The sequence below is a fragment of the Gorilla gorilla genome, chromosome 10, assembly GCF_029281585.2.
Source record: "Gorilla gorilla gorilla isolate KB3781 chromosome 10, NHGRI_mGorGor1-v2.1_pri, whole genome shotgun sequence".
In the NCBI taxonomy this organism is placed as follows: domain Eukaryota; kingdom Metazoa; phylum Chordata; class Mammalia; order Primates; family Hominidae; genus Gorilla; species Gorilla gorilla.
The window spans coordinates 80414995-80546791 of record NC_073234.2 but is presented as its reverse complement, the minus strand read 5'-3'; the positions used below and the strand labels follow the sequence as shown (position 1 = coordinate 80546791).

The 131797-nt window shown below is 36.3% G+C and overlaps 1 protein-coding gene across 1 annotated transcript; it reads right to left on the bottom strand.

Moving 5' to 3' along the window:
* Positions 1 to 20156: 20156 nt before the first annotated feature.
* On the bottom strand, positions 20157 to 99483 carry LEMD3 (LEM domain containing 3). The gene is made up of 13 exons (XM_004053508.5): positions 97759 to 99483; positions 57961 to 57998; positions 52740 to 52806; positions 50185 to 50252; positions 29889 to 29968; positions 29657 to 29802; positions 28446 to 28547; positions 28238 to 28340; positions 27388 to 27566; positions 25007 to 25088; positions 22710 to 22815; positions 22545 to 22623; positions 20157 to 22322 (listed from the first exon to the last, which is right to left on the bottom strand). Exons 1-13 carry the CDS (start codon positions 99278 to 99280, stop codon positions 22159 to 22161), a joined length of 2736 nt encoding a protein of 911 aa, XP_004053556.1. The 5' UTR covers positions 99281 to 99483; the 3' UTR covers positions 20157 to 22158.
* Positions 99484 to 131797: the final 32314 nt, after the last annotated feature.

Here is a 131797-nt window from a genome sequence, read left to right as displayed (position 1 = left end):
ATTCAACAACCCACATGGCGGCTTATACAAATAATCGCTCTTGCTGTCTACTTCTCTCTTGTTTATATTGCTCCCTATTATTTTCTAGGGATGTCTGCCGTACAACCGAGCCATATTGTTACCAGATGTAATCACATGAATTAATTTTTAAGACTCCTATGGTTAAACAAAGATTATACTAGCTTATATGTTTAGAGGGACGTTAAGAAACATTTTAATAACACAGGACTGATTGTAGACAGTCAGTTTCAAGATGTAATGTCTTCTTTTGGAATGCACAAACTGGTCCATTGCAGTCAGATTGACACCTCTGTAATGAGTGACACTACCCTAGTTCCAGTGATAATAATTCTTCAACACTGCCATACATGGTATCGGATCTCAATGTTACTCACATTGAGAACAAAGTTACATTTTGATTTTTGCCTTTTTGAAGCAGAAGCACCGAGCATAAAAGAAAGACATTATGAACACAATAGTTGAGGAAAACAATAAGATGAATCATTTAGCAAAGATGAAAGGCAAGGTATACTATTTCAAAGCAAATGAAAAGGATACAGTAGTTTCAAAAGAGCAAAAACAGTTAATGAAAAGCAACAAGTTTCAGAAATAAAGGAAAACATCAAAACTTCTGGGCATTCAAAACTGCACTCAAAAGGGATATACCAGAAAATTCACCATTAATGTGATGTTTGCTGTGGGTTTTTGGTAAATATCTTTTATCAGATTTAGGAAGTTCCCTTCTACTACCAGTTTGCTAAGAATTACTTTTTACAAAAGGATGTACGAATGTTGAATTTTATCAGATGCTTTTACTGTATCTATTTGAGATGATCATATTATTTATTTCATTTGTTAATGTGACAAATTATACTGTTTCTTTTTTTCTTTTTCTTTTCTTTTTTTTTTTTTTTTTTTTTGAGATGGAGTCTTGCTCTGTCACCCAGGTTGCATGATCTCAGCTCACTGCAACCTTCACCTCTTGGTTTCAAGAGATTCTCTTGCCTCAGCCTCCCGAGTAGCTGGGATTACAGGTACTCACCACCACGCCTAGCTAATTTTTTTGTATTTTTAGTAGAGATGGGGTTTCACCATGTTGGCCAGGCTGGCCTCGAACTCCTGACCTCAGGTGATCCGCCTGCCTTGGCTTCCCAAAGTGCTAGGATTACAAGTGTAAGCCACCGCGCCCAGCCTGATTTTCTAATGTCAAACTGCATTCCTGGAATAAATCCAACTTGGCCATGATGTGTAATTCTCACTCTATGTTGCTGAATTTGGTTTGCTGACCAATTTGGTTTGTTTGGGATTTTTGCTATTTTCTCTATTCAGTGAGATTGGCCTGTGAATTTTCCCTTTTTGTCTTGTATTTGCATCAAGATTATGCTAGTCAGGAGTGCGCTCCTTTTTTCTATTTGCTGGAATAGGGAATATGTCATTTCAAAAGGAAGCACTGAAGAGATAATACATTTTCACAAGTCTTATGTGTGAGCATCATTAAGGGGGATCACAATGAAGAACAGCAAAGAGATGTTAAAAATAAGTCATATTATCAAGTTGTTGCTCTCACAGACCAGTTAAGAAATAGTAACAGTGATATTACATGGCAGTCATTTTACATTATTTCATTGAGTTCTCTTGATAACACAATTATTACTGTTTTAAAAATGAAGAAACAAGCTATTTAAATAACTTGCCTAAGGCCACACCACCATCAGTATGTGTCAAAGCTGAAATCTAAGCATGGTTCTGACTCCAAAGACAATGCTCCTAACCACTTATCCCTATTTTCCCTTCCCCGCCTGCCACCCTGTCTCTCAATGGAAGGATTGGGTGTGTTTCAGAAGTCCTTTCCTATACCTGCTAACAATAACAACTCATGCCAGGCAAAATAAACATAGCCCTTTTCCGAAGTGCTGAAGTTATAAAAATTCTCATTGTCTGAGATTTATTGCCAAAGGTTGGCAGTAATTCGAAATATGTTAGCAGAGGAGATTAAATTTTATAAACAGAATGAGGACAATTATGAGAATCTCAATTAAGGTAAACATTTAAATATGTGTAATAAATATTCATGGTGAATTTTGTAAAATAGGTATGTAATCCAACAGACTGGTCTCCATTGCTAAATTTTTGAGCATTTCCTTCCAATTGTGTGTAGAGAATACACTCAAATTATTTTAAACATACAATTTTTCACCTTTTAACAACTAATAGAGAAATAATACATTTCAGAATCAATGATATCTTAAAATTGTTGTCAAAATTACAAATAAGAAAATTGCTGCCTACCTGCATTAAGGTTCGTTTCTGCCGGGGGGATGGATGTTTTCTTCTTCCTGGAGGGAACTATGAACTGTGAGCACTTTTTTTTTTTTTTAAGTTTTTTTATTTTTTTTAGAGCAGGAGTGAAAGTTTATTAAAAAGCTTTAGAACAGTAAGGAAATGATAGAAATGAAGGAAGGGAAGTACATTTGGAAGAAGTCCAAGCAGGCAACTTGAGATACCAAGTACACAGCTTGACCTCTTGACTTGGGGTTTTAAATGTTGGCATACTTCCAGAATCTTATGTTACTTCTCCTCACTCCTGAGATCTTGGTGGGAAGCTGCTGATCAGTTTCAGGTGTTTTGCTTTTTGCTTTTTTTTTTTTTTCTGAGACGGAGTCTTATTTTGTTTTCCAGGCTGGAGTGCAGTGGTACTATCTCAGCTCACTGCAACCTCCACCTCCCGGATTCAAGTGATTCTCCTGCCTCAGCCTCCCAAGTAGCTGAGATTAAAGACGCGTGCCATCATGCCCAGCTAATTTTTTATTTCTTAGTGGAGATGGGGTTTCACCATATTGGCCAGGCTGGTCTCAAACTCCTGACCTCAGGTGATCCGCCCACCTTGGCTTCTCAAAGTGCTGGGATTATAGGCGTGAGCCACCGCGCCTAGCCTCAGGTGTTTTCTATCTATTGCGCCCGGCCTCAGGTGTTTTCTATTAGAAAACTGCCTTTCTCTGGCAGTCATTACTTATTACTTTAGCAATTATTCCTTTGAGAAATAGTTAACAACCACCTGACCATCACCTAATGGTCACCCAACACTCCTGGCGTATGTGGCGGGGAGAACCCTCTCCTGTCCTGCTCATACCTACTAACTACCTACTGAAACCATCTTTCCTGATGCCTCAGAAGTTTTCAACACTGTTGAACACCATTTCCCTCTGAAAACACTTCTTTATCCTTCTACCTCATTAGCTCCTTCAACTTAGTCTCATTTGCTGGCTCCTGCTCCTTCCTCCATCTTGAAATGTTGAAATACCCAATACTCTCCTCTGCCTTGTCTGCGCTCATTTCATTGGTTCATCTCATCCAGTTATGTGGCTTTAAGTTCCATCTGTATACAGTGATTCCCAAGTGTATAACTCTATCCTTGTCTCATCCCTTGAGCAACGACTTTCTGCTCTACATCTCCTCTTGGATGTCTAACAGATATCTCAATATACCCAAAACCTACTCTTTTTTTTTTTTTTTTTTTTTTTGAGACAAGTTCTCTCTCTGTCACCCAGGCTGGAGTGCAGTGGATGGTGCAACCACAGCTTGCTCCTGTGAGCACTTTAAATTTTCTTTTTGCTTAAGCTTTTTAGATGATGCTGGTAGTAGGAGTTGAAACCACAATCTGAACAAGGACTGACTGGTTTCTTTACAGTTCCCTTCTAGAGACAGGTCTACTTCTCATTACCCTGACCCTAACTTTATGCTAGGGTCTTCTATTACAATCTACACCTTGAATGTCATTTTTGTTGTTGTTTTCTTTCTTAAGGTCCAGAGAAAATAGTGGTGCCTCTTACAATTGACAGTGTCTTATATGAAATATATTTGAGGCTAGGTGCAGTGGCTTACACCTGAAATCTCAATGCTTTGGGAGGCTGAGGTGGGAGGGTAGCTTGAGGCCAGGAATTCAGACCATCCTAAGCAATACGGCAAGACCCTGTCTCTACAAAAAAAAATTTTAATTAGCTTGGCATGGTGGGCATGCCTGTAGTCCTAGCTACTTGGGAGGCTGTTTGAGCTCTGGAATTTGAGGCTACAGTGAGCTACGATGGAGCCACTGTACTCCAGCCTGGGTGACCAAATGAGACCTTGTCTCTATTTAAAAAAAAAAAATATATATATATATATGAATGATATAATGTATATGTAACTTAAGCAGTTCATAGACAGTATTTTCCACATCTTAAATAATCCTCAAAGGCACTATTTTGATGATTTTCCAGAATTCCATATGATAATCTGTTATTTACTTATTACCACGTCTGTAGATTTAGTTGCTTTTAATTTTTAGTCACAATATAAATAAAGTTGTGATGAACATCATTTTCATTTATCTTCTTGTTATCTCTGGTAATTTCTTCAGAATAGACTCCTAAAAATTAAAACATAAGGTCAAAGGGTATGAACGTTAAAATATTTTTGTGTTACATATTGCCAAATTGACCTTCAGAAATGCTCATCACGTTACGCAACAACCAACCGTTATGTAAAGGGCCTATTTTCCCTAAACTGAAGTCAAATTTATCCAGTTTCCTTCTCAATTGCTCATTAATTTGCCTTTATTTCTGTGGCTGAATATTTCATGTATTTATTGGCCATTTGCAGTTGTTCATTTGTGGATCATCTCTTGATGTCATTTGACTACTTTTCTGTTGAGATATTGGTCTATGTTAGAATATTTTTAAAGAATATTTTTGCAATCGGCTGGGTGCGGTAGCTCAAGCCTGTAATCCCAGCACTTTGGGAGGCCAAGGTGGGTAGATCATGAAATCAGGAGATCGAGACCATCCTGGCTAACATGGTGAAACCCCGTCTCTACTAAAAACACAAAAAATTAGTCGGGGGTGGTGGCGGGCGCCAGTAGTCCCAGCTACTTTGAAGGCTGAGGCAGAAGAACGGCGTGAACCCGGGAGGCGGAGCTTGCAGTGAGCCGAGATTGTGCCACTGCACTTCAGCCTGGGCCACGGAACGAGACTCCGTCTCAAAAAAATAATAAAATAAAATAAAATAAAATTTCAATCATTATTCAGCATTAGGTAAAAATATTGTTGACAAACCTGACAAAAACAAGCAATGGAGAAAGGATTCTCTATTTAATAAATGGTGCTGGGGAAACTGGCTAGCCATATGCGGAAAATTGAAACTGGATCTCTTCCTTATGCCTTATACAAAAATTAAGTCAAGATGGATTAAAGACTTAAATGTAAAACCCAAAACTATAAAAACCCTAAAAGAAAATCTAGGCAATGTCATTCAGGACACAGGCAAGAGCAAAGATTTCATGACGAAAATGTCAAAAGCAATTGCAACAAAAGCGAAAATTGACAAATGGGATCTAATTAAACTAAGAGCTTCTGAACAGCAAAAGAAACTATTGTCAGCATGAACAGACAACCTGCAGAATGGGAGACAACTTTTAATACAACCAAACATGTAACATTTTTCTTTATCATTTCTTGATCTCTGTGCTTAGACCTATATCAAATGTTTTCCTCTAATTTTTCTTTTGCTTATTTTATGACTATTTCTCAAGTCTTTATTCCTCCTGGAACTTATCTGGGTATATGTAGAGGAGTATTAACAAGTAAAAGTTGCAGAAGTTTGATACTAATATACATATCATATTAATGATATAAAGTCTAATATGAAAATAGAATTGAAGTGATTTAGAGTCAGAAAAAAATCTAATGCGCTTCCTCATTCATTCTCTGCTGAAATCTGTGATACTCTTCCCTAAACCAAATGACTGTGTTTGCCTAGTGATATTATTCATGCTCTCCTTGTTCCCAGCTAATTGCTTAGAACAGTGCTTCCCCACCTTGTTTCAAACTTTAATGGCACTCAAAGAAAAGGATAGTAATTGGCTGGGCGCTGTGGCTCAAGCCTGTAATCCCAGCACTTTGGGAGGCCGAGGCGGGTGGATCACGAAGTCAGGAGATCGAGACCATCCTGGCTAACACGGTGAAACCTCGTCTCTACTGAAAATACAAAAAAATTAGCCGGGCGCGGTGGCGGGCGCCTGTAGTCCCAGCTACTCAGGAGGCTGAGGCAAGAGAATGGCGTGAACCCGGGAAGCGGAGTTTGCAGTGAGCCGAGATCGCGCCACTGCACTCCAGCCTGGGTGATAGAGCGAGACTCCGTCTCAAAAGAAAAAAAAAAAGAAAAGGATAATAATTGTACCGTGCATTGGTTCAATAAAGGAAGCTGCTTACAACCTGCTGGAGGCAACTAGGCCTTGAGCTCCACTATCCCAAGTTCTGCCACCACTCTAAAGCTAATATTTGGGCAAATCTAACGCATTCATGGCACATCAGTTGGGAAGTTGTGTTCCAGAATAGTTCTGCTACTTACATGTTCCTCTAATAGGATCCCTGTTTCACTGATATGTTACTAGGGTTCTGTTACTCAAATGCTGGTAGTGGTGTAGAAGAGCCCAATGGTGATTGTCAAACAAAATGAGAATCCTGAATAAAATAAGCATCAGGAAACCATCGTCCTTTTGTCCTTTTGTCCTGTAAGGACAGAAGCCTGGTAAGGAGAAGAGCCTGAATTTCAAGAACACAACCAAACGTTTGTTATATTATTGGGACATAGGAAATCTTTGTGAAGGATATCCTCTGTCAGTCAAGTTTGTATGAGGAAATTGAGTGACTGTCCATGTGGAAGTTTCAATTCATTAAGATCTTGTAAGTTATTACAAGCCAAAGAGCCCGTGCCTCTTCTAAGGAAACACAGTTGCTGAAGCCATAGGCCCTGGAACTAGTAACATTAGGGCTCTAACTTTCCTCTTAATTTTTTTTTCACTTTTATTGAATGATTCACTTTTCTCACTAATTTTAAAAGCCACCTTTATCATATACTAAATTCTTACATACTAGAGTATCTTCATAATTCAAGTGTTTATCAACTATATAACCTCATGTGGAGGTTATATGGTTATTTGTGGAATTACAACATAAAATATTCTCTTACAAAAGTGCTCTTTAAAAAGTCAGTTCCTCCTTGAATATCCTTCTCTGCTTGACAGTACCATCTATTTCTGCCCATTATGTTAATGTCTGTGTCAGTGTCTTGCAGATTGTCATTAAAAACACAATATAAGTTCAATGAAACTCCACTACAAAGTGAACTAGCAAACTTCTCAAAATTGGAGGATTTCACAAAGTCAATAAAAATGACAGAAAACTGCTCAAATCACAAGCATTACCAGAAATGTGTCAGGGTCTGTCCAGTTAGCAATTAAAAAAAAAGTTGGAAAGGATAAAAAACAATGACAAGGAAGCCAGGTGCAGTGGCTCAGGCCTGTAATCCCAGCACTTTGAGAAGATGTGGTGGGTGGATCATTTAAGCCCAGGAGTCCGAGACAAGCCTGGGCAACATGGAGAGACCTCATCTCTAAAAAAATACAAAAACTTAGCCATGCTTGATGGCACACATTTGTGGTCCCAGCTACTTGGGAGGCTGAGGTGAGAGGATTGCTTTAGCCCGGGAGACAGAGGTTGCAGTGAGCCAAGATCACACCACTGCACTCCAGCCTGATTGACAGAGCAAGACCCTGTCTTAAAAACAAACAAACAAACAACAACAACAACAAAAATGACCACAAGAAGAGCAGAAAGGAATTACATGATCAGAGACAGACCCTTTTAAAAATGAAGCCTGGGATATTTTGCAAAATGATTCTTTGATTATAGAGCAGAAATCAAACATAAAGTGAAAATTATCATTTCATGCTTTCAAATAATTTGTCAAAATGCCAGCTGGCTTTTTTGCAATAATTGAAGCATATCCCACCAAAATTATTAGGAAATTGAAGGATCCAGAATAGTCAACATGATCTTGACAAAGAAAAACAAAGTTGAAGGACTCACACTTCTTGATTTAAAAACTTGCTAGAAAGCTACAGTAATCAAGACAGTGTGGTATTAGCATAAGGATGGACATATAAATCAATAAAATATAATTGAGATTCCAAAAATAAACCTTCACATTTATAATCAGTAGATTTTTGACAAGGGTGACAAGACAATTCAATTGGGTAAGGAACAGTCTTTTCAACAGATAGCTCAGTGCTGGGATATCTCATGGGATGTTGCAAATGGATACCCACATACAGAAAAACGAAGTTGGACTACTACCTCACACAATATTAAAAAATTAACTTAAAGTGGATCAAAGTCCTAAATGTAAAAGGAAAAGCAATAGAACTTTTAGAAGAAAACATAGGTGTAAATCATTATAACCTTGGATTAGGCAATGGTTTCTTAAATACTCAAACCATAAGCAACAACAAAAAATAAATTGGACTTTATCAAAATTTAAAACATCTGTCCTATAAAAGACATCATCAAGAGAGTAAAGAGCCCACAAATAGGAGAAAATATTTGCACATCGAAATCTGATAAGGGACTTGTGATCTGCAACATTTAAAGAACTCTTACAACACAGTAATAAAGACTATACCCCAATTAAAAATGGACAAATGTTCTGAATAGGCATTTCTCCAAAGAAGATATATAAATGCCAATATGCACATAAAAGATGCCCAACATCACAATCCAGCAGGGAAAATGCAAATCAAACCAACACTAAGATACCATTTCATACCCACTAGGATGGCTTTAAAAAAGATAATAACAATATTGAAGAGGGTGAGAAGAAACTGGAACCTTCATACACTTCTGGTGAGAATGTAAAATGGTACAGCTACTTTGGAAAACAGCCTGACAGTTCCTCAAAATGTTAATCATTGAGTTACCATATGACTTGTGGGTTGCCACAATCTTCACTTCCACTCCTACTTATACCCAAGATAAATGAAAGCCTATATCTATTTGAGAACTAGTATATGAATGGTCATACCACCATTCTTCATAGTAAGCAAAAAAGTGGCAATAACCCAAATGTTCATCAACTAATAACACATAAATAACATATAGTATATCTATACATATTATTCAGCTATAAAAAGCAATAAAGTACTGATACATGCTACAACATGGATGAACCCTGACAACATTACTCTAAGTGAAAGAAGTTGGCCACAAGGGACCACATATTGTATGATTACATTTATATGAAATGTTCAGAATAGGAAAATATGAGGACACAGAAAGATTAGTTGTTGCCTAGGAATGTGAGGGTTAAGAGGATTGGGAGTGATGGTTAAGAGGTGTAAAGTTTCTTCTTGGGGTGATGATAATATTCTAAAACTGATTGTGGTGCTGTTTACACAACTCTATGAATACACTAAAAATTACTAAATTATACACTTTAAATAGATGAACTGTATGATATGTGACTTATACCTCAATAAAGTTGAGATAAATACACCTAATATATCTCATAAAAACAAATTTTTATTGAGTTGATTAAACCCAGCTGAACATAAAATTAGTGTACTCAAAAATGGATGTGAAGAAGTTTCTCAGCATGTAGTACAGAAAGACAAAGAGATGGAAAATATGAAGGAGGGGCTAAAAAAATGGAGTGATGGTGAAGTAAGGAAGTCTAATAACTAACTCCCCTTATTAACTCTGTAGAGCAGCTTGTGGGAAGGAGCAGTGCATCCCCAGAACCATCTCTCTGTATTTCATTATCACCCTTTAATCAACCTTTGGGCCCATATGCATACTGAGGTGTATTTTTTAAACTATCATCCAACCTTGTGATCAAAAACCAAGTGTTGCAAGAATCTTTTCCACAAATCTGTATCGAAATTTCAAGCTAATGTCCACAACTCTCTTTTTTTTTTTGGAGACAGAGTCTTGCTCTGTCACCCAGGCTGTAGTGCAGTTGCACAATCATAGCTTACTGCACCCTCTATCTCCTGTGCTCAAGTGATCCTCCAGCCTCAGCCTCCTGAATAGCTGAGACTACAGGCAGGCACCACCATGCCTGGTTAATTTTTTTTTTTTTTTAAGTAGAGACAAGGTCTCACTATGTTCCCCAAGCTGGTCTTGAACTCCTTAGCTCAAGTGATCCTCCTGCCTCAGCCTCCCAAAGTGTTCAGATTATAGGCATGAGCCACTGTACCCAGCCAGTCCACAACTCTTAGGAGGAAGACTAATTTTGCATTCAGAAAGAGACTAATTTCACATACAGAAATTAGTCTTCCTCCTGAGGAAAAGAAATTAGGCTAATTTCCTTTCTTGAGTCTTTTCCCTAATACTCTGAGCCAATAAAATGAAAACCATCATTCTCAATATATTTCACCACTTGTACTCTCCTTGCATTTCTCCCTCTATAATCTTATTAATTGCTGGAATTACTCTTCTCTGAGTGTGTCTCAGTGCTCCTCTTGCTTATTACTTGCTGGTGGCTTGAGAATTGTCATCTTTCAAAGTAATTAGAATGAGAAGAAATGGCAATGAGAGGAGAGGCTGGAGGAAACCATCTTAAAAGTAATTTCCAAATTGCCATCAGGATAGTTATCCAGTTTTTAAAGTTTGTTTAAGTAAGAGATATGCTGGTAAATGTTTTCCCCCCAATGATTTTCAATAATACAATACAGGCATACTTCATTCACAGATAATGCATTGTTTTACAGATTGAAGGTTGTGGCAACCCTGAGTCAAGCAAGTCTATTGATGCCATTTTTCCAACAGCATGCGTTTACTTCATGTCTCTGTGTCACATTTTGGTAATTTTTACAATATTTCAAACTTTTTCATTATTATTATATCTATTACGGTAATGTGTGAACAGTGATCTCTGCTGTTACTATTGTAATTGTTTTGGGATGCCACAAACTGCGCCCACATACATGGCAAACTTAATTGATAAATGTTGTATGTGTTCTGGCTGCTCCACTGACAGCTGTTTCCCCATCTTTCTCCCTCTCCTCGGGTCTCCATATTCCTGAGAAACAATAATATTAAAATCAGGCCAATTAGGCCGGGCCCGGTGGCTCATGCCTGTAATCCAGCACTTTAGGAGGCTGAGGCGGGCGGATCACTTGAGGTCAGGAGTTCAAGACCAGCTTGGCCAACATGGTGAAAACCCGTCTCTACTAAAAATACAAACATTAGGCAGGGGTGGTGGCAGGTGCTTGTAATTCCAGCTACTCAGGAGGCTAAGGCAGGAGAATCGTTGAGCCTGGGAGGCAGAGGTTGCTGTGAGCTGAAATCACACCATTGCACTCCAGCCTGGGCGAAAGAGCGAGGCTCCATCTCAAAAAAAAGAAAAAGGCCAATTAATAACCTTACAATGGCCTCTAAACATTCAAGTGAAAGGAAGAGTTGCACATCTCTCACTTTAAATCAAAAGCTAGAAATGATTAAGCTTAGAGAGGAAGGCATGTAAAAAGCCAAGACAGGCCAAAAGCTAGGCCTCTTGAACTAAACAGACAGCCAAACTGTGAATGAAAGGAAAAAGTTCTTGAAGGAAATTAAAAATTCTTCTCCAGGAGACACATGAATGATAAGAAAGTGATACAGCCTTGTTGCTGATATGAAGAAAGTTTGAGTAATACGGATAGAGGATCAAACCTGCCACAACATTCCCTTAAACCAAAGCCTAATTCACAGCAAGGTCAAGAAAAAAATAAAGTTCAGGCTGGGTGTGGTGGTTCATGCCTGTAATCCCAGCACTTTGGGAGGCTGAGGCGGGCGGATCACCTGAGACCAGGAGTTCGATACCAGCCTGGCCAATGTGGCAAAACCCTGTCTCTATTAAAAATACAAAAAGAATTAGCCGGGCATGGGGGCAGGTGACTGTAATCCCAGCTACTCTGGAGGCTGAGGCAGGAGAATCCCTTGAACCCAGTAGGCAGAGTCTGCAGTGAGCGGAGATCACACCATTGCACTTCAGCCTGGGTGACAGAGCAAGTCTCTGTCTCAAAAAAAAAAAAAAAAAAGAAAAAGAAAAAGAAAAAAGTAAAAAGAAAGAAAAGAAGAAAACAAAGTTCAGGACCTAATAGCTTCACTGCTGAATTCTACCAAATATTTGAAGAAGTAATACCAATCCTTCTCACACTCTTCCAAAAAATTGAAGAGAAGGGGAAACCTCCAAACTCATTTTACGAGGCCAGCATTACCCTGATACCAAAGCCAGACAAGGACACAAGAAAAGAAAACTACAGGCCAGTATCCCTGATGAACACAGATGAAGAAATCCTCAATAAAACACTAGCAAATTGAATTCAATAGCACATTAAAAGGATCATTCATCGTGACCAAGTGGGAATTATCTCAGGGATACAAAGATAGCTCAACATACACAAATCTATACATGTGATACATTACATTAACAGAATGAAGGACAAAAACCACATGATTACCTCAACAGATGCAGAAAAAGCATGTGATAAATTCAACATCCTTTCATGATAAAAACTGTCAACAAATTAGACATGGAAGGAGTGTAACCCAACACGATAAAGGCTATATATGACAAACCCACACCTATCATCATACTCAGCGCGGTAAATGTTTAACGGTGTTTAACAACTCAGGAAAAAAAGGAACCCTAGTTTGTAGAGTCTGAGTCCCAAGGTGTAAATACTCCCAACATGGTCAATTGCAAAATCAAAATGACATTTGTGTTTAACAACTAGCTGGCAAAAATTTATTTAAAATTTTATAGTTATCTCTCACAAAATGGTACAAAAACCAGATCTAGCAAACCACTGGTCTGGACTCACATCTTTGAGGGAGAAGGCATTTTAGGAAGAACTGGATATCTCAAACCTGATTTCTTAGACCATCAGGACTGATTTTCTTCAAGTGATAAAGAGTGTGTGTCTACGCACACTACATATATTCTAATTTATGCTCCACATATTCTATATTAAGTCCTGCAGGCAATTCTTCCCTACATGAATCAATAGGTTGGTTATCAGCCTTAGTTTCAGGCATTAAAACTTTTCATCTTTTTCTGATTTTCTATCGTATTTTAGAAAGATGTTGGGAGGCACTAATTGTTAGTTGCTAATCAGACACAATCTTGCCCTGCAAGTATCAAAATGATTCTTATATAATTTTTAAAAGCCCTCATAAGACTACAGATACTTCCTCTTTTTTTTAATTTTTTTTTATTTTCTAGACAGGGTATTGCTCTGTCACCCAGGCTGGAGTGCAGTGGTGTGATCATAGCTCACTGCAGCCTTGAACTTCTGAGCTCAAGCGATACTCCTGCCTTAGCCTCCTGAGTAGCTAGGACCATAGGTATGCGACACCATGCTCACCCTATTTTTATTTTTAGAGAAAGGGTCTTGCTATGTTGCCTTGGCTGGTAGTGAACTCCTGGGCTCAAGCAGTCCTCCGGCCTCAGCCTTCCAAGTAGCTGGGATTACAGGTGTGAGCTCTTCCTCTTTAATTTATGTTATCCCATAGGTGTAGAGAGTCAGTTAGTAAATATGTTAATATGAAGAAAACAAGGTTCTATCCTTTTCCAAAATGATTGTAGACTTCTACTTTAAGCCAAGATGAAGTAACAGGGATTTACCCTCTTGTCTGGAAAAAAAACTGGATAAAATATATGAAACAGTGGTTTTTAAGACACAGGACATAAGACAAAGGACAGTGATCCTTGAGAAACAGGAAGCAGACAAGGTGAGACCGATGGTTGTCCCAGCATAGTACCTTGAGAGTTTCCAAGCTACGAAGCAGCAAGGAAAAATGCCAGGTAGACACCAATGGCTCCCTAGGTTGAGGAAACAGAGTCAAGAGTCTGGGAAGACCAAGGTAGCTAGAGTTCACAGGACAGAATACAAGAGATGACAAAGCAGCAGAGAAAATTCTAGAGATCTATGGAGGGTTCCTCTCAAGTTTGCTACAAGGTGCTGATCAATACATGTGTGAAGAAACTACCAATTGAAAGAACCAATAGAAAGGACTAGAGGTAAGAGTGACTAATGGTTACATTCCAGGAATAGCGCCTGTTTTCAACAGCTGAAAGAATTCATCTCCAGCATACCTTCTCTACAAGAAAAGTTAAGTTCCTTAGGCTTATGGAAAATGCTACCAGGTGGAGTATGATCCTACACAAAGGAATGAAGAGCACTGAAAATAGCAACTAAATTAGTAAATATAATAATACTTTTCTCATTGTTGAAATCTTTTGAAAAGATAATTGTATAAACCAAAATTAAACAATGTGTTGTGAACAATATATACATATAATGAAATCGATGAAACAAGATTAGGAAGGGAAAAATGTTAAGTATATTATTGTAAAGGTTCTTATACTATACATGAAGTGGTAAAATATCACTTAAAGGTAGATTGTGACAAGTTAGAGATGTATATTATAAACCCTAATGAAACCATTAAAATCAAAACAAAGAGCCACAAAGGAGATAAGATGAAACCATAAAAATACTCGGTCCAAAAGAGTCAGGAAAAAAGGAAAAGGAAACAACAGATGAGACAAATAAAAAATAAACAGCAAAATGAGACTTAAACTTAACCAAATGAATAATCACATTAAATGTTAAATGTAAATGTCGTATATACCCCAATTAAAAGGCAGAGATTGAGTGATCAGACCAGATCTTTTAAAAAGATCTAATTAAATACTGCCTACAAGAAACATAGTTTAAATATGAAGATATGAATAAGTTAAAAATAAATGAAAAAAAGATGTACCCTTCTACCACTTATCAAAAGAAAGCTAGAGTGGCTATCTTAATATCAAAGTAGATTTCAGAGCAAAGAATATTATCAGGGATAAAGATCACTTCCATGATAATAAAGGAGTCAAAACACAGAGACTATAATAACCCTAATTATTTATATACGTAATAACAGAGTTTTAAAATACATGAAGCAAAACCTGTCAGAACTGCAAGAGATAGGCAAATCCCCAATTATAGTTAGAGATTTCAATAACCCTTCTCAATAATTACCAGGTAGATGGAAAATTAGTAAGAATACAGAAGACTTGAATAATACTATCAAACAACTTCAAGTTTACATTTATAAAACAGCCCACCAAATAACAGCAGAAAACACTCTTTTTCAAGTACACATAGAATTTTTATGGAAAGTTTGTGTTGTGGACCATAAAGTAAGTCTCAACCTTAAAAGGATTCAAATCATTCAATGGATGCTAAAGGAATAAAATTAGAAATCAAAAGTGTAAGTAAAGTTACCTGGAAAATCCTCAAGTATCAGGAAACTAAATAACACATTCCTAAATAACCCAGGGGGCAAAGAAGAACTCAAAAGGGAAATTAGAATGTATTCTGGACTGAAAGCAAATGAAAATACAACACATTAAAATCTGTGGGATTCTGCTAAAGCACTACTTAAGAAGAAATTACGTCTCTGAAAGTTATATTGAACTCCCTAGAATCAAAACACAAATTTAATTTTAGATGCAGAGTAACAGAATAAAGTGTACGGGTTGATTCAAAAAATATATACTGAGCACCTAATTTAAGCCAGACACTATTTGGGGACCTAAAAATCAAGTAAACAACACAAAAATAAGACTCCCTATTCTTATGGGGATTGATATTGTAGCAAGGGACATAGGCAATAAATATATAAGATACTTTCAGATATTAATAAGAAAATAAAACAGCAATTTAAAAGAGAAAGGCCAGAGAAGATCTCTGTGAAGAGATGTGAGCTGAAACCTGAATAAGGAGAAGCAGGTCATTCAAAGATCTGGTCCCAGGGAAATAATGTTACAGGCAGAGATCAGCAAGTGTGAAGGCCCTATAGGTAGGAAGTATACAGGAGAAACAGAAGACCAGTGTGGCTGGAGAAGGTTAAGTGAAGGAGGCATAATAGGAGAGTTATCAGTAAAAGCAGAATCAAGTAAAAGTTAGGTATATAGAAGACAGGCAAGCAGTTCAGTTCAGCTGGAGCACAGGTAGATGGGTGAGGACTGGGATTTGGCTAGAAAGGTACAGGTTGGTTTAGACTTGTACTCATGGTAGCCACTGTCTATATGTGGCTATTGGCTACATGTGGGTAGTACAACTGAAGGACTGAAGTTTTGATTAATTCAAATTAATTTAAATTTGAATTTAAATTTTAAAACTTTTAAGTATTTGGGAAGAACTTGGGTATGTGAATCTACTGTTTCAACTGTAGGTTTTATATCTCAATATAGATCAAGTATTTCCAATTAAAATGTCAAATCTGATTAAGATAGGCTGTAAATAAGGTGCTCACTGTATAGGTTTTAGCACTTAAGTCATATATCCCAGGGTCACCTTAGCTATAATATATACTCCAGATTTTGAAGTATGTAAAATAACATTTTTATGACAGGTTCAGATAATCTGAATATGTAAGGTTAAACATCCAAAAAATAATTTTACCCATTTTATACTTTTTTTAGTGTGGCCATTAGAATTCTAACTATTAATTACACAACTGACATATTTCTCTGAAACAGCACCTGTCTAGATAAAGGCAGGCCTTGAAATCCAACTTGAATTTCACTATTATTTAGCAGAAAATAGTCACTGAAATTTTAAAATTCCACATTAGTAACTTTTTTGTTTGTTTTTGTAAAAAGTATTGCAACATTTGGAACTATAAAAATAGGACTGCCCTTTAAAAGTTGTATTTTTAAATCACTTCAACAAAATGAAGTCACCAAAAAAAAAAAAAAAAAAGGAAAAGAAAAAGAAAAAGCCTTTCAGGCCAAATGACTTGACTACAGTTACACAGGCTGTCTAACATAAAGCCTAAAACAAGTTTCTAGTTTTGAGTGTAAAACAAACCATTTAAGAAGAGTTCAAAAGTTGACAAAAGTCAACTTTAGCATGTGATTCCTTCTTTTGACAGCCGCAGGTTTCTAGATCTATACAAAATCTCATTTTTCTACAAACTAGGAGAATTTCTAATCAATATCAAAGAATCACAGACAATGGCAGAACATTTTATAAGTTAATTCTGTTTTGTGGAGAGGAGAGATCCTCAAAGACAGCCCCCTCTTGCCCTTCCTCCAACAATGTTCTGCAATAGACAAAGAGAAGTCAGAAGGATTATTTTGCTTTATTTTGTCAATTATAGGACATCTTATCTAGCACCGTAACTGGCTTCCTGCTCCCCTCCTCTAGTGCAGTCAGCCCTGTGTATCCACAAGCTCTAAATCTGTGGATTAAACAAACTGCAGATAGAAAATATTCAAAAAAAATTTAAAATAATAAAAACACAGTATAACAACTATTTAGATGGCAATAACATGGTATTAGGTATTAAAAATAATCTAGAGATGATTTACAGTATATGGAAGGGTATGAGTAGACTATATGCAATGCAAATACTATGCCATTTTATATATATGGGATTTGAGCATCTGTGGATTTTAGTGTCCATAGGGGTCCCGGAACCAATCCCCTGCAGATACCATGGAACAATTGTAATCTATAATTTGGGTAATGTCATCACCAGCCAACCAGCTACCCAAACCAGAAATGTGATAGTCATATTAGATTACACTTTAACTTCACTTCATTCAAAGACCTTCTCAAATTCTACCTTCTTAATTTAGTTCAAATTTTCCTTTCTACTTCACCCCATCGTCAATCCCTATCTAAGGGCCACACAGGTAAGTAAGGCAGAAATGGGATTAACCATTTGGACTCTCTGGGTCATCTAACCCACAGTCATGCTTCTAACTCCCAAATTGTACCTCCCTCAGACAGTTCTCAAAATATATCAGAAATGTAGATCCCCCTTCACTTGCTAGGAACATCCACCTAAATGTTTTGTAGGCATGTCAAACTTAACATAGCCAAAACCCCAATTTATCATTTTTCCTATCCAATCTGTTCCTTACCATCTATTCCCCAAATGTTGGGATTTTAGATTTCCCATGCTAAATAATTAGATATCAGTTTCTCTCTCAATAATTAATCAAATCTTTCCCATTTTATCTTATTCTTCAAATCTTTTCTCTATTTTTCATGCCAACAAATCCTTATCATCCATTTCTCACCTAAACTCCCTTTAATAGCCAACATCCAATCTTCATGTGACCTACAAAGATGTGACCATTGCCTACCTTTCTTATCTATTGATGTCCTTAGTGATTCAGTCATAAGAAACTGCTTATGGTTTGTTGTTTTTTTGTTTCGAGACAGAGTCTTGCTCACCAAGGCTGGAGTGAAGTAGTGCAATCTTGGCCCACTGCAACCTCCACCTCCCACATTCAAGCAATTCTCATGCCTGAACCTCCTGAGTAGCTGGGACTACAGGTGCATGCCACCATGCCTGGCTAATTTTTTTTGTATTTTTAGTAGAGACGGGGTTTCGCCATGCTGGCCAACTGATTTTTTATTTAGATACGGAGTCTCATTCTGTCACTCAAGCTGGAGCTCAGTGGCATGATCATAGCTTACTGCAGCATTGAACTTGTGGGCTCAAGCAATCCTCCCACCTCAGCCTCCCAAGTAGATGGGGACTACAAGTGTGTGCCACCTCGCCCAGCTACCTCTTTTTCTCATTTAGAGTTGGGTCTAAATGTTGCCCAAGGCTGGTCTTAAACTCCAGGCCTCAAGCGATCCTCCCGTCTCAGCCTCTTAACTAAACTAGTTGGGATTACACGCGTGAGGCACCACACCCAGTTCTGCTTTTAGTTTATGCATAAACTGGGTTGTTTCTCATCAATCTTTGTTCATGTGCTCTCTATACCTATATTGCCCTCTTTCCAGTTTCAGGAGCATTCTCAGGTCTCCAATGTCTACCCATGAAAGAAAAAGTAAATCTGAGTTACACAGGCTCTACTGGTTTTAAAATCTAAGAATCAATAAAATGCATGTATCTTGTTGCCCCTAGTAGAGGTTCTCAGGCATAGAAAACCACTATGAGAATGCATTTCTAGCCATAAAGTTTAACCAATGGGATTTAAAGGTCAAGAGCATTCTGGACACTCAGTTTATTCTTGAAGGTCAAGAGCATTCTGGACATTCAGCACAACCTCTGGTTCCTAATCATCTCAGTTCTTAAGTATCTGTTCTTCAGCATCCTTCCTAAAAGAGTGATTGCCAAAATTCTGATTGATTTAGCACCCTGTGTGAGTCATCTGGAAAAAGTGACTTGACAAGTAAGTCTAGGAAAAAAAAAAAAAACGGCAAAAAAGCCATGTAGGGGACTTACAATAATGTGATGTCAACAGGAGCAGGGAGGAAGAACTGCAAGGTAAATCTTATTAAGGGAAATGTTCTGGGCACATGACACATCAAACCACAGTTCACTTGGAAATCGTAACTTGCCATTCAAACTGTGAATACAAGGAAAATATAACAAAACCCAACATCAGCCTTCAATATTCACAAGATAGTCATGAATCTACATACCAATGAGTATTCATTTTGTAATTACACAGATCACACACATTCATTTTCATGAGCTCATCACAGTAATAGAAGCTCTCCTGAGAGCTCAAGGGAAAGGGAAATTTTATCATTGTATCTATACTAATTAAGAGGTAGTAAGTGTTCAACTGAATTAAAATAGGGCTCAGCTGTTGCCTCACCTGCCCTGAGGTCTTCTCTCTATATTAAGATGCATAAGGTGCCTTTCTTTACTCCCAGAATTCCTCTGCCTGTTTTGCTCTCACTGTATTTTCCACATTATCTTTTATCTGCTCTGTGTTCTTCCTCTAGACTGTGACCATCTTGAGGATTGGGTCATGTGTTTTTCATCTTTGTATCCCTAACACATAACAGTACTTGGCATTTGTTAGTAATCAATAAGTGTACCACATGACTGACTAGTCTTTTTACTTGATTAACACATCAAAAAGTCTAAACCAATGCTATTTAAAGTAACTAGCCTATGAACTGTTAATAGTTTATAATGCAATAGAATTCAAGTCAGAATGTTAAAAGAAAAAGAAATGCTTCCTTTTTAAGAAAGTCTTGCTGTGAAAAAGTATCTAGCAGAACTAATGCTTTGTGATGGAGCTGATTGACATTCTTGCCCCATTTTGGTTCAAATACTTGAAAGTTGGATGAAGACATTTTCATAAGGAAAAATAAAATGCTGAGGGGAAGGATAGTTAAAATTAACTTTATGGTCTTCATTCATCTTTATAAGCACAAATATTCAGACTGTCAAACAGATTTAAACTAAAGACACCTATTTTCACCGGTAAAAAAATAAATACAGACACAGGGCACTTAAAAAGTTTTTAAAAAGCCAAGACACATAAAAAAAAACTAATAAATTTTTAATTAGAATTTTTTCCTTTTTTTAACAGGACAAGTAACAGATTACATCAAACTTCAGAACTTCTCAAATACCTAGTTATTATACACATTCCCATCTGTCTTGCAGGGAGGGATCTTGGTCGGCTTAACAGTTTCAGGTAAAATAAGCTGCATAATAGTATATATTACAATAATAAATGTACAATGTTTACATGAAATATGTTTTAGAAGCAAGAAAAAGATGCATCTGCATCAAAGGCGACCTTTTAAAATGCCACAACTATTTTTTACATTCACTCTTGCAACAGGTTACAAGATGGGGGTCACTAAGCTCAGATAAATCACTATGATGCACATAAAATACAGGAAGATTGGTTACTTTATATATTATATATATTTATATTTTCACACGTTAGCATCTGAGACATAAACTGAGAATTTAAAATTTCTTCTCTTCAGATAACAAATCATTTTTTATTCTTCATAAACAAGGTGCCCACAAAAGCACACAGGTAAGGCACAATAGGGCTTTCTGTTACAGAATAGTGTGCATCATGTTTACTTAACCAGAAAACGTGCATTATCTGTGCAAGTTCATGCTGCAAACCCAACGCATACAATAAAACAAAAAGGAAACTGAGCTTTAAATACAACCAAAATTGGTACAATTCCAGCTGTTTCACATATTCATTTGGACTGACAATTATGTATCAACAGGTTATTTTTAAAAAGCCAATTGTAGATTACAAGTAAAATTTACTCAGCAACTATTTTTATCTGAAATCATAAACAGTAATAAAGTAAGTTTACTGAAACAAATTAAATACTGAGGCACAAAGCAACAGTCAATCGTGCATTTACTATATTGCAAACTTTCATGACCCAAAATTGCAAGTATAATTTGTCAAATACACATTTTGCTGCAACAATGTGCCCTGCTTTAAACTTGACATATAACAGAGGCACTAACATATCATTAAATTATAAATAGATTGGGAAAATGACTTAATCCCAATGGTACTATGTCATGGCCCTAGTATTTATAATAAATACAGCTTTTCACAAAATATTTTTCCAATATCTGCCAATTTCTTCTTTATTGCTCACATAAATTTGACTCTATTACAACTGGTATCAGAACTTTCACACAAAATCATACTCAGACATTTTTATATAAAACCTATAAAAGATATTTTAAACTTGTATCTAATACTTCCAGGTGTTTGGCTGTTTGATCTATGCAAAAGTACAGCCATATGTGTATATCTGTGTGTGTGTATATATATACATCTATATATACACACACATACACACATACATATATACACACACATTAGATTATGAATAAAATAGAAAGCTTATTTTACTGCTTTAATGCAGACATCCTCATAAAACAAGACTACTTTCACCACCACCAGCATTTATACATATATACAAAGCCAGTTTAAGTACATATACATCCACTTACACATATTTGTAACCACTAAGCCCAAATTAATTTTCCCATATTCCAGCCATAGCAAATGAATCGCTTATAAGCAACAGAAACCTAAGGTTAAATTGGGAAATCAACAGTTTTACCACATTAGCCTGTAGGAACTATGCAGGTGACTGTATACAAAAATTCACAACATTAGTTCACAAGAAATTATGGGACTACAAGAAGCCTTTTCATCATGCTTTTGTGTGGTTATCCAAACACTTCTTGGGGCAAAAATACAACCACCACATCTGAAAATGCTTAATAAAGTCAGTGTTCCTCATGCAAAACTTTAAATGTATTGGCTTAACTAAGCTCCAAAAACTGAATGCAATAATTATCCTACCTACTCAGCATTGCTGCCTCACTGCTAAATCCCTTTGGAACCTTAAGACTTCTGGAACGTTCAGAGATGTATTCATCAATAAAAATATTACATACAAAAAGCATTTAAAAAGGAAGACAAAAAGCCAAACAGGAATTTTCCTATTGTAAATAACAGTCTTAGAAATGGAAGAAAATCTTTTCAGGAACTTCCTTGAGAATTGGTTAGGCCAGTCCGAAGACGAAGATGAGACATAGAGTTCATATGTTTATTTGATGGCTTCAATGGAGTGTTGGAAGTGAGAGCCTGGGGAAAGCGATGGTGGTATCTATCTAGTCGTAAATATTTTACTGTAACCAATTTCCCTGTTGTAAGATAAAAATAATATTTTAGATCAGTAAAACTGTTTAATATTTGCAGAAAATTAACTGTGGTAAAAGACACATGAGCACAAAACATAAATAAACTCATCTAAAATTATTACTCAAAAAAATGCTAACCTAAATTCTTTTATTTGAAATCTGGTATAGTTTAAAATTAAACTATAACTATCTTTTCAAAATGTTTGTAGTACTCAAATTTCTTACCATCAAACCAAGAGCCATGCAATGCTTTAAAAGCCTTTCCAGCATATTCTGGAGACAGACATTTAACATATACACAACCCTGTGATATTAAAAAAGAAAGAAAATAGTCTCAGTTTAATAGCAACAAATCCAAAACATGAAATTCAATACCAAAAGTTACTTTACCTCACGTGAATTTTTGTCTACTGCAATGTGAACAATGCCATCATTATCACTGCATTTTTCTAAAATTGCTTCTTGAATTGCCAAATGCCACTGATCCCCTATTTCCCTAAAAGTTAATGAAAACAAAAATCAACAACCATATTCCTACTCGGTAAAAATTCTTCATTGTCTCTTACAACATATATATATATTACTAGAATTGGTATAGTTTTAAAACCACATACGATTTTAATTGGTATTAAGTAAATGCTTGTTGACTAACAGGAGGTAGATTTAAAAATTACAATTCAGAAGTCTCAGCCCTCCTCCCACTTTCCAGTAAAAGAGTGCAGAGCGCTGGCCAGGCGCGGTGGCTCATGCCTGTAATCCCACCACTTTGAGAGGCCGAGGCAGGCGGATCATGAGGTCAGGAGATCGAGACCATCCTGGCTAACATGGTGAAACCCCGTCTCTACTAAAAATACAACAACAAAAAAAAAATTAGCCGGGCGTGGTGGCAGGTGCCTGCAGTCCCAGCTACTCGGGAGGCTGAGGCAGGAAAATGATGTGAACCTGGGAGGCAGAGCTTGCAGTGAGCCAAGATCACGCCACTGCACTCAACCCTGGGCAACAGAGGGAGACTCCGTCTCAAAAAAAAAAAAAAGAGTGCAGAGAGCTGAGGCAATGAAAGACTAGCCCACCGCTGCAGAATAAATGGATTGGGTCATTCCTATGTTTAAAAATCCTGTGTATTTACAGTAATTTCTGTTTTCTTTCTATTGTTAATAAGCACTTTAAATGAGCTGTGAACTTATTAAAGTTGTAAAAGTTAAATGTTATTTATTTGAGACAGGGTCTCGCTTTGTCACCCAGGCTGGAGTGCAGTGGCGTGATCTCGGCTCACTGCAACATGTGCCTCCCAGGCTCAAACCATTCTCCCACCTCAGCCTCCCAAATAGCTGGGACTATAGGCGCACACCACCAATTCTGGCTAATTTCTTTTGTATTTTTTGTAGAGACGGGGTTTTGCCACATTGCCCAGGCTGGTCTCGAACTCCTGAGTTCAAGTGATCCACCCACCTCGGCTTCCCAAAGCACTGGGATTATAGGTGTAAGCCACTGTGCCCAGCCGAATGTTATTTTCTTTAATTGTAATGATAGGTTCAAATTCCTAAAGAAAATTCTTAGTGAATACTACATTTGAGCTTCTCTTTTCCAAAATAATTGATACAGGACTAACATTTTGTACAGTCACCTTACTATAATGACAGTTTTAAGGTGTTTCTGCTGTAGTAAGGGACATTTGTCTTGCTTGTGAGACAAAGATGGCAGGAGAGAGAGGAAAGTGACTTCACTTCAAATCACAAATTTTCATCTTAGGTAATAAAATAGTGGACTTGCCAATTCCTAAGGCATGAGGTAAGATTCCCAACAGAGGTATCATCACACTACTAATTGTTTCTATCTCTGCAAAATAGAGGCGGTGTTTGTCTCTCTCTCTCTCTCTCTCTGTGTGTGTGTGTGCGCCCGCGTGCAAACACGTGTGCATACTGCTTCCTCACATTTCCAATTTTGCTGTCACTTATTTGGAATTTCATCAATGAGTGATTAGATGAGACTTTGGGGGTATTTTATACATATTGTAATTGCCACTGTTGGGACTTTTAAAACAAACAGAATTTGATCTGTACTATCACTGGATAGATAAGCAGTGCCCTCAGGAAGCTAATTCTAAGAATTATTACAGCTTATATATGAAATACTGTGAATTCTAAGGCAGTCACTTTTGACTGTGCTATTCTCTGGAAGCATATGTTGTTGGAATTATAAAGTCTGAAAAGTTCTTCAAATATTATATTGACAAGTGGAGACAGGACTTTGTAGAGAAGCAGGTGTATACATCTTTGTAGGAAACTTTTTACAATTTGAGATTTGAAATTTGTAAGCAGCAGTGATTGTATCTATATTTTCTACTGAGGCAAAAATATTGACAGTCATGTATAATGACTTACACATTTAATAAAGGGTACTCTTTGTCATTGTGAGTCATTAATTTGCCTCAAGCATTTATCTATCTGCTATGAGGATTCATAAGGAATACAAAGATTTATAAAAGTTTTACAAATCTTTATACATTAGTGTCCTTTGGCCAAATCTTTGCTTGGAATTTAATGAAAGAGAAAAACATAACATTTCTGTGGTAGAGATTCAGAAGAAAAACATTTTCAATTACAGACACACCATTATAAGAATATCATGCATTTTCCAGCCAAATATTCAGAATAAGAGTTACATGTACCCCTGATCATAATACTTACATAACGGGATCAAACATATTCCGAATCTTTAGACACGGTGTCAAACTATTTGGTGGTGAATTTCTTCTATCTAAATGAAATGCTACAAAAAACAAGTTAGTTTTACTATTTGACATTGTTCTAGTTTGTTGAAAGGTATTCAATCATTCAGTTCATTCAAAAAATATTCACTGCATGCTTTTACTAGGAGCCAGACCCCTGGTTAGATGTTAAGGTGAGTAAGACAGTCATTGCTATCAAAGAGTTTACAGTTTAATGGGAGAGACAGATGATAAAGAGTGTCATGTAAGAAAGTACAACTGTGATGAAGTCCTTAAAAAAAAAAAGTACAAAAAGCTTTTTAAAAGTAACTTAACCTCATATGAGAAAATAAAACTTCCCTGAAAAAGTGAAATTTATGTGGGAACTGAAGAATAAAAATTAGCAGGGTGAAGAGAGGTGTGTAAAGGAAGATTTCAAGCAGAGGGGATTGCTTGTACACAGCTCCTGGGGCATGAAGGAGCAAATGTGGCTGGAGCAGAAAGAATAGAGATAAACCCACAGAAGATGTCAGATTATTTAAGATGATGTAGGCTACAAAAAATATTTGGGCATTATGGTAAGAGTAATAGCCACTCAACTGTTTTAAGGAGTAGAATAGGATGAGATCTGTCTTTTAAAACTACAAATTTTAAAAATACATTGTTATGTGGAGACTCAGGTAAAAGCAGAAGTGAATGCAAGATGACCAGTTAGAAGGTTATTATTATATTATAGTTGTCTAAGAAGGAGAGGATAATGATGTGGGTAAGACAGGCCAACAGTGCAAGTGACAAGCGGATAGAATCAGGACATATTATGGAGTAGATATGACATGACCTGTTGAAAGGTTGGACAAAGAGGGATAAAGGAGAGATTAAGAATTATCCCTAAGTTTATGGCAGAATCAACTCAGGAAAGGTATCATTAACTAGACTAGGAACACTGAAGAGGATCAGGCTGGTGTACATGTTGAATCTGTGGTGCCCACCTCCTAGTACAGAAATATATAGTTGGGTACAAAAATCTGAAAACCGGACTTCATTCAAAATAAAAAATTTGGGAGTTATCCCAATATGGTAAATTAAGTCACAGCAAGACGATTATCTAGGGAGAGATGGCAGAGTGGGAAAAAAAAGATGGCCTTGAGAAACTCTAACACCTAGAGGTGAAGAAAAAGAGGATAATCTAGAAAAGGACTGAAGAAAAAGTCTGAGGTAGGAGAAAAAAAACAGAAGAAGGTGGCATCCCCAAATCCCAATGAAGAAAGTTTCAAGGAGGGCTGAACTGTCAAACACTGTTAAGATGTCAAGTAAAATAAGGAATTCTCTATTTTCAGTTTATAGGGAAACTGAAATGCATGCATCATTTAGAGGAAATAGTATAATCATTGGCAACATGAAAGCATTATTTTTTAATTTAAGTTCTGGGATACATGTACAGGACATGCAGATTTATTACATAGGTAAACGTGTGTCATAGTGGTTTGCTGCACCTATCAACTCAAACCCATCACCCAGGTATTAAGCCCTGCCTGCTTTAGCTGTTTACCCTGACAGAGCATCACTTTTATGCCATGTTTAAAGAAGCCTCTTATTCAAGCTTTTTCAAAGTGAAAATTAATTGGAGAATAAAAAAGGAGTGACTGGACTTTGTATTGCATGTCCAAAACAACTTACCTTTTCCACAAATACTATGTTTAGCAAATATTGACATACTTTTATAGGGAAAAAGTCATAATTTTCTGATGCATTGTTTTCTGCTTTTCTGTGTAGTAAAGGTTTGGGTACATATGACAGCCAATCTTCAAAACCCCCTATAAACTTACCCCTTTCTTATTTATACATGTTTTTGAAACTATGTAGGCATTAAGAAAAATATGGAAAGATACCCACAGAAGTTACTTGGCAGGGGGAATATATAAATAGAAAGGTCTTAGTAAGAGGAGGCAGGCAAAAATTGGAAAAAAAAGAGCAGTTAAAAAGTTATGACTTCACTTATATACATATATAGTTTATATATATTATATTGTATATATAACATAAATTATGTGTCTTATTTACATAAAGAAATTAGATGAAAAGAATGCAGTTAATATATATAATACTAAGTTGCTTCATTAAGTGAACAAGGCAAGATTCAAGGAATATTCATCTTTATTAAAGATAAACCATTTATGTTTGCATTAGCAAGGATAAAAGTGTGGAAGGATACATAAGAAGCTAACACTGATTCCTTCTATGAAACAGAGCGAGAGAGTTTTGCCTTCATACATCTTTGAATTGTACTGTTTCACTTAACACATATTTGTCATTTTGAAAAATTAGAAGAAAATTACTTTTTTGATGTTTAAAAATACATACCTTGACCTTGCCATACTTTAGAAGGTATAACTAATATTTTGTCACAGGATGCAGAAGGCTGGATCCACCGCCAAACCAGAAAATCTGCACCACCTATTCTTCGTGTTTCCGTGCGAACTCTAGACTCATTAGCAGCAAGGAAGTCAACAGCTCTATCCCAGACTTTCTTCATTTTTTTCCTATCATGTGAACAAAATTGCAAATTTACTATCATCTTGGCTTGTCATCTTTTTGAAATATTAGTATCTGAGGTAATAGTTAACTCTAGCTGTTCTTACCACTACTCATGGAGTTTGTTCAAAGAAGATTTAGATGCCTATATCTCATCTCAGATTTTCTGAGTTTCAATTTCCAGAGCTAGAGCACAAACATCTGTATTTTTTTTCCCCAAAAGCTCCACTGGCTATTATGTGTTGCTAGGGTCAAGATGCTGCTTCAGGATACGGAATTATCTTTTATATTCAAAAAGTTGCATTTTAGTTTTTACTTTAAAAGCTTCATTAATAATAAAGTTAGTACTTAAAAAACATTAGTAAAACACCAGCCACTGGCTGTCATCTATTTCTTTATCAAGATGAAATTAAAGGAAATAAGATGGAGACTAACAACAAAGAATCAAGAATGCCTAGGAATGAGAATGACTTAGAAATCCAGGTGTCACTCAAAATCAGGAGAATAGAAGAGAATTTAGAAAGAGAGTATAAAGGACAAAAACAAAGCAAAACCAAAAAAAACCTGTGCAGTAAGCAAGTCTAGTTGAGAAGGGTCACAGCTCTCAATATAATTTTCAATACTGCAGAAAGCACTTAAATTTTCTGATTTACTTGAACTCATAATGCTTTGAACACACCTGTCATGAGGCTGTATTAAGGAATCGCGTACATGTGGAATAGGCATGTAAGGTTGTAAATCTTTGTTTTCCTGGCAGGCTTCATTATGACTTCGTAAAACATCTAAAAATAAATAAAATTTACAAATGAATCAATCACTTGACATAATGTAGTTTAATCACACAATGACTCTTCTAGAAATAGTTGAGATTCTTACAAATACCATACCTATAATCTTTACCACCATATCATACATCTGCCTTGTTTCCTCCTCTTCTTTTGTCCATCGATATTTCATGTAACGCAGAACGACACAAACCATCACTACACCTGTAATATTAATATACTTTGTATTTTAAAAATTGTGGTCAATATCATTCAATAATATTTCAGTGATTATTTTAACTGCCACAATGGAATGAACCTTCAAGACAGATGGCTGAATTAGCTATATAATTAAAACTACATAAAAAAATTTAATACTGAACATTTTCCAAAGATTCACTTCTTTCTAGAAAAAGGCATTTCTTCCATTACACTGACAAGTGAACATTTAAATTCTAACTACTATTTAAAAAAAATAAAATATAACTATGTTTCACAAACTTTTTTCCTTTGAAGCATAAAACGACTAGAAAAGTGAACCTCAGGAGATTAAACATACTAAATCTTACTTTAAGTAAAATGAATTTTCTTTTGTTGTTGTTGTTTTTGAGATAGGGTCTTACTCTGTCATCCAGGCTGGAGGGCAGTAGTGCAATCATGGCTAACTGCAGCCTCCAACTCCTGGGCTCAAGAAATCCTCCTACCTCAGCTTCCCAAGTAGCTGGGACTACAGGCACGTGCCACTATGCCTGTCTAATTTTTAAAATTTTTTTGTAGAGGTAGGGTCTATGCTACCCAGGCTGGTCTTAAACTCCTGAGTGCAAGCAATCCTCCTGCCTCCCAAAGTGCTGGGATTACAGGTGTGAGCCACTAAAGCTGGCCAAAATGAATTATTTTTAAAGAAGAAAGAAAGAAAAAACAACTCTCACCTAAATCCCTATTATCAATTAAAAAATGGTAAAAATTTTGAATTTAGGTAAATTACATTTTAAAAACTAAATTTTAATAAACTTTATAACACTTTATTTAAAAATAAGCTCAATTTTTATATTTTTCAATTCTACTTTCTAAAGTAGATTTCTATGTATATACTGACCACACTTGTTTTTCTGTGACAGTCTTATAACAAAGTTTTATTTCCACCTCTCCTTATATTACTGTTTTCTAAGCCTTTAGAATGATTCTGACATTATTTTTATTATATTTAGTGAAGACATCTAGCTGTGACTTATGTGGCAACCATCACAAAAATGAATTCTCAACTCTGGCATTTAGTGAAATACACACAAAAATTCAGACTGCAATTTATCTCGTTTCTTATCTTTACAACTTACCTAAGCATAACAACAATAATCTGTGAGTTACAGTAACAAAAGCACGTCGAAAACGACACCAAAAAGACATCAGTGGTCTTGTGGACTGTAAAAACTGCACATCAGTTATATTTGTCAATTCTTCCTCAGGGCCAAAACCAACACACCTATTTAAAAATAAGTAAGGTAGAATTTAAAGTCAAAACCATTTCTCCCAGTACAGAATGGTCAAAGTGGAAATCAGATCCTTTACCTTATTCCAACATCTTTTCCATTTTCTAAGATCCACTGCAATGAAGTGTTAAATATACCTTCATATTCAGGACCTAAATCCTAACAAGAAAAATAGAGAAAAAGAACTATTCTTAATCTACATTCATTTGACTCTCTGTAAAGTATCCTTTATAACACACTCTATATAACATTTTTAACTACATAACATAAAATATTCATTACAGAAAATTTTAAAAAGAATGAGAAAAAAGAAAAAAAAAGTTAGCATTTTCCCACTACTCCAATATAATCCGTGTTAATATTTTGCTTTTTTATATTTTACATATTTGGGAACTGAGTCTCTCTCACTCAGGCTGGAGTGCAGTGGGACAATTTTGGCTCACTGCAGCCCCCGCCTCCTGGGTTCAAGCAATTCTCCTGCCTCAGCCTCCCAAGTAGTTGGGATTACTAGCATCAGCTACCAGGCCCAGCTAATTTTTTTTTTTTCGTACTTTTAGAGAGACGAGGTTTCACCATGCTGGCCAGGCTGGACTTAAACTCCTGACCTCAAGTGATCCGCCAGCCTTGGACTCCCAAAGTGCTGGGATTACAGTCATGAGCCACTGCACCTGGCTTGGAAGTTCTTTTTTTTTTATCATTAGTTTATCAGTGCCATCATAAGAGTGAATTCACCACTTTTAAAAATGCAATACTATTTATAGATGAACAAATAAATGGCAAACTCTTCCAGATTTGGATGTTTCACAGACAAGTATTCTCAACACATAAAAGCAGTAAGCCTATCAACTAAAGAAAAACTGACTGGGTTACCAATTATAAGATTTGAGCATTCAAGTAAAAAGTAGAATTTTGAAAAACTAGCATTCATCTTTGTGACCTGGACAACTTCACAACACTTGAAGACCTTTCCAATGAGATTTGTGTGACATTAACAAATGCAGTTTTTTGATATGGAATAATGAAATGTGACCAATGCATTTGAAAATGACCAATGCATTTGAAAAATTCTGATTTTTATAAAAACCAATCACGCATAGGTAAAAGATCCATTCAAAGTACAAAATAAAAGGATTTTATGAGACAAGAGTACAAAAAGTTCACTGGCACAGTCTGACATTCCACATTGCAACTAACATTTAAGAAACTACTACTTATAGAGGTTTGGTATGGTATCAAAGAAAAGTATCTATCTACAATTACTTGAAAAGGCAACTAAAATACTTTCCAATGTTTTGACTACATATCAATGTGAGGCTGGATTTTCATGACATACTTCAACTAAAACATCATGACAGATTGAATAAAGAAGCAGATAAGAATCCAGTCACCTTTTATTAAGCTACACATTTAAGAGATTTATAAAATATATAACAATGCCACTGTTCTCATTGAATGTTTTCATTCTGGAAAAGTTATTTTTCATAAAAATACATTACGTTAACATATAATAGATTCATTTTTCTTATTCTAAATACATAAAATTTTTTCAGTTTTAATTTTTAATATAAACATGTATTTGTAATACATATTTACCATTAGAAAGTAAATATATTTTTCTAATAGAAACAAAAACATATAAATGTATATCTCCCAAAAACAAAAGCCATAGAGTCCTCAGTAATTATAGGGAACCAAAAAGCTTAAGAACTGCTATGTGTGGGTAGAGTATTTTTAAATTAAAATAGTAAAAATAAATGTGGTATCATATTACACATACTACTGTTCTACTTGTTTTGTTCATGGAACAAAATATTGTGTCAATGTCAGTTTACATGGAAAAAACCCTATTTTTTTCAACAAAATAGTATTCCATTGTATGATTATTCTATACTTTTAATCAACACCTTATTAATGAACATTTAGAATATGTCCAATTTTTAAAATTTATCAAATATAATACTGTTATAAACACCTTTACCATGTGCCAAGTACTATTTTAGAAACTAGAGGTGCAGCATAAACAACACAGTGAAAAATTCCCTGTGTTCATGGAGCTTGTATTATTAGTATGTCTTTATGTCCCTTTTGAGCAAAAAATGAATTTTTTTTTTTTGGAGACAGAGTCTTGCTCTGTCACCCAGGCTGGAGTGCAGTGGTGCAAACTCGCCTCACTGCAACCTCCATCTCCAGGGCTCAAGCACAGTCTTGTGCCTCAGCCTCCCAAGTTAACTGGGATACTACAGGCGTGTGCCACCACACCCAGCTAATCACTGTATTTTTAGTAGTAGTAGAGATGGGGTTTCGCCATGTTGGCCAGGCTGGTGTCGAACTGCTGGCCTCAAGTGATCCGCCTGCCTTGGCCTCCCAAAGTGCTAGGATTACAGGCATAAGCCACTGTGCCTGGCTCGTAGAGGAAAAAATGAATTTCTAAAAACAGAAATAAAAAGTCATTTCAAATTCTCTAAAAAAAAGATTTTTCTAAGAAGTGTCCTATTGTATTTTATCAACAGATTCTTCAACAGCATTGGAAATTATAAGGTTTTCATTCGATCAGTATAGTTTACTTCCTAATATAAAACTGGTAAGTTATTCTAATGTATCAAATTTGCAAATGTAATAAAAAGTTTTATAAAGCAGAACTAATCTTGTTAGGCATCATTACATGAAACTACTATTAGGATTTTTAAGATGGTGAAGATAACTATAGGCCATCTGTTTTTTTAAGCTTGGGTGTTTATTATAGCATTTACAAATATCAAAAAAATTGCAGACAATGTATTTAATGATTGAAAAAAGGTTTATATATGAGATCATTTCAATGGATATTATGAACTTAGAAATAATCATGATGAGAGCTAAACAGCTATCTGCTTAAAAAAATAAAACTACAGCATTTAATTTATATATACAGTCATACCTCAGTATTCACAGAGGATTGGTTCCAGGATGCCCCATGGATACCAAAATCCACAGATGTTCAAGTCCCTGATATAAAATTGCATAGTATTTGCATATAACCTATGCACATCATTCTTTATACTTTAAATCATTTCTAGATTACTTATAACACCTAATATAAATGAATATAGATAGTTGTATTTTTAAAATCTGTATTTTTTCCATTGTATTTTTTTCTTTTTATTCCCACTAAGATTTTTGATCCACGGTTGGTTAAATCCATGGATGCAAAACCCATGTATACGTAGGGCCAACTGTATTTATAATTATAAAATATATGTACTCATATGAGTAGCACAAGAATGAGGATACAAGTGATTTTTATTTGCTTTAATATTGTTTTAAAATATTATGCAATAAAGTTACACAAAATAATTTCAGGCAATTAGTTTCAATTGTTATAAATATACTACTAGAAATCACTTTGTATATAAATGAAAATCTACAAAGCAAGATTAATATAGGTTATCAGTGTAGCTGAAGACAACATTATTGCATTTAGTCTTCTTTGTAATGTTGTCACTACCATACATTTTTTTTTTTTTTTTTTTTTTTTTTTTTTTTTTTGAGGCGAAGTCTCGCTCTGTTGCCCAGGCGGGAGTGCAGTGGCGCAATCTCGGCTCACTGCAAGCTCCGCCTCCCGGGTTCACGCCATTCTCCTGCCTCAGCCTCCCGAGTAGCTGGGACTACAGGCGCCCGCCATCACGCCCGGCTAATTTTTTTGTATTTTTAGTAGAGACGGGGTTTCACCGTGTTAGCCAGGATGGTCTCGATCTCCTGACCTCGTGATCCGCCCGCCTCGGCCTCCCAAAGTGCTGGGATTACAAGCGTGAGCCACCGCGCCCGGCCTACCATACATTTTTAAAAAGGATTTTGTACTCATTTAGTTCTTCAAAGACACAGATGCCACATAGTACCCTTCAAATACATGCATATATTAAAAATCAATGAAATAAATGTTGTATTTACTTGTACTTATATACATGCTGTTCAGCTTGTATTGCTATGATTTGCCTAGTATCATGGCATGCTTTGCATTACTACATATACTACTGGACAAGTATAATCTAGTCTTTGAAGACCAGACTATAAACATAAGTTTCAGATAACATAAAAACAAACTCCCAAGGTTATTAGTGCAAATTTTAAATATACAAATTTTAGGAGGCTGACAACATTATAAATATTACTGTTCTCATCAAATATCCTTAAAAAATGTACACAACGGTTCAAATTAACAAGGACACCTACAGATCTAAAAAGCTAAGTATGAGGAGGAATGAAGGCCTTAAATCTCTTAGTTATAAAATAGTAAGGGTAAGAAAAGTGGATCTGTTGTTATTTTCCCTTTTTCTGTTTTCCTTTCCCTTATTAATATCACTTGACATCCACTCACTATCTGGAATACAAGAAAACCATGGAATGTTCATTTTATGGGTACACATTCTCAATAAACAATTGATTATTTAAAACCTCATTAAGGACTTAATGGGGTGTTGAGGTCTAAAGTATGCCACTATTTCCATAAATATATATACGGCATTCTAGAGTATTAGAAAATGGAATTTTTATAAAAGCAAAAATTGAATTATTTGCTTGTGCCAAATAGTTGACGCTAATACTGTAGCATACATAGCATATACCTGATTTTAACAGTTTAAACTGTTTTATTATTCACTTTTTGTAGCCACCTGGAAAGCTGTGGGTACGGCAGGGGTTGGTCAACTTTTTCTTTAGTCCGTAAAGGGCCAGAGAGTAAACACTTTAAGCTGTGCAGCCATATAAGTTTCTTTCTTTCTTTTTTAAAAGCAAGCTTTAAAACTGTTGTAAAACCACAGCTCACAAGCCATACAAAAACAGGCAGGCTGGATCTGGCCCATAAGCCATGGCTTGCTAACCTCTGAGGTAAGGCATTCCAGCATCATAAAACAAACATTTTCCAATAACTGATGACAAAAATCAGGAAGAAACTAAGTTTTTAATTTTTAAGGCACAACTTTTATTACTATTGTTTATTACTATTTACTTATAGGCAAGAGCTCAGTCAGTATACCACTGACTGCCTCATGTAAATCTTTCTAAATTTGAAGTATATTTTCCCAAATCTTAAATTTAACACATTACGTGTGTACTCACGCATACCCCCATGAACTCTCCCAAATGTTCTTTATTTTCAAAATCGTGGGTCAAAAATGTGTACTTTAAAACCCACATCAGATGCTCTGAACTTGGATTACAGTTTCCAAGTACAAAAATAATACTGTTTCATTAAATAAGGCAACAAAACTTTAGTTAGTAAGAAGGGAAAAAGGCACTGGTATAGGGAGAAATCAAGCAAGGACTAAAAACCTAATATGGATAGTCTATGAAACTGATAATTTACACAGTAATAGCCATGCAGCCTTCCAGCTGGTGAATATTCTAGTGAACTGTGAGATGATCTACACTATGCATCAGATGGCACCTTTTAAAATTAATTAAAATAAAACACACAGAAATCCACAATGCTGAACAGGATGTAACTCCTGATTCAGTAAGAATTGTATGATCTTTCACCTGCTAGAATAACAGAAAAAAACATAGTCTTTAGAATCAAGTAGACCCAGAACCAGATGCTGGCTCCATTACAGATTAGCTATATGCACAACCTTAAATGCGACAAGTGAAAATATGCCACCTATCCAGATGTATCTACTTTGACCACTTTTTCAGATCCTAACCCTTAATAGCATCAGTCCCTTGCCCACTCAATAGCTGGAGCTAAGGATTATGAATCCACTCCATCCATCTAAGAGGCAGAACAATATATAGAAAAGAGCAAGTACTTTGGTTCTATTCCCAGTTCCATCACATAGTAGCTGGATACTCTCGTTATTAGCCCCTCTATGGTTTAGTTTCTTTATGAAATGGGTCTAATACCACCTATCTTGTTGGATCATTCTGAAATTAGAATTAACATATAGAAAGTACCACACTGTACTTTATAAACCTTAATTATTATCATAAAATTTCCCCCTCACTCCACTTCTCAGAACACTCATTTTTCCACACAGACTTTTATTAACAGTAATTAGCATTCTAGGCCATAAAAGTCTATCCAGCCCCATAATTTGACACATTTGCAGCTGTCTACTTTCCTACTATTTTCTTCACAAATCTTAAACATATTCATTGTGTTAAAGGTTAAGGTTTTGAAAGAAACCTAGGAACGTAACCCCATTCATTACATTATTCCATAAAAAGTTATACAAAGTCACTACCATCTAACTTAAAAACCAATCATGTATTTTCACGGAAATATAAACTATGTATTTCTTCAGTGTTCCACCAGAGGGACCTCTTAACTTTTCACAAATTAAAATAAGCTTTCAATATCAAAAACAACGAGTTTTTTAAAAAGCTCAAGAAGAGCACTGGAGTAGTTAGAAAAATAGTGTTTAAATTATTTAAATTAGTTATTAAGTTTATTTAAATTTCCTTTGAAGGAGAAAACTGGATAAAGAATTAAACATAAATAATTAAATTCAAGAAAACAACATGTTACTGAGGCTTATTCACTCATTTTACTCCATCAAACATTTACTATACTCACTGTGCTTAAAATGTACTAGAAGTTGTGAAAAAATTAGCTTACACTTGTAGGGGCTCTATACATTCTTTGGTTTCTTTATTCCTCAATCTAAAAACTTAAATGTGTTGCTGGTGAAACTAAAGTGCAAATACATGAAAATATGTAATAGATCTCTTTCTCATAAGCAGAAGGCCCTCCATATAGATATTATAATCCTTGTTTGATATCAACTTTGTAGTGAGTTTCCTCCATATTTATGCCAGAATATGGATAAAATAACAAAGAGAATTTTGGCTAGATTGTGCTAAAGCAGTCATTTTAAATTGGGAATTAATGTATCAACATATATCAAAAGCATTTTTAAAAGTTCATGCTCTTTGAACAAGTAATTTCCTTTTTAGGATTATTTCCTAAGAAATATTAGAAAATTAAATACTATATGCAAAGATTAGAGTGATTTCATAATATTGAAAAACCACAAACCAATAAAATAAAATCATACCATGAAATATTATTCAGTGATAGAAAACATTTTCAAAAATCATTCAATGGTTTTTGAAATACACACAATAATTTCAAGGGAAAGACACATGAATATTTATAGTATAAAATATTTATAATAAAGTAATATTAGCTTTAGAAAAAAATATTTATAATAATTAGAGGAAAATGGACCAAAATTTTACCAGTTGTTATCCTTAGGTAGTGAATTTGAAGCTTTTTTTCCTTTCATTTTCCATATGAATTAAATAATGAGTGTTATTTAATTTATTTACTTATTTTTGAGACAGGCTCTCACTCTGTCATCCAGGCTGGAGTGTAGTGGTACAATCAAGGTAATCCTCCCATCTCAGCCTCCCGAGGAGCTGGGACTACAGAGGGTCTACAGAGCCATGTGCCACCACACCTAGCTATTTAAAAAATTTTTTTTGTAGAGACAAGATCTCACTATGTTCCCCAGTCTGGTCTCCAACACCTGGGCTCACATGATCCTCCTGCCCTGGCCTCCCAAAGTGCTGAGATTATAGGTATGAGCCACTGTGCCTAGCCAATATTATTTAATTTTATGTTGAAAAAATAAGCATTATTAAAAATAGTACTTTAAGACTTTTATACAGACCTTAAAATTACATTTTTTGGGGGAAAAAATCCTGTTTAAAGCTCTCTCTGTTTTGCTTTTGACAGTACAAACTGCGTCTGGTGGTGACAAACCACGGCAGGTTTTATAGCATTTGAAAAACATGAAAAATGAGATTCCAAAAAGAAAAGGTAACAAAAACACACATACATAAACCTAACTATAAAAAAAGAGTATTAACATTTCACATAATTCTTTAACTAAGAATGAAATTAAATTAATCCATAATCTTATAAAAATATACTACAGAAATTCTACTAAATTAAGACAAAACCGAATATGAAACATAAAATAACTCAAGATACAAAAATCTTCTAAAGGCTACAGAGTTCACTGCAGAAAAAGCATTTAATACAATGTAACATCTCTTCATGATAACTCTCAACAAACTAGGTACTGAAGGACACAATAAAGGCCATATATGGCAAACCCACAGCCAACAGCATACTGAATGAGAAAAAGCTGAAAGCTTTCCCTATAGGAAATGGAACAAGACAACAGTGCCCATTCTCACCATTCTTATTTAACATAGTATTAGAAGTCCTAGCCAGAGCAATTAGGCAAGAAAAAGAAATAAAGGGCATCCAAATTGGAAAGGAGAAAAATTGTTCTATGTGCAGATGACATGATGTTAATGTGGAACACTCTAAAAGTTCCACCAAAAACCTCTTAGAACTGATAAATAAATTAAATAAACTTGCAGGACAGAAAATCAATACTCAAAATCAGTAACATATACCAACAAAAAACTAGCAGAGAAAGAAATCAAGAAAGCAGTTCTACTTACAATAGCTACAAAAATAAATAAATGAATAAAATACCTACAATTAAATTTAACCAAGAAGGTAAAAGATATCTAAAAAAAACCATAAAACACCATAAAAAGACATCCCATGTTCACAATTAGAAGATTATGAAAACAACTACACTACCAAAAATAATCTGTGTATAGATTCAACGCAATCCCTATTACAATACCACTGACGTTCTTCACGTAAGTAGAAGAAAACAATTCTAAAGTTCATATGGAACTATGAACAGTCAAAGCAATCCTGAGCAAAAAGAACAAAGCTGGATGCATCACACTATAAAACCTCAAAATACACTACAAAGCTATAGTAACCAAAACAGCATGGTACTGGCATAAAAGCAGACATACAGACCACTGGAACAGAATAAAGACCCCAGAAATAAATCCACATATTTACAGCCAACTGATTTTCGACATAGGTGCAAAGACCATTCACTGGGGAGAGGACAGTCTCTTCACTAAATGGTGCTGTGAAAACAGGCAGAATGAAACCAGCCCCCTTATTTCTCACCATACACAAAAATCAACTCAAAATGGATTAAATAATTAAATGTAAGACCTAAAATTATTAAAGTACTAAAAGATAATACAGGAGGAATGCTTCAGGACATTAGTCTGGACAAAGGTTTTTATGGAGAAGACACAAATGCAAAAATAAATGGTGTTATAGCAAAATAAAAGATTCTGCACAGCAAAGGCAGCAACAGAGTGAAGAGATGACTAGCAGAATGGGGGACATTTGCAAACTATTCATCTGACAAGGGATTGATATTCAGAACACACAAGGAACTCAATGGGCAAATAAGCTTAGCAGACATCTCTTAAAAGAAGACATACAAACAACCAACAGGCATATGAAAAAATGCCCAACATACGAATCATCAGGGAAATGCAAATCAAAACCACAATGAGATATTCACTCACCCCAGTTAGAATTGCTAGTATCAAAAGGACAAAAAATAACAAATGCTGGCAAGGATGCAGAGAAAGGGGAACTCTTATCCACTGTTGGTGGGAATGTAAATCAGTACAGGCATTGCAGAACATAGTATGGTGGATCCTCAAAAAATTAAAAATAGAACTACCATATGATCCAGCAATCTCACTACTGGGTATATATCCAAAGGAAAGAAAATCAGTAAGTGAAAGAGGTATCTGTACTCTCATTTATTGCCGCATTATTAACAATAATATGGAATCAACCTAAGTGCTCATTAACAGATGAATAAAGAAAATGTGGTATATATACAATGGAATACTATTCAGCCATAATAAAGAATAAAATTATGTGATTCACAGCAACACCGATGCACTTGAAGAACATTATGTTAAGTGAAATAAGCTAACCACAGAAAGACAAATACCATATATTCTCACTTGTGGAAGACAAATGAGTTAGAAGTCCAAGTTAAGGACTACTAAGAACTTGGCTTATTTTACCTTTGGGGAAACTAAAAAGTTGATCTCATGGAGGTAGAAGAGAATAGTGGCTACTAGAGGCTAGAAAGTGGCAAAGTGGCAGGGGGAGGGTCTGTAGCCAGAGGTTGGTTAAATGAAATTATAACTAGGTAGGAGGAATAAATTCTAGTGTTCTATAACACTGCAAGGCAACTATAACTAACAACAATTTATTATATATTTTCAAATAGCTAAAAGAGCAAATTTTGAATGTTCCCAACACAAAGAAATGATAAATGTTTGAGGGGATGGCTCATTTATCCTGACTGGATCATTACACATTGTATACATGTATCAAAATATCACACTATACCCCATAAATATGTACAATTATGTCAATTAAAAATAATAAAAGTGGCCAGGCACGGTGGCTCACACCTGTAATCCCAGCACCCTGGGAGGCCAAGGCGGGCGGATGACAAGGTCAGGAGATTGAGACCATCCTGGCTAACATGGTGAAACCCTGTCTCTACTAAACATACAAAAAAATTAGCCGGGCGTGGTGGCGGGTGCCTGCAGTCCCAGCTATTCGGGAGGCTGAGGCAGGAGAATGGCATGAACCTGGGAAGGAGAGCTTGCGGTGAGCCAAGATCTCGCCACTGCACTCCAGCCTGGGCAACAGAGCGAGACTCCACCTCAAAAAAAAGAAAATTAAATAATAATAACAATAATAAAACACAAAAAGCTACAGTTCATTAATATCTTTTTTTTTAAGTAGATATAAGCAGTTTCCAATTTAGCTCATGCAAGAGTGCTTCTAGTAACTTTTTTGCTGCTAGTCTTCAGTAGAATTAATCTTATACTCTATTGCTGCCTGGCTTAGACTTTGACTTACCCCAACCCCGCATCTGTGTCCCTTCTTTTTAACTTGTACCACTGCTGACCCACAGCTACAAGAAAATGGTTGGAAGAAGTGAAAGAGAGGTTAATAATTCCACACCAACCCCTGCCTCTTCCTCAGCTCCACCTTAATTACTGGTCAGGTCCTATCTTGTCCCCAGTCCCTATCCCATTTCTTCAGTCCTTCAAACACAGTACAGTCAGTCCTTTTATCCATGGGTTCCACCTCCATGGACTGAAATACTGAATAGAGTCAATATAGTCTATCATGAATCAAAAATATCTGGGAAAAAAACAGATGATTATGTCTGCATTAAATTTGTAGTCTTTTTTTTTTTTTCCTTATTATACCCTAAACCAGGAGTGTCCAATCTTTTGGCTTCCCTTGGCCCCATTGGAAGAACTGTCTTGGGCCACACAAAAAATACATTAACAACAGCTGATGAGCCAAAAAAAAAAAAAAAAAAAAAAAAAAAAATCGCAAAAATTCTTATGTTTTAAGAAAGTTTACAAATTTGTGTTGGGCCGCATTCAAAGCCATCCTGGGCTGCAAGTTGGACAAGTCTGCACTAAATGATACAGTATAATAATAACTATTTACATACCATTTACATTGTATTATCAGTAATCTAGAGAAGATTTAAGGTATATAGCAGGATATGCATAGGTTATATGTAAATACTACAGTATTTTATATAAAGAACTTGAGCATCTACAAATTTTTGTGTCCATGGGGGTCCCGGAAGTAATCCCCAGATACCAAGGAAGAATTAATCCTATTTAATATGCTTTAAGAGTCTCAGCATTCTTCTGAAAAGCAATGAAACTTGCTCCAGGAATTTATGACCAATCATAACACAGATCTACGGTATTACCTCTCAGAGATCAAATCTCAGAGGTTTAACTACCTAACAAAAAGAAAACAGGAAAGAAACACTGAATGGGATAAGATAGTCCTACTACTAGAAGTAAAAACCCATTCAATTATTTTATAAGGAATAGTTTGCTTGCTTTGGATTCTCACTATGCCTTTCTTCATGGAATATTTTATTATATGTCTCCTTTAGCCTCAATCCAATCCCTTTTTTTGCCTGCACCCTGACATTCGTCCATCCCATAACACTGAGCCCTATAATCATAACTCCTCCTTTGTCAAGATCTTTTTGAATTCTGATCCTTTAACTGTCCAGTCTATTAGCTATTACACTATCCATAAATTTCACTGTCATTAATGTTCTCATCTAGGTCAAAATTGAAAATAAAGACAATAAACAACCTTAAGCAAAATTTCTGTGGCATGTTATTAGAGATTACTCGCTAGAGTGGCACTGATTTAATTAGAAAACACAGAAATTGAATTTATTGGGAAGCTACTATAATCATCAGGCACTGAGCTAGGCATTTTATATACTCAAGTCTCCCAACAACTTTGACAGGTATTAACGGCAGTCCCACATTCACAGAGAAACATGTTCAGAAAAGTTACAGACTTTACCAAAATGTAATAGCTTCTACTGGCAGTACCAGAATTTGACTCCAGATATAATTTCCTTATTATACTGTCTTAGGATCTTTTTGGTACCTACATATAAGTCATGCATTAAGTTAAAAACTCAGTCAATATTTCTCTTTGTTGACAAGCATACCACAGGAAACTACCACCAAAACTTTGCTGAAAGCCTTAAAACATATACTACATTCTTAATTTTTAAAAAGTGCAGGAGTGACATCAGCAGAATAGGAAGCCCCAGACCCTCCTTCCCTCAATGAGACACCGATTCAACAAAAATACATGGACCAATTCCATTTGTGAAAAATCCAGAAATTAGTTAAAAGGTTCCTGCACCTAGGCAAGCACAAAACCACCTGTATCAAAGCTGTTAGGAAAATTCATGTCACTCACTTCCCAGACACTCTCATCACCCCACAGGGCAGTGCAATAGAGAGGAAACTCCCAACTCGTGGCTTCCTCCTCAGAAGGAAAACAGAAGACTAGAACATACATCTAATGATCTGACTTTTCGGGGCAACTGGTTTCTGTCATGTCTGAATCTAATAGTTGAAAGACACCAAATTAAGGACTACTAAGAACAAAGGCAACAGCACTCACTCACCATTGTCCCTACCCCCAGCTCGGCATGAACAAAGTTGAGAAAAACCCCAACTCTTGGCTTCTCCCTGGGGAGGAAAAAAGTTAGACATGCATCCAAAGTTCTGACTTCACAGGGGCAAGGAGTGTTGCCTCGCTGGCTTCTGCCTCACCTGATTCAAAATGCGGATAGGACTCAGTATACTACAGATGCCTGGGGGCCACTAAGAAGAAAAAAGAGCTGGGCCAGGAGCGGTGGCTCATGCCTGTAATCGCTGCACTTTGGGAGGCCAAGATAGGTGGATCACAAGGTCAGGAGATCGAGACCATCCTGGCTAACATGGTGAAACCCCGTCTCTACTAAAAATACAAAAAATTAGCTGGGCATGGTGGCTGGCACCTGTAGTTCCAGCTACTTGGGAGGCTGAGGCAGGAGAATCGCTTGAACTAGGGAGGCAGAGGTTGCAGTGAGCTGAGATCGTGCCACTGCACTCCAGCCTGGGCAACAGAGCAAGATTCTGTCTCAAAACAAACAAACAAAAGAGTTGGATAGCTTATGGCAGCTCCAGATAATCTACAGACACCAGGGATAACCTACAGATACCAGGGATCAAAAGATTATAAACTATGAGAAAATAAACCAGCAAAACTTCTCTAATTGGAAATTCACAGGCAAAAATCCAGAGAGGTCACAACCACAACCACAGAAAAGATATCTAAGAAATCCAGAATGTCTACACAGACATATTGGTAAAAGACTTTCCCCACACAAAGTCTACAAAGGTGGCTGTTTTTTTTTATTTCTGTTGTTGTTAAATGCACGAATCCCAACACAAAGTAACAAGGCACATGAAGAACCATGAAAACATGGTCAAAGAAACAAAATACACTTCCAAAACATATCCTAAAGAAGTAGAAGTCTAAGAATTACATGACAAAGAATTCAAAAAAAGCCATCATAAAGATACTCAACAAGATCAGGAAAACAATGCATGAATCAAGTAAGAATATCAACAAAGAGACAGAAAATATGTTTAAAACCCAGAAATTTTGGAGCTAAAGAATAACTGAATTTAAGAATTCATTAGAGGGGTTCAAAAGCAGACTGGATCAAACAGAAGAAAGAATCAGCAAACTCAAAAGAAGGTCATTTGGAATTATTCTGTCAGACAAGCAAAATGAAGAAAGGATAAAGACAAGTAAAGAAAGTCTAAGGACCTTAATGGGACACCATTAAGCCAACCAATATAAGTAATATGGAAGTTTCAGAAAGAGAAGAAAGAAACAGGCAAAAAAAACCAAAACAAAAACAAAAACACCATGTTATTTGGGGCCCCAAACTCCCCAAACCTGGGGAAGAAAATGGGTATTCAGACTCAAGGAAGCCAATGAATCCTAATGAGGATAGACCAAAATAAGTCCATATTCAGACATGTTATGTTCAAATTGTTGAAAACCAAGGAGAAGAAAGCAGCCAAGACGCAAGCTACTCATCACATATAAGGGAGTCCCCAAAATACTTTACAAAGCAGGAGAGAGTGAAATAACATATTCAAAGTACTGAAAGAAAACAACTGCCAACCAAGAATACTGTGTGTGTGTGGTAGGGGGAAGGGGGGAGCAGTACATCATACTATTAAAAATGGTATACAATTTTTTATTTCTGGAATTTTCCATTTAATATTTTCAGACCATAGTTGACTAGGTGTTACTGAAACTGTGGAAAGCAAAACCATGGATAAAGGGGACTACTACATATCCAGAAAAACCATCCTTCAAAAATGAAGAAATAAAGATTTTTTCAGAATAAAAGCCAAGGGAGTTAATCATCACTAGAACTGCTTCACAAGAAATGCTAAAGTGAGTCCCAAGTTAAATGAAAGGATGCTACCTAGCAATGCAAAAGCATATGAAAATATAAAGCTTGCTGATAAAGGTAAATATATAGACAAAATCAGAATACTGTAACACTGTAATGGTGGTGTGTAAATCACTTAATTGTGATATACAATTTAAAAGACAAAAGTATAAAAAACTTTATAAAAATATGTTGATGATACACAATATGAAAAGATGTAATCTGTGACATCAATAAAATAAAGGATGAAGAGAGATATAAAAAAGTAGACACTTTCCATGTGCCTAAAGTTAAGGTGTTATCGGGTTAAAATATTACTGTGAATATAAGATAATTTCTATAAGCCCCAATAGTAACCACAAATGCCTAAAAAAGACAAGTAAAAGAAAATGAGAAAGAAATCACAGCTTGTCACTACAAAAAAAAAAAAAAAGACGCAAAAAAGAGTAAGATATGGAAAAGGGGACAAAAAAGCTACAACACGGAGAGAAAATATTCAACAAAAAAGGCAATATAAGTCCTTCCCTATTAGTAATTACTTTAAATGTAAATGGACTAAACTCCCAAATCAAAGCACACTGAATGGCTGAATGAATAATTAAAAAAAAAAGCTCCAATTTTATCATGTGTACACCTTAGATTTAAGGACACACACAGGCTGACAGCCAAAAGATGGAAAAAGATATTCCATGCAGATAATAATGAAAAGAGAGTATGGGTAGCCATACTCGTATTAGACAAATTTTTGACTTAAAGGCAACATAGTGAGATCCTGTCTCTACAGAAAGTTTAAAAATTAGCCGGGTGTGGTGGCATGTTCTGTAGCCCCAGCTACTTGGGAGGCTGAGGCATGAGGATCACTTGAGCCCAGGAGTTTGAGATTGCAGTAAGCTATGATCTCACCACTGCACTCAAGCGTGGGTGACAAGCCTAGACTCTGTCACCAAAAAAAAAAAAAAAAAAAAAAAAAAATCATCACATGAGACAAGGAAGGATATTTATTGCATAAATGACAAAGGGATCAATTCATCTGGAAGATTTAACAATTCTAAATATGTATGTATCCCACATTAGAAGATCAATAAGGGAGGAGAGGACTTGAACAACAATTATAGATCAAATGGATCTAACAGAAATATACAGAAAATTCCAGCCAACAGGAGTAGAATACACATTCTTATGAAGTGCACATGGAACATTCTCCAAATCAGATCATATGTTAGGCCACAAAAATCTTAACACATTAAAGATGACCGAAATCATACCAAGTAACTTTTCACACCACAATGAAATGAAACTAAAAATCAAAAGCAGAGAAAAACTGAGAAATTCACAAATATGTGTAAATTAAACAACATTCTCCTAGAACAAGCATTGGATCAAAGCAGAAATCAAAAGAAAAATTATAAATGTATTAAAATAAAAAAATAAAAAACACAACCTAACAAAATTTATGAGAAGCAGTAAAAGCAATACAAGAGAGAGGTTTACAGTGGTAAGCCTATGTTAAGAAAAAAAAAATCTCGAATGAGAAATCTAACTTTACATCTCAAAGAACTAAAAAAAAGAACATACTAAGCCTAAGACTAGCAGAAGGGCATAATCAAGATTGGAGCAAAAATAAATTAAATAGAGAATTTAATGAATCAATAAAACTGAGAGTTGGTTTTTTGAAAAGATCAAAATTGACAAACCCTTAACTAGACTAAGAAAAAAATCAGAATTCATTTCTGAGTTTATTATCTATTTTATTAAAGAAGAATTAATGCCAATCCTATTCAAATTCTTCTGAAAAATTGAAAAGGATGAAACAATTCCAAACTCATTTTATGAGGCCAGCATTACTCTGACACCAAAGCCAGACAATGATACTATAAGAAAATTACAGACTAAAATCCCTGAGATACAAAAATCCTCAAAAAAACACTAGCAAACTGAATTCAAAAGCACATGAAAAGGATCACACACCAGGATCGTATACCTCAGACACAAAGATGGTTCAACATACAAAAATCAAAACTGAGTATGCCACATTAATAGAACAAAGGATTAAAATCACATGATCATCTCAATAGATGCAGAAAAAGCATTTGACAAAATTAAATATCCTTTCATGATAAAACCATTCAATAAAGAGGAACAGAAGGAAATTATCTCAACATATTAAAGGCCATACATGGAAACCCTTAGCTAATATCATACTCAATGGTGACAAACTGAAAGATTTTCCTGGCCAGGCATGGTGGCTCACGTTTATAATCCCAGCACTTTGGGAGGCCGAGGTGGGTGGATCACATGAGGTCAGGAGTTCGAGACCAGCCTGGCCAACATGGTGAAACCCCATCTCTACTAACAATACAAAAAAATTAGCCAGGTGTGGTGGCACACACCTGTAATCCCATCTACTCAGGAAGCTGAGACATGTGAATCGCTTGAGCCCAGGAGGTGGAGGTTGTATTGAGCAGAGATCACACCACTGCACTCCAGCCTGGGCGACAGAGTGAGACTCTGTCTCAAGAAGAAAAAAAAAAAAAAAGATTTTCCTCTAAGATCAGGAAGAAGGCCAGGGTGGCTATTTTTCCCATCTCTGTCTCTCATAGCACTAGACATCCTAGCCAAAGCAATTAGATAAGAAAAAGAAATAAAAAACATCCAAATCAGAAAGAAGTAAATTTATCTCTCTTAGCAAGTGACATAATCTTATATATAGAAAGCCCTAAAGATTTCACCAAAAAAAATCTTGTTATTTGGCTGGGTGTGGTGGCTCATGTTTGTAATCCCAGTGCTTTAGGAGGCCAAGGCAGGAGGGTAACTTGAGCCCAGGAGTTTGAGACCAGCCTGGGCAACATAGCAAGACCCCTATCTCTACTAAAAAAAATCTTGTTAGAATAAACAAATTCAGCTAAGTTGGAAGATATAAAATCAATATACAAAAATCAGTTACATTTCTATACACTAACAACAATCTGAAAAGGAGGTTAAGAAAATAATCCCATTTATAATAGCATTAGAAAGATTTAGATACTTAGGAATAAACTTAACCAGGGAGGTGAAAGACATACACTGAAAACTACAAAAAAAAAAAAAAAGCTGAATGAAATAAAAGACACAAATAAATAGAAAGACATCTCATGTTTGTGAATTGGAAGACTTAATATTACTCAAATTACTATACCACCAAAGGCAATACAGCAATACAAAATCCCAATAGCATTTTTTGCAGAAATAGAAGACATAATCCTAATATCCATATGGAACCACAAAGGCCTCACACTGACTTTAAAACATATGACAAAACTATAGTAATCAAAACAGTATAGTACTAGCATAATAATAGACATAAATGGACCAGTGGAACAAAATAGAGAACCAGAAATAAAGCCACTGATGTATGATCCAACAATCTTCTACAAGGGTGCCAGACTACACAATGGAGAAATGACAATCTCTTCAATAAATGGTGCTAGGAAAACTGGATTTCCACATGCAACAGAATCAAACTGGACCTTTATCTTATACCATACACAAAAATCAACTCCAAATGGATTAAAGACTTAAATGTAAGACCTGAAACTATAAAACTTCTTGAAGAAAACATAGAAGAAAAGCTTCTTGACGTTGATATGGGCAATAATTTCTTGGACATGACACCAAAAGCATAGGCAACAAAAGCAAAAATAGAAAAGTGGGACTACATCAAACTAAAAAGCATATGTGCAGTAAAAAAAAAAAAAAAAACAGTGAATACAGTGAAAAAGTAACCTACAGAATGGGAGAAAATATTTGCAAACCATATATCTGACAAGGGGTTAATATGCAAAATGCATAAGAAACCCCCACAATTCAATAACAAAATAAATAACCCAACTTAAAAATCAGCAAAGAACTTGAATAGCACTTCTCCAAAGAAGATATACAAATGGCCAACAGATAGGGTATTATATATATGCTGTCTACATGCTATATATACACACAGATGTATATGTATATAAATGGTATATGAAAAGATGCTCAACATCAGTAATCATCAGGGAAACACAAATAAAAACACAGTGAGCTATAAGGCAAATAAGTGTTAAGGATATGCAGAAACCGGAATCCTACTATACTATTGGAAAGAATGTAAAATGGTACAGTCAGTATGAAAACAATATGGAGGTTCCTCAAAAAATAAAAAGTTGAACTACCATATTATCTATCAATCCCACTTCTAGGTATTTGTCTAACAGAATTAAAAGTAAAGTCTCAAAGAAGTACTTGCATTGCCATGTTCATTGATGAATTATTCACAATAGCCAAGAGGTGGAAACAATCTAAAAGCCCATCAACATGACTGGATAAAGAAAATATGTGTATACATACAATGAAATTCTACTCAGCCTTAAAAAATGAAGGAAGTACTGTCATGTTACAATATGGATGAAACTTGAAGATATTATGCTAGGTGAAATAAGCCAGTCACAGGACAAAAATTGCAGGATTCAACTTATATGAGGTATCTGTTAATCACACTGATGGAGGAAGAAAGTAAAATGGTGGTTGCCAGGGATATGGAGCAGAGGAAAATGGGGACCTGCTGTGCAATGGCTATAGAGTTTCAGTCATACAAGATGAAGAAGTTCTAGAGATTTGCTGTATAAGAATGCACATATAGTTTTACGGTATACTTAAAAATATGTTAACAGATTTCATGTTATGTATTTTTTACCACAATTTTAACAAGAGGATGGGAGGCATGAAATTTGTATGGCATGACTTGTCCACGTTCAAATGCCAGCCACCTTCCAGGCATCAACGTTTACATTTGCAAGAACTCAGATCTTTATGAAATTATCTTTATGGAACTGGACCGACAACAAGCTTTCCTGCATGGTTTTCAAATGCCACTTTCCACTTCTGAGAAATCAGAATGACATTTATCCATCTTTAATCTTTTACTACCTTTCATTAAGATTTTCCAGAAATTATTTACAGTAGTTTAGAAAATTCAACGGCAAGTTCTCTTAGTATTTGGAGAAGAAACTGATCTGGGACAGAAGATTTTAAATAAATGGTTAGATATTTACCTGCTCTCTTACATGCTACTACTCACCTATCTCAATTTCCCTATGACCAATGTTTCTTTGTACCCTTTCCAAATTAATATGCATTCTCTCATAGAGAATGTTCTAAAACAAACTAAAAAAAATTGAACAGGTGGCTCACGCCTATAATCCCAGCACTTTGGGAGGCCAAGGCATGCGGATCACTTGAGGCCAGGAGTTTGAGACCAGCCTGGCCAACATAGTGAAACTCCATCTCTACTAAAAATACAAAAAACATTAGCTGGGCGAGGTGGTGGGTGCCTGTAATTCCAGCTACTCGCGAGGCTGAGGCAGGAGAATCGCTTGAACCCCGGTTGCGAACGTTGCAGTGAGTCGAGATCAGCCATTGCACTCCAGCCTGGGGAACAAGAGCGAAACTCTGTCTCACAAAAAAAAAAAAAAAAGTTGAACAATTTTACTTTCTCATAACTGCTCATATTATACTAAACAGCAGGCCCAAGCTTTTAACAGTACAATTAAAATAATCAAATATATGATTCTTACAAGTAGCAATGATTTATATAATTTTTAAAAATATAGCTATTAAAATTCTAATTTCACTGCTTACTTTTAAATACGCAGCTGCCTCTTGAACAGAAAGCGTTCTTTGACTAGAACTGCCACATTCATGATCTCCTGGAAAGATTAGCATATTATTAATTTTGAATCAGTACTCTCTTAAACAGAAGAAAACAAACATAATTAATTCAAATATTTTATATATTATACAATTACAGGTTATATTATAATCAGTAAAGAAAGAACATGAACAATATTATTTATACCTTCTAGAAGAAATTCCAGTAAGAATATAAACAAACAACTACCCTTACATAAACCACAACTTTTAAATGCATTTCAGTCTAAACAAGAACATATCTTCCTCTTATATTCCCAACTAAACTGTAAGCTGGTATAGGAACTATGTCACACTGATGCCTATCCACAGATCTTGGCACACAAGACGCCCTCCAGAAATATGTATTATTCCTAAAAGGGAAAAAATTCAGCAAATTCATTGTCCTAACTTAACTTACACATCTATTCTTAAAGCTAATCATTTAAGGGTTCAAATAAGTTTGAATTTATTAATGAATTAAAGTATGTGCATTTTCAGAGTATAACTAATCCTATCTTTAGCAAGGGGTGTGCACGCCTTAAAAACTGTTATAACATAACCAGGTGTGGTAGTGTGCGTCTGTTGTCCCAATTATTCGGGAAGCAGAGGCGAGAAGACAGCTTGACTCCATGAATTTGAAGCTGCAGTGAGCTGTGATCACCCTACTTCACTCCAGCCTGAGTGACAGAAAAGATCCTGTCTCAAAAAAATCTTAAAAAACAAAAATTGTTATAACAGACCAACAGGGAAATCAGGTACAAGTTTCCACCTATGATCTGGTTTCTACAAAGGGATGTGCTCATATAAATCTTTGGAAAACTACATTTACCTTTTCTTTTAATTGTTGATAAGAAGCGAATTCAGGGCTTTTTCTTTAGACTATAAGTGGTTATTAGAAATAAATTATCCTCATATTGAACTCCAATTGTCATGTTTTCCCTTCCCTGTGTCTTTCAAGTAGTTAAAAAGCTTGTTAACATGAAAGTAGAATAATTAAAGTAAAATCCTTGCCAAATGTTTCTAAAATAAAAGCAGCCATGTTCTCATTTCAGTTTTGTTCAAGTAATCATTTTAATGTCAGTAGCTATAAAAAGGGGAGAAGTACCTATCAGATGAACAAGTCTTGAAAGTTTATTAGTGCATCCTCAGAGATTTAGATCCCATGCATTTAGAGCAGAGGTCTGCAAATTACAGCCCATGGGTCAAATCTGGCCTACTCTGGTTTTTATAAATGAAGTTTTATTGGAATACAGCCAAGCTCATTCACTTACGTAGTATTTATGGCTGCTTTCATGGTATAACATAACTGAGTGGTTGCAACAGAGGCAAACTAACCTACAAAGCCTAAAATATCCACTATCTGACCCTTCACAGAAAAAAAGCTTGTTGACCCTTACTCAAGGGGAAGGAATCCGTATCTTTAAAAGCACATCAGATTATGCTGATTTAGCTGGCCATGAACCATACTTGATAAAACAATGCTACAGAGATAGCTGTAAAAGCTTGTGTTAGCAATATCCCTAGCTAGCATAACTAGCATATACTTAACCTATCTCTGGGTGCTACAGCATACCAAATAAATGTCATTAGCTTGAAGTGTGTGAATGACAATCAAAGCAAAGAAGGCTTTTAGCGATATAATACAGAATTAAAAGCTTAAAAAATTGACCAGAATTAAGAACCCAATGGACAAAACAAAGATAGATCAGAGGATGGGAAACTGTCAGGATCCTAAATACCTCCATTCAACCAGAGAAGTTCCATATTTACCTATAGGCTGCTACCAATAATCTGGTTTACACAAAAGTTCTGCTACATAGAAAAGTTTGAAAACTGCATTTTTCTTTTCTTATGCCTGCTTACAAGAATCCAAGTCTCTTCTTTCAGATTATATGTAAAAAAAAAAAAAAAAAAAAAAGAACTAAAAAAAGGTAATAGATAAGCTGCTACTGCAGTTTACATGTGCTAAACTTGATACTAATTCATCTATAATAAATTATTCCCATTTCGGACAAGTTAACTACCTTAGAGCTCTCAAAGAATTACTAAGAGCAGAATACGAGGAAAATGCAATTAATCCGGAGAGAAAATTACAGGAGAATAAATTTACTTTATCAAACAGAATGATACCTATACAACCAACAAAAGAAAATCTGCGTTTGTATATTTAATCCAAGATTTTAGTTAATTCATTGCTTACCTAATTCCTCTGATACTTAAGCTTTCCGGATTTTTTGTTACCACTGATGCAATAAAGAAATTTGATCAACTTTATAACTATATTATATATATATATTACCTCTAATACAGATGGCAGGCAGGAAAAAAGCCTTGATTAAATACATATATAAAAATCAAAAATCACTCTGTATAGGTAATGAAAACTTCTAAAGAAAAATATTTCACAAATATAACACTGGACTTGGAAAAAAATTTTCTACTAATAACATGCTACATACATTTTTCAAAACATTTTTAGCAACTATAAAAGTTAAAACAATTACCTGCAAGCTGTGCCAATCGATCATGAAGCTTATATAATGTGTTCATCATAAGAGTTTTTTCACTTTCCTAAAATTAAGAGAAGTTATTATGAAATACCCAATTACAAGGAAAAAAACACCAAATAATTCTTAATCAAAAAAAAAAACAGTAAATTTAAAATCACAGAAGCCACATAATCTGAAAGACAAATTCACATTTAAGTAATGGGCACCATATTTTTAAGAAACCTTAATCTAAGACTCTAAATTATTACTCTAAATATTTCACTTTCTGGAGAACGATTTAAAAATTGGCATAAGGTTAGTGCTAAAAAAGGTCTCACAGACAATAAACTCCATCAATCACCAAAGCAATGTTCCCAATCCCCCTCTACACAGTGTATTCTTATGTAAACTGTTCATATGAGACTGTTTTCTTCATCAAGGCTGCCCTTCATGTCTTGTTTTAATCTAACTCAACCACATAAAACTAAGGGAATGAGTACTGGCATGTTGACTGATACTCAGTCCTCTCCTAGGCTCCCAAGGTGCCCCTGTATAAAGTTATGAACTGTTAAAATGAAACAAACATTAAATAAACATCTACTAGGAGTTAAGAACTGTTCTCTCAGCAAAGCGAGAGACCCAGTGAACAAGATGGTTCCTGTACTCAAAGGCAAAAAACATATTAAATGTTATACAACTGCAGAATAATACAGAAGATTCTCTTCCCTCCTTCTTCTGTAAATATAGAAGGAGGGAAGGAGGGAAGAGAATTTATGGAACAGAATATTTGAGTTTGGTTTAAAAGGAAAAACTAACAGATCAGCATCCTAGGCAATGGGAAAGACCCTGAGCAAGGGCATGAAGGCATGAAAGCATTGGTTATATTTCTTACATAACCAGTAGCCCTTGTTTGATTCTGCAAACTACTAGAAAAGTTGTTTAGTATTAACTACCAGACAGCCTTGGATAGCAAGACAGAGAGTTTGACTTCATTCTGAAAATTCAGCAGGAGAGTAAAACAGACTTGTGCATCAGGAATACTACCTGGGCCAGAATGTACAATGTATAGGCTGGCTCGGAAGCAGAAATAATTGTATGAAAAGAGTCCAGATAGAGAATTATTGCAATGGTACAGCCTAAGTACCTACCAAGTAGTCTAAAGCAACAAGACCTCCAATTTAAGAGCAATTACGATCAGGAGGGATCGACATAAATGATGGAGGGTAGGGTGGGGAGGGGGTAATAGCTTATTGCACTACCTAAAATAAGTCCATGATTTATCAGGGGGCTCTGTCTTTATTACTTTCTTTCTTCCTGAAGTTTCCAACAAAACAGATTTACTGGATGAATACATCATGGAGCAAATTGAAGCAAGATATAAAAGACTGGAAAAGTAACATTTATACGTCTAATAACATGCAACCTCATCCATTTATTTTGTGGTGTATGTGCAGGGACAGAAGAGAACATGTTTGCACACTACGGGTGGCATGCTTTTGTCATTGCAGCTTTAATAGGTTATACTAAGAGGAAAACTCATCAAAAGCGCCAAGATCCTACCACCAGAATACCTGGTTTTATGTCAGATGGTTGACTGAGATAAGTTACTTATTCATTCAGTTTACTACTTGCCTTCCTACATATATATATTTTTTTGCCTCAATTTTATCTTAATCAGATTCTGAATCAAGCCAGTCCTTATCTTCACATAAGATCAAAAATTCAAACTTCAAAAATTAGACATCAAAAAGTAACAGTAGGCTGGGTGTGGTGGCTCATGCCTGTAATCTCAGCACTTTGGGAGGCCAAGGAGGGTGGATCATGAGCTGAGCATGGTGGCATGCACCTGTAGTCCCAGCTACTTGGGAGGCTGAGGCAGGAGAATCACTTGAACCCAGGAGGTGGAGGTTGCAGTGAGCGGAGGTCATGCCACTGTACTCCAGCCTGGTGACAGAGCGAGACTCCGTCTCAAAAAAAAAGTAAAAGCAGGGCTGAAATAGGATTCTGAAACCTAAGCATTTGTGATACATTAAACCGCAAAATCATTTTTAATAAATATCTTCAACATAATAGGATGAGTAGGTGTTCCAATGACAGTGTAGCTTATGGATGTGACACATAAAACCAAGGTGAATCTAGTTAAGTTTTGGGATTAAAGCAATGGAAAGTTTTGTGTTTCTTTTCCTCTCATCTGGAAAAGAGACTTATTTTCTTTTTGTTTTATATGTACTATCATACTCTTCCTCACTCCCCTTTCAAAAACAAAACAAAATTTGAACATTTGGCATCTGTCCTCTGATTACATCTTTAACAAACATAAGAGGGACCTGCGAATAAACTTTAGCTTTTGATTCACAGATATTAAACATTGGACTAGATAAATAGAAGTAACAACACTTAATCAGATGGAACTGATCCCATACTGGATGACATACATACTGTTACATTCTCATACAAATAACTTAAGAACTCAGAAAGCTCAACTATAGTTTTTTACAAGAATTATCTTTCCAATGAAAATTTATTTAAGGCCAGGTGCGGTGGCTCACACCTGAAATCCCAACAGTTTGGGAGGCTGAGCCAGGAGAATTGCTTGAGCTCAGGAATTTGAGACCAGCCTGGGCAATGTGGCAAAACCGCATCTCTACAAAAAAATACAAAATTTAGCTGGGTGTGGTGGTATGCACCTGTAGTCCCAGCTCCTCAGGAGACTGAGGTGGGAGGATAACTTGAGCCCAAGAGGTTGAGGCTGCAGTGAGTCGTGATCATGCCATTGCACTCCAGCCTGGGTGATAAAAATGAGACCTTGTCTCAAACAAACAAACAAACAAACAAACAAACAAACAAACAAACAGTTTAAATGACCATCTATATACTAGAAGGGCCTCAACTGCTATCCAAATGACCAACTAAATTATAATCTAAGTAGGTGTTTATGAGATATACTATTTACTTTATCTATCTATCTATCTATATCTATCTTCACAGTCTTGCTCTGTCACTCAGGCTGTGGCAGAGTGCAGTGGCATGATGATATATGCTAAGTGAATGAATACATTTTGAGAAAGAAACAAAGGTTTTGGTTCAGTTATCTTTAGTACAAGTACACTAAACTAGCAGTAAATCTGAAAAGTATACAAATCAACTTTTAAACTTACTTACTGGTTTACAGTTTGATTACACTCTTCTTCCATTTTGACTGCTTTTCAGATTGTCTCCTAATATTTCAGCTTAATGTCTAACTACTGGCTTCCCTAATAATTCTGCAAACTAGTTAAAGTTCCACAAGTAAATACATAAAATAAGCTTTCAAATAATCTTTCATTAAATAAAGGCAATTTTGTAATTTGAATTAGCTACTTTCTAATTGTGTTTTAGTAAGGCCCAGACTATTGTTTTTCATTTTGGAGGGAGAAAAATCTATAGGGTGACTCTATCCAATTTTCTCATATATTGTCACCATTAAATATTTCCCTCCTCAATCCTCAGCCAATTTTCTCTTCAAGGAATTTTTTTTTTTTTTTTTTTTTGAGATGGAGTCTCGCTCTGTCGCCCAGGCTGGAGTACAGTGGCACAATCTCGGCTCACTGCAAGCTCTGCCTCCCGGGTTCAGGCCATTCTCCTGCCTCAGCCTCCCGAGTAGCTGGGACTACAGGCGCCTGCCACCACACCCGGCTCATTTTTTGTACTTTTAATAGAAACGGGGTTTCACTGTGTTAGCCAGGATGGTCTCAATCTCCTGACCTCACGATCCGCCCGCCTCGGCCTCCCAAAGTGCTAGGATTACAGGCGTGAGCCACCGTGCCCGGCCTCTTCAAGGATATTTTTAACTGTTTGCATTATGCCTTTGATTAAATAATAATGAATTTTAACACTTGTGATATGGTTTGGCTCTGTGTCCCCACCCAAATCTTACCTTGAATTGTAATAATCCCCACGTGTTGTGGGAGGCAGTGGTGGGAGGTAACTGAATCATGCATGGGGTGGGTTTTTTTCCCCATGCTATTCTCGTGATGAATAGTGAATAAGTCTCGTGAGATCTGATGGTTTTATAAAGTGGAGTTGCCCTGCATATATTCTGTTGCCTGCCACCAGGTTAAGACATGACTTTCACCTTCCACCACGATTGTGAGGCCTCCCCAGCCGAACTGTGAGTCAATTAAACCTCTTTCCTTTATAAATTACTCAGTCTCAGTATGTCTTTATTAGCAGCATGAGAACAGACTAATACAACTTGGCAAGGGGCCCTGTACAGAATGAGCATTTAATATAAGTAAACAGCCACTATCTTCATTATAATTATTACTATTATTCAGAAGTTCAGAATTTCAGTTTCTTCCTTGGGGAAAATTAAACAGAAGAAAATAGTCTTCTATTTCCAATGTTCAGTAAGTATACTGTACCAAATTTAAATTATGACACTGTAGCAGTGTTATACTTAATGCAACTGAAAAAGCCAACTTTGTTTTAAACAATTATCACTGCAATAGAATATTACTAATCATTTCAGAGTTCCACTTTAACAATAGAAAGTAATATTCTATGGATGTGATTACACATTATTACACATCCTTCAGTACAACAAATAATGTTTTCTATACAGGTCTATATAACAGTTCCTATAATAAAAAATTAATAACTAATTACAAGCTTAAACATCTTAATCTCTGAAGTCCCTGTAATGATGGGTAAGTGAAAAATATTTTTACATAAGTAAAATTTAGGTTAAAATTAGTATTATAGCACTCTTTAAAAAATGAAAGAAATAGCCTGAAGGATATGCTTCCTTTCTAAGTCCTTTTGATGGTCGAATAGGCATGCCAATATGCAGAAGATCCAAAGAGGTAAAATGAGGGCAAAACGGACAAAAACTGCTAAGGTATCCAACAACTACAGGCAACAGGCATACTTTTAAGTGTAAGACAAGATCCACTGATGATATGCCACTCCCATTTTACTTGGCAGTAGTCTTTTACAGTAAAGTGATAAACAGTTCAGCTCTTAAGAGAAAATCTGTGTCAGATTTAATTATACAACAGTTAGGGAATACTCAGAATAAGAAAGCCTATTGTTTTAGACTAAAATAACCTTAAAATTACTATTTTTTTAGTTGATAAAACCTATTCTTTAAGACTAAAATAACTTTAAAATTACTTTTTTTAGTTGATAGTCATTCTCATGCTTTTATCATATAAAACATGACACAAAATTATCAGTATTATGATCGTTTACTTACTTGTATTTTTCCAAATGTTTCACCAAAGGGGTTTTCTACTATCAAGGAAGGAAAAAAAAGACAAGTATTAGCATCACTTATGAATTAAAATCCCCCAAACAAACTCTCTGAAATGCCAGCATGTACTTTGCTAAAACTGGATATAAATATGTAAACCAAATGTAAACAAACTGGTGATAATAAAGGTTAGGGAAGTAATTTTTCAGACTTATACTTATCATTCTCACTTTGAATTAGTGGTTTTCCTCACAATCATTGAGATCAGGTGCTCTGGTATCACAGAAGCTGAGTTCAAGTCCCAGCTCCACCTCTACCACTTATTAGTAATGTCTCTTTGAACTAACATCTAATTAGCTACTCTAAATTGTAGTTTCTTCTTTAAAGGAGTATGGATAACAATGATACCTACCTTATACAGTTGTTGTCAGGATTAAATGAAATAAACAAGATAAAATGTTTGACACAGTGTCAAGCACTTAATATGTACTCAATACACACTATCCATTATTATTACTGCTAATGACTATATCATTTGTTTCTACCTTAACTTGATTTCTCTTCATAATATAGACTAAAGAAGCAGTTAACTACTGAAAGAAATCTACAAGATGCTTTAAAACTGAATAATTCATTTAGAATTCTGACTTCTAATGATTTTTTTAAAATCCACCTTCCTAATCCTTGCCAACATCTGAAAAAGTGGCAAGAAAAAAAAATACAGATCAAAGTAACTAAGAATTAAGTCTCAGTATTAAACAATTCCAAATTTCCAATAATATATTACATAATAAGGAAAGGATTTACCACCTTCCATCCAAGCCCTATGCCCCTCCTTCACCTCCAAATTAAGATACAAAAATGTTTATGGCTGAATATGTAGCACCTCTCAGGGTTTTTAATTCAGAGTCTTCTCCTTATCATTTTGTTTATTTTGATATTACATACGAAAATATTCAAAGCTTTCAGATACCTGTAAACTTTTATATTTTATATAGACTATATATCTGTATAATCCAGGCCACAACTAAGACTAACTAAGACTAACTGATCTTACAAAGTAGTTCACACTGACCAGGTTTCCTTTCTGAGATGCTTTTCTATTTTTATTTGAGAAAACAGGAAGTCCCATAGGAACCAGGAACTGCCTGATTCTAAGAAAGTTCATGTGAGACCAGCTTAACAAGGTACAATAAAAGAGCAAGGAAAAAAAAATGTATCCTGTTATCATCATAAGGGATTTTGCTAATGGATTTTTAAACGACATTTCTCTATACATCAAAAGGGGTTTAATGTTGGGAAAGAAAAAGTTTTGAAAGATATTACAGAAAATCAAAAGTACTCAAAAGGGGAATAGGGAGAAGAAATAATATAGCTTCAAGATTAAATAAAATGTTAAGGATCAGAACACATGGACTAAAAAGATACCCTTTTTAATAATATTAATTTTTCAATATAAACATTGAACAGCTATATTTAGCTCAACATACTACCAAAAAAATGCCTTGTCATTTGGCCAAACAAATGACAATAAATTAGCCAAACAATACAAAGTGTAAAAGGTGTTTTATTTGCTCTTTATAAGAACAATTCTTAAAAATATAAGTGTGCAGTTGCAAAAACAAGTTTTAATGTCTATGAAAAAAAGCTATGCTAGTATTGCTTTTTTGATTATACACAAAATTACTTTTTGTCAAGACTATCAAATGGAAAATCAGCTCTGTGAGTAGCTCCATAAAAGCATAACTGTAAATTATGAATGTTCACCACACTGCTCTACTGTGGGCTTCTCAAGACAGGGAGCATGTGTTATACACATGTGCATGCCCAGAACCAAGCATAGTACTAGATATATAGTTAGTGCTTGAAAAATGCTTGTTGTGCTATCTCGGCACTCTTCTTTATTTCACTTTGTGTGTTAAAACTGAAGCAAAAGTGTTCAATTTTGCAGGAAGATGGAGGAGGGTATGTTCTGAGCTACTAAAAAGGGAGAGGGATAGGGTAACAGAGAAAGCTGAAGAGGGGGAAAACAATTTTGCTGAAAATATTGCTCTGCCCCTAGTATCCTTCTAGATTTCTGCCTCTTGCCTTGTAGTCTAAAATACCTGGAGTATAACATACCTAAAAAAGCCAAGAGTATACTTTCTGCCCAACAAAACTTCGTTAAAATTTTTTTCCCCAAATGCCCATGATAATTGCCACCTATTAAATGAACAGAGACCTATTAACAACAGCGGAAGTAAAACATATCCTTGGGGTTAAGTTTTTACAAGAAAACACCATCCAAAAACAGCAACTCTAAAAAATTAAATGCCCTCAAAGTTTTCAAAGTATCTTTATACATTTTTTTCTTTCCCCATATCATTTCAGTATTTCTAAAAACACACCAATACCTTCTATCACATCCAAATTACCTAGTCTTTAATGGAAACAACATATACTGTTACCCCTAGTGAAAATATATAACACCCTCTCCCAGTTAGGTAACTGAAGAGAAGAAACCTTGTTTCAAAAGCATCCCACAGCAAAAATTTGCCACTTCATTCTTTATTCAGTCACTAGAAAACTAGGGAAGGACTTGAGAGTGAATTACAGCTCTTATCCCTTATCCTAGAGCAATGATAATACCAAGATGGTACTTCAAAATTTACTCTTCCATCCCCTAAAGGCAGAGCCTTGCAGCCATTTTTGATCTGTTGTCCTCCTTTAACCCTACACTCCCAACAGCCTCTCACTATTGCTTTTTTGGACATTTCTTCTTCAATACTTTAGTTCAGATTATTTCAAGCCTCAAATATACCAAGCTTTTCTTTGTAAAGGTCCTTAATATTTTGACTTCTTTTCCCTTTAAACTATCCTACTAACTGTAAAAATCAAATTCCTTAAATGTTTCATTAAAATCCTCAAAATTTTCCAATGGTTCCTAATCACACCTTGTTGCAAGGAACAAATTATCTTGTGATAATTTCTTACAAGACACACAATGCTTCTCCTCCAAATCCCTCCCTTCCTCTACCCCCACCAATTCCAAAAATGTTACTAGTTTTACTGATCTTTTCTCAAATGTAAACTGTTTTCCATTCTCTTACACAGAAATAAAATTTATCATGTCATGAATTCTCAGATAAAAAGGAAAAACTTGCGAACACATCTATACGTTTATAAACTTCAAAGTATATGCTTTGCTAGTTTAAGAGTCCTAAGCATTTGGAGAATAAAGGATATGCTATTTATGAGTCAAGAAAACAGGCAATAGTACATTCAGGATGCTTTCCTATGCTTTCTTTGGATCAACACAGCCAGCTTCAGTCTAATATGACAATTTTTTGTTCTGTATACATGGAACCACTGTCAATTACAGCACACAAAAATATTCTCTCAGAAGACTGAGCACTTGCTCTTTCTGGTCTTCTTTAAGCCTGAATGTTTTTCTTCTCCAATCTGCCTTGAAGGTTCAGTTCGCAGCTATGCTACCACCATGAAGGATGCCTAATCACTGCAGTTTATCGTGACCTCCTTCTCAGAATCCCCCTTCTCAGAATCTCAGTAATGTACTACCTTTTATCATGATTTCAATATTTGGTGTTCTACTCCTCACCCCCACCCCCAACAAGACTGCAATATCGCCACATATCTCAATGCCTTTGCAGATACTGGGTACTATGCACATGCTGAACAAATAGAAACTTGAGGGCATACTATAGTCTCCTAGAATAGCAGCTTCATCAATGCCAGAAAAAGTACTATAGTCTTGATTACTACAACCCTCTCCGTTGAATAAAAAGGAAATTATGTTTACTGAGTTCCTAATACGTGCCAGGATTAATGCTGCTGCCATGTACTCAAGAGGTACCTCATTTCATCCTCATAACACTACCGTTTAGAGTAGTATTAGCCCTATTTTTGCAGACAGAAATATTGAGACATGTTGAGGTTAAGTTGCTTCCTTGAGGTAAACAATTTACTAAGTTGGGATTAAAAAATATCAGATTCAAACCTATTTATGTCTGACTCCAAAGCATACATAAAACTCTCATCATAGAAATAACTACAGAAAATAAAACATTGGTTTTATATAAAGAAAGCATGCTCTAAAACTTTCCAATTTTGAATCATTAATTTGGTTATTATATAATGCATCAAAAATGACAAAAATGGGGATATGGAGGGAAAACACTGCTGTTGGAAAATACATTATTTTCTCTTAGATGAGGAAAAAAATTCTCTTCAAAACAAATTCTCCAATTGTAGTCTAGGGAAGTATTTTCCGTGATACATAAAAATATAAAGTATCCCGTGATTTCCATGGACAGGATTATTCACTCCCCCCTTCTCTCTCAGGCCATGGCACTCTGTTCATGACTACTACAGAGTGTACCACATGGCATCAGTTTAAAAAAATTATAATTTCTGATTTAGTACCATACTAAAAGATATTTTCATTTGGCTTCATCTTGCAACACAAAATATTCGCAAACATATAAAGTGCCTACTTGTCCAGGTGTTATGTTAGTTACAAGAGATTTAAAAATAAATATATATAAGCCCTGTCCTCAAAGACAGTTCAGTCCTGGAGGGCAGCGATTCTACAGACAGGAGTTTTAAAGGCAGTCTCTTGTATCTAAAACTCCATGACCTTAAGGCTAGTGTGACCTTAAGGACAGTTTTAATAAAGTCATCTAGGCAGTTACATTCAGATGCCTGAATGAGCAGTTATTTCTCTGTATTACATCTTTATGTAAACAGACATTCAAATTCTCAAATCCCATCTTCTAGTATTAATGGTTTAAGCACAGCATAATTTTGTGTGAAGAAAGCAAAGGGGTTGTGGGTGAGGGGGAATGTTTCCAACAGCTGCAAAACACTGCACCTGTGTGGACCCTTCTGCATTTCACTATCATCCAGACCAATCTAAAAATGGACAGGGTGAACAAGGCAGGACATGTTTTTGCAACACAACATTATGCCCATTTGTTTTCTGAAAGTTCTCTAATTGTTTCATGGCTTTATTAAATAGATGGTCATTCTAGATGACAGGAACAGTTCCCTTGATGTATACTTAACAAATTATTATGAATACTGAGATTACATAATCAAAATAGGAAAAGTTTTATGGACAAAATTATCTATTACTGTCTTCCATACAACTTGCCTAAGGTAAACTCTTGTACCACCACCCTTGTATTCATTAATAACCTTTCAATTGTAATCCCACCTATTGATCTGAATTTCGAGATACAAACCTAGATGGGGATAATCAGTTAAAGAGAAGGGAAAGGGCAAGAACACAAAAGCCTCTCCACTTCTGCTCTCCTACAGAACTCCCAATTTTCACCTGTCCTTGTTTGAGAGGCAAAAATCCCATGCTGTTTTCAAATAAACTATTCTTTAAAAATAACAGAAAGTACATACTGATTTTGTAAAAAAAACTTTAAACATGGCTATCAAAGTATTAAGACTATAAAGAAAACTGAAAACAATGTGTCTAAGGAAGTAAAAGGTCAAAACTCAGAATCAAGTTTTCCATTATCCTTATTACTTAGCTGGTTCTTATTCTTTATATATGATAAAACAAAATTATGGTCTCTTTCAACCTTGTAATCATCTGAAAGTCTCACACTTGCTCACCATAAAAATGGAGATTCTTGAGGGGGGCGGAAAACTGTTATCAGACTGATATGGTTAGGCTCTGTGTCCCCACCTAAATCTAATCTCAAATTTGTAATCCCCATGTGTTGAGGGAGGGACCTGGTGGGAGGTGATTGGATCATGGAGGCAGTTTCCCCCATGCTGTTCTCATGATAGTGAGTTCTCATGAGATCTGATGGTTTTATAAGTGGCTCTTCCCCATTTGCATTCTCTCTCTCCTGCCGCCTCACCTTGTGAAAAAGATACTTGCTTCTGCTTCTCCTTCTGCCATGATTGCAAATTTCCTGAGGCCTTCCTAGCCTTGCAGAACTGTGAGTCAATTAAACCTCTTTCCTTTATAAATTACCCAGTCTTGGGTATTTCTTTATAGCAGTGTGAGGATGGACTAATACAGAGACTATAACTGAAATTACTTATATTTACTCAAGCACTAATTCCACATTATAATTGTACCCTCAGTTTGAGATATCTGTAACAAAAGCTGTAAGAAAGACTTCTAACCACAGGTTTTTCAACAAGTCCTTATGAAGTATATTCTGGCGAGGTGTGGAGAAAAAGGAATGCTTTTACACTATTGGTGGGAGTGTAAGTTAGTTTAACCATTGTGGAAGACAGTGTGATGATTCCTCAAAGATCTAGAGGTGGAAATACCATTTGACCCACCAATCAATTACTGAATATACCCAAAGGAATATAAATCATTCTATTATAAAGATATATGCACACATATATTCACTGCAGCACTATTCGCAACAGCGAAGACATCGAATCAACCTAAATGCCCATCAGTGATAGACTGGATAAAGAAAATGTGGTACATATACACCATGCAACACTATCAGCCATAAAAAGGAACAAGATCATGTCCTTTGCAGGGACATGGATGGGGCTGGAGGCCATTATCCTCAGCAAACTAACACGAGAACAGAAAACCAAATACTCTATGTTCTCACTTATAAGTGGGAGCTGAATGATGAGAACACACAGGCACATGGAGGGGAAAAACCCACACTGGGACCTGTCAGAGGGTTGGGTGGGGTGAGGGAGAGCATCAGGAAAAACAGCTAATGGATGCTGGCCTTAATACCTGGGTGACAGAATGATCAGCGCAGCAAATCACCATGGCACACGTTTATGTGTGTAACAAACCTGTGCATCCTGCACAAGTACCCCTGAACTTAAAAAAAAAAAAAAAATGAAAAAAAAAGTGACAGTTTCTTAGAAGCTATTGATGACATTAAGTCTTACTTTGAACATCAATAGTTTAAATGCACCAATTAAAACATCAGTGTGGATAACAAAACAAGACCCAAGTATAAGTTGTCTGTAAGAAATCCACCTCAAATGTAAAGACACATATAGATTAAAAGTAAAAACATGGAGGAAGTTATACCATGCTAACACTAATAAAAGAAAGTAAGAGTAGCTGTATTAATTTCAGATACTGCAAAATTGAGAGCAAGAAAAGTTATCAGTGACAAAGAGGAGCATTACATAATGACAAAGGGGTCAATTCTCTAAGAAGACATAACAATATCTAATGTTTATGTACCTAACAACAAAGTATCAAAATATGTGAGGCAAAAGCTGATAGAAATAAAAGGAAAAAAAGGAAGAATCCACTAATATAGAGACTTCAACACTGCTGTACCAGAAATGGTCAGATCCAGCAGGCAGAAAGTCAGTAAGCATAGCTGAACTCAACAAATCATTAATTAACTGGATATAATGAACAAAAGACTACTCCATCAAACAACAACAGAATACACAGTCTTCACAAGCTTACATGGAATGTTCACCAAGACAGACCACATTCTGGGCCATAAAACATGCCATAACAAATTTAAAATAGAAGTCATATAATGTCTGCTCTCAGGCTGCAACTGAATTAAGAAATCAACAGAAAGATAAATGCAAAAATCCCAAAATACTTGGGGATTAAACAACACTTCTAAATAACATATGGGTTTACAAAGGAATCTTGAGACACTTTAAAATATTTTGAACTAAATGAAAACAAAATGTACCAAAATTAGTGGGACATGGCAAAAGCAGTGCTTTTGAGGGAAATTTATTAAATTTATGTCTAGTGTTCCATTATTGGAACGCTAAGCATGTGGGAGTTATTCATACCCTACTGCACAAGATCATTGCCAAGGCCTGACTGCAGAAATTCAAAAAATTGCAACTTAAGGCATAAATGACTTAATGAATGCATAAATTAGAAAAGAAAGACCTAATATCATTTATAAGCTTCCACCTTGGAAAATTAGGAAGAGAATAAATTAAATCCAAAGTAAGCATAAGAAAGAGTAAGAATTAGAGCAGAAATCAATGAAATTAAAAAAACAGGAAATCTATAGAGAAAAATCAATGAAACCAGAAGCTGGTTCCTTGAAAATATTAATGAAATTAACAAGCGTTTAGGTGGGCTAGCTAAGAAAGAGAGGAAACAAATTACTAATATCAGAAATAAAAGAGGACATTACTATGGATCCCATGGATATTAAAAGGATAACAAAAGAATACTGTGAACAACTCTATGCCCACAAATTTGACAACCTTGATGAAACAGACCAATTCCTCGAAAGACACAATATGTCAAAACTCACAGAAGACACAACCTGAATAGGACTATACCTATTAAAGAAGCGGAATCAGTAAGTAATAACCTTCCAAAATATAAAGCACCAGGCCCAGATGGAGAATTCTTCCAAAGATTTAAAGAAAAACTTATACCAATTCTCTACAATATCTTTCAGAAGAGAGAAGTAGATATGAGTTCAGCATTACCCTAATACCAAAACTAGACAAAGACATTACAAGAAAACTTCAGACCAATATCTCTCATGAATACAGATGCAAAAGTCTTCAGCAAATAGCAAATTCCATCCAACATAGTATAACAAGAACAGTATATTACAACCAAGTGGGATTTATTGCAGGTGTGCAATCTGAAAATAAATTAATGTAGTCCATATCAACAGGCTAAAGAAAAAAAAAATCACATGATCTTATCAACAAATGCAGAAAAAGCATCTGACAAAAGGTCAATACCCAGTCCAGGCGCAGTGGCTCACGCCTGTAATCCCAGCACTTTGGTAGGCTGAGGCAGGTGGATCACCTGAGGTCAGGAGTTCAAGACCAGTCTGGCCAACATGGTGAAATCCCATCTCTACTAAAAATACAAAATTAGCCAGGTGTGGTGGCAAAATTAGCAGGTTGGGTAGCTTGTAATCCCAACTACTCGAAGCAGGAGAATTGCTTGAACCTGGAAGGCCGAAGTTGCAGCGAGCCGAGATTGCACCATTGCACTCCAGCCTGGGCAACAAGAACAAAATTCCATCTCAAAAAAAAAAAAAAAAAGTTCAATACCCACGCATCAAAAAAAAACTCTCAGTAAAATAAACTAGGAATACAAGGGAATTTCCTCAACTTAATAAAGATTACAAAACAAAAATAGAAACACCTACAGTTTACACATGCTTAATGGTGAGAAACTCAAAGCATTCCCATTAAGATGAACAATGAAGCAAGGATGTCTTGTCTTCTCTCACCACTGCACTGCAACATCATACTGCAAGTCCTAGCTAATGCAATAAGAAGAGAAAGAAAAAGTACAGAGGTTGAAAGAAGAAATAAAACTTTGTTCACAGATAATATGACAATATATGTAGGAAATCCAAAAGAACTGATCAAAAAAAACTCCTGGAACTAATAAGCAAAGTTGCAAGATGCAAGGTTAATAGACAAAAGTCAACTACTTTGCTATATGCCAGTAAGGAACAAGTGGAATTTAAAATTTAAAACACAATACCATTTACATTAGCATCCTCCCAAAATGAAATAGGTAAATCTAACAAAACATGTACAAGATCTACATGAGCAAAACTACAAAACTCTGATCAAAGATATCAAAAAGAACTAATTAAACTGAAAGATAGTTCATGTCCATGGATAAGAAAGCTCAATATTTTCTAGATGTCAGTTCTTCTCAACTTGATCTATAGATTCAATGCAATACCAATCAAAATCCCAGCAGATTATTTTCGGGATACTGTTAAACTGATTCTAAGATTTATTTATATGGAAAGGCAATAGACCCATAATAGCCAACACAATATTGAAGAACAAAGGTGGGAGACTCACAGTGTCTGACTTCAAGACTTATCTAAAGTTACAATAATCTAGACAGTGTGGTATTGGTAAAAGAACAGACAAAAAGATCAGTGAAACAGAACAGAGAGCCCAGAAATAGACCCATATAAATACAGTCAACCGATCTTTGATAAAGGAACAAAGGCAATATAATGGAGCAAAGACAGTTTTTTCAACAAATAATTCTGGAACACCTGGATACTCACATGCAAAAAAATTAATCTAGGCACAGATTTTATACCCGTCCCAAAACTTAAGTCAAAATGGATCACACACCTACATATCAAACACAAAACTATAAAACTCCTAGAAGATAAAAGAGAATCTAGATGACCTAGGGTTTGGCAATGACTTTTTAGATACAACACCAAACACATAATCCATGAAAGAAGTGATAAGCTGACATTCACATTAAAAAATTTCTGCTCTATAAAAGACACTGTTAAGAGAATAAAAAGAGAAGCCATAGACTGTCAGGAAATATTTGCAAGACATATCTGATAAAGTACTGCTATTCAAAATAGATGAAAAAAATTCAAGAAAACAAATCCTATTAAAAAATGGGCCAAAGAACTTAACAGACATCTCACCAAAGAAAGTATACAGAAAAGATGATCCACATCATACGTTATCAGGGAAATGCACATTAAAATAATGAGATACCATTATATACCTATCAGAATGGCTAAAAACCAGAACACTGACATCACGAATGCGGTGAGGATGTAGAACTATTACTGGTGGAAGGTCTTGACTATGAGTCATCCTGGTTCTTGGTGTTTTGAACAAAGAATTGGACAAAACACACAAAGCAACAAAAGAATGAAGCAACGAAAGCACAGATTTATTGAACCAAAAGTACACTCAACAGAATGGGAGCAGGCTCGAGCAAGTGGCTCAAGAGCACTGGTTACAGAATTTTCTGGGGTGTAAATACCCACTAAAGGTTTCTCATTGGTTACCTGGTTACACCCTATGTAAATGAAGTAGTGGGTCACAACCAGTCTGATTGATGGTGGAAAGTGACCAATCAGAGGCTTAAGTCACAAAGTTACATCTTTATGCAAATGAAGACTAGGCCGGTGACCAGTCTGATCGGTTGCAGGAGCGGACCAATCAAAGGTACTTTCCATTTCTCATCTGCAATGCAGAAGGTGGCAGAGGGGTTGGGGGTGCAGGGGTTGCACCCCCAACCCCTCTGTTCCTTTGTTACCTGGGCATGGAAAGTTGGGGTTTTCCTTTTGATTCAGTTCTAGGAAGTCAGCGTCAATCAGCCTTAGGTTCCCTGCCTCCAGACGCTATTCTCCTGCCTCAGAACTCTCATTCACTACTGGTAGGAATGCAAAATGGTACAGCCACTTTGGAAGACAGTTTGGTGGCTTCTTACAAAACTAAACATAATCTTCCCACATGATCCATTAATCATGCTCTTTGGTATTTACTCAAAGGAGGTGACAACTTTATGTCCACAAAAAAAACTTGCACATGGATGTTTATAGCAGCTTTATTCATAATTCAATCTAAACTCTTTATAAATTGAAAACTGAAAAAGAAAAGTTCCCTCTCTTTTGCCAAGACCTAGAAGATTCATTGTAATGTAACAATTTTTTTTTGGTTTTAGAATGATGTTTAATATAGCCTTATTTTTAGAAATTCATATAATTTACATTAGAAATAAGATATTATTTTTCCTAAAACAGTGTCAGAAACATAGCATATTGAAAAATAGCTAAAATATAAGATCTTGTGTCTAGAAATTTTTAAAATATGTGTCTGCAAATATTCATAAATTTTCTAAAATGCTTAACCTATTGAGTTGGAGGTGATTCATCTGTCAATGATTTCATACGCATGGTTTCATTTATCTAAATAAAATATTACTAAATTAGAAAGTTAGATCATTAGCAAATCCAGAAAATACCGAAATAGACATTTAAGACTTTAACGACAGTCTGTTCCTTCCAAAGATGAATTCCGATATCTTTATAGAGCATCCACAACTCAAAAAAGAATGTTTGATAGAATTATTCTTCCTGAATCTGATCAGTAACTAAAATTGAAGTCCTCATTCAAAAAAAGTTTAATCTAAGAGAAGACTCTTAGATGTTAAGTAAATATCAACAATTTACTCTAAGATAAACTATAAAGTTAATAATGAATTGCCTGCTTCACCCGTCCCACAAAGACAAAAGTAAGTCCCGGCAGCTCAAAACTCCAGAGGGCAACAATTAAGGTGCTGCCTCTATCTAATTTGTCAGCTAAAGACACCCCTGTAGTTTACCACAATGTTGGGAAGAAAGGTAGTGGTGATAGCCCTCTGTATCCATGTGTTCTGCATTCAAGAACTCAACCAACTTCAGATCAAAGATATGTGGGAGGAAAAAAACAAAACAAACGCTAACAATATAACAATACAAAATAATACAAATTTTAAAAACAATACAGTATAACAACCACTTACATAGCATTAACATCATATTAGGTATTATAAGTAATCTAAAGATGATTTAAATTATACAGGAAGATGTGCATGGGTTACATGCAAATTCTACACAATTTTATATGAGGGACTTGAGCATCTGTGGATTTTAGTATCTGTGGGGGTTCTGGAATCAATCCCCCACGGATACCGAGGCACTAATATACAAGGATCAGATTCAAATAAAGACAACGCAATATGTCTACTTAAAATATGGGAGCTTTATCTTACTATATTGCTCAAGGTAGAAAAGTTTGAGTGACCTAACTCTTAGGAGTTTCAACAGATCTCTTCCTGAAAATTATTTTTGTAATTTTTATTACTTAAATAATTATGCTACTGCCTACTGCATGGTGACAAGTGAACAGAAAAACAAAAGCAAGTCAACTTGTAAAGGTTAGATACAAATCTATAAATAATACAAAGCATCTGTGCAATAGCTAACTTGGCACCCAAAGTAATTTATGCTAATGAATACTATAATTTATTAAACATGGTGACAGCTCACTGTAGGAAGAAATTTTAAACATCAACTGTTACACACTGGAGACTATAACAGTTCCTCTAAATTTACACTAAAAGATACAAGTAAAACTTTATTATAACAAAGTCAATTCTGAAGGAATAGTGCTAAACAAGAATTTGGAGATCCAAAAGGGATTTGTGATGTGCACAAATGTGCACATCATTTGGAGATGTGCAATGCAATAAATATAAATTTCACATACAATTAAATACAATAGGTCTACTTTGTAACATTCAAAATTACAATATATGTATTTAACATCTTCAATGATTATCTCCAGTTTTAGTTTTGAGTGGCATAAAAACAGTATGCAAATAAGAAAACTGGAGAGAGCAAACGCACAGAGGAATAAAATGAGTAAGACTTAAATAGTAGTAGTTTCCCCTCCATTCACTGAATGGGAATAAAGAGCAGAGGTCTGATAAAAAAGGAAAAGGGCATTATACATACAGACAACATATAGAGGTGGAAGAATGACCAGAACAAACATATAAACTGAATTTAAAGAAGTTCCCATCATTGACTTTATGAGAAATGTGCTTAAAAATGATATATATGTTTGGTTTTACCTCTGGAAGAAAACAGACACAGATGAAAAGTCATTCAGGAAACAGAGACACTTAAGTATGTCATCAAGGCAAAAACAAAACTACTTGGTAAAATAACAATTTAAGCAGTTACACTATGTGGTAAAGTAGGCTAAAGACATTTTTATTGGTTATAATATATGGAATCTTGAGAGTAAAAACCATGCTTCCCCATGAATACAATGGACAGAATGTTCAGCATATACTGTAGTCATATCAGATTCTCACTTAACATCTACTCACTTAACTTCTCACTTATTCTCACTTAACTTCTACAACTTCTACTTGTAGTGGAGTGAGAGAATATACACGAATATGTGTGAGTGAATGCTAAAACAATGATACCTACAATTTCCCACAACCATTCTACTTGGCTGTTACAGACAACAAACATGTGCTTCAGCCACACCTTGAGATGGGAAATATGACTACTATTAAAACAAATCAGAAAGAAGCCATTAGCCTGAGCTCTGTAAAATGGAGCTCCTACGTTAAGCAAATCAAAACCCAATTCAATGTAAACAGGATAATGAAACTTAACCTCAACCAATCAGAAACCATCAACTAACCTCTAGCTAGGCTCTTGCCACTCTAACCAAATATATTTTCTTCATCTTACTTCTGTGTTCAGGCTATAAAAGTACACTGCCCACATGCTTCAGAGCAGAACTCTCTCAACCTCTTCTGGTTCTGAGTGCTGCCCAATTCATAAATCATTCTTGGCTTAAATAAACTCTGCTAAATTTCTTTTGTATAAAGTTTTTCTTTTAATAGTTCTAGTGTTAGAAATGAGGGTCTGAAGGAGATCCCACCAATGATAACCCACAGGAGCAATGAGTAACAGGCATAAGTGCCCCCACTGAGCCCCTTGAGTTCATCACTTTTTGCTGCGCATTTGGAGGTCACCATTGGTAGGTCCCTCTCAGGTACAAGCTTAACTACTTGTTTTGAATTCTCTTGACTATGAGCATTTCTGATCCATACTGGGCCTGTAAGTCATGACAGAGACTATATTGGGTCTAGCAGGAGGCCCAATATAGTCTTATATAAGGTAAGTTAGGTAAGTTTGAGAAGGCTGTGAATCATGGGTTCATCTGCAGACAAGGACTCTAGAACTCCGCCACCTGGAACGTCAGCCAATTTTATGTTTAAGAACTAAGGGCTCAGAACCTGTGATTTTTTTAGAGAAATGAGTGAACTTTACCAAAGGTAACTCAAGAGTTACAGGGGCCACAGTGATAAAATTTCATTTGCAAGGCACATTAGAAAAACAGGATCCAAAATACCTCAGAAACAAGAGTTCTGTTTGGGGTTTTTTTTGGTGTGCAGAAGCTCCTAAAAGACTCAAAAATTGCCTCTCAAAAGACTCCCTACAAAAGGCAAATGAAAAGCTTAAGCAGTTGATTTTTTTTTAATTACATGTTGACTGACTTAACTCTGACCCCACCACCCCACCCCATCCTCTGCCTATTCTTTATCTACTAAGCTTTTAGCTCAGTTATCTTCCCAACCCAAAGATGAAAAGAAAGCTAGACAAATGCTTTATAAAGTTAGGCCCACACATCAACCAGGTCTGTATCTTTAACCACCTTTATGCCTTGGTCAAAATCTTGAGCTCAGATCAAGCAAAGTTTTCTCTGTCCCAAAGGAAAACCCCCAGAAATTTGCTGAGGAATTCAGAATTCTCATTGGAGGACAAGATCCAGGACTTCTTGATCCTTCTAGCCAAATTAGTCTCCAAAATCTGCCCTACTGGCATAAGGACTATTTTTAACCAGTTATTTTTAGACTGTTTTGTAAGGGAAATTTACATCTATAAAAGAAATCATTTGTCTCTCTCTCTGCACCAGAGAGAGAAGGACTGAATCACTAGGAATTCTTAGAATGGAGAAGGCAATGACTTAAACCTATATTACTAGCTTTACCCAAGCATTTAAGAAGCTTTTCCTGGCCATCTTGTTGTAACTGGGGCTTTACCGACACTCTTCTTTCCTTGTTTCAGTAAATGACAGTATTGAAGCCTGAAGCCTTAGCTCTGTGCCTTTGAGATATAAATGCTCTACCTAGTCTAACCTAAGAGCAATCCCTTTAGACATGCAAATTTAGGGAAGATGACTCATCAGAAGAGGAAAACGGGGGTACAACTATTTGGAAATTGGCAAATAAAAAATCTTCAGTCTTTTTCATAAACATCAGTAAGAAGCGTAGCCATCTGGCCAGATACACAATTTGAATATAGCTATTTTTTTTTAAATAAACAAGTGAGTTTTGTATTTAGACCTGGCACACGACTAAAATTTTAGAATGAGAGCTATATGATGTTTACATCTGCCTATATATTTACGTACATGTGTTACATTTTTGTGATATTTTTCTACCTCCGGATGGTATTGCCAAAGACAATTTATAAAAAAGCTCCATTTAATCGGCTTAAAGAAAAGTAACTGCTTATGTAAATTAAGTACAGCTGGCCCCACCATAACCACAGGTTCTGCATCTGCAGATTCAACCAACCATGGGTCAAAAATACAGTATTTGCAGGTTGCAGAACCCAAGAATGAAACCACCTTTGCAAAAATTATAACAGTAAGAAAATTATGACATTGAAAGGGATCTGATCTAACCAACTCCCATCTTGCCTTCAACCTCCAAACTGTCTACTTAGTCATTCCTGGGGCTTGGGCCAAGCTAACTTTGGGAGAAATTTAGATTACAATTCAATAATTTAGATTATAATAATTTAATAATTATTTTATTTTAATTTTATAAATTATAATCTAAATTATAATTTATAAATTATAATCTAAACTATAATTAAGATAATAGTTTAAATACTAACCATTCCCCAAAACTAAACTGCCTATGTAAAACTAATGAAAGACCACAAAATTAGGAGGATGAGAGGAGCCCAAATTCTGCTAAGGTATAGACATCAATTACCAGCCATTATCCTGGCGATCACAAGATTTACAATCTCCCCAATTACTCCTACATCAGCATTGTAGAGCCTAAGACTAGCCTTTTGATATGTCTTTTCAAGCTTTTATGTTTCAGACCACCAACAGCCCCATCCAGACCCACGACTCTTGACTCAACAGGTCCTTGTAGCCCCTACCTAGAAGCAGACTCAGCACACAGGGACCATTTCCACACCGCTATGATTGCATCCACAACCAATTAGCAGCACCCATTCCCTTGTCCACCGAACTATCCTTGAAAAACCCTAGCCTCCAAATTTTCAGGGAGGTGGATATGAGAAGTAATAAAACTCCAGTCTCCCATTCAGCTGGCTCTCCATGAATTAAAATCTTTCTCTATTGCAATTCCCCTGTCTTGATAAATCAGCTCTATCTGGGCAACAGGCAAAATGAACCCACTGGATGGTTACAAGAATACAGTGGGCTAACTTTTTGTATGTACAAGGCCAACTGTGGAACTTGAGCATCTTCAGATTTTGGTTTCCACAGGGGGTCATGGAACCTTGACAGAAGGAAGACTGTATTACTTAAACTCTTAAAGACAATGGAACTAACCCAAAATGTTTTTAAAGTTCACATAACTTGGGTAAATCTTGGGTAAATAAGACTAGCTCAATATTGCTGGTTTAATACAAACAGCTGTCTTCTGAGTTACCAGCTTTAAGTATAATACGAGCATAACATTTTATTTTACCTGCTTTTACTAGTCAAATAAGTTTGTTATCTTTACTAGATGTTTAAGATTATAGAACTATGGGTTCAACCTAAGAACAAATGTGCAAGTGAAAGTGCAACGTCCAGTTTCCAAGTGCCTTGTTACAGTAGGTAGCTAGTCAGCTATAAGCAGGGCAGGAGAGGTCCCCTCCCCAAAACACACACACACACACACACACACACACTTTCCAATAAGATGTCAGGAGTCGGGCGAGTGGGCTCCAGCATATGCATTAAGAAGCAACATGGAGGATTTTAACTGATATATGACCTTCCAGGGACATGTGAGTGGTAAGGGAAAAACACCTCAAAAGAGCATGCATACAACTCCAGTAAACACACTGCATAGGCTGGCCCCTTCCAAGTGCTAGCAGGCCACTGCACATACAAACAGCCCACCCCAAGGGAAGAATCATGGGAAAAGGGATGCAAGACCCCAGAAGCATGCCACCATATAAAACCCCAAGTCAAAAGGTCAAACCGCACACTTAATCTCCCAAGTCACCCACTTGGCCCTCTTCCAAGTATACTTTACTTCCTTTCATTCCTGCTTTTATTAAAGCTTTCACTCCTGCTCTAAAACTTGCCTCAATCTGTCCTTCTGCCTTATGCCTCTCAGTCGAATTCTTTCTGCTGAGAAGGCAAGAACTGAGGTTGCTGCAGAGCCGTATGAATTCGCCGACAGTAACATACTTTGGTGCCATGTCTCTGATACGTTCCGCTGCTAACAGCATCATGTATTATACAGCACAGCAGTAAAACAAACAAACCAAAAAAACATGTATTTAACTTAAGATTCTTGCTTTCACGATGACTACCTAACATGCACATGCTGTAAAAATAGCTAACAAGGAAATAACTTGATAATGGCTAGCTTTGTTTTATGTTATAATACATCTACTTAAAACCAGTTTCCAAAATCTGTTAACTTACACTATTGGAGTTTTGCTAAGCTAAATTAAATGACAGATATTCATTGAATATCTAGATCATTTCCACATAGATAAAATACTGAAACATTAAGTGCTCAACTTAAGTTATCCACTTTTGGCTTATTTCAGAACGAAAGACATTCAGGTCTGTTAGTAATCATCTCCTGTGTCCCACTGAAAAACCGTACCATGAAGAAGCACATGCTTCTAAAAATTAAATTTACAAATTCCAATTACTATATGGTAATTAAAACTAGAAATAATAAGGTAAACAACTCTGTATGGAGGAAAGTAAGACATGTTTTTGGTTAAAAAAAAAAAGCTATTAAGGTATAAAAGATGTGTTTTTGTTAAGGGAAAAAGTAACTTCCATCCTAAAGAAGAATGACTGGTTGTTCACAATGGGAAGGAAGACGGGTATAGGGCAAAACCTATACGCACACAGGCAAAACCTATACGGGTATAGGGCAAAACCTGTGCCCTATAGGGCATTCATATGAATGCATATGAGAAAACTGTAGACATGTAGAAAAGCAATCGTGAAAAAGGAATTTTACGTGTGGTCAAGGTGGCTAGGATGTGAATGAATTTTATATTTAAAAATGATGACCCTTAATATCAAAAGTACAGTGGTAACAAACTTTTCTTGAAGTATTGGTCTGTTCTTGCTTTATTAGGTCTTTGCTTAAGAAAACCGAATTCTCCATATTAAAAGAGCTAAGGTGCTTTTTTTTTTTAAGCAACTGTGTAACTTTCTGTATTTGTCTCTTAATTACCACTCTGATTAAATCAGTAGGTATTACTTCAAGTGATCTGTGATCTACTTTAATCAAGTATTTTTAAACCTCTGATATTTTTGACAAACTTTCCCAAAATTCTATTCCATTATTCCGTCTTTTTTTTTTTTTTTTTTTTTTTGAGACGGAGCCTGGCTCTGTCGCCCAGGCTGGAATGCAATGGTGCGATTTCGGTTCACTACAACCTCCATCTCCCAGGTTTGAGCGATTTTCCTGCCTCAGCCTTCTGAGTAACCGGGACCACAGGCATGCACCACCACGTCCAGCTAATTTTTTAATTTTAGTAGAGACAGGGTTTCACCACGTTCGTCAGGCTGCTTCCTGCCTCAGCAAACATCTGCCTGCCTTGGCCTCCCAAAATGCTGGGATTACAGGTATGAGCCACCATGCCCAGCCTCCATTAGGTCTTTCTCACCTTGAACTAACTTCGGTAGTTTCCAGGGGATTCCTAGAATATCTCAAAAGAATCTGTTCTCTCTCCTCATAAAAAGAGAGATGTTAAACTACCTTATTCAGTATGTTAAATTTACACGGTAAGCACTGTCAAATAAGCAATGATGTTTAACTTTCCTTGAGTTATATTTGCCTGGGTATGTTATTGAGCATTCTAGAAATGGTATGAAATTCCTACAAATCTGATATGTCCTGTTATGATGTTACCAGTCATAATTTTGATTTTTATGTTAAAATATTGATGTCACAAAAAATAAAATTTCCTTGTTGATTGCATAATAAATTCTTATCATAGCCATTTTAAGTCCTGTCATCCAGAGATAATTTTTACTCTGATGCTTTCCTGAAAGCTTTTGCAAGCAACTATAATCCTAAAGTGTTTCGTCTTCAAGGAGATTCACGGAAGAGACTCTGAACAAGTACAGGTTTCTTATAACTTTAAGATTATACCAGTGCTCTGGCTAAGAGTTTCCACAACACTATTAAAGAAACTGGTTCATAAAATTGTTAAACTGACATCAAGCAGAACAGGAATTACATGAGACTGAACGACTGATGAAGAAAAATTATAGGTTTTTTTATGGCCTTTTTGTTTAAAACATTGCTGATTCTGCAATGTTGTGCTTTGCAGATTTAAGGAAACTTTTTTCTTTTCTCTTAAGCTATCTCTACAACTTTCAACAATTTGGTAAACTATACCTTTGTGAATGAAGATGAAACACCTTTTCTCAACTATCTGATCCCTCCAGAATTCAGAAACCGTAACCAAGTATTTCTATTTTTATGGCAATACAATGTAAACCAAAAAGTAACTGAGACAAGTCTCAATCAATTTTGAAAGTTTATTTCGCCAAGGTTAAGGACCCACCCATGACACAGCCTCAGGAGGTCCTGTCAACATGTGCCCACGGTGTTTGGGGTACAGCTTGCTTTTATACATTTTAGGGAGACATAATACATCAATCGAAACATGTAAGATTTACACTGGTTCGATCTGGAAGATGGGGAAAACTCAAAGCAGGGGCTTCCAGGTCATAGGTAGATTTAAACATATTCTGATTGGCAATTGGTTGAAAGAGTTATGATGTATAGAAAGGAAGGGGTTGCAGAGACCTAGGTTTTTATCATGCAGATGAAGCCTCCAAGTAGCAAGCTTTAGAGAGAATAGACTGTATATGTTTCTTATCAGACCTAGGGTCTGTGTTGACATTAATACTAGAGAGGTATAAATGAGACATGTCCAACCCCAACATAAATGAGGCATGTTCAACCCCCACTTCCCATCATGGCCTGAAGCAGTCTTTCAGGTTAAATGTTAGGGTGCCCTAGCCAAGGAGGAAGTCCATTCAGATGGTTGCAGGGGACCTTCGAATTTTATTTTTGGTTTGCAGTAAGTTACTTGCATAAGTTCAATAAAAATCTGTTCTCTTTGTAACAAGTTATAACTGGAAACACTGGTTATAATACCAAGGCTTTTGACTGGAAAGTCATATTTGAAAATGTACATAGAGCTGGATATGGTCAGTTTTAAAGAACTAAGGTTTACTTTATGAAGCCATGAAAGCCCCTTGGAAAAAACTGGTGTGGTACGAGGCTTTAAGGGTTTCCTGGCCTTAAGAGTTGAATAAGGCAGGCCCAGTAACTTGAAAAATATTTTGAGGACCTTGAGAAGAGAGGAATTCATCAAAATCTATAGGTATTACGGGCAAAGTCTACTGGTAAGTCTTCAGCATGGCTTCATAGCCTAGAGAGGCTTTTAAAAGTCTAATCTGAGATGCCTTTAAAAATTCCAGCAAAGCAGATTTAAAGAGAGCCTATATGGTCCATCACTACTCTTGCTGCACGTATGTGAACTATCAAGCCAAGTTTAATTAGACCTATTTTACAAACAAATTAGTCTTATTGTGATTATCTTTGATAGAAATGGGAGCAGCTGTAGAGAGAAAAATTATGTTTCAGTAGAAAACTACAGGGCACCCTTGTGCATATCAGATTCTAGTCCTGTTCATTGTCCTTGACATTGTATCTATAAACTGCTTGGTTTCTGACGCCCTACAGGCAGGTACTGGGCAACACTCATCCCTGCTGATGAATGGGCCACTCAGGGAGTTCACCAAAATGCCCATTGCCATAACCAGAAACATTCAAACTGCAAACCAGGGAAATATGCTTTGAGCTCAAATCTAGAAACCTTGACTAACTGCCCTCCGGACACAGAGAGTGAGTTTATGGTTTGTTCTAGCCATCAACCTTTTTATTTTACTTGGTTCTGTTCATGGAGGCCTTGGCTAAAGAGCATATGCCAGTCCTTTGATGACAGTAGTCCCTCCTCCCTCCTTATGGCAGTTTCACTTTCTGCAGTTTCAGTTACCCCTGGTCAACCATGGACCAAAAATAGATGAGTACAGTAAATAAGATATTTTGAGAGAGACCATATTCACATAACTTTTATTAGTATATTGTTACAATTCTATCATTGGGTTATTGTTTTAATCTCTTAACTGTGCCTAATTTATAAATTAAACTTTATCATAGGTATGTATTATAGGAAAAACATAGTATATATAGGGTTTGATAGTATCCATTTTCAGGCATCCACTGCAGGAGTAATGGGAGTCTTGAAACATACTGCCTGTGGGTAAGAAAGAACTACTATTATCCTCCTGATAATGCCCATTGTCATCTCCCTGGTGCACTGGATTCTTTCTAGTGTCTTAAATGAATGTTTGCAGCCATCAGCAATATGCCAAATGGTCTCACTGCAATTAGAGCAACAAAAATAAGATGAACAAAAAAGGAATACTTCTTCCATGAGCCTGACATCATGACTTTTGTATTCCATACTGAGACCAAGTAAGTCCACTATAATGGTGACAGAAAGTGTCATCAATGCTCAAAGTTTTAGTCAAGCACTCAAGATTGAGAGGCTGACAAAAGGAGAGAATTGTTAAAGCAAGTAAGGAGGAAGCCATTAGCCTGAAGATTTTCTCTGTGAACAGAACTCCTCTGTAAGCAAACCAAAACCCAATCCCGTATAAACAGTAAAACAAAACTTAAGCATACCCAATCAGAAACCACCAACTAACTTCTAACTAGGGCCTTTCCACTTATGTTTTGTCTTACTTCCACATTCAGCCTATAAAAGCTCACTGCCCATCATTGCTTTGGAGAGGAGTTCTCTGGATCCCTTCTGGTTCTGAGTATTGCCCAATTCATAAATCATCCTTTGCTCAAATAAACTGTTTAATTTATTCTGCCTAAAGTTTACTAGGCTATCTCTCCCCGCCTTCAGCTGCTCTCAGTTTCCATGTAGCTTATATAGTGTACTTCAACCCTGGAGTATGATTTTAATGTTTAAAATGTATAATGTTCCCTAATCCTTTATCCAATATTAAAAGAGTCTTTATACTATACTGGAGGGGGAAAAAAAACTGGCCTTTTGTAGACACCCTACTGTAGATTCTAAATGCTGAATTTTGCTTTATTCTCTGATTTCAAAAACCTAACTTCAAAAAACTTGATTCATAAAATTTGAATCTGCCAGAAAACAGTTTTCTGGACCAAGTCAGTAAGATTGATCCTTAACACCATTTTAAACAAACAGTGAAAGCATCTTCAAATTCCAGATTAGGACTAAATTCAAACTTATTTTCCTACATACCATCTCTATTTTTTAAGGTCTGTTCAACAAATATTTATTGAGTAACCAAAAACCAGGTGCTAGGGAATACAAAGATAAGAACTCAGAACCTTCCCTAGAGCTGCTGATAGTACAGTGACTCTTACTACTTTGAAGGACAGAGATCCTTTTGAGAATTTAATAAAATTTATGAACCCTTACCCTGCAAAAATGCATACATATTCAAAAATGTACATATAATTTCAAGGAGCTACTGCTTACCTGGAGTCCATTTATCTCTTCCTTAAGATTGATGGACCACTGTTTAAGAACTCCTAGTCTAGTAGAATGTGAGACTTTTTTTTTTTTAAAGGGGGGAAGTGGGAATGATTCCAAAGGAAATTTAAAAAACAAATACATGAAATACAAAATTGTGCAGATAGTACAGTACAGGGACAAAGATCCCATAGTGGGAGTCAGATTATCTGCACTCAAATCTGGTTCTGCCACTTACTGACTTTGGATGAGTTTCTTAACCTCCCTAGGCCTCAATTTTAAGAATTAAGTGAAATAACCCAAGAAAAACTTAGCACAGTACTGAGAGACAGAGGCACACACACAAGCACAGACCTGGAATCCCTTGAATGGAATTGTTAAAGTCTCTACAGTTGAAGTCTACACATATCCTCATAGTAAACACTCACTTTCTTAAAACTGTCCTTATAACCAAAAGAGCCCAACTAAAACATTATCTCCCTCAAACCCCTGAAGTAGCTAAAGTAGCTAATATTGCCTAAAGTAGCTAATGGCTTCTAAAACCCTTTTAAATCCTAAGATGATATTATATGGCAAAACCATTGATTTTAAGTTTATCTGCTTTTATTCATTCAGTGTATCCTCCCTTCCTGCAGAACAAGGATTAGGAAAAACAAAAGTATGGCAACAACCCTGTAATAAACTGGTAAAGCTGATTGTGTAAGAACATATGTAAAAGTCCTTGCAAATTAAAGCATAAGTAACTTATTTATATTCATATCATGTCTGTTCTAGCTAGCATATGGTCTTAGCAGAATTTTGACTTGCCACTTTAAGTTGTTTTTTTCCCCAAATTTCCCAACATACTACTATAGCCTATTTAATCTTGCATTTTAAACATCAAAACCCATACACTATGCTTATATATTTTTACTTACTTAACTCCTGTGTTTGTACTATGGTTCTTCATCATTACACACTTACTGATGTAATACCAGTGTCTTTTATTATTTTAACCCTTAAATAATTTATTAGCCAAAAGGAATTTTAAAGAAAACAGGTGTCAGCAAAAAAAAAAAAAAAAAAAAAAAAGCAATCTAAACCAACCTTGCAGCGTAGTATACTCCTATTTTTTTAAATGCATTTGGATTGATATTCTGCCCAAAACAAAACTCAGGAAAAGACCCTCCTAAATCATCCTAGTTTCTCTCATTTCCTAACCCAAATATTAGAATTTTTTAAAAGGTACTGAATATTTTCAAAGTAAATGAGTAATATTTTTATCCTTTTTCATTCTTGGATAAGATGGCATTAATATAATTTATAGCTATTTTGTATTAAGTTCAACCTTGTAAAATTTTTTAAAAATTAAAGAATTTAAGTTGTTAAAATTTAAGTAAAATACAAATTTTGTTTTAAGTAATGCTTGCTCCGTAAGTTATATCATTTAGATGAATAAGTATCTCTTCACAATAAAAAGCAACGGGCAAAATTTAAAAGAAAAAAAAAATCTCTTGAGGCAAGAAATACTAGCTCCAAAGTTTATGACTTACAATCTCAGGTAAGTTACCTTCTGTGGGACTCTAGTTCCTCAATGTAAAATAGGATGTTTCGTAACTATGCCCAGCAGCATGGAGAGAGATAACCTAATATATCTTAGATAGATTAATAAGTTATCTTTTCCCAATCTCAGCATGAAATAAAAAATAGCACGTTTATAAAATAACACAATATACTGCTACTCCAACCTTCATCTGTCTCTACCATAGAGCTACTGGGATAAAATGACAGTTCTTAGAGAGATAGAAAACTCCAAGGCAAGGCTCCCCAAGTCTTTTATAATGCCTGAATTATTCACTTACTGCCAAAAATGTTTTACCAAAGATATTAATAGAATCTGAGTTAATCAAGATCTTGTACAATCACCTCTGAGATTAAGGGGTTACCAGCTGGTAAGTCAGTCAGTCATTTCAACACTACAACTGATTCTGTGACATTAAGTATGAATGTCTTAAAAATAAATGCTATATATATTATATATAAAATTTATATATAATTTCCTTGTAACATTCTTTAAGTAATGATTCTCCATTCTTAAAGCAAAAGGACTTCTTCATTTATATCAAGATTATTCAGATTCCCCATAACAGTACTTTTGATATCCACTTATTAAGAAAATATGACCAAATTCTACCATGCATATATTTTATATTTTAATCACAGCAGTACTGAAATACCATTGAAAAATAATAGCACAGTATGAAAGGCAAATTATTTATTAGGTCTTCAGACAAACTTTATAATGGGCACAGTTCCCAAAATGTTCTCAGTCCACAGTTGAAAACTACTGCCATAAATTCTAACAGAAAATTGTAGAATTGTAGGCAATCCAGCTACTACACATTTAAGGATAAAGAACAATTTAGAGAGGCAGGGCTAAACTCTGATTCCATATTGGCTCAATCCTCACTAAAGACAATCACATTACCAAATTTTATCATAAAATCATACAATTTTTATGAACAGAGCTCTACAATATTATATTATGAATTCATTCAATCAAATGGCTTACCCTAACATTTAGTTTAAAGTAGATGACTGCCAGACTTGGTGGTGTGTGCCTGTAGACCAGCTGCTCAGGAAACTGAGGTGGGAGGATTACTTGAGCCCAAGGCCCGAGTAATTACTTGAGGCTAGCCTGGGCAACAGAGCAAGACACATCTCTTTCAAAAGGAAAAAAAAAAGTATCTGAATTGAGGGAATAGGGGGAGTTGGGACTTAGTAAAGAGAGAAAGGAGAAGAGGATATGTGAAAAAGGAAAACAGTATGTTCAATGGTTAGTGGATGAGCTTTCAAGTCATGTTGCTAAGGTTTTTACCCAACAAGGTTAACTCCATAACTCCTCTCCCTGCCTATAAATTTGGACAAAGTGATTAACCTAATCCTCAGATTCCTCATTAATGATGGAAAACTAGCCCCTACCTCATAAAACTCTTTAAAACTAAATGAGATACGAATGAACATAAAACGTTTATTTGCCAAGCACTCAACAAGTAAACCTATTCCATACAGAAAATTTTGAAGTTATTGAGCACTTAGAAGTTATTGAATCTTTTAAAGTTATTGAGCCAAGATTATAGTAAAACAGCAGAAAGCTTAGGCCAGTATAAGTTGGAAAACAGAAATTAAAGAGATGAAAAAGTATAAGAGAAAACACTAAAAGCCAAAAATAAACTTTCTTTCTCCTCCAACTCCCACAGAACACGATCCAATGCTCTGATTCCCTAAACTTAAACCAACAGTATATTAGTGCTAAAATAGGATGTGGTTTTAAATAGGCTTCTGTGGGCTAGCCCAGGAACTTAGAACCAGTGTAGTAAAACATGCTCCAAGTTCAAACAACTGTTTTACACACAATCTGGAAGACAACGTATTCAAAAATTAGGGACTGCCTATTTTTCCTTTTGAAATGAAAAAGTTTGTCTTTGTGAGAAAATATTCTCTAGGAATCCAAATGTAATTCAAAGAAATTATTCAAATTAAATACAACATGCTGCTAAGTATTAATCCATGATATAAAATCCTGTAAAATAACTGAAAAAATATTTACAATTCAAAGAGCATGATGAATAAGAACTTCTCAATTCTTTCTCAGAATGAAGTACTGAAACCCTTAGAAAACTTCTTCATCCAGACAGAAGTTTTACTAGACATTAGTTTTCACTTTTGCCAATAGGAGCTGAGCTTTCCCTTATCTGCCGCCACGGTCCTGTAACAGACTCAAAGAGCCATCTCTCCATTCTACATGTTTAAAGAATTGTAGAAAGCAGTTTAATGAATGGGAAATGAGGAATGAGTATAAAGGAACATTCCCAATCAGGAATATAAGCAAGGACTTAGAAGATACCACTTCCACTCTAAGCTAAGAAGTCCTTTGTGCCTAAAAATAAGGAAAAATTAAATCACAAGTCACTGGCTGAGCAGTGCCAAAACTACACCTCACCCACCTACCTGCCCAAGCCCTAAGTGGCAGTGCTTTAAAACAGTGCAACAGAAACAAAAAACAGGACAGCGGTTTTAGGGTCAGATTTAGCTTTAAATCCTGCTCCTCTACAGACTACCTGTTTAATCTTAGACAAATTAATATCTCCATACCTCACTGTCTATGTCTAAAATGATAACAAAACTGACATCATAGAGTTATTACAAAGATCTCCAGAAAATATTATAGAGAACACTATACATGGCACATTACAAGCACTGTAATGCTTGACTGTCATTAGGTCTCATTAAACCAATAATATAACTCTATAACTCAGAGCGGTCCAGACTTGCACTACCCAACAGGGTAGTCAACTAGCCAAATGTGGCTACTGAGCACTTGAAATATGGCTAGTCTGAATCGAGATACACCATGAATGCAAAATACATATCGGATTCTAAAGCCTTAATTCAAAAAAGAGCATAAAATATCTCATCAATAACTTTTATATTGATTATATGTCAAAATAATATTCTAGGTATACCAGATTAAATAAAATCAATTATTAAAATTAATCTCAACTTTTTTATGTTTTAACGTGGCTACTGTGTGGCTTATATTTCTACTGGACGGTTCTGGTCTAAACCATCACTGGTAACAGTTTCAAATGCAAAATGGGATGGAAATTTCATTATGTGCTTCATATGACTTATCTAAGAGACTGAAGATCCTAATGTACTTTAAATACCTTCTAATTTAAGTACTATTAATATTCACCTATTGCCTATTCATGGGGACACACGTCATCTTCCCACTTTGATAATAACAGTACTCATGGTATCTCACAAACTAGCTGAAGAACGGCATGTGACAAGCCACCTTTCTGTATCAACTGTATGCATTGTCTGTTCTTCACATAGTATTAACAGAAGCTTACTCCAAGACCCATCCTCATTCTTAAAAAATGTTTTTCTGTCTCAAATTCAGTACTACATTTTGGATTAAAGCAATGTAACCCATTTACATTGACTTTCCTATCAGCAAATCTACCTTTTAGTGATCAGCAAGGCTACAATCCAGTTTCAAGTTGTGTCATCACCTGTTTAATATAGCTGCAAAAAAAAACACACATTATTTTTCAGTCCTGGAGATAAGGAAGGCACTAATTATGTAACGTGAAAAGATAACTCCCTTTTATCTGCTCAGACAGCTTGAAAGGTTTAAAAATACTGATAAGGACTATAAATTTAGCCAACTCTATTACTTATTAACATTACTGACAGGACATGTCATAATGCTGAACATGTGTTGCTTAAACTACTATAGCTGTTAAGTCCTAACTTATAATATTAAAATTACAGTTATATATCACTCCAAATTTCTCCAAAGCATTTCTACAGACATTATCACAGCAGTTCCCTACAAAAATCACTGGCTGGAAGTAAAGTTGATTTTACTATACCCTCATTTAACAGACACAAAAAGCAAGGCCCAGAGGTTGTGTTTATCTTGCTTGCCCAAATAAAGCCTGTAGCTAACAATAAGATAAAGTATAAAAAATTCTACTGCTGCCTGGTAGTTAATACTGTGAACTCTAAAGTTAGATCTTGGGTTCAAATGCTGGCTCCAACACTTAGTAGCTGTGGGACCTTGGACAAATCACTTGTAACCTTATTCCCTCTATCTTTCCGTTTTCTCACAGACATAGTATGAGTAGTTACCCTCATGAAAATTAAAATAAAATGCTCACACACATTGAAAATTCTCAATAAATGTTTGCTCTTCTCACCTAAGGCTTTAAAATCTGAAAGACGGGACATTTAGAGATGAAATTAAAAAAAAAAAACAAAATAACACTTCTGTCAAAAGGATAAGAATATTTCTAGAACATCTTGAACCATAATCATAAATGTTCAGATTTTATAACATTTTCATTTTTGGCAAATTCATTCTTCATGTCTCTTCCTTTTTTAAAAATTACTCCTAAAAACCTGCAAAAAATAAAACCTACATTTATTAAAATTGTGTGGTTTTTAAAGGTAGAATTCCCAATTGAGAAAATGGTAATACAGAAAAGGTGAAAGGAATGATCAACACACATTACTTCAATTAGCCAACTATTTCTTTTGTGTATATATACACTGTGATAAGCTTTACCAGATGGTATACTCAAATTTACAGAAACTAATTTTTAAAGTATGTTTCCCAAGTCACAATATATAAATCTGATACACTGTTGCATGGTAACAAAATCCCAATTCTGAAGGCTAGCTAGTGCAGAAATATTTAGGAAAAAGAAGAGAATGCCAGCCAAAGCGTGGGGAGAGTGTCACTCCTATAGTTCTAAAAGGTATGATATATACTTATCTTCTGGTATTACCTGGTACATAGTATAGGTGCTCAATAAATAATCTGAGTGAATGCGTGACTGAATGAATAAATGAGTAGGAGAAACTTAATGTCTCTTCAAATGAACTAAATCAAACAAGAAAGCATTTGTGATCCCATGGGAGATACACTTATAAACTAAGGAAGTCATTAATAAGGCTGACCAAGGTTCCAAGCCACAGCTCAGAGGCTAGAAGAAGTAGATATCCCAAGATTCCCCTCACCTCCTAATTAATTTCAACAATCCTCTTCATATGCTTTGAAAATTTTACCTTGGTGAATTCCTACAGAGCAAAAGCATCCTTTGTAAGTACAGCATGCTTTCAGGAATTAGCCATAGTCAGAAAATTCTGTGTGTGTGTGTGTGCGTGTGTGTGTGTGTGTTTGTGTACATACTCAGATATATATGAGCTAACTGAAAAACAAAATTAATTTTCTGCTATGTGCTAAAATATCCATTTGCTACTAAAGGGTTTTTTCTATTCATGTCATATTCAGGGCAGGACAGCAATTGTTGGTGCATACTTACTACTCAATTAGTTCAGGAGAGCTGAACTACACTCTTGCATAGTTTTACAACCAAGCCTTGTTCTTAAACTTTAGCTTGCCATTTGATAGTAACATAGCTGTAAAGATGAATTCAGAAGTCATCTTGCAAAAGCATTTTAAGTAAAAAGCTGTGCAAAAGCACAGAGCAATAAATCTACCACCCAGGAAAAATTAAGTGGTATAATTTTAAACTATACCTCGACATAAAAGAAAATGAAGACATATGAAAAGTAATTCATGATGGCTTCCATATAATAGATGCATTATTCTATTTTTAGAGATTACCTCTGTTACTATAACTTTTATAACCTTTTTGAAGAGCTAATTTCCTAAGAAATATATTTTTTAAATAATGATATTAAACATGCAAAATAAATTATTAAAACCTAACTATTTTCTTCCTGGTCAACTCGTTTAAAAAAATTTTGGCAATATTGTTAATAAAGAATATTATTAACCATATATATAATATATAATATATAAACTGATGCAGTTTAAAGCATAGATTATTAAAACAGTGAAATCCAAAGGTTACTGCTCAAATATACTGTTACTGGTTCACTTTAAAATCTATGTTAGGGCAGGGCATGGTGGCGCACACCTGTAATCCCAGCATTTTGAGAGGCCGAGGCAGGTGGATTACCTGAGGTCAGGAGTTTAAGACCAGCCTGGCCAACATGGTGAAACCTCATCTCTACTAAAAAATACAAAAATTAGCCGGGCATGGTGCCTTGTGCCTGTAATCCCAGATACTTGGGAGGTGGAGGCAGGAAAATCACTTGAACCTAGGAGATGGAGGCTGCAGTGAGCCGATATTGTACCACTGCACTCCAGCCTGGGCGAGAGAACAAGATCCTGTCTCCAAAAAAATAAAAAATAAATAAAATCTATGTTAAAAATAAATCTAAATATGAAAATCAAAATCCAAAGTTATAAGCAGATAACTGTTATAACAATTTCCACAATTAGTATTAAGCTATGTTCCCATATTAAATGGCAGCAATTTTTAATGTATAATCAATACAAGATTAAAATACATCTTTTTTAAAATGTTATTTTAAGTTCTGGGATACATGTGCAGGATGTGCAGGTTTGTTACATAGGTAAACGCGTGCCATGGCAGTTTGCTGCACCTATCAACCCATCACCTAGGTATTAAGCCCAGCATGCATTAGCTATTTTTCCTGATATTCTCCCCACCCCTAGAATATATCTTCATTCTAATTTAGATTATATCATTAGTAATAAAATTTTCACAAACAAGTTAGTAGTACTTATTTATTAACAAATACATTTTGGAGAGTTCCAACAGTTTAAGGTGTCCTTCTCTCTTAAACAACTTATAAACTATATAATTACCTTTGCACTAAGGCTATAAATTTCCATTTATATAACATATTTTTCAGATAGGGAAAGTTAATATTGAATAATCAATGAGCAAGGAGAAGCAAGCTTTAAAAACTTCCCAACTCTTAGGAATCATGAAAATAATTTTTCATGATTATTTTAGTGTCCCTGAAATTATCAAATGCATCATTTCCATTAAAACATATATGAGTATAAAGGGAAAATATGAAGTTTATTCAAAAGGAGCAAAAAAGGGAGATCAAATGTATGAAAAGTTCTTTATATCCTAAAAATGAACAACAGAAAGAACAAGTTGTAATTGGTAATACAAATCAAAAGATCACTTTCCCTACCAGTTTTGAGACTGTGCAAATATTTTAAAAATTAGAAATAGTTTTAATATTGTATTATTGTTCTATGTATTATATATTATAGTTTGCTTTATAGCAGATGCCCCCTCCCCCTTAATTAATCTAAAACCTTAAGGATAAATAGTTCCATGTGATTCATAATTGTTGAATGAATACAACTTTTCCTAAAGTTATTAGGTTTCATAGATTATTCCTGCCACTTCTAGGATTTTATGAATCTATACTCGTCACACTTTTCTGAAAATAACAATGATAGTAGAGAACATATATCAAGTCCTTATTTATACATATTAAAAGGCAATCTAGAAGAACAGTTAAAAGCCACTGTCTGAGTTCAAATACTGCCGCTTCACTTACTAGCTACATGACCCTGGGCGAGTTACTTCTCAGTGTCTCCATTTACTTATAAAATGGGATAAGTACCTACCTCATAAGGATTAAATAATAATTGTTTAGCTCAGTGCCTGGAACACAGTTAATGCTACGTAAGGGTTAGTTATTATTATTACTATGTGCCATGTATGAGTTTTACTTTACACACATTACTTCATTAATTCTCATTTAACCTATTTTTCATATGAGGATATTGAGGTTTACAACGGCTAAGCAACTTGCCTTAGTGAAAAAAAGCTAGCAAGTGGAAGGGCCAATATTGAAGCCCAGGTTCTCTGATAGCTATGCCAGTGTATCCTCAAACTAGTCTCCGTGGATATATCTGTAGAGATTCACAAGTTTTTCCTGATTATTTTTAATTTTAAATCATTCTAGGGATAATTTTCAAATGAAAAACATTTTCATAGAGTAGACTTTAATTTCTGAAATCATCAAACTGGTATATGCAAATCCCTGGCATTCACGGGAATATTCTCATAGATCTAGGATTTTTTTCTTTTTCTTACAAAGCAGTCAACTCGTAAAACTTCAAACATAACACGGAGCTTTCATTCTTCAAGAATGAAAGAATAGGCCGGCTGCTATGGCTGACACCTGTAATCCCAGCACTTTGGGAGGCGAAGGTGACAGGATCGCTTGAGCCCAGGAGTTCAAGACCAGCCTGGACAACAAAGTGAGATCCTTTCTCAACAAAAAATACAAAAAATTTGCCAGATGTGGTGGTGCAGATCTATAGTCCCAGCTACTCAGGAGGCTGAGCTGTGAGGATTGCTTGAGTCCTGGGAGGTTGAGGCTGCAGTGAGCCATGATCACACCACTGCAATCCAACCTGGGTGACACAGCAAGACCCTGTCTCATATTGAAAAAAAAAAAAAAAAAAAAAAAGAATGAGAGCAACAGCTATTTTTCAAAATCCTTATTCCCCATATTCATTTTAGATACCAAGTTCGGGACCTTTTGGCTAGTCTACTTTAAGAAGTAAAAATATTTTTTAAACGACAATGACATAAAACATGTTACCTCTTTGTAACAACTGGTCTTGATTTTAAAGAAAAAAACAACACATTAAAAAAACAAACATTTAAAAGTATTCCTTTAGTAAACAGTACTAGCTAGTACTCACATTCAGCACCAGTCTCTCATCTTTACTCCAATTCTGTATCTACAAGAGCCTACAAGAATTTTTCACTTGAACAACTCAAATAAGCCCCAAGTAAACTCATTTTCCCTAGACCACTTTTCCCCAAACAAGATCCCTCTTCCACATCTCTGATTCCTCCAATGATATTATCATTCTCTCAGTCATCCAGGCTCATGGCCAGAATAATCTTTGACTCCTATCTCTCTCTTATTCTCTATACTCAAAACCATATGTCTTTCTTCAAGTGAATTTCATTCATAGGCCCAACTCCATTCCCACTTATCCACCTCCTTCAGGTGTCATTACCCTACTCCTTCCCTCCAACCCTATCACTGTCTAAACCATCACCTGTTTATCCTTCTTAAAGGACCAATTCGATCATGCTTGTCCTCTGCTTTATAACCTCCATGAATTGCCATTACTCAACCTACAGAATAAAATCCAAATGTTGAATTTAGAGCTTTTGATCATGTAAGACTGATCATTTGAGAATTTACAGTGAATTCTCCCCTTTTATAAAAGTGTGTCACCATATAATATCCTGTATGTGTCTTAGCCATTTCCTATTACTGTTATTAGTGGTGTGGAGGCTTCTACAGAAATAAGATTTCTTTTATATATCCTTACCAGATACTAAGTAGATAACCAATTACCGAGTTAGATACTACGAGTTAACAGTGCATATATCCTGAGTACCTGATATGTGATCATCTATTCAACAGATATTTGCTGAATAATGAATCTGTGCTGAAGATACTAATGTGACTTCCATCTACTAAGAGATTTCCATGTGCCAGACACTAGTTTAGACGCATTATCTCACTTAATACAAGTCATCCTCAGATAGTATTATCAATCTCATTTTTAGTATGAGGCAATTATATCTCTAGTATAGTCTACTTTAAAAAGTAGAGCCAAAATCAGAACTGAGTAAAAAGTTTGTACTCTTTAACACTGTATTCTACTCCTATAGAAACATAACTCTAAAGAAAGGAGCTGTCATCTATTTGGCATGGTGGACACACAAATATAATATTTTGTCCTAAATACTATGAAGGATGCAATTAATGTCTTATTTGAGCACAAAATGATGGGCCAAACTCTAGGGTAAAAAGATGGAGAGTCAGAGATATCTGGAGATGACATGTTTAAGAATGAATCACAGTTACAAAATAAAGAAACAACATTCCCAAAAAAGGGGATAACCTGTGCAAAGGTAGAAAAGCACAAATTTCATGACTTACTCAGAAAACAGCAAACAGTTCAGTTTTCTAGAAAGTAAGTGTGATAAGGGAGACTGGTAGAAAGGGCAAGCATAGTCAGATCATGAACAGTTTAGCCAAGGAGTTTAGATTTTGGCCAATAACTAAGAGAAAGCCATTGTGTAATTTTAAGCAAGAGGGAATGATCACATTTGTGCTTTAGAAACACTGCTCTGTACTGACAAATGGACTGGAAGAGCTACAGCCTAGAAGCAGGGACACCATTTTAGGTTACTGAAAGAGTTCAGGCAAGAGACTAACCTAGAACAGTGGCGAGGGACAGAAAAAGATTGATTCAGAAGATATAGAGGAAACAGAACTACAGGACTTGGTATCCAATTAGGTTGGGGGTTTGTAGGAAGGTGAGGGAAAGGAAAGAATCTAGGTAAATCCAAGGTTTCTCTCTTGAGCTCTGTCTGGGTGGACGGAAGCACCATTAACTAAACAGGGAGGAGCAAAAACAAGGTAAATATAAAGAAAATGTCAGATGGTATTGGTACATACTTCTAGTATACCCAAAAGATGTCTAGTAAACAAATAGGTACACCTAGATCTCAGGAGAAATCCAAGGTAAAAATACAAAACTGGAAGATAATGACAAGGAGAGTGAATGAAACTTCCTAGAGAAATGTGTACAAAAGGAGACAGCCAAAGATCAAGTTGTGGAGACCACCAATATTTAAAACAGGCAGACAGAAGTATGAAAACTAGGAGACAGTAGTGATACAGAAGCTTAGAAAGGAGAAAGTTTCATGAAGAAGGGAGTTGTCAATGCACTAAATGTACCAAAGAGATGAGGATTTGAAAATTGAGTGGTGACTTGAAGAAGAGAGGTAGCAGAGGAATGGCTGGTAAAGAAAGCTAAACTAGACAGGGTTGAGTGAATGGCAGGGAAGAAAATAGAAGTAGAAAGTTTGAGAAGAGTAACAACTAGAGAAGAAAAGAGCACAGAAGAGCAACATTTTTAGAAAGGTAGAGATTTTAGTATTTTTATAGGATGAGAAAGGGACTAGTGGAAAATGAGATTTTAAAATTATACCTCTGTACTTAAAATTAGTATATGGAAGTTACCCATGATACAATGTTAAGCAAAAAAACAAGTTGCAGAATATGTATGCTATAATATCACTTAAAATTCTGACTCCTTTCAACGGCCCTCAAGGCGTTTAGGTCTTTATGATCTGGCCCATACCTACCTTTAACTTCATGGTATGCCATTTTCCCCTTCATTCATTACGTCCCAGCAACACTGGCCATTCTTTTTGGTCCTTCAACACACAAGCCTGTTTTTGCCTCAGGAATTCTGCACTTGCTGTTATTTCTGCCAGAATGCTCTTCTCCTGATCAAAGGCTAGTTCCCTCAAGTCATTCATATCTCAGTTCAAACATCCTTCCTCAGAGAGGTCTGCCTACCTTTATGTAATATTGCATATCTCTTCACCTCAGCCCCCAAAAGTTACCAGCAATACCTTGTGTTAGCAACTACCATTATCTGAAATTCTTATTTACTTGTCCATTCCCCTCCTAGAAATGTAAGCTCTGTAACAGAGATTTCATCTTCCACATATGCAACATACTGTTCACCACATATCCCTGCTGCTTAAAATAATACCGGGCACATAGTAGACACTCCGCTGTTGAATGAAAATCTGTATACACACACACACACACACACACACACACACACACACACACAGAGATGTATTTACATGAAAAATACTAAGAAAGGTCAGAAAGGATCTAATACTTGAACTTATTTATATGCGGCCAGCAGGAGGCTAGGAAGAGAGGCATACAATAACCATTCACTGTTTCCTTCATCTCTATTCAAACTTTCTGCAGAAGTCATGTCTTTTGTAATTGAAAAAAAATTAATAATGATCATACGAGCCTAGGACAGTCAATCTATTCTGCTTCTCTATTTTCGTTTGGTGGGCTATAATGATCTAATCACCTGTGGAACAAGCGACTACTCTGATTGCAGGTTGATCCTTGAGTTGTTTTGGTATGGCAGTTCAAAGTTAAAATCTTAAATCTTGGAGCTGGAAAGAGCTTAGGGATCATCTAATCCAACCCCCTAGTTTTATAGATGAGGAAGAAGAGACTTATAGCAATTTAATTAATAAAAAAATAGAGCATTGATGAAAAAGTTTCAAAGACTATATGATTAAGAACAATTTAAAAGACTAATCTACCATATGTTATATGTAATTTAAATAATAAAAGCCTCCTAAAAGTTACTCTCACATATAACCTACAATCTTCTGGTGAAAACTATTACTCAAAGTAAACGTATTTCCCTAAGCATACTATTTGACCAATGAACTCTACAGTTAAAGCATCATAATATAACAAAGGATATGGAATACATGTATGTATATGTGTGTATATATATATGGAGTGAAAATATTATTCACTCTTGATACCCTAACACTGTTAGGTGTGCAGACTAACTGAAGTTAGCAGGCTCTTCTTTCCACAGGGTAGACATACAATACATCAAGTGTATCATACATTTAAGGATTCATTATACTTTGATTCAAATTTCTGTATTAATTTCTATAATGTATATTTAATGGGATAAAAACCAAATGTTAGGTTAAGAAATGCACTATACTACGTCATTTATAGAAATGTCTTAACTATTTCTCTCTCTAGATATACTGTAGTTTACCAGGAATACAACAAATTTTGTCCAAATTTCTGAATAATACCACCTTATGTTTAACATACTGTCTCACCTGACCCTCACAAACAACCCCAGAGACAGCAGATATTATTACTTCCATTTAGTATATAAAAATGAGGCTCAGAGATTAAGGAGCTTGACCACAGTCATTCAGACAAGTCCTAGAACCTAGATCCTCTACTTCTTAGCCATTGTTCTTTCCAACGCCCAGATTACTTCACATTTACCATTTACTAAAATGTAAATATAATTTCCTTCCTTCCTTATCAGTGAAGGTGAAGAGTACCAAAATCCTAGCATTCCTATCCTATTCTACCTGAACTTTTAGTACATCAGTCATTCATCTTAACACTGATGAGAAAGATGTGAAAGTCACCTTAACTGAGAATTGTGCTTATCAATAATTCTGTATGAAATCCTACCAAATAGTCAATTACTTTCTTAATCATAATAAAGGTACCCACTTATTTAGAAAGCTCTCTACAAACAATAACCAAAACAGTGTTAAAATGGTCTTTCTAGTTGGAACAAAATCTGAAACCAAATCTTAGCCCTACTACTAACTGTTCAACACTCAGTGCATTTCTTAACTTAGTATCATCCTCATCCAAAAATGAGGATAATACCACCTGCTTCTGTGAGTTGCTGGGAAAATTAGATGGTACAATAGGTGTAAAGCAATTAGCTCTTAGAAAATGGCCAGATCTGCTAACATGGTGAAACCCTGTCTCTACTAAAAATACAAAAAAAATTTAGCCAGGTGTGGCGGCACGCACATGTAGTCCTAGCTACTTGGGAGGCTGAGGCAGGAGAATCGCTTGAACCCGGGAGGCGGAGGTTGCAGTGACCAGAGATTGTGCCACTGCACTCCAGCCTAGCGACAGAGCTAGACTCTGTCTAAAAAAAAAAAAAAAAGAAAAAAAGAAAAAGGCCAGATCTTATAGTTGTTAGAGACACAGATGCAGATAGCTACTGCTGATAGGTAATGTCATTTAATTTATGTGAACTTTTACTTGTTTAACTTCTAGTGTGCCCTTATTTTTTTTCTCCCAAATATTTGGGGCAGGATACAATACACTCATGCTCCCAGGGAATAAACTAAAGTGAGAGGTGAATTTCATTCTTGTTTCAACCCCTGTAATTAAGCAACAGAGTAAAAATCTATTATTTGACTCTCTCGGAATTGGCTATATCCAAATCTAAGCTTACATTATTTTGACTCCTACTCTTTATCTGAGTTGGCTAACTGCATCTTTCACTCTATTTTGAAATAAAACTAATAAGCCAATTTTATAAATACAAATAAAAATACAGTGAATTTCATCTTGGGTGAAAAGAGTAGGAAGCCTTCAGGGAGAATGCAGAGAGGGACCTAACACTGAGAAATTGTGTATTCAGAAGTCCATTTTGTCCTAATTTACTTTCTCTTTTAATCTTCACAAACATTCTAGTCAACAGAGGCCTCATCTTATAGATTAGGAAAGTTCAGAAGCTTTAACTCTGACTCTCTCCCCTTTGCTCAAGGTGCTTAACCACTCTAACCTACAAGAAGGCTCTTGCTCAACTCAAGGCCTTAATCTCTGCTCAGAATGGTCTCCTGTTTCTCCACAAGGCTGTCTCCTTCTGCTTCAGGTCTCACCTCAAATAGTACCTCCTCCGTTCAATCTAAAGTAGTGTACACCAACGTCAGTGTAGCCTGGTAAATTTTTTTAAAAAAGGGAAAAAAAATAAAGTTGTGTACGCCAATTACTCATCTTTATTTCCTTCAGAGAACACAAAATGGTCTGCATTCATCTTCTTTTTGTGTTTAAGGGCAGAGATACTTTGATTATGACAATGAACACACCTGCCTACAGTCATTTAGCAAGTAAATAGTAGGACCTGGAAACCAATCCAAGGAAATCTGACTGCAAGCTCCTGCACTGCCCTACCACTACTTTTTGTACAGATGATAGGGAAAGTGCTTTGGGCTGGGAAATAAATTAAGAGGTGTGCCTTGCTGCTTTTTTATATTCATTCACTATAAAGAAATTATACATACAGTTAATACCACAAAATATTTAATCCGAATTTATGCATACAGTTAATATTATAAAATAATTCGAATTTCAAGAGCTATTACATTGCCTATTAGAATCACAACTCAATTTGGAAAAACACTACATTTATAATATGCCTTATCCTAATACTTCAAATTTGTTAAGTAATTGGCATCTGCGCAAATAGTTATTCAGGGCTAAAAGAAAATTGTCACATATACAAATGAGTTTTACTAACAAGCTTATAATATTCTTTTAAAAATTGTTTTGAATTTCACAATACATCATGCAGAAAACTTTTAAAACCAGCCATATGACATCATTTAGATAATGGTGTTCTTTAAGAAAGATGACACATGCACGCACTGTTGCGTTTTTGCTGTTAAACCATATTCTTGCAGGTAAGTCACTTCATGTAAAACGCTAAGCGCGGCTAAAGCGGACCACTAACAACATTCTCTTTGTTACCTTACCCACAGGATTTGATACTTACTGCTGAGTTCTCCATCCTCAGATACTCCTGTCCCTCTCATTCCTAGGTAAGTCAGTCCCAGTATTAGGAAAAATAAGCAGGCAGCAGTTAAGAGAAACATCGACAAGTAGTGGGCACTGAAACTCCCTGTTGGGGACACCTCCTCCCGTTTAAATTGCTGGAGAAGTTCCTCTTCGGGTTCGGAAAGCTTCGGTTTGTTGTATGTGTTTTTCAGGTAGGTATGATTGGAGCCCGTATGATTGGCGTGATTGATCCTGAGTGAACTAGAGGCGGCCACCGCCGCACTGGGAGGGAGACTGTTAGAATAAATCCTGGGGGAGTCCACACTGAAGGCCCCACCGCCAATATGATTATTGGTTTTCAGAAGGGAGCCTGTTGACGAATCCAAGGTTGAGTCCATGTCAGTAAGTGGCGGGGGCAGGAGAGGGGTCAGTTTCTTAGCGTTAACACGGTATCTAGGAACGGGGCTGGAGTCCACTTGATCACACCCTCCTCCCTGCTCCGCGGCCGCCGCCTCTTCGAGGTTTCGGCTCCTGTCTAGACTCCCGGCAGCCGCCGCCCTGTCATTCATCGCGAGTCCTCCCCCTCCCTGAACTGAAGTCTCCAGCCTGCCGCCGGCCGATTTAGCAGTTAGCGGGGGGAGAGGCTTACTATGGGTTCGTCTGGGCCGATGCCGGGAAAGGGAGTCGTCCTTTAATACCTGTCTGCTGGAGGCCACGTCGTCGTCGTCCTCTTCTTCTGAGTCCGAATAGTTTTCCCGGCAGCTGTAGGGGACAAGCCGGCTGCCATTCACAGTCCGGCTCGCCCAGAGCGGCTCCTCGGTCTCCGGGTCCCTCTCCTCACCGTCCTCTCCCTCCCCTTCCTCGTCCTCCACTGCTCCATCTTTCCCCGGCGGGGTCTGCAGCTCGGGGCCCGCCGGCCTCCTGGCCCCCCACCACGAGTGGGGCTTCCTTCGCTCGGCAGAGTTGCTGTTAGTCACCTCGCTGGCGGCCAGGGGCGCCGGCGGCGCTTTGAGTCCGCGGTACTGGAGCGAAGCCCGGTCTTTCCTCCCGCCGCCGCCGGCCTGGTCCCGGGGACTGGCCTCCACGTCCGACTCGTCCGAGCTGAAGCCCAGCAGCACTTTGCTGCCAGCCGCGGGGGCGGCGGAGGCGCCCCCGGGCCCTCCCAGGAGGCTCTCTGGGCCAGAGGCCGAGATTCGGCACAGGCCCCCAGGAGTCCGTAAGTAGGAGAGGTCGCCCGAGACCGGCCGGACCCCCATCCCCGCGGCCGCCGCCGCCGCTGGTCCCGCGGCTGCGACCGTGGCGGCTGCCGTGTTATTGTTATTACTGTTCCGCGTCTTGTTGCCGCGGCCCCCCGACCGGTGCTGTTGCTGCTCTTCCTCTCGAAGCTTCTTCAGCTTCTTGAGGTAGACCGGGCGGGTGCTCTCCGTCACTGGTCCGGGAGACAGGCCGTAACGGCGGAGCTGAGAGAAAAGCTCCTCATCCGAGAGCTGCTGAGGCGCCGAAGCCGCTGCCGCCGCCATTTTCTCTCCAGGGTGTTTTACAAGCTCCGCGCTACCGGAAGTGACGCGCCGCCCTAGACCCTGAACTAGACCGCGCTGCGTCGCCCTCCCAGCGCCGCGGGCATCTCGGCCAATGGGAGGCGCGGGAGGAGCTCACCTGAGCGGGAAAGAGCCACCTGAGCAGCTCGCGGCTCCCACGGCGGAGACTGTTTCTACTCTCTCACCTTGAGGTGTCGGCGCATTCTCCCCCTCCTCTCTATCTCATCTCCAGCTGTTCTCCGCCCTGCCCTTCCAAGTGCCGTTCCCGGGAGCTGTCTCTTACTAAACCACACCTTGACCTCTCCTTCTAGGTTCCTGCCACCGGGCAGTAATAATTGAAATCTACCTTGAAGTTTATGGCATAAGTTTTCTTTGCATCTGGATTCCCAATGCCGAGGGAGCCTAGACCTACTGAAAGAAATTCTGCTGGCCAGACTAGATTGGCAGCTTTCCCGTCTGACTTCAGGTTGTCTATTTTCAGTTCGTCTTTCGCTTGACTTACCAAAAAAAAAAAAAAAATTTAAGTGACTTTCTCTCGCTGCTCTTTTTGAGAAGCCTCACCTCTCTCATTCTGAGAAGATACGGAGTACACCAATCACAATACAATTTTCTTCTAGCGTAATGGCTGTTCATTCATTAGTTAATTGTAAGATATTATCTTTTTTTCCTTTTTTGAAACCTAATGACTTTACTACGTCAGCACTTGAAAGTGAAAGAGCTTGTCTGCTTCATTTTAAGACTCTCAGAGACATAACACATGATCCTATTTATTTCCTTCTTAGCACCTTTCCAACCAATAGTTATTTATCAGTTATTAATAAATATTTGTATTTGTTTACTTTCAAAATTATTTATTGTCCTATCCTTTTGGACTATAATAAGCTCCATGTGTGGAGGAACCTTGCTTCTGTTACTCACAATACTAGTAGAAGCTCAATAAATATTTGTTGAATGAATTAAAGAATTGCAAAGAGAGGATAGTATGAGATGAATATTTTGAAATAAGACTAGTGCCAGGTGAGGTGGAGAAACCTTCACACAAAGTCAAAAAAACAAGGACAAGACCTGGAACCTCAACTCTGCCATTTACAGAATAGGAAATGAATCCCAGAGAGGTGAAATGTGCCCCATGTGGTGAAGATCTTGTCCCATTTTCCCATTTCCCCAAACCTTGGCAGACAGACAATTCTTTAGTACTTCAATCCTAGTAGCTACAAAATACTACAATAATTTTTTGTTGTTGAATGAGTTATTTTACCTATTACGTTACCTTATACACCTGTACAGAAAAACGTTAGTCAAAAGCATAAATACGGCCGGGCGCGGTGGCTCACGCCTGTAATCCTAGCACTTTGGGAGGCGGGGCGGGGGGCGGGGGTCAGGGGATCACGAGGTCAGGAGTTTGAGACCAGCCTGGCCAACATGGTGAAACCCCGTCTCTACTAAAAATACAAAAAAATTAGCCAGGCGTGGTGGCAGGCGCCTGTAATCTCAGCTACTCGGGAGGCTGAGGCAGGAGAATCGCTTGAAACCGGGGAAGGTAGAGGTTGCAATGAGCCGAGATCGCGCCACTGCACTCCAGCCTGGGCAACAAGAGCGAGACTCCGTCTCAAAAAAAAAAAAAAAGCTTTTCTGTGGAGGACACTTCCTTGTCCTCTATCACTGAGACTTTAAGATTTATAAACGTTCCTGAATCTATGACTGTTATGCACTTATAAGAGGGTTTTGAACAGTAAATTATAGTGGCTATGATGATGATGACCCAGATTTTATTGCCATAATTATCTGGGTGGGAACTAAAATTATTATAAACTTAGCGGACTTGTGTCTCCATGTAGCAGAGTGGTTAAGCTGTGAGCTTTGGAGTTAAACAAAACTAGATATGGACCCAGCCCTGTCTCTTACTTTGATTCTTGGTTCAACATTTGCTTTATGCCATACTGGCTCCTCTGATAGGAATCATAGCTCTGTTGGCTCAGTCTCTGATTTTCATGAACCTTTAAGTGACCTCCTATAAAGGTTGAACCAGTTATGTTTCTGCCTGTGACTTTGGGCAAGTTAATTCATCTTTCCGAGCTTTAGTTTCTGTACAAACAGAAGACGGATGATAAAAATTCCTCAGAAGGCTGTTTTAAGGAGTAAATAAAACTATATGTATCTGCATAATGCCTAGTACCATACGTAACACAGTGTGCACTCAATAAATGTTAGTCAATAATATAAAGCTAAGCATTGTGTGCAGCCATTTCAGTAGCATGGCTCCTGAGAACTCTATGTAATAGCAATTAAAGAAAATGCTACTCCATAGACAAAAATGGAAATGGTCAAACTTCCCTCAAGGCATTAAGTAAGTCCAATTAAGAGTTAATGAAGATGGGCCAGGCACAGTGGCTCATGCCTGTAATCCCAGCACTTTGGGAGGCCGAGGCGGGCGGATCACCTGAGGACAGGAGTTGGAGACCAACCTGGGCAACATGGTGAAACGCCATCTCTACTAAAAAAAATACAAAAATTAGCCGGGCGTGATGGCGGGCGCGTGTAATCCCAGCTACTCAAGAGGCTGAGGCAGGAGAATGGCTTAAACCCGAGAGGCGGAGTTTGCAGTGAGCCGAGATAGCACCACTGCACTCCAGCCTGGGCGACAGAGCGAGACTCCACCTCAAAAACAAACAAACAAACAAACAAACAAAAAACTACAAAAAAAAAATTAGCCAGGTGTGGTGGTGCATGCCTGTAATCCCAGCTACTCAGGAGGCTGAGGCAGGAGAATCGCTTGAACCCGGGAGGCAGAGTTTGCAGTGAGCCAAGATCGTGCCACTGCACTCCAGCCTGCGTGATGGACCAAGGCTCGGTCTCAAAAAAAAAAAAAAACAATTTTTTTTAAAAATGTGGGTGATATTGCCTACCCTACCTGGCAGACAATTCAATCAATATTTGTTGAGAATGATGAATGAACACTGTATGTGAAAATGTTGTTCAAATATTTTGTTTACAAGTTAGGTATTATCAGATACTAATAATAACGACAACTATGATTGATATACTACTTTATACTTTTCAAAGAACTTTCATATACATGACCTTGTTTGATCTACAAGAAACCTTTCCTCTCTGAAGATACTGAGAGCATGATTTATTTCATGGAACTATATGGGTTTATAATTACCCTTTGGTGTTTGAGAAGACCCAACGCTTTTTCAGGAGAACCTTCACTGCCTCAACACTGTCACTGCTCACTTCCAACATTCTCCTCATTTGCTAGTGGATCTTGCTCCTGCTTCCAGACTGGCTAACACTTAAAGTATGAGGCTCTATTCTTGACTGTACCCAGATACTTGGCAGGGAGTGCAATCTCAAACTCAGTCCTGCTCCATAACTTCCAAAAATCTGAGGGAAACATTTTTGATGGATTCTGGTCCAACTCTTCTTTGAGGTGTTTTTAATTTCATTTCTGCCTTAAGCCTCCTTATGAGAGACCAATGTAGCTTGGGCCACATTACTAACACGCTGTTCCTCCTACTCTCTTTCACTACCCACCCTGTTCCCAATAGAATACCTTTGACCATGTCACCCTTTTAGCCTTGACATCAGTTTATATTGAAGAATGATATGAACGCAACATTTTGTTCAAATAAATATATTGCTGAGAGTTCATTTCATTAAAGAATGTCCTTTCTGGTCTCATTATTAGAAATAGTTGTGTTTTTCCAGAGCAACTCATTTGTTGTTGTTTTAATTTTTACTGAAATGACATTCATATAACATAACATTAATTGTTTTATTTTATTTTTGAGACAAAGTCTTGCTCTGTCGCCCAGGCTGGAGTGCAGTGGTGCTATTTTATGGCTGAATAATATATTTCATTGCATGAGTGTGCCACATTTTATTTATCCATTCATCCACTGATGAACATTTTGGTTGTTTCCACCTTTGGTTATTGTGAATAATGCTACTATGAACATTGGTGTATAAGTATCTGTTTGAATAGCTGTTTTCATTTTTTTTAGGTATGTACTTCAAAGTGGAATTGCAGATTATATGGTAATTCTATGTTGAACTTTTTGAGGAATCACAAAAGTTAATTTGTTTTTAACTTTATGGATGTGTTCAAGCAAATAAGGAAGCCATTAGGCCCATGCAGTGCCTCACACCTGTAATCCAAGCACTTTGGGAGGCCGAGGAGGGATCACTTGGGGTTAGGAGTTCAAGACCAGCCTGGCCAACATGGTGAAACACATCTCTACTAAAAATTCAAAAATTAGCTGGGTATGGTGGCCCGTGCCTGTAATCCCAGCTACTCAGAGGGCTGAGGCAGGAGAATCGCTTGAACCCAGGTTGCATGAGCCGAGGTCGCACCACTGCACTCCAGCCTGGGTGACAGAGCAAGACTGAGTCTCAAAAAAAAAAAAACCAAGAAGGAGGCCATTAGCCTGAGGTTGTCTCTGCACCTAGAGCTCTTATATAAGCAAACTGAAACTGAAGTGGAAGCAGTTCTTGTAATTAACTTAAAAAAAAAAAAACCCACCAGCTTCTGCCAATCACAAACAGCCAACCAGCTGATTGGATATATAACTAGAGACTTCCCACCAGACCATACCCAAATAAAGCCAGTGCATAGCTGTAGCCAATCAGGTAATTTCTTTACTTTGTTTCCATGTTGTGGCAAAACAAACAAACAAACACCTCCCTGCTTTGGCTGCTAAGGTGGAGCCCATAAACTTTTTGGTTTTGATGCTTCCCAATTCATTAATCATTATTTTCCTTAAATAAACTCTGTCAAATTTATTTTGTCTTAAGTTTTCCTTTTAAGAGATGGACACTGTTTGGTGACTTGCCATGTTTCTCCCTTTGAGATGACAGCTAAGAAGTTTATAGTCAAATTTGCAGTCCAGTCAGAGCAAGTGTATAGGGCTACATAGCCTATATTTTATACATTAACCTTATTGCTGAGTCCATCTAAATTTCTTAACTTTATTTTTGTGTACCTCATTTTAAAATATTTTTATTTTATTTTGGTCAGACATGGTGGCTGACGCCTGTTATCCCAGCGCTTTGGGAGGCCAATCACTTGAGCTCAGGAGTTCAAGACCAGCCTGGACAGTGTAGCAAGACCCCATGTCTACAAAAAGTTAAATAAAATAAAAATTAGACAGGCATGGTGGTGTGCACCAGAGTCCCAACTACTTGGGAGGCTGAAGCAGGAGGATCGCTTGAGCCCAGGAGTTCAAGGTTGCAGGGAGCTGTGATTTCACCACTACACTCCATCCTGGGTGAGAGAGCAAGAGCTATCTCTGTAAAAAAGAAAGAAAGAAAACAAAAACAAAAACAAAAAATCTTTAAGATGTTTTTAATGTTTACTTTATCTTCCTAATATGCATCTTTTTAGCTGCCTTAAATCATTTAATTTATATAATTTTATATAATTCATCTGACAACCCAACGGGTAGGTTTTCTTAGTCTTCGTCTTCTACGGATGAAAAAACTGATAGCTAGCAAAGTTACTTGACTCAAGTCTCGATAGACAAATGAGAAACTGAAACCCAGGACCTCTGAGTCCAAATTCCTTGTTCTTTCTACTATACCATACCAATCTTGAATACCTTTGTTGAGTCATACAGTTATATGGTGGTAAAAAGAAACTTAGTTCCCTCTTTTCTCACCCACCCTAAAGAGGAAGGTGTCTGTAATGGGGTGAAGAAGAGGACAAAGGCTTTTACAATTAACCTGTTTCTTTGCTTTGTTGCTACATGCAACAACTGGAAAGAAAACTCAAAAATATAAAACTGATTATGTCACTTACCATTTTAGCAGATCAAAGCAGTAACACAATATTATATTGATGTTATCACTTCGCTCTGTTGCCCAGGCTGGAGTGCAGTGGCATGATGTCGGCTCACTGCAAGCTCTCCGGGTTCATGCCATTCTCCTGCCTCAGCCTCCTGAGTAGCTGGGATTACAGGCACCTGCCACCACGCCCGGCTAATTTTTTTATATTCTTACTAGAGACGGGGTTTCACTGTGTTAGCCAGGATGGTCTCAATCTCCTGACCTTGTGATCCGCCCGCCCCGGCCTCCCAAAGTGCTGGGATTACAGGCGTGAGCCACCGTGCCCGGCCGATGCTATCACTTCTCTTAAATGCCTCTAGGATGTGTTCACTAGTTTTGATCTACAAAGTTCCTGATGTTTATTTTTCTTTTTAATTGCTCAACACTAACACTGCTTATAAGGAAGAAACCAGAATACAACTGAAAAAGCAACACGGTATTGAGAAATGTTGGATAAAATTTTTATCCTATGTTACGGTAAGAATTAGCCAAGAAAGTTGTGTAGTGAGAGCATCTGTTTTATTTTTCTATAAATAACTCAGACAGGTGGGGAATTGTCATAGGATTCAAGTAAACAACATATGTATGCGATGATTGATAATTATATTCTACTCTAACTATGCAAGTGAGTGAATTGCCTAAATTGTTAACTAAAAGTCATGGAAAAACATTTCACTTTAATACCTGATGGACAAGGGTCTGAAAATTTGGAGGTTTGGGTTCTATTCCCAGTTCTACAATTGTAGTAATATTTTACATTTTTATTTTGCCTCATAGTCTATAAAACTCTTTTATTGTCTCATTTGATCTTTAACCAGGATAGAAGGCTTTATCATTTGTCCTTTGTGAAAGCTAGCAAGGACTGAAATTCAAAATCACACTAGGTTCTCTGACCCCTAAGTCCACTGTTCTTTCTAACCCACCCTGCTGTCCCATGTACTGCATGAAATGAGTCATTTAGTCTTTTGGCTTTCAGTTTCTTCATGTCTAAAATGAGTAAAGCTACTATACCATTTAGATCCCTTCCAAATCCAAAACTTTCTGAGAGCATTGTCTTATAGTACTTATTATTGTACTTTTTATTATAGTCATACGCTTGCTTTATTTTGCCCCTTAGACTCTACATTCCTTGAAATAAGGGTCTATGCCTTTTTGAAATTTGCATCCCTCCCATCTCCTAGCTTATTGTCTTATGCACAGTATTCTATACAAATGTGTTGCATGAATAGTAAAGAGTTACCACATGTCACAAAATGGCATTAGGAAGACTTTGAGTTATACACAAAGAAATACATTAGGAGTAGGCCTCCTGTAGGATTATCTAAAAATAAGAGAAAAATATGAGTCTACAAATTAAGCATGAAATTTAAGGAATACATCTGCAAAGAGGATCATGGTCCAGGGTGCTCTAGAGGTTTGGTTTCATTAAGCAGCAGAAAGCATTTTAATACCAATGCTTTCCTGTCCCATATCATATCATCAGTGGTGTAAACAAAGAGGTCTGAGCCCCTCCGTTTATGATTATGCATTCTTATTAACAGAAACCTTTCTTTAAATGTCATTTTATTTGTTGTAAGAGAACTTCATATGAAACAGGCATCAAGAATCACCAGGTTTTGGTTTAATAAGACTTTTAAACTTTGGTTTATTTATCCCTTGATGTTTCTTGTCTGTTCTTCCCAGAAGCTTAAGCCTTCTTAAAGGAGAAAGGGGATAGAAGGGGAGAGGGCCAATGTTAGTTTTTATTGATGGGCTAGAAAGCATTCTCTTCCATTGCCCATGGCTAAGACCTGCTCCTGACCTCTGCTGCTTGCCTCTAAATGAGAGTATTTTCTGCCTATCCATACAAGAGGAACGTTTCTGAGTGTTGTGTATCCTTTCATTGTTCATATGGCCCTAAAGAACAGGTTTACAATAAATGGCAATGGTCATTGGGCTCCTCCTTTCTGGTACACAGCCTGGAACTTCTCTCCTGACAATAAACTGGGGCAATCTTAGCCTCACCTTATTTGTTTCCCCTTTCTCGGGGTCACTGTCCTTTGTTGCGCATTGTCTCGAAACTTGTTTCAGGCTACAGAGTAAATCCAGTCCCTCTTATTCCATTTTGACAAGAAGCAGAAATCCCAGTACGTGGGTGTTTAATGTACTAATCTTTCTACTTTTTTACATGTTTGAAATTTCCCAAAATAAGTTTTAAAAAAAAGGTAGAGACCAGATGACTGGCAGTGCAGAAGGTTTTTGAAGCAAAACAAAGGTGTGTAATGAGAATTTTATTTGGTTGTATTATGTGAGATATAAATTCTCCTTTGTGACCCCCTAAGAAGTCTCCAGTATGGTCTATATAACTAATTTTTTTGTTTTGACATTCAAAACATTAACAGTAATATCATTATATGTCCTCATTACCATCCCCTCAGTTAACAACCATTCATTTTGTAATATGATTTTGGTATTTATCATTAATATGGATCATCTCTTTCCTCTCTCTCTCTTTCCTCCTTTCAGTCTCTCTCTCTGTCTCTCTCTCTGTCTGTCTCTCACACACACATACACACAATATGTATATAAAACATTTTGATATCACATTTTACATATATAGTCTTCTGCAACTTACATTGTCGCTCAATATTTTGTGAGATTCAGCCATATATAACTCTAGTTCAATTGTTTTCACTGTATTAAATCAATGAATAGCATGTTTACTTCTACCTGCCCCTGTATATTTTGTCTAAGTATTTGGTTAAGACTATCTGGTTCATTTATTTATTTGTTCAACAAATACCTACTGAGTACTTACTTTGTGCCAAACATTGTTCTAGATGATGGGGATACAACAATGAACAAAACAGACATCCTAGATCTTACATTTTAGCTGAAGAAGGTAGACATTAAGTAAATAATATGTAATATGTCAGAGATAGGTGCTAAGGAGAAAAATGAAAGAAGGTAAAATGGGATAGACAGTGAAGGCTTCAGGTGAATGGTGCTATTTTATTTGGGTGATTAGGAAGACCCTTCTGATCAGGTGATATTTGAGCAGGCATCTGAAGAGAGTGAGGGAGTAAGCCAGGTGGATATCTAAGGGAGAAGGGAGTGGCAAGGGCAAAACCCCAGAGTGGGAATATGCAAGATGGGATTATTCTTAGAACAGAAAGGAGGCCAATATCACTGGTATTGGATGGGGAATGGGGCACCAGCCATGGGAGATAAGATCAGATCAGTGGTGGAGGAGAAGTGTAGATCTTGTAGGGCCTTTTAAGCCATGATAAGGACTTTGGGTTTCACTCCGAATAAGATGGCAAGCCTTTGTAAGAGGGGTGGTGGTTGAGGACTGGAGCAATGTGATATAGTTTACATATTAAGACCTGTTGTTTCCAAAGGTAGACTTTAGAAGAGGAAAGAAAAAAGCAAAGAGACAAGCTAGAAAGCTATTGCAACAATCTAGTTGAAAAGATTATGATTTGGAGCAGGATGGTAGTGAGAGGAAGTGAGAAGTACTGGGATTCTGAATGTATTTTAAAGGACTTCCTTACAAATTAGATTGTGGATGTGAGAGAAAGGAATCAAGAATGATTCCAAGGCTTTTGGGCTGAGCATCCAGAAGAACAAAGTTGCTATTTACTGAGATGTAGCAGCCTGGAGTACAGTAAGTCTTCAGAGAATTCAGGGGATTCATTTGAATATGTGATTTTTGGGGCTTCTAAGAAAATGAATTTGGGAAAAATGTACACATGAGCTTGGAGTTCAAGAGGGAACCTCTGGGCTAAAGTCATAAACGTGTGTCAGCAGCAGAGAGATGAAATTTAAAGCCATGTAAATTAGCAGGATAGAAAAAAGAAAAGGTCTGATAACTGATCCCGGAAGTACTCCAACATTTAGAGATGGAGGAGATGAGAAAGAGCCTGCAGAGGAGACTGAGAACAAGACGGCAGTAAGATGGAGGAAAAGCAAGAGAGTGATATCTGGAAGCTGCTAAGCTAAGTTCCAGAAGGTTCTCCTCAATCATATATGCTCTCTATGGTTAATGGACTCTCTGTACAAAGACCTAAGGGTGGTGATTCTCAAAAAGTTAAGGAACTCAAATATATGCCTATAAGAAGTAATAAACAAAATTTTAAAAATAGTTGCATTACCATAGTGGGGTTATAAATAATATATTTATTTTAATTGTCAAATATTTAATCATGTCATGTTTTCAATAAAAATATGCTTCATAAAACTGGAATTAATATCCCAAATTGTCATTCTTTTCTATTGCTCATATTAACTTAGGTTCTTTTCTTAGCATTTAGATTTGTTTGCATAAAAGTTCAAGTGGTACTTTTTTTCTAAAGGAAAGAAAAAATAATTGATTGCTACTGTCTGAATCTTTTAAATTTCATATTAAAAGGCTGTTTTTATTCAAGCAGGATGCATTATTGTTGTTAAAGTCTTTAGTACCATAGGTGGTGACCTGAGCTATAAAACTTATATTCAGTGAGTAAAAAATTCTTTCTAGTTTAGCACAAGTGGTTGTTTGAATTACTTGAACTAAACCTTGTTGGTTTCATTTCGGTATTTTAGGACTCCTTGAAAAGCCTTTTGCTCGTATAGGGACTGCGCCACAGCTCCTATTTGAAATGCAGCCTAAATATTATATCATAAATAAAATAATCATGAATGCCACTAGAGATGTACCTTGATAAAGTTAAAGGGCAAATAAGAGTTATGTGATTCTTGAGTGTGGGCCAGCATGACAGATTTTTAAAAATTCAGAGAGCTGAGAGGCATCTTTAAAAGTATGTAGGTAAATCCTATTATTTTTTAGGTTAAGGAAATAAAGCCTATCAGGTTGTGTTATTTGTCCAACATTACTCAACTAGTTAGAGAGAAAATTGGAGTTAGAACCCAGGTATCCTAAATTCCAGACCAATTCTCTATACTGTGGAACTATGCTTTAATGAAAAAAAGTAGCAGCATAAGAGAAGCTAGTCTGATTATAACTCAATTTAGGGTCTCTGGTCATTTTTCTTGTTTTATATCAATACTCGTTTGGCACTTCTATGATGTCATTGAACTTTAAAATAACCCTATTCAATAGTAGATGCAAGTTACCAACATTCTTATTTTATACAGGTGATGAAATTGAGAAATAGAGTTTAATTTACTTCTGCAACATCACAAAGCTAGTAGATGGGATAGTACTCAGGCCTTCTGAATCCTATTTAACTTTTCTTTCTACAATTAGTTATATTAGGAGAAATATTTAAACGATCTATCAAATAACCTGGCCAGGCATGGTGGCTCACGCCTGTAAACCCAGCACTTTGGGAGGCCGAGGTGGGTGGATCACCTGAGGTCAGGAGTTCAAGACCAGCCTGACCAACATGATGAAATCCCATCTCTACCAAAAATAAAAAATTAGCCAGGTGTGGTGGCGCATGCCTGTAATCCCAGCTACTTGGCAGGCTGAGGCAGGAGAATCGCTTGAACCCGGGAAGCAGAGGTTGCAGTGAGCAGAGATCGCACCATTGCACTCCAGCCTGGGCAACAAGAGCGAAACTCCGTCTCAAAGAAAGATAACCTCGGCTAAAAAATAAGAAGAACAACAACAACAAAACAAACTTTCGTGTTACATGCCAGTTGGAAGATAGGAAGGAAAAGCTGATGAGAAAATGTAATGGCTGAAAAAATAGTAACAACTAACAATGTTGCCATAGTAGCAAAACTGAGCAATTAAAGGCATTGATGCAAATTTCTTTGAACAAAAATAATTGAATTCTATGAAAGGAGATAGTTTTTTGGTCAGTCCTTCCATAATTTCAAAACATCAACTGCCTAAGTGAAAGGGTAAGTAGATTTGAATTAACATCAGTTGCTAAGTGAAGATGCGGGAATTTTCATTAACTGGAAACAGAATGTGATCCAATGTTATGACACAGCTTCCAAAAAAGCTAATGCAATCCTAGACTGCAGTGATAGAGGTATGTTTGGAGTAAACTTTGCTGGTTATACAAAAGTTGAGGCCAGGCAGGGTGGCTCACACTTGTAATCCCAAGTGCATTTTGGGAGGCTGAGGCAGGAGGATTGCTTGAGCCCAGAAGTTCAAGACCAGCCTAGGCAACATGGTGAAACCCTGTCTCTATAAACAATTTTTAAAAATTAACAAAATAATTAGCTGGGTGTGATGACACAACCCTTGTGCCCACCTACTTGGGAGGCTGAAGTGGGAGGATTGCATTGAGCCTGGGAAGTCAAGGTTGTAGTGAGCCATGATCGCACCACTGCACTCTAGCCTGGGTGACAGAGCAAAACCCTGTCCTCCAACCAAAAAATAAAAGTACTATGTTCCCATCTTGTTGCCACATTTTAAAGACACTCAAAAACTAAAATTCACATAAAGGAGGATAACCAGAATGGAAGTCTGGGAGCCATTTCCCAAGATCAATGTTTGCCAACTCAACCAACAGGTTGTGTTGCATCACAGCCTGTTCTAAAGCTGTTGTTCTGGTTCCCTGCTAACTAGGATGGTGCTTTCTTTTCTTGCGATGGAGACTCTGGCACACCTGCCTCCCCAAAGACTTAATTTCTTATCCCTAAACTAACTGTTTATCTCTGCCTCTGCTGATTACTGGCTACTGAGGCCATTGTTGAATGTCTGTCCCTACCATGTTTATCAGGCAGGGTTCAATGCTGGAAAGAGAAACCATCTGAAGTATTTAAAACAGATTTAATACAGGGTGTTAGATCATTATAAAATCACTGGAAGGGCTGAAAGAGTGGGTTATATATAAGCTGAGCTCCAGGAGTGACTCCCTGAACACCATGAAACTGACCTCCCAGAGGAGTTACCTCCTCTGCCATAATCGGGAAGGTCAGTATTCGAGAATCTGCCATACAGCTATTAAAGTTAAAACAAAACAAAACAAACAAAACACTGTAGCTGCAATTCAGAGCTCAAGAAGCTGATGCCGCTGCCACTGCAACTTCCTCTTGATAGCTATGAAACAGGAGATCAGGCACTGCATAAAACCCCCACATTTCTATAACCATGTTTACCATTAGTAAATAGTCAAAAGCAGGATTAAGGGGACTTCCTGTTTAGGACCACTTTTCAAAATGTGTGTAGGTGCATCTAACCAAATGTGGAACCCTGGTGGCAAGGAAGTCAGGGAAATGTACTATTTTGCTTTCCATCTACTTCAGTACAGAAAGTCACACTCAAAGGAAGTGAAAATAAATGCCAAGTCATTTGTAAAATAAGAACGAAAAGGGAAAGAAAAAAAAAGAAAAGAAGATCTGGCCTCAAGCAATCCTCCCATCTCAACTTCTTAAGTTACTGGGACCAGAGGTGTTCACCACCACACATAGCTAATTTTTATTTTTAATCTCTTATAGGGATGAGGTCTCACTATGCTACCCAGGTTAGTCTGAGCTCAAGTGATCCTCCTGCCTTGGCTTCCCAAAGTGCTGGGATTATAGGCATTAGCCACTGTGCCCAGCAAAAAATTTATTAGATACTGCATATTTTCAAAGATTCAAAGGGCTTTGGAGTCAGGTAGACTTTACCTCTGCCACTGATGATGTATATGCTTTTAGTATAATAACTTTTTTGCTCTAAATCTCCGTGATATGGTTTGGATCTGTGTTCCTGCCCAAATCTCATGTGGAAATGTAATCTGCATTGTTGGAGGTGTGGCCTGGTGGGAAGTGATTAGATCATGAGGGGGATTTCTTATGAATGGTTTAGCACCATCCCCCTTGGTGCCGTTCTAGTGAGTGAGTTCTCACGAGATTTGGTCGTTTTAAAGTGTGTGGCACCTCCCCCCTCACTCTCTTGCTCCTGCTCCAGCTATGTAAAACGTACCGGCTTTGCCTTCATCTTCCATCATGATTGTGAGTTTCCTGAGGCCTCCCCAAAAGCAGAAGCCACCATGCTTCTTGTACAGACAGCAGAACCATGAGCCAATTAAACCACTTTTCTTTATAAATTACCCAGTCTCAGTTTTTTTTGTTTGTGTTTGTTTTTGTTTTTGATGGAGTCTCTCTCTGTTGCCCAAGCTGGAGTGCAGTGATGTGATCTCGGCTCACTGCAACCTGTATCTCCCAGGTTCAAGCAGTTCTCCTGAATCAGCCTCGCAAGTAGCTGGGACTACAGGCGCATGAAGCCACGCCTGGTTAATTTTTTTGTACTTTTAGTAGAGACAAGGTTTGGCCATGTTGGTCAGGTTGGTCTCAAACTCCTGACTTCAGGTGATCCATCCACCTTGGCCTCCCAAAGTGTTGGGGTGAGCCACTGTTCCCAGCCCGGTATTTCTTTATAGCAGTGCTAGAAGTGACTAACACACCCGTTTCTTTAGTGAGACTTTTTGTAAAGATTAAGTGAAATATTTTATGTACGGTATTTAGCACACTACTCATTGCATATTATGTACCCAATAAATATAGCTATTAATATAAACAAAAATGGCTGTCACATTCTTGGACTTTGGTAAGATTTTCCTGGATTCTAGCCCAATTTTACAATTTGCTAGCATCCCAAGTGAATAATGGATAGGTAGAAAGCCAAAGCTGAGGCTTGCATTCTCTTAAGGCTGGAGTCCTTAAAACTTTGGTCATTAAAGAAAAAGTGAGAAGTTGCATGTAATTTGCATGTAAAACTAAAAACTTCTGCTCTTCGAAATTGGCATCACCTCTGTTCTTTTGCTTCAGGTGATGCCTGCTCTTTAAATTACATGTGAAGCTAAAAACTTCTGCTCTTGGAAAACCATCTTTAATAAAATGAAAAGGCAAACCAGAGGTGGAGAAAATATTTGTAACACAACTGATAAAGAACTAATATATTACACTCATAACTAAATAATAGGAAGGCAAAAAATTAAAAATTTTAAATTATAGTATTTGAACAGACTTTTCTCACAAGAAGATACACAAATGTTCAATAAGCACATGATAGTATGCTCAACCACTAGTTATTAGAACAAAGCAAATTAAAACACAATAAAACCACACACCTACAAAAATGTCTAAAATTTTAAGAAGTGATGATGTCAAGTGTTGGCCAAGATGTGGAGCAGTCAGTACTTTCATCCATCACTGGTGGGATTGTAAAATGGTACATCCACTTTGGATAACATTTTGGAAGTTTCTTATAAAGCTAAACATATACTTACCTTATAAACCTAGCAATTCCACTCCTGGGTATTTGCCCAAGACAAATGAAACCGTATGTCCACACAAAGACTTACATATGCATTTTAATAGCAGCTTTATTCATAATAGGCAAAAATTGGAAAAATATCAACAAGTGTGTATATAAACAAATTTTAGAGGAACTACATTTGAACTACTCAGTAATGATAAGGAATAAAGTACTGATACATACCAATCTGGACACATTTCAGAAGCACTGTCTAGTTAAAGAAGCTCAAAACAAAAGAATACACACTATATGACTCTATTTACATAAAATTTTGAAATAGAAAAAATTAATCCATAGCAAAAGAAGGCAGAATGTTTGCCTTTGGTGAAGGGTGGAGAAAGAGTGACAGTAAAGGGATGTGAGTGAACTCTTTGGGTTGATGAAATTTATCTTAATTGGGATAGTGTTTATATACTTTTGAAAAATAATCACCTAACAGTACACTTCAGTGTATGTATCTTATTATACAAAAATGACATTCTAATAAAGTTTATTTAAACTGTAAACACCCAAACTCCATAGTATATGTGCCTCTGATCATGAAACCAATTCCATTTTATATTTCCTCCAGGAGCATATAACCATATCTTTTTTTTCTACACTGGTAACAACCGCTCAGCCTCCCAAAGTGCTGGGTTTACAGGCGTGAGCCACCATGCCTGGCCAGGTTATTTGATAGATCATTTAAATATTTCTCCTAATATAACTAATTGTAGAAAGAAAAGTTAAATAGGATTCAGAAGGCCTGAGTACTATCCCATCTACTAGCTTTGTGATGTTGCAGAAGTAAATTAAACTCTATTTCTCAATTTCACCACCTGTATAAAATAAGAATGTTGATAACTTGCATCTACTATTGAATAGGGTTATTTTAAAGTTCAATAACATCATAGAAGGGCCAAAGGAGTAACAACCCTGGAGATGATAAATCCTTTAGATATTTTTTCCATTTGTTATGCAAAAAGAGTTCTCTAATGGACACGCTACCTAAATATCAGTGAATTGCCTGAAGTACTAACTTTTAAAGGAGGAAACAAAGGAAGAGAAACTGATATATTAGACTAACAAGGAACAACAAGCTACCCACAGGAGTAAAGGGAGTAACCTTTCTACTTGGGTTTTTTTCTCTTTGTCTCTCTCTCTCTAGACTTATAGTACTGGGATTTTATTTAGTAAGCAATCCATTGTAATTTGTTGTTGTTGTTTCTTGTTTGGTTGGTTTTGATCCTGTGAACACCATCATAGAGATGTGCTTCCAGAAAGTTAACCACGCAGCAGGGAGTAGGATAGATTGGAAAGAGACCCTAGTGGTAATGACTTAGCTAGCCTACTTAGAGTAGGAAGAGGTCAAATGAACTAACATGGCATAAGTAATGGAAAGGAGGGAAATGATGCTAATGCAAAAACTATTAAAGGACCTGTAAATGATTATGATGATCAAAATAAAGGAGATACCAAAAATAGCTCCTAAAGTCTTGATGCAGAGAGAGGAAAGAGACTGAAAGCGTATCAGTATTCAAAGTACTTTAAAATTAAGATGCAATCTGCTTTCCTAGATTTATATTCCATTATTTTCTTATATCTACTCAGACTGTACAGTGTGGTAGTTGAAAGTTGTTATTATTATGTCTGTATTAACAAAGGCAACATTTCTTTTTTTTTCCCCCCAAAGGCAACATTTCTAAGTAACCGTATGCAATAGCCAAGTATTTCTAAATAACTGTATGCAACAGGCAACCTCTGGCACTTCATCAAATATTCAGAAAGACTTCTATTCATATGCCACAGCTGTTTCTGTGGTCTGGTTTTCTTGCAAAGTACATGTTTCCTTCAGGTCTACCACCATAAAAATGGTGTATGCTTCTCTTGCGTTATTCAGAGTCATATTTAGCTAGTTCATTCTCCAAGCAAAGATTCACTTATAGAAATAGCCTTTCTTTACTTAAACAAGTCTGTATTTTATATAGTCTGTTTCAGAGACCTTGGTTATGCTTTCAGAATCATCCCTTTTTAAGATTTATTGAGGTATCCTTGACAAGTAAAAATTGTATATATTTAGGATACAAAACTTGAGGTTTTGAGAGAGATATATACAGTGAAATGATTACCACGATCAAGCAAATTAACATATCCATCACCTCACATAGTTACCATTTTCTTTTTTTCCTGTGGATTGAGAACACATAAGATATGCCCTCAGAAAATTCAGTTATACAATGTGGTACTGTTAACTGGAGTCACATTGTTGTGAATTAGGTCTCCAGAACTTATTCATCTTGCGTAATTGAACCTTTGTACCATTTGACAGGCATCTCCCCATTTCTCCCATTTTCTAGCCCATGGTAACCACCACTCTACTCTCTGCTTCTATGAGTTCAGATTTTCTAGATTTCACATGAGCGAGATCATACACTATTAGTCATGCTGTACCTGGCTTATTTCACTTAGCATAATCTCCTCCAGGTTTATTCACATTTTCTAAAATAGCAGAATTTCCTTTTTTTAAAGGCTAAATAATACACCCATTTTTTGTTTATGTGATATATATATATCCGTAATCTGATATATATATTTTGCTGATATATATATATATCAGCAAAAATGTCACCGTACTGTTTTCAATAATTGTACCAATTTACATTTCCGCCAACAGCGTACAAGGGTTTCCTTTTCTCCATATTCTTGCCCACACATATCTTTTGTCTTTCTGGTAGTAGTCACTCTAACAGGTGTAAGGCGATATCTCATTGTGGTTTTGATTTGCATTTCTCTGATAATTAATGATGTTGAGTATTTTTTCATATACATGTTGGCAATTTTTATGTCTTCTTGTGAGGAATGTCTATTCAAGTCTTTTGCCCATTTTAAAATCAGGTTATTTGTTGCTTTTGCTATTAAGTTTTCTTTGAGTTCCTTCTATATTTTAGATATTAGCCTTTTATCAGATATATGGTTTGCAAATATTTTCTCCCATTCCATTGATTGTCTTTTCACTGTTTTGGTTGTTTCTTTTGCAGTGCAGAAGATTTTTGTTTGATACAATCTTATCTATTGTTGCTTTTGCTGCCTGTGTTTTTGGTGTCATATCCAAAAAATAATTGCCCAGATCATTATCAAGAAGATTTTCCCCTATGTTTTATTTAGCAGTTGTGTAGTTTCAGGTCTTATGTCGAAATATTTAATTCATTTTGAGTTGATTTTTGTACATAGTATGAGATAAGGGTCCAATTTCATTCTTCTGCATATGGATATCTAGTTTTTCCCACACCATGTGTTGGAGAGACAATCATTTATCTTTGCTTTGCCTTAAATGGTACAGCCTCTGTTAAACTCGACAAATATTTATTGAGTGCTAATTTGTGAAATATGCTACACTAAGAATGGCCTACAAAAATTTAAAGTAGAAGTAGGGCAAAGCCCTTTATAAATCTTATAATTGGGTAAATGATTAAGATAAAAAATCCTGAAAATCTGTAATTTAAAGAAAAAAATATTTTCATCACTACAAGAGACACATAAAATGCTATAGTGATTCATAGAAGAGGCAAATCATATGTGGTGTGTGAATTGAAGCTTTTTGACAAGAGTGGTTTTTAAGAAGGTCCTGGAAGGATGGGTAGGATTTTGATAGGCAGAGATGCTTCAAGAAAGCTTTGTGAGTAGAAGGAATGTCAAGGATAAAACCACGCTATTAAGAAAGTGTTTGGTGTTTTCAGGAAAGCAGCAGTGTGTCATTTTAACTGATGCATACTGTCCATAAAGCAGGAAGTGGGTGATGTAGTATAGACCCATGTCAGTAAAAAGCCTGGAGTGGTGGCCTGAGTGGTTTGGACTTACGTTCAAAGCAACAGCGAGTTTGGTGGTATATAATAAATGTATGATTAACACTATGTTTGAGGAGGATTAACCTGCAAAAATAGTAGAAGGGAGAAGAAATAAAAAAATAAGGAGGAAATCTGGGAGTCTCACTCAATTATTAGATTAAAAAAATACATTGAGAGGAGGCAGCCATAATGGGGAAGATGAATAGAAGCGGCATTTTTATAAGTTTTTGCAGGGCTTAGCAATATATTGAAATTAAAGGAGAGGGAAGAAGGCAAACATTAAATGAGCACCTGCTTGATATAGACACTGGGCTCAACTGTCATGCTGACGACAAGTTGAAAGGGGCAGCAAAGATGTCCCCAACATTTCAGATGAGTAAAAGGAAAGAATGCTTGTTTTGTGAATGGAAATTGGGAAGTTAGGAGACAGTCTAGCTTGGATGTGTTGAGCTTGATGTTCTGGTGTAATATTTAAGTGGTAATCTATAGTGGAAATGGAAAATAAAATAAGGGAGCTCCTGAGCAGAGTCAAGGTAAGTTTTTCATTCAGGCAGCATTGACAGTAAAAGCTGAAGATAAGGTCACTCTAAGAGACCTTGTAGAGAGAGAAGAATGGCTCAGTGCAGAATGACAGTAATATTGATACTCTTCATCATCATTGCAAACATTATTGAGTGATTAGTATGTGCCAGGCATCATACCAAACAGTTTAAATGCATTAATTATTGCAATAAATACTTTGGAAGTTATCATTATGACTAATTCATTATTAATATGCAATGTAAAAGATAAATTCTGTAGAAACAAAAGCCTAAATGATTTCAAGATGGGAAGTACTGAGGAGGGGGCTATAGAAGGGATATGGAAAGAGCGCTAAAGTGTAATGTCTTCTTTGGCACATGTTTATTCACTTCGACTATTGATTATTAAAATAGAAATTCAATATGTATCAAAAATTTGGAGGGGATATACTTTGTCCTCTAATCACTGCAAAAAAAATTGAATAAAGGAAATAAGTGACCATGAAGATGTAATAGTTAGCATTCCTTATGGTCTAACAACAGAGTTTCAAATTACATGTTTTTTTTAACTGTTAGAAATACAGAAATAATCACAAATCCACGATCATGGTGGAAACTATCAATAAACCCTCTTATAAACTTATATATCAAGTAAGTAAAAATAAACAAGGATTTAAATAACATGATTTAAAAGTGTGAACATACATAGACACAAAAACATAGATGATTATAGATGAGTATTTTTTTCAAATGTCTATGGAACAACAAATAAATGGATTTTGGATTAGAGAACAAAGATGATTTCAACAAAATCTATGCATCAGAACTCACAATGTCACATTTTCTAATCATGTAATAAAAATGCAACAAAAGGATAGGCAAAATTTTTAAATAACTCTTGATTAAAGAGGGAATTTAGGCTGAAATTACAGGTAACACTGCCCAAATTGCCCTATAGATTTATTGTAATCTTTGTGAAAATCCCAGTGGCTTTTGTGCAAAAATTGACAGGCTAACCCTATGGAAATGCAAGAGACCCAGAATAGCTAAAACACTATTGAAAAAGCCAAAAGTGGAGGACTCACACTTCCCAATTTCAAAGCTCACTACAATGCTACAGTAATCAAGACTGTAGTACTGGCATAAGGATAGACACATAGGCCAATGCAGTGGAATCATGAGCCCAGAAATAAACCTAAACTTGCATGGCCAATTAATTTTTGACAGGGTGCCAAAATCCTTCTATGAGGAAAAAATAATCTCTTCAGTGAATGGAGTTTGGATGACTGAATATCCACATGCAAGAGAATGAAGTTGAATTCCTGTCTCACAATATATACAAAAAAAGTTAACTCCAAATGGATCAAAGACCTAAATGTAAGATCTAAAACTATAAAACTCCTGTACAAAACCAAAAGTATAAATCTTCATGACTTTAGACAGTATGTCCTTATATATTACATCAAAACCACAAACGAGAAAGAAATAAATTGGACTTAATAAATATTAAAACCTTTGTGTTTTGAAGGTTACTATCAAGAAAGTGAAAAGAGAAACACAGAATGAGAGAAAATATCTGCAAATTGTATGTCTGATGAGAATATATATATGATATATATACATATATATGCACACATTGTGTATGTATACACACACATATTGCTTGTGGAAATGGAAAATGGTAGAGTCGTTTTTGAAAATAGTTTGGCAATTCTTCAGAAAATTAAACATAGGATACCAGTGCAATCACTCAAAATCCCAACATTTCTTTATAGAACTTGACAAGCTGGCCGGGTGTAGTGGCTCATGCCTGTAATCACAGCAGTTTGGGAGGCCGAGGCGGGTGGATCACTTGAGGTCAGGAGTTCCAGACCAGCCTGGCCAACATGATGAAACCCCGTCTCTATTAAAACACAAAAATTAGCCGGGCGTGGTGGTGGGCGCCTGTAATCCCAGCTACTCGGGAGGCTGAGGTGAGAGAATTGCTTGAACCCGGGAGGCAGAGGTTGCAGTGAGCCGAGATCGCATAACTGTACTCCAGCCTGGGTTACTAAGCAAGACTGGTTCTCAAAAAAGAAAAAAAAAAAAAGAAAGAAAAAAGAACTTGACAAGCTAATTCTAAATATCCTTTTAAGTATTGATAAAGGCCGGGTTGAAGAAAGTGACTTACGTGTATGGCAACTGAGACTCAGAACAAGGTGTGCTTACCCGCCCACTCCAGCATCCCAGGCACATCTGGAAAACCAAGTCCTCCTCACAACGACCCCAGTGCTGTAAAATGCCGATGTCATAATGCAGCGGACCAAAATGTATTCCCTGTAAAGAAAAAAAGAGACAACTGAACTGTGTATGCCTGTTTCTTACCCTAAACTCACTAAGCAGAGAAGTCATTCCATCTTCCCTGGGGAAGTTTGAGGCCAGGAGCTATACAAACAGGCTGAGGAGTGTTTAGGAAAAATCTTTCTCATAAAAACCAGAGGACTGTAAAAGATGCAAGAGTGTGTAATTTATGTTACCTTTGACAGATGGGCCAGCCACTACAAGTTGCCTTTGCAGTTTCCATTCTCTCCTTTTTTTGGTAACAGAATTATAATTTGGGGGTGTCAGTGTGCCCTGCTTATAAATTCTTGGCCTCCATTGCGACTATGGGTGACTGTATGATGTGCTTCTTAACAATGAGATGTAAAACAGAAGCCTGCCAGTGATTCCTAGAAAGTTTGCTTTCTTAATTTAGATGCCATCCCTTCTGCTTTGTTTCTCCCTTCTTTTTTCTGCCTGAAACACAGAAGTGATGTCTGAAGCTAAAGCATCCATCTTGTAACCAGAATGAGAGCCACATGCCAAGGATGGTAAAACAGAAATAGAAAAGTACCCTGAAGACATTCTTAAGCCTCTACATCAGCCCTGCTATGTCTTTTCTATGGAGCGCACTATTAATTCATACCAAGGGACAATACTTTTTCTGTTGAATGCTTTCAGCTTTGAATTATATTTGTCTTCTGTATCTGTCTGGTTTGTATTTACAAATTATTTTATTTTAATCTTTTTGTAATCTTTTATTTTAGATGCCTTTCTTTAAATAACTAGATTTCATTTTCCATTCTAATCTGAGTCTTTGACTTTTTACTAAGAGAATTAAGCTCATTTACATTTACAATCATAATTCTTCCATTTGCGTAGTATGTGGTTGCAAGATGTAGACATTTATCTCAAATTAGCTTGGGCAAAATGGAAATTCACTGGCTCCTACACGAGTGCAGCTAGAGACCCACTGAGCCAGACACTTGATACCACCAGTATTCTCTTACTCAGCCTCCCTTCTTTGCTTCTCTCTGATTAGTTTTCTCCACATACACCATGTCACACATCTCTCGGCTTTATCTCTTTAGAGAAAAAAAATGCCTCCCCGCAGATCCAGTTGAACAAACCCTGAAGAAGGAGCATGATGGTCACAGTTTGTGCCAGATGTCTATATGCCTCTGTGCTGTACCAGTTTATAGGGCCGGATGGTGAGTGGGTGAGGAAGATGATGTTCTATGATTGACTCAGCTTAAGTTAGAGGGTCACTTCTAGATTATCTAGACTGGGGGAATAAGATCATCTAAAAACCACATTGGACTCCATTTGGAGTCTATGATTACAGTGGGGATGGGGGAATGGAGTGCTTTTCCCAGAAAAATGCAGAGATGCGGGGCAGAAAAATCAGCAAATGACCATTTTAATTGTTAAGAAATAAAATGTCTTATTTTATACTTCTTGTGTTTTAATCTCTTTCCTCTTCTTAGGTATGGACTATTAATTCGCTCTTTTTCTCTGCAATAATTGAGAAATAAAGCATCCTGTTTCCACTAAACCATTCTTAGGCCATTAGCATCTAATTATTAAAATCAAGGGCAATGTAAGAACTTGACTTCCTTTTTTGAAAAACGTTTCACCCAGGGCTTTGTCTCCCTTTGTAAAATTCCTCCTTTCTCTCCTGTGTTTTTGTTTTTGTTTTTCTCTTTCATTTAAAATGTAGTCATAAACTGCATAATTGTCTTTGTACTAAATAGTATAAATGATATGTTCCAAGTAGCTTTATTTCAAATTTATAGACGATTTGTATAAATTCAATTTATCTCTGTATATTTAACTCATCTTATTGATCACTCCAATTCATTTAGGCCACCACTTTTTTCTTCTTGAATCTAAATTTTGATTAATATCTTGGGGTCCTAAAGTAGGCCTTCAGGATTTTTATTTGGGAAGACAATCTGGTTTCTGAGTCCTTGGATACCTGAAAATGCCACCCTATTACTTCTATATGTGATAATAAATGACCTAGGTAACTAAGAATAAGTAGAACTTTGATAACTTTAGTTACTGAGTCACAGTCACTGTGGCACTGAGTAATGTTCAGGAAGAAAGGTTGTCATATTTCAATCCTACTTCACAAGTAGGTAAGAAGGATAATTTTGTTTCTTGACAGAATCTGACTCTATCTTTTATTTTACCTTATGTTCATAGACAATTTCCCTCATTTCATATATTTTCCTGGTTAGTTCGGTGGGAATTTAGAAGAGAATTTTTTATTGTGTTCTTTATCACCATTTTAGGCAAAAGTTCTGTGATTCTATAGCCAGGCGTGGCATCTTTTGAGTATGAGCAAAGAAAATATTCAGTAGAGATTTCCTTGCTTGAAGACCGGCAAACAGGCTATGCCACAGAATCCAGGCCAATGTTCAAACAAGTGTGCTACTGGCAAGGCTGGCCATAAGGTCACACTGGGTAGGAAGGCAAATGGGTTGCAGTGGGTAGGTAGGTATTCTGAAAGAACAGAGAAAAGTAAAGAATTGGAATTTATTATTTGTACGAATAGTAGGTTTGGTGGTCATGAAAGAATGGGATAATTAGAATATCAGGATGCTGTAATCAAGACAGAAAATATCAGAATTGGAACTATCATCACTTTTTAATTGCTCATATCCTTCAATTTGCTGTTCCCTTTTCTCCTACATTCAAATTTTATTTGAACCCTTCAGTCAATATCAGCTTGATGCCATTAGTCCACTATTGTGTCATCTTTCTGCTGTATAACTTTTCTTTATCATTTTATCTCTGGCTCACATCAATGTTGTCCTGTACATTTTCTTTTCATAAGCTAGATTCCTAAGCAGCCTTTCCAGTCTTCTTTATGAAAACCCACCATAATTAAGAGTCAGAGTATTCTGACTTTTCCCTCTAAGAATAATGCCACCTCTGTTTTAACCATCAGCTCTGGTTTTTGAATATTCATTTTCAATGTAACCAATATTCCAAAATTTTGTAATTATGCCTATGCAGTGGGAACAATGTGTATATCTGTTCTGAATTGGAGAAGAATTAAAAGGACAGACTAATGTTAACTCTGACTTAGTAAACACATACTTGCTATTATGCATGCCACAGAGCATTTAGACTCTAATTAAAAAGCTTTTCATGATTCCTTGATTACATAATTGAGCTTTATAATTTACATTCTACTATATCCTCTGCAAAAAATTTTATGAACTGCTTAATTGTGGTTATGACATAGCCCAGACTCCAACTCTGGTGTTTTCATTCCAAGTTGTGTTTTTCCTACTATTCCACATTGCATCCTTGTGTCTTATGTTTCCTTCTAGAGTGTCAATTTTTTGAGGGCAGGCTCTCAGTAAATATTTGTGGATTACACTTGTCTGAATCCATGTGTTAAAAAGGGGTCATATAGAAAATGGTTTTGACATAAGGAATTAATTCCATTGCTAGAATAGAATTCTGACTCTTTTCTATTTAACCATATTTATATTTTATGTAAAACGCGGTATTCATGCTGATACCAATTGGAAATAAGCAAGAAAAAATCTAAGTAGGAATTACACTTTTCATTCAAAATATTCAATCAGAAAAATACAAATACACCAGCAAAGCAAATCCTCCTTCAGTAAACTACACTCTCTTTCCAATTTCATCTCAATTTAAACCTTATACCAGCATATCCACACATAATTTAAAAATTGGGAATGTTCTCTAAGTATAGTTTTATATCTTATTCTCATTTAAACATCATGAGTATTCCACAGGTTAGTCAGTATAGTTATGTAGTTAGTCACTCATAAGTGTATAATATTCTAAGTTTCCCCTGTTGTTGAACATATACCTTGTTTCTAATGTTTTTGCTATTGCAAATTATGCTGCAAAAACACATCCTTACACATAAGTCTATGTCTTCATCTTTGATTATTTCCCCAGGACAAATTTCTACATCAGCCAGGGTTTTAGCAGGAAACTAATGGCACATGTTCAAAGTGTTCAATTCAAGTGAATTAAATGAAGGGACTGATTACAATAGGTGTGGACAGGATTATAAAGGAATCAACAAGGAACGGTGAAACACTTAGGGATTGTCAAAGAAGCCCTTACCTGCACCTAGATCTGAAGGAGAAAGCGGAGGCTATAGGGTCACTGGAACACAGAGAAAGTCTCAGCTGAGGAATAGAGGCCATCCTAGGAGAACTGTGGCTTTAATGCTGTGCTTCTCCAAATGTAGTGTTGTGATCAGCAGCACCAGAAATATCTGGAACCTGTTGAAAATGCAAATTCCTGGGCCCTGTCTCCATCCTACTGAGTTAGGAAAAAGGCCCCAAGATGATTCTGATGCACTCAAGTTTGAGAAGGACTGGCTTAGAGGAATGATGCCACTCACAAAACTACGGCTGCAAGGAGGGAGCAGTTGGGGGGAATAAATACTCCCAAATCTCCTTTCTTCCCTCTGAGCTCTTTTAAGTGCTTTCTTTGGCTAAGCCCTGCTAGAAGCTAGAGAGCAAGGAATCCTGTGAATCTAATCTATACAATACATAGAGTAGGACAAAGAGGAGGTGGAATGGAGACATGGATGAGGCAAAAGAATTACCAACCCAATCCCTAAATGCAGAATTACTGGATCAAACCATGTAAACATTTTAAAACCTTTTAATAAATATTAGTAATTCATTTTTCAAAAAGAGCTCATGACTAAACACTTTTATCAGCAGTGGCTAAGACTACCAGTCTATTGGAATTCTTGCTAACTTTGAATATGATTTTTTTTAAAGCCTGCTCCAGTTTTGTAAATTAAAAATGGTATCTCAGTCTTGTTTCAATTTGCATTTCTTCATTTGAAATGAGATTATTTTTTAAACATATACTTATTGCCATTTACAGTCTTCCTAGGTATTATGTATTGATGTTCTTTGCTTACTTTGCCATAGGGATGCTATTTTTTTTTAATTTGGAAAAGCTCTTTATCAATAATAATGGTATTTCTTTTCTGCCATATTTATTGCAGGTGTTTTTCACAGTATGTCATTTGTCTTTTATTTTGTATATATGGAAATTTTACCTAGCACCACTTATTAATCTTATTCTTAGTGATATATTCTTTTGCTTGCTCAGCCTTGTCCTCTTTAAAAACTGCTTCTTTGACCATGATGGTGATTGATAACTTGGCTTCTGTATTGGTTTCCTATTGGTCTTGTAACAAATTGCCATACAATTGGTGTCTTAAAATAACACATTTATTGTTTTATGGTTCTGGAACTCAGAAGTCCAAAATGGGTCTCACAATTAAATTAAATAGGTCTCACAATTAAAGTGTAGGCAGAACTGTATTCCATCTGGAGGCTCTAGAGGAGAAACTGTTTCCTTGCCCTTTCCAGTTTCCAGAGGCTGTCTGCATTCCCTGGGTTGTGATCCTTTCCTTTATCTTTAAAGCTCATCACCTCAATCTCTGCTTCTGATGTCACATCTCCTTCTCTAACTCTGACTCTCCTGCTGCCATTTTCCAGTTACAAGTACCCTTGTAATGATATTGGGCACACAAGGATAATCTCACCATCAATATACTTAATCACATCTGCAAAGACCCTTTTGCCATATAAAGTAGCATATCCACAGGTTTCAGATTAGGATGTGGACATATTTGGGGACTACAGCTCCTACCACCCCATCCTAGCTTCCTGCCCAGCATGGTTCATTGTAGAAACCCACATAGAAACACTACTCTTACTCTCCATCAGGTGATATTTTCCAAGCACTCTTTCCAGGTTGACAACACCCTGTATTCAGAACACTTTTATCATCCCGTTTCTTTTTAAAAACACTCACACAATCTTAAACTCTCTTATTGACTATGATCATTTTCTCCATAGCCCAAAAAGCAGTTTCTTTAACCAAATTCCACATATTAATAGCCCATTTTATTTCAGACATATTATTTGGCTAGATCTCATTTAGCCAAATGTCTACAGCTAATTTATTTGTGAAGCTAAATATCTTCCAAATACTGCAGTATCTCTTCTGCTTATATGATAACTTCCAATATCTATCGCATTTAAAGCACAAACCTCATTTTTAGGAGCCCATCATATCCAAAATTCAGAATTTAAGAAGTAAATCCCTATTCATGGGAATGAATATTTACTCGTTCATTCACCAGCACTGTGCTTAGTATTGAGATACGAAAAACAGTACATCATCTTTCCCTTAAGGTCAAGAGAAAAACATGGTTCCAATCATTTTTGTTGTATTTTTAAAAACTGAAAACAAAATCAAAAGTTCACGTTTCTTTTTTAACTTCTAAGTTCACTGAGAACTTGGATTCCATGTATTTTGTATGTATTTATATGTGTATGTTTCCAGATGCACTATGTATTCTGAAAAGAGAATATATTATAATATAGTAAGACATGGATTTAAGTGTTGGCTCACCATCTATTTGCTCCATTAGTATATATGAGTAATTTAGCTCTGTGAGCCTTAGTTTCCATATTTGTAAAATGTGGGTGATAATGCCTACCTCACCAGGACTTTGTAAGAATTAAATGACACAACATATGTCTGAATGCCCCTTAAAATTCATGTGTTGAAACTGAATTGCCAGTGTGATAGCATTAAGTGGTAGGGCTTTTAGGAGGTGATTAGGTCCTGATGGCTCTGCCTTCATGAATGGATTAGTGCCCTTATGAAAGGGCCCGAGGGAACTAGCTAGCTCCCTTTTGTCCTTTTTGTTCTCTACCATAAGACACAGTGTTCAAGGCACCAACTTGGAAGCAGGGAGCAGCCCTCACCAGACACCAAATCTGCTGGCACCTTGACCTTAGAATTCCCAGCCTCCAGAACTGTGAGAAATAAATTCCTGCTCTTTATAAATTACCCAGTCTCAGGTATTTTGTAATAGCATATTAAATGGATTAATACAATGTGTAAAGCACTTAGAATAGCCTGGCATATAGTAAATCCTCAACTGTGTGGGCAGGGTCAGAATTTAAAGTAGGAGTGATTTCTTCATATTACAGAGTGACTAAGAGCACATACTCTGGAATCAAACTACCTGGTTTAAAAATCCCAGCTCTACCATTTATTAGCTGTGTGACTATAAAATGAGGATAATGATAATAATAATAATTCTCACCTCATGGGGTTGTCATATAGGTTATATGAGTTACATACTTTAACACATGTAGAACGCTTAGAAGAGTGCCTGTCACCTGGCAAATGCTATATAATTGTTGGCTATAATTAGATATCTCCCTAAATTTATACTTCCTCAAAATAGAGCATTACAGTTATATTTGTTATATAAACCAAACTTACAATTTCTCAACATAAGGTATTTCAGCTTCTGTTACAATGTGATATAATGAAAAGATCAGTGTCTTTTTATTTATAAACAAAGCTGAACAAGATGAGCTGGTATCTTTTTCTGTGAAATGGCAATACTAATGTTTACCTAACCCAGGGCTTTTTTTTTTCCTTATCATCAACAAATTAAGAAATATAGGTATCACAGACCATCTAGGTTTGAATTCTAATTACTAGATATTTTACCTTGGGGAAGTCACTTAACCTCTTTCTTTCTCTTCTTTGTATACAGTTAAAAAAAAAATAGAGACAGGGTCTTGCTTTTTTACCCAGACTGGAGTGCAGTCGCACAATCATGCACTGTAACTTTGAACTCTTGGGCTCAAGTGATTTTCCTGCCTCAGCTTCCTGAGTAGCTAGGACTCCAGGCACACACCACTATGCCTGGCTAATTTTTTTAAAGGCGGTGTTTTTTAGCGATGGGGTCTTGCTATATTATCCAGGCTGGTTTTGAACTCCTAGGCTCAAGTGATCCTCCTACCTTGGCTCCCAAAGTGTGAGGATTGCAGGCATGATTCACTGCACCCAGCCTTTATGCGTAACCATTTTTTAACAGAGAAAAATTATTTCTATGGTTGGCAACATAGTTCTTAAAGTGGAAGAGAGCTATTTTTATTTAGGAAATTATCTTAACAAAGAGTTGTAAGTGCAAGTAGTTCCCAACAGTATGTATTGGAAGGAGAAATTTTAACTAAAGAGAAGGCTAAACTGTACTTAATGAAGAAATAAACAGAAATTAGGAATGAGGGAGAACACAGGAGAGAGAAGAGAAGAAACGAGAAGCAAATGACCATGGCTGAAGCCTGGAGCCTGTGTGAAAAGAAAGCCAGTTTTAATTAAGGTGAACCAATATAGAACTTTTAGGAAAAGGAAGTCTAATAATCAAGTCTATTTTTGCACTTCCTTAATGTAAATGTCTTTCTCTTACAAGTGCTGCCAATCAAAATAAAACAGGAAAGGGAGATTAGGGAATACCAGAGCATGGTGGGAGGAGGGTATGGTTTAAAAAGCAGAGATAGGGAACCCTCAATGCAAAGATGAACTTGAGCAAAGACCTGAAAGAAGTGAGGGAACAAGACTTGTGATTGGGAGAATTGTAGGTAGAGGGATTAGTTGAGGCCAAGGCCTTGACCTGGGAGTATGCCCAGCATGTTGGAAGATCCTTGAGGAGCCAGTGTGGCTAGAAATAAATGGGTTGTGGAGAAAGTTGTAGAAGAGGTTTTGGGGGATGGAGGGACGGGGGAAGATTGTATGTGTTGGGTAAAGCTTGATGGGTACAGGGTAGAGGTTCTGAACCCTGACTGCACATTTGGATCCACCTGGAGAACCCCCAACTTGATGCAACCAATCCTGATTTCATTGGGTTGAAATGGGACCTAAACTTCGGTAAGTTTTAAAAGGGCCCTAGGTAATTCTAATATGCAGCCAGGATCGAGAATCACGAATGTGAGCAATGTAAGCAACTGACAGGCTCTTTCCTGGGAGGGAAAGGAAGCTCTTGGAAAGTTTTGAGCAGAGGCGTGCAATGATGTGTTCTGACTTAGACATTAAGATGATCCCTGGCTGGAAAATGCATGCAATCAAGTTATATCCAATGTATCCTTGAAAACACTTTTAAAATCCTTGTCAAAACAAATCAGGGAATAAATTAAAACAAATAAAGCTATGTTCCTGTTCATGAAAGTGCTTGGCACATGATATTTGCTAAATAAATATTAATGAATTACCATATGAAAGGGCTTTGTATGTTTTCATGAAAATATACAATGTTAAAATTACTTTATAACAAAAAATGCTGTGTGTCTAAGGCAGTATATTTGATAAAATACTGTTTAATATTATCCTTCAGTTTCTGATGGAAATTTGAGTGATACCTAGCGAATTAGAAAAGAAAATGCATATAGACATATTTTGTTTCTGACTTCTGAATATGAGAATAGCTTAGGTGCTTATCTACAAAACTTTGCTGAGATTGAAAATAAAATAATACCTGTCTGTGATAAACTGTATGAAATTATTGTAAGAATAAATAATAGAGAGAAAGGAAGTTAAATGATAAAAATCTTTTCGATACTGGGCTAAATGTTATTTATAGCACTTGTGAAGTGTTTTATTGTCATGTAAATTATATGCCTTTTTATCAAATTGCTTTTCTTTTTTTATGAAAAAAGAAAAAATTCTGTTAATAACAAAAAGCATTCTTTTCTGTTCTGTATTATTTGAAAAAATAGCTATAAAATATGAGTTCCAAACAGTGTTTCAATAAGTAGTAATTCTAGGAACTCTATAAAACTGAGATCCACCACTGTTTTCCAGAACTTAATACCCATATTCACCAGGAGAATTATTAACCCTCCCTAATACCCCTAGGAATCATTATTTCAAAAATGTGTGTATTATAATCATTGTAAGAGAAATTAGAGTAATAAAGGAAGAAAAGATTGGTCTCTGTAAGACTGATAATGCAAAAACAGTAAAACTATTTTTGTCTCAAAATGGGTAACCAAAATAAGTGATGAGTATATTCAGTGCAAACACACATACAGGCAAGAGTCTTGTTTGTCTTAACACATTTCTCACTTCTCAATTTTATTGTTATATTATGAAAAATCTCAACAATAAACACAAGTAGATAGAATAGTATCGTGAATTGTCCTTTAGCGGTCACCCAGCTTCAACAATTTCTCCACTAATATTTATAGTCCTGAAGCTGATTTTGTCTGATATTAAGAAATCCACTCCAGTTTTCTTATAAATTGTGTTTTCGTTATGTTTTTTTCTATCCTTTTACTTTTAACCTATGTGAGTCTTCATATTTAAAATACTGTTTTTTGTAGACAGCATCACTGAGTCTTCCTTTTAAAAATCCTGACAATCTCTGCTTTTTAAATGGGGGAGTTTGGACATTTATAGTTCCTGTAATTAGTAACATGGTTACCTTTAAATCTACCATTTGGCTATTTGTTTTCTGTTTGCCACGTCTGTTCTATGTCCCTTTTTTCCTTGTTTTAGATTAATTGACTATGTTTTAGTATTCCATTTAATATCTAAGAGTAGCTTATTGGCTACACTTATTTATTTATTTATTTATTTTTGGTACTTTATCTAGGATTTTTTTTTTTTTTAATGGAGTTTCACTCTGTTGCCCAGCCTGGAGTGCAATGGCACAATCTCAGGTCACTGCAACCTCTGCCTCCCGGGTTCAAGCAATTCTCCTGCCTCAGCCTCCGGAGTAGCTGAGATTACAGGCGCTCGCCACCATGCCCGGCTAATTTTTTGTATTTTTAGTAGAGACAGGGTTTCACCATGTTGGCCCGGCTGGTCTTGAACTCCTAACTTCAGGCAATCCACCTGCCTTGGCCTCCCAAAGTACGGGAGTACAGGTATGAGCCACCACGCCTGGCCTTTTCTAGAATTTATATCTTCATCTTTAACTTAACACATTCACCTTCAAATAATATTGTACCAC

Coding starts and splice junctions, on each gene's coding strand:
- LEMD3 (XM_004053508.5), bottom strand. CDS start 99,280: ATGGCGGCGGCAGCGGCTTCGGCGCCTCAGCAGCTCTCGGATGAGGAG. Junction 57,999..97,758: donor TGAGGATGGAGAACTCAGCA/GTAAGTATCAAA, acceptor CTTCCTTGATAG/TAGAAAACCCCTTTGGTGAA. Junction 28,341..28,445: donor TATGGTGGTAAAGATTATAG/GTATGGTATTTG, acceptor ATTTATTTTTAG/ATGTTTTACGAAGTCATAAT.